Genomic DNA, 144,179 nt, shown 5'->3' with positions numbered 1-144,179 from the left:
GAACTGTAGGGGGAAAGATCAGCCACAATGGAAAACTCTAGTGTTATGGAGACATTTGCTATTGGTATAATAAGGACACAAGCTCGCCAGCTAATTGCAAAATACGTAAAAAATGACCAGTTCTTGACTAGAGAGCATATATAGAAAAGTCCGTTTTCATCCATATATACTGCTCAAAAAAATAAAGGGAACACAAGCAGAAGACATCCGAGATCTGAATGAATGAAATAGCCTTATTAAATACTTTGTTCTTTCCATACAGTAGTTTATACACTGCTCAAACAACTAAAGGGAACACAAAACTACTGTATGTAACGAACAAAGTATTTAATAAGGCTATTTCATTCATTCAGATCTTGGATGTCTTCTGCTTGTGTTCCCTTTATTTTTTTGAGCAGTGTATTTCTAAGCTAAAATAAGCTCCACCAGCTATGCTTATACAGTATTACATATAACATCCCCCCCAAAAAAGGGAGCACGATGGCTTAGCTGTTTAAGACATTGTGCTGGCTGGAAATCTGACGGACCAGGTTCAAGACCCAAGCGCTGCGAGATGCGGTGAGCTTCTGTTACTTGCCCCAGCTCTGGCCCACCTAGCCGTTCAAAAGCATGGAAATGTGAGTAGATTAATAGGTACCACTTCGGTGGGAAGGTAACAGCGTTCCATGTCATGCTGGCCATATGACCACGGAAATGACTTCAGAAAACACTGACTTCCTTGGTTAAGAACAGAGATGAGCATCACTCCCTATAGTCAGACACAACTGAACAGAAGGAAGCGTTACAGCGGCAAAATGCATTTACCTTCGCTACCAGATCGGAAATGTGAGCGCACGTGCCTCTTTTGCGCATACGCAGAGCCTTCTGCGCATGCGCAGAGGGTCAAAAATGGGATGTAATGATGTCCTGGTGAGTGGGCGGAACCTCCCGCCACCAGCCCTAACACCTCGCGCAAGCCGGGTAGATCCAGCCAGATTTCACTGCTGAAGCGTTACCTTTTTATATAAGCCCCCTAGGATTTCAACCTCTTGAAGAAATGGAGAGAATCGGGAAGAGAAACACTTCTTTATTCCAATAAGCCAATAAAAAGAGAGAACCATAAAATCATCTGAATTAGATGTGAGCACATTCAGTAACTACTGGATTTTCAATTTTGTTGGGAAAAAAAAATAAAACGGGGGGAAAGGAATTATATCATTGTTTCCTGTGTGGGAATTACATATAACGAATAATGCAAAGTGACTGTGCTTATATAATATTTTCAGGTTGCAAGGAAGTACCCCTGACTTCCAAACCTGAATACTGCCAATGTGAAAAAGGAATCCTACCCCACACTGAATATGACAGAGAAAGAGAGAGACAATTTGCTGCACAGAATTTACAGAGATACAAGATTGCAGTCTTAGGGTTTTAAATGGTACTCAACAACTACACAAAAGTTAAACAAAGACACTCAACCACTATGCAAAGTTTTAAGTGTTCCATTCTATTCCTAATGAAACTTCTGTCTCTATTTTATTTTTATTTGTAAAGGTCATGGTGTCCCTTCATCCAGACTTCTCTTTCTTCTCAGAACAAAGAAAAATATTTATTTGAAAGAAAAAGAATTTCCAATGTAACAAAAACTATTAAAGGCATAGAAAAATATTTATTTATTTATTTATTTATTTATTTATTTATTTATTTTTTCTTTTTCTTTCTTTCTTTCTTTCTTTCTTTCTTTCTTTCTTTCTTTCTTTCTTTCTTTGATGACATCTCAATTATTTCCATTTTTCAAATATATTCTCAAGCCTTAGTATGAAGCATGTATTTAGTTCTGTGATGGTGAACCTATGGCATGTGTGCCACCTGTGGCACGCGGAGCCATTTTTGTGGGCACATGAGCCGTCGCCCTAGGTCAGCTCCACCGTGCATGCGTGCACACCTCCCACTGGCCAGCTGATTTTTGGGTCTCTGCCACGCATGCGGGAGACATGTGCACATGCCCATGCCGCCCCTCCCCTCCCAGGAGTCTCCATGCAGCCCATTTTGGATGCCAGGTAAGTACAGGGCTGGCGCAGAGGCTCTGGGAGGGTGAAAAACGGGCCTCCCAGAAGTACCGGAAGTCTGGAAATGGGCTGTTTCCGGCCTCTGGAGACTTCAGGGAGGTCTGCTAGGCCCAAAATGGGCCACGGGGGGGGGGCATGTGCCTGCGCAGGGGGGTGGGGCAGTGCAGGGGGTTTGTGTGCGCATACACAGGGGGCAGGGTGTGCATGGGGGCATTGCATTATGGGTGTGGGCACACACGTGTGCATGCTATTGCGCGCACGTGCGCTTTTGGCACCCAAAGAAAAAAAGGTTAGCCATCACTGCTTTAGTTGAAGGCATGCTTTTACACCCTCTGATCCAGATTCTTTCTTTTGCCTGCAATTATAATTCCCTCCCCCACCCACCCACCCAATGTAATGAATACATCAATAGGATAAGGTGACCAGATTTTAACATTGGTAAAGAGGGACATTGTGGGCGTGGCTTATTTTGTGGGCGTGGCTAGCTGGTCACGTGACTGGGTGGGCGTGGCTAGCTGGTCACGTGACTGGGTGGGTGTGGCTAGCTGTATCCTTTTATGCATATGGACTACTCAGAGGGCTGAAAAAGTTATTTTTGACTGGTCCTCGCACTTTTGACCAGTCCTCGAACTTACGACTGTCTTCACATTTTACGTTTTTTGACCTATGTTGTCATCATGGTGAAGAGAAGCAGTTGTGAAATGAGTGACATGGTTGTTAAGAATGCTTCATGGGCATAAATGTGAGGATGGTCATAAGTGTGAGGACCAGTCAAAAGTGCGAGGACCTGTCAGAAATGACTTTTTTCAGCCCTCTGGTTAGTCCTTTTGTGCATATGGACTACTCAGAGGGCTGAAAAAGTTATTTTTGATTGGTCCTCGCACTTTTGACCAGTCCTCGAACTTACGACTGTCCTCACATTTTACATTTTTGCCCTATCTTGTCATCATGGTGAAGAGAAGCAGTTGTGAAATGAGTGACATGGTTGTTAAGAATGCTGCATGGGCATGTGAGGATGGTCATAAGTGTGAGAACCAGTCAAAAGTGTGAGGACCAGTCAAAAATAACTTTTTCAGCCCTCTAAGTAGTCCATATGCACAAAAGGACTAACCAGAGGGCTGAAAAAATCATTTCTGACAGGTCCTCGCACTTTTGACGGGTCCTCACACTTATGACCATCCTCACATTTATGCCCATGCAGCATCCTTAACAACCATGTCACTCATTTCACAACTGCTTCTCTTCACCATGGTGATAAGATAGAGCAAAAAACGTAAAATGTGAAGACAGTCGTAAGTTCGAGGACTGGTCAAAAGTGCGAGAACCAGTCAAAAATAACTTTTTCAGCCCTCTGAGTAGTCCATATGCATAAAAGGATACAGCAATAGAGAGGGATGAAGGAAGGGAAGGGAAATTAGAGTAGGAGTGAAGGTAAGAGGGGGAGGAAGAGAGGAGGAGAAGGAGAAAGGAAGAGGAAGTAGGGAGGAGAAGAAGAGGGGGGAAGAGAAAGTAAGAAGGAAAGAAAAGAGAGAGGTGGTAGGTTTGAGGAGAAAGATTGCTGTACAATAAAAAAGATGAAAGGGAAGAAAGCCAATCCCAAACAAATATAAAGATATTAAGATAAAGAATGAATGGTTAAACTTTAAAGAATAAAAGAGAACAAATATGAATAAATAGCAGTAATTAGAAACACACATACAAACATACAATTTATTTTCTTTGAACAGAGTATTTGGCCGGTTCACAAATTTAAACAGTGTTTAGTCACTTCAATTAAATTTACAATTTCTATATTTCCTTTTTGCCATATTTATTCCTCATCTATTTTTTTAAAAAAACCAATATTACCCTTCATCCTCATCTCTAATCTTAATCAAATTCAATTTTTCCCTTCTATTCTATATTATACCCCTTCCCATTGTCATCTATTTTTATATCCATCCTCACATTGTTTAATTATGTAATTATGTAATACAGTTGTTTAATACAAATTCAACATTTTAATATAAATCAATTAGTTATAAAACTATCTTTTTTGTATATTAATCAATATGAACATGAATATTCCTATTATTTCCATGCAATCCAATTTCTTACAAATCAATTAATTATATTTACCAATAATAATAAACCAAATAATTTCCCCCATATATTCCTCTGAACCACAACTTAACCATTTCTGCTTTCAACACAATATACAATTAATAGTATCTCAATTATTACAATTCCCTAGTTAAATACAGCTTTTTTTTCTTTTGTGTTTTAAAATCTTGAACTCTCCTCCTAAATTTCCCATTGTTTGCAGTTTTTCACCTACCTTTTTTGGGGAGGAAAAATAAAAATAAAAATAAATCTCTCTCTGCCTCATTTTGTCACGTTGCACCAAAGATCCTGGTTTCGGTTTCGTTTCTGCAGCTTAGCTAGGGGGAAAAAAAACTCTTTACACTGATTGCCTGTAGGGCGGCCCTTTGAAGCCCCAGGCAAGAGTTTAAACAGTTTTTTTTTCTTCTAGCCATCAGCTGGGGCTCAAGAGGCAGCGGGACTGAGGAGGCAGAATGAAAAATCGGGACTTTTTTGAAACGCCGCGGGACGCGGGACAAATTGCTAAAAATCGGGACTGTCCCGCCAAAAGCGGGACGTCTGGTCATCTTACAATAGGATGTTATAAATTATTGGCACTTACTAAAAGAAAAACTTTAGCTGCAGCGAGGAGAAATCTAAACCTTCTAGCTGTTTGTAGCATTCCTTGGTCACACAAACTAAGTTACTGGAAATGGGACTTTAACAATATTTGAAGGGACACAAATTGCCCACCTGTAGTCCATCTTTCTTCCATTATTAGCAGGCAGGAAAATGGGACATTCTTGCTATGCAGCTGACACAAACACAGTATCAATCCTTGATAGCTGCCAATTTGAATATGTTAAACAGGGTTCCACGTACGATTTTATTATTCCTATGCTGCCGTATAAAATAATACAGCAACATACATTAATGTGCTCCCTTCCAGGAAGCAGATTTTGGCAAAAAAGAGGATAAATTTCCTAATGGTGATAATGTCTCATCACTGGGACACAAAGCCTAGAGAAGTAATAAGCTTTCCTTTGCAGGGCAAAATCATTGGTTGAGGATGGTTGCAACAGCTCCTTCATTTATTGGAGAGTTGGATTAAATGCGAAGCTTTGTGATGTGAAGGTCTCCAACATAATCTTGTCAAAACTTCTGCCATAGTCAAAGAAGGTAACAAAGCATTCTAAAATACCTCTGTTCCAATATTATACAGTAAGGTTTGCTGAACTCTGTAGGCAGACAATAGCTTCTCCTAGTCAAGTGAGACTTTGCTTTTGCTCAAACATTCTAGCTATTCCCAAGGCATGCTGGGGAAAGGAAAATACGTGCCACATGCCAAGTTCTCATTATGACCCCTTCACACAATTCTAATTCATTATAAGAAAACTAGACCTGTCACTGTGTCTCAGAAAATGCTATTGCATATCTCCTATCTCTTTGAGTCACAAAAAGGACATGCATTTGATCTTTTGGAAGGAAGTCATAACTTACTACTGCAATGTTATCTCTTTCCATTTACTTTTCCAATTTAGCCTTTCAGCTTGTTTAATAATATCCTTTAATATGCCATTACTGTTGTTCAAAGTTGTACATGTGTAACTATTACGTTAATTCCACTTTTACTTCCTTTGCTCTGCATCCAATAAAATCAAGCAGAGTATGTCCCTTCCCTTATGGACTGTCACCTTCCCTTATGGACTGTCACCCAGCAGTTAAATATATGGTTCTTGTTCCAATTCTCTGAATTAACCTACAACCTGAAATCTGACTAGCTTCCATCCTGTTTCACCTTGAGAACTGTGAAAGCTTGTTAGTTTAAGAAAGTCCTAGGAGGAGAGTTAGAAGTCAATCCTTTTAGTGCTTAGATTAGGAGAAGGCAGCCTTCGGTTCCTTCAATAGTAATTTTTGTTGTTATACTTTTATATTATTGTTTCCTTTTATTATTTTGTGTTGTGTTTTGGCCCTTTTACTGTAAACCTTTCTCCTGCCCACCTAAAAGTTCAAAAGCATGTAAATGAGGCAGTGGTGAAATCCAAAATTTTTTACTAATGGTTCTGTGGGCATGGCTTGCTGCGTATGGTGTGGCTTGGTGGGCGTGGCAGGGGAAGGATATTACAAAATCCCCATTCCCTCCCCACTCCTGGGGGAAGGATATTGCAAAATCTCCATTCCCACCCCATTCTGGGGCCAGCCAGAGGTGGTATTTGGTGGTTCTCCAAACTACTCAAAATTTCCGCTACCGGTTCTCTAGAACCTGTCAGAACGTGCTGGATTTCACCCCTGAAATGAGGGTAGATAAATAGGTAACCACTTTGGTGGGAAGGTAATAGCATTCTGTGTGCCTCGACGTATAGTTATGCCAGTTGTATGTCAATGGAAGCATCTTCGAACAATGCTGGCTCCCTTGATAGGAAATGGAGATGAGCACCACCCCCAAGAATTGGACATGACCAGACGGGGAAATCTTTACATTTTCTTTTCTGTAAAAGGGAAGGCAAGCCATTCAGAGTTCTACAGGATTGGTGAACGTATCAGCCCCAGTAAAATAACCATCAGCATCAAAACTGAAAGATTATGGCATAAATCAGCCATGGTAGTTCCAGTGATTATCGGTACACAAGGCACCATACCCAAAAAATCTTGGACAGCACATAGAAAAGCTGCACGTTTCCATCTATTAGTTACAAAAGGCCACACTGCTTGGACCTGCATGTGTACTACGCTCATACATTACAACATTCTAAGTTCTTAGGAAGAACTCAATGCATATGAAGGCCAACACCATAAAGAACTAATAGCTGTGATTTCACATTGCTGGGTACATAATAATGAAAACAGTTTGCCTCTTGCAATGATACATTTAATATTAATAATATTAAATCTGCTTATCCCAGGCCCTTGGGGAAGACTTAATAGATAGATAAAAATGCTAAATGCAGTCTAAACTTCAGTCTGACTGTGCAACCATGCATAATAATTATAATCGTACTAAATATTATTTTTCTTTGTTGTTAGTTATTCTTTAGTTTGAAAAGTGACCTACAAATCTAGTTTAAATAAGAGCCAAGTGCCATTCCCAGAACTTTTGAGAAAAACTAAACATTGTATTCAACCCACAATCAATTGAAGCCATGCAGCAACAAAATTAAATTAATTAATAAATGAATATGTTTACCATACATATCAATTTGGAATTTCTGGCTCCATAACCTTATCTGTTTGCTTAACTTGTCACTTAAAGAAGAAATGTCATTTCTGGGAATGTACAAAGGAAATGAGGACCAGACAGCATTTTTTATTTAAAAATATTTGATCAGTTTCTGCAAATGTTACTTTGGCAAAATCTTTGACTAATATATGTTCACTTCAACATCCTGATACCTACCAATTATTCTACAAACAATTAGCCACTGGAAGTTTTTTAGTAGGAATTTCCTTCTACGATAGATTAACCAAGCTAGTATTTGATTTATTTCTGCCTTATCTTCTAGTGATGTATTTGTGAGAATTCCAATGGCTGCCACTAGTATTTAACCTGCAATTAAGATTACCTTGATGTGTTCTGAATTAAGTTGAATTAGATTCTTTCTTTTCTTTGCTTAGAGCTCTTGGCTGAAACATATATACATTTATTTCCAGGCATCAAATTACTTCCTTTATACATCTCCTTAGAGTTTGCCACAACAAATAAAGAGTAGAAAGAGTACAGTTGTACAGAAAGGACACTACACACAGACAGCATCTCTGAATCTACACTTCCATGATCCGGCATTGTTTAAATGCCGTATCCTAGAAAAGCAATGTTTTCCCACAGGGCCAAGGTTACCTCCCCCCAACGCCCCCGCCTTCTGCTCACATGTAGACTGAGAAGAACATTATGTTCCCGTGCACTTGTTAGAAGAGAATTATGGGGCTGCTGGCCCTAAGGGATCATCATTAAAATGCCTTGGTATTGAAATGTTCTCAGCAGTTTTGACGTCTGGGAAAAGCCATATGGGAAGGGTCACACTTCCCTGTGAAACAATTTCACCTTAAGAACACAAGACAAGCTGACTTGGCTTTTCCTGTTGCCATTTCCTTATTCCTCATTTATTTGCTACCTTCTCCTTACAAAAACACCTCTGAAACTGGGTTTACCAAACATCTATTATTGTGTTTACTGATCTGCTATTTTGAACTGTACCACATCCTTCTAGGGGGAAGTACAAAGATCAAAACAAATTATAAACTGGCTAGGCCAAGATCTGCAAACAAATCAAAAGTAGGTAGAAGAACTGAAGTGAAGCGGAGTACAATAGAATAGAATACAATAACAGAGTTGGAAGGGACCTTGGAGGTCTTCTAGTCCAACCCCCTGCTTAGGCAGGAAATCCTACACCACTTCAGACAAATGGTTATCCAACATCTTCTTAAAAACTTCCAGTGTTGGAGCATTCACAACTTCTGCAGGCAAGTTGTTCCACTGATTGTTCTAACTGTCAGGAAATTTTTCCTGAGTTCTAAATTGCTTCTCTCCTTGATTAGTTTCCACCCATTGCTTCTTGTCCTGCCCTCAGGTGCTTTGGAGAATAGCTTGACTTCTTCTTTGTGGCATCCCCTGAGATATTGGAACACTGCTATCATGTCTCCCCTAGTCCTTCTTTTCATTAAACTAGAAATACAACCTGCAACTGTTCTTCATATGTTTTAGCCTCTAGTCCCCTAATCATCTTTGTTGCTCTTCTCTGCACTCTTTCTAGTCTCCACATCTTTTTTACATCGTAGCGACCAAAACTGAATGCAGTAATCCAGGTGTGGCCTTACCAAGGCAATATAAAGTGGTATTAACACTTTACATGATCTTGATTCTATCCCTCTGTTTATGCAGCCTAGAACTGTGGAGTGGAGTGGAGTGAAGTAAAGTGAAGTGAAGAAGCTAAAAACAGAAAACAATGATATTCATCAATATTTTTTCAATCTACTATAATTAGAGAAGATGTATACGATCATGACTTAAGATCCGAATTATTTGTATACAAAGGGGGAGAGAACTAAGGCTCAGAAGAGTGTAGACTTCCATCCCATCTCCCTTTTGCTATTAGGAGTCTCACACACACATATGTTCAACTTCTGCTCTTGTCATGGTAGATCAAGTGCTCATATGACCCTGCTGCTTTATTTAATTAACTTCAGAACCTGGAGGAAAAGATTTGAAACTAATCAAGGAGAGAAGCAACCTAGAACGAAGACATTTCCTGATAAGGAGAACAATTAACCAGTGGAACAACTTGCCTCCAGAAATTGTGAATGCTCCAACACTGGAAGTTTTTAAGAAGAGATTGGATAATCATTTGACTGAAATGGTATAGGGTTTCCTGCCTGAGCAATGGGTTGGACTAGAAGACCTTCAAGGTCCCTTCCCACTCTGTTATTCTATTCTATTCTATTCTATTCTATTCTATTCTATTCTATTCTATTCTATTCTATTCTATTCTATTCTATTCTATTCTATTCTATTATTCTATTCTATTCCATTCGATTCCATTCGATTCCATTCCATTCCATTCCATTCCATTCCATTCCATTCCATTCCATTCCATCCATGAGGACCTAGATTGTTGGGGGCAATATGTTGACTCTGTAAACCGCTTAGAGAGGGCTGTAAAAGCACTATGAAGCGGTATATAAGTCTAAGTGCTATTGCTATTGCTATTGCTATTGCTATTGCTATTGCTATTGCTATTCCATTCCATTCCATTCCATTCTATTCCATTCCATTCCATTCCATTCTGCTTCTGATACCACTCCATTCCTTCTTGATCCAGATTGTCCATCTAGAGTATTTCTGGAGGCGAGAGACTGGATCTTCTCTTAAGCATGAAGAGCAAATAATGCTGGAGCAACTATAGGAACACTGGATCAAAGGAAGGTGCAGAAGGCAAGACCACTTCACAGAAGAGAACCCACTGTTTGACTTGCAGAAAATGTCCTTAGCGATTGGCAAAGTTGAAATCTATTCCTCAGGCCTCATGTAAGTAAAAGACCTCCAATGGCTAAACACCGCCCTCCCATGGTGAATGTCTCAAACTCGGTAGTTGCTTAGAGCCTAGGAGGTCCAGTCTTTTAACAGTCAGCAGAATGGGTCCTGTGAGGGGAAACATTACTTAAAAGAGGATATTTGGGAAGGCTGGTAGAAATCAAATTGCTTCTGCTCAAGTCAAAAGAATTAGATAACCCAAACTCTTTAGAAACATCTCTTCTTAGTTTTTCCTGCATTTGGGCCATGGGATTTCCAGCAAGACTTTACGTTTACTGTACAATATTGGAAATATTGTTTCACAGAGATCAAGTTTTCATAAATGTGTGGTGAGAAAGGGGTTGCCGGATCCCAGTCTGCTAAAAGTAGCTATATATCTTTAAATATTCCAGGATGCTAAGCAGGCAACTGATTTCATCCCAAAACATCTCATTCTTCCTTTTCTCCTCTCTTGTACAAGGCTGTAGTCATATCCAGGGAAGTTGACAAAAGACATAGAGTTGCATTTAAAAATATAATAAATTATAGGAGCCACCGGTTTCAGCTGCATTTTAAAATTTACCAGCTTGTTATATCCAAGATAAAGGTTCTTTCAATGAAAATAAGACATTTAGCTATAAAACATTTCACATGGAACTGGATTCAAAGAGGAGGCATAATTCTTTTACATTTATAAGCTTTGAATGAATGTTCATCAGTTTAGCCAAATGTCAGATTAATCACATCAAACTAACAGCCTGTAATTTGCCTGTTTTCCTGGTAATTTGTCAAGCTTCTGGAAGCAGTTAATCTCTCAAAAAAGCCTTGCTGAGATCTGATTGGTAAGATTTATGTAGAAGAAGATTGAAGTAATAAGAATCCAAGAATTCTGTCAAGGACTCTATTTTCAAAGGAGAAACCTAATAGGCAACTTAGGCTTTTGTGAAAGAAGGGCAAGTTGTATCTGTTGATTCTCCCACAACTTCTTATTAAGGACAATCAATTTCTATGTTGGTTTTCTCTGCTCAAAGATAAAGCTTTTTTATACAATCTCCAGTACAGTGTTGCAAAATTTTCTTATCTAGCATCAAAGCTTTGGCAAAGGATCCTTAGTCAGGTTAAGATGAAGTGTTGTATGTGCTTATTTGTGTTTGACTCTTTGTTTCCTTTTCGTTTTGTTTGTCGGCTAAATAAATAAAATTGATTCATTGCTTATTAATTCGTTGCTTTCTAATCTAATAACCAGCTCTCACAGTGTACTTTGAGAGGAGCATTTTAATAATGTTTATCAACTCTTCTTTGATGTTTAATGACCCCATAATCCCTTGAGGGATGGAGTCTGGGCAACTGAATGAAGCTGAATGTTTATTGGCCGGATGCCCTTCCTGTCGCCAATGCAGAGTTTGCAGCAGATATATTCTCAGTGTGCCCAGAGAGAAATATCTGTCTCTACCTAGATTTGAACTCACATGCTCCTGATTGTGAGGAAAGAGCTCCACCTCTAGGCCACCGCACCACTCAATGTTTATGCACTCTGATAAGGGGGGTGGGGGTTGTCAGCATCATCCTGCAGTAGAACTGACTACATGTGATATTTAACCCTTACTGAAGCTAAATAAATGTAGGCTTTATCAGATAAAAGGCTGTCTAAGAACATTATCAGTCAGTCCATTCTGAATGTGAATTTAGACTAGACTAGACTAGACTAGACTAGACTAGACTAGACTAGACCAGACCAGACCAGACCAGACCAGACCAGACCAGACCAGACCAGACCAGAATAGAATAGAATAGAATAGAATAGAATAGAATAGAATAGAATAGAATAGAATAGAATAGAATAGAATAGAATAGAATAGAATAGAATAACAGAGTTGGAAGGGACCTTGGAGGTCTTCTAGTCCAACCCCTTGCTCAGGCAGGAAACTCTACACCACTTCAGGCAAATGGTTATCCAACATCTTCTTAAAAATGTCCAGTGTTGGGGCATTCACAACTTCTGCAGGCAAGTTGTTCCACTTATTAATTGTACTAACTGTCAGGAAATTTCTCCTTAGTTCTAAATTGCTTCTCTCCTTGATTAGTTTCCACCCATTGCTTCCTGTTCTACCCTCAGGTGCTTTGAAGAATAGTTTGACTCCTTCTTCTTTGTGGCATCCCCTGAGATATTGGAACACCGCTATCATGTCTCCCCTAGTCCTTCTTTTCATTAAACTAGAAATACAACCTGCAACCGTTCTTCATATGTTTTAGCCTCCCGTCCCCTAATCATCTTTGTTGCTCTTCTCTGCACTCTTTCTAGAGTCTCAACATCTTTTTTACATTTTAATTTAGCATGAGTTGATAGTGTCACTGGATATTTCCCTTTATTTATTTATTTATTTATTTAGCAATAGCCTTCATACTTTTGTATATACCTGCTTAGTAGGGCTTTCGCCCCCCACCCCCTAAGCGGTGTTCTTTTGTATACAAAGTCAGCTTATTGCCCCCACAAACCGGGTCCTCATTTTACCTACCTCGAAAGGATGGAAGGCTGAGTCAACCTTGAGCCTGGTGAGATTTGAACTTGCAGTAATTGCAGGCAGCTGGTGTTACTTAGCAGTGCTTTAGTCTGCTGCGCCACCAAGGCTCCATTATGCCTATTTTTTGGCTTTTTCTACCTGCATGTTTTGTGAAAATAGGATAGATCTGTTGCAAGAGAAAGAGAGTATCAACATCATCACCATCGCCCATGATAATATTAATAAATATGCAGTGGGCTCAATTTCCTGTAAAGATTGAAGTCGTGATTTGGCAATGCTCTAAAAATGCTATTGATTATTCCATGAAACTGTTGGAGGAAAGAAAGTTTATACAGTAAATAGGTAAATAATTCCACTATGGAGGAATCACTTAAGTTACGTATGGATCCACTCAATTAACCCCCTGATGATTGGTCAGAGATTCCAGAAAGCCATGCAAGTAAGTATTTCAGTTTACTAGTTGCCAGTCCATATAGGACTCAGATACATAAATCAGCTTCAAGTGATGTCTATGATCTTGTAGGTCAATTTCTGGAAAGCTTAATTTGGATGGGAGGGGGGGTTGATCAATATAAAACATATTGATCAAAACTTGTGTTCCCATCAGCCACCTACCAAAAGTATCTATATACCACTAAAACTCTCATTTGTTTATCTGTTTGTTTGTTCATACCTTCAAATTAGCCCAAATGGTGCATTATGCCGCAATGCCAGTCCCCCTAGATATACCAGACAGGAAACATGACCAGATGAACTAATTCTACTTTATTGTAGAATTAGTAGAATCTTGCAAGTCGGAAAGTACAAACTTCCCTCCACCACTTTTAATTGTTTGATCCATTAGATTGGGCTCTTCCAAAGATTCCATCTCTTGACTGTTAGGCCACTGTGTGGTCCTGCCTCTCTTGTCTGATTGTTTCCTAGGCAACCTCTCTTCCTTTCATTCTCCAAAGTCATCCACACATTCCATTATACACAACCATTTTTCAATTGTTACCTAAAACCCACTAACTTAAAGAACATGTAAAAAAAAAATCTGGAGCTCATTATTCCTGAGGAATTGAAATTTCCATGATGTTCAGACTTTTTTTTTTCTGCACATTTGTGGCCGTTGCAGTGTTAATTCCCCACCCCCTCCGGTCATGTAATCATGATTTCTGATGCCCCTGCCAGCTTCCCTCAAGCAAAGTCAATGAGGAAGCTAGCAGGAAGTCAGAAGTTGCTCCTGCTCCCAGAGGTTGGTTTCAGCAAATTCTGACCAGTTCTGGAGAACTGATAGCAGAAATTTTGAGTAGTTCAGAGAACCAATAAATACCACCTCTGACTGGCCCCGCTCCCTTCTATTTGCTGCCTCCCAAGTCCCAACTGATCGGGAGGGAATGGGGATTTTGCAGTAACCTTCCCCTGTAGTGGGGAGGGAATGGAGATTTTACAGTATTCTTCCCCTGCCACGCCAACCAAGCCACGCCCACCAAGCCACCCCACAGAACCGGTAGTAAAAAAATTTGAAACCCACCACTGCCTGCTCCCATTGCTTTTTTGCCTTCTTGTGGTCTTTCTATTTATCTGTTTCGGTAAATATGTATTGATTTATTATTGAAGTTCATTTGCCATTACAATTATTTTTTTATATTTATAATATATAGTCTTCTTAGATGATCATAGCATTGAGGTTAAAAAAATTGTCAGCCTAAAATTTTATTTTCATTCTGGTCACATCAGACTGCACTATCTTTCTCTCAAAGGAGGACCCAATAGGTCCTAGGGTTGTCTAGTTTTTTATATAAAATATATCCTCCAACAGCAAGTTTTGCTTTGTTTAGATATCAACTGTTGATTTAAAATAGTAAATGCTCAAGTCTCAGAATTCTATTGAAGTAAATTAGGAAGAAACTGCTAAAAGTATAAGCATATATAGGTAGTCCTTGACTTACAACAGTTCATTTAGTGTCCTTTGAAGTTACAACGGCACTGAAAAAAGGACTTATGACTGTTTTTCACACTTATGACTGTTGTAGCAGTCCCATGGTCATATGATCAAAATTCAGGTGCTTGCTCATGTCCCAGAGTCATGTGATTACTTTTTGTGACCTGACAAGCAAAGTTAATGGGGAAACCAGATTCATTTAACAACCGGGTTACTAACTTAGCAACTGCCGTGATTCACTTAACAACTGTGGCAAGAAAGGTCGTAAAATGGAGCAAAATTCACTTAATGACTGTCTTGCTTAGCGACAGAAATTTTGGGGTCAGTTGTGGTTGTAAGTTGAGGACTACCTGTATTCCCTTTCTGCAGTCCTACTCAAACAATAAAAAAAAAATTACTAAGGCCATTCCTCAGAAAGACCATTGTTAAGCACTCTGTGTGAATGCAGCCGTTTTCTGAAGACAATATAACAATAATTAGTCATGTAAATTGTGCCGTCTAGTTGCAAAGCCAGCTACGTGACTAGAAGCCCGACTAATACAAACTGAAGGTCTTGCGGAAATGTCACACATTGCGTGAGAACATATGGCCCATAAAATGCTATGTATAGATGCTCCTAAGGAATACCAAGCGTGCATGGAGGAAACATAGAGCACATCTCTAAAATATATTTTTACCAGTTAGTATTGTGGCTAACTTACCAAATTGAGCTATAATTAGCCTCCTGCCTCTCTAACCTGTGTTTGGAGCTTGCATCTCTGAAATCTGTGTAGACTTTTATTTCACCAGCTCCGTTTTAAACATTTCCCAAAATATCCTGATTACAGATCTGCATCTTCTCCTGATAATTTGCCTTGCTATGTGGCAGGGAGCGGCTCTGTTTTTAGTCGGGTAGGTCTGGCTAGCACTGCTCATCATGCCACCAAGACATTGACTTCAGTTCCCAGCACTTGGGATGCGAATTCTTGGAATCGGTTTCACTCTTTGGTTGAATGTGTTTGATGGTGACCAAATTTCCTCACTTTGATTTCTGTACCAAGTCAGAAGTGCTAGAAATACACACCACATGTTTACATGACGCAGGTAGCTCTATTCTTAGATACAATTGCACAAGTCTGTTGGCTGACTTTGTTCTCTTCACATCCTTGTCCACACCCACCCTCCTACGTTGGTGACTTGGCTTATAATTTCCTAAATGGAACCATTCAAAAGATTAAAGTGAAGTTCTCAATGAAACAGCAGCAGCAGCATCCAAAACTTCCAAGTCAAATTCCCTTTTTTCCAGCTCCTAGAATAAGGGGCAGTTTGTTAATCTTTATTACAAGCCATCTGAAAAACTCGAAGAAGTTGCGTTGTTATAAATATAAAAACAGAATGTGGTACCTTCTACTTCAGAACATAAGTGACTAGAGAGTGGCCCTGTCCCTAAACAGAAGATGCTGTTGAGAAGTGATGGAACAGAAATAGCTATAAGGCAGCAGACAACAGCCCTGTGCCCTTCACACCCTGTTATTTATTTATTCAATTTATATCTCATCTTCCTATACCTAAATGTTGTTGTTGCTAGATGCAAAGTCGTGTCCGACCCATCGCGACTCCATGGACAATGTTTCTCCAGGCCTTCCTGTCTTCTACCATCCCCCAGAGTCCATTTAAGGTCACGCCTATTGCTTCAGTGACTCCATCCAGTCACTTGGTTCTCTGTCGTCCCCTTCTTCTTTTGCCCTCAATTGTTCCCAGTATTAGGCCCTTCTCCAGTGAGTCCTTCCTTCTCATTAGGTGGCCAAAGTATTTGAGTTTCATCTCAGGATCTGGCCTTCTAAAGAGCAGTCAGGGTTGATCTCCTCTAGGACTGACCAGTTTGATCGCCTTGCAGTCCAAGGGACTCGCAGGAGTCTTCTCCAGCACCATAGTTCAAAGGCCTCAATTCTTTGGCACTCAGCCTTTCTTATGGTCCAACTTTCACAGCCATACATTGCAACTGGGAAAACCATAGCCTTGACTATATGTACTTTTGTTGGCAGGGTGATGTTTCTGCTTTTTAGATCTTAGTTTTCTTAATGTTGAGTTTCAAGCCAACTTTTGCACTCATCACCTTCACCTGCATCAAGAGGCTCTTTAGTTCCTCTTCACTTTTGAATGATCTTGATCTTTGTATAGCTCTGAATAGAATTTTTCAATTATTTCTAACATTTCCTGTCTCATTCTACACCCAGAGCCCTCTTCACGTTTTAATGCAAAAACTTTCTTTCTTGTCTTTATAAGCTTGCATTTTGCTCTATTAATCCCTTTGTTTTCTTCAGTTGCCTTTTTCATAAGCTTCACATTAAATTGGCATGTTTCTTCTTGGATATGTTTTCTTATGGTCTTGCAAATTAAACGTATTCCAGTTTATTAGTTAAACTTCCCGTATTCTTCATTCTCCATCATTTTTTCATTAAATCAATAGTTTCATCAGAGATTTTTGCCTATACAAAGTGTTTTTCCAGTGGTGCTATAGATGTAGCAGATTTAAGGATGTTTTTTGACTATTTGTTCATTTTGATCTGTAATGTTCATCTCTCCAAATCTTGAAATATAGCAAAGCGATTTGATAGATTAATCTCAAAATTGCTGTTCTTCTCTAACAGTTTATCACTTTATTTTATTTTATTTTTTTGTGACACCTTTATCATTTTCATATGCTCTTTTCAAGAGTCTATCTTCACTTTAGCTTGTATCATTCTGTGATCACTTCCAACTTAACCAATGCTATAATAGAATGTGTGGACAACCTTGGGAGGACAAAGCAAAGAGATGCTGTCTAGGGCCAGAAAGAAAGATGCCTCCAGGAACTTAACGGTCAGAGAAATAAACTTAGGAAGGACCTACCTTAACTGAACAGCTACTTAAAAGTGGTGGAAATTTGTACCTTCAGCTCTGCAAGTTTTTGTTAATGTAACTTTACAATAAAATAGATTTAGCTCATCTACCTGTGCTTCCTCTCTGGTTTATTTGGGAGGGATAAGAGAAGAAATCTGAACAAATGTGCACATGCTTTGTTATTCCTTACTAAGAGAAGATTGAAAAAAAAATGTTCAAAATGCTTGCCTCTAAAATTTCTCTGTGTGTGTATCTCATTACAGGTATTCCATTCTTTAAAAAACCATCCACATCATAGGTCTGTTAAATCTCACGATTATAATAGCTTTGAAAATACTTAACATCACCATGTAAAATTGGATATTTGTATACTGACCCAGGGATCATCCCTTATATTGGATCAGGGATCATCCCAATCCCTTATGATTTCCAGTATATCATAAAAAGGTAAAGGTTCCCTTGCACATATGTGCTAGTCGTTCCCAACCCTCTTCTCTGTTTCAAAGCCGAAGAGCCAGCACTCTCCGAAGACATCTCCGTGCTCATGTGGCCAGCATGACTAAACGCCAAAGGCGCACGGAACGCTGTTACCTTCCCACCAAAGGTGGTCCCTATTTTTCTACTTGCCTTTTTTACGTGCTTTCAATCTGCTAGGTTGGCAGAAGCTGGGACAAGTAACAGGAGCTCACCCTATTTCACGGCACTAGCCAGATCTTAACTGGATCAGAAACTGGGAGTTTATTTTATTTTACTTTTGAGGCATCCTTGGTGCTCTCTGATTAAGCTGGACATGCTATATAAATGATGAAAGGTTGATTAATCAGCCCTTGGAAAGAAAAAGCCAGGATAATGGGTTTGAGAGGCAAAAATTAAAAAGTTGGAAAATGTATGCAATTGAGAGGACCCCTTGGATCCATAAGTCTGAATACACTTTGGCAAAGCATCCAGATGAAGTGTTGGCAATCTCACCCAATCTCAGCTTCTCTCTATCGCTCATTAAAGCAGCTTGATTTTATTCTCTGTGATCTTGAAAAAAGGGTGATGCTATTTTAAAAGTTACATTAATTTTAATGATGGGTTTCCTGATACAGCAGACCAGGGGTGAAATCCAACAGATTCTGACAGGTTCTGGAGTACCGGTAGCGAAAATTTTGAGTAGTTCGGAGAACTGGCAAATGCCACCTCTGGCTGGCCCCAGAGTGGGGAGGGAATGGAGATTTTACAGTAACCTTCCCCTGGAGTGGGGTGGGAATGGAGATTTTGCAGTATCCTTCCCCGCCCACCAAGCCACGCCCACAAGCCACGCCCATGGTAGTAAAAAAAATTGGGTTTCACCACTGCAGCAGACCCTGTGAAAACCTTTAAAAAAGACCAGCTGCTTTATTAACTGACCGAGAGGTACTTCATTTAGCCAAGATCTGAATCATTTTTGCACACTTCTAATAGGCTTTCCCACATGTGACGTCTGCAAATACTTACAGCAGTCAGTGAAATTATCAGCCTTGTATTCTGTATCCTGTATTCCAGGAGTGTAAAACTCAAGCCCACCCACCCACTCGTGCCATGTTTTGGCAGGCAGAGTGATGCAGGAGGCGTCCATCCCGTCTCCCACCCACCCACCTCCGGCTGGCCTGCGGAGGACAACTACAATGATGATTCGGCCCTCGAAGAAATCCAATTTGACACCCCTGCTCTACTCATATTCAAAACAGAACCAAGGAGAGCTTTCCCTCCTAAGAATCTGTTCTTTTAATGAATCTGTGCATAAAGTTATTTGTTCTGATTTAACTAGTGCCTACAAAATTGGCAGTTCTAGCTTCTTGACTTTATTACAAATGGGTCTATGGATTTCCGCAAACAGAGATACCAAACAACCAAGATGAGTAGCTGCCAGATACGCACAAGCTTTAAAAACAGTCAGGAATAGTTTGTTCCCAGAACCTGAACAAGTTCTGAGTCCCAGCACTGTCCATGGGAACCAGGCAAATTTCAAGACCTTTGCCCTTGCTGCCTTTTTTTGGATTTTGAGAAAAGAGAATGAGTGAGAGGAGAAAGTTTTCTTTTGGAAGTCAGACTTTATTGCAGGGGACTTAAATGCTGGAGGACGAAGGTGCACTTATTAAGGGGAGACTGATAAGAGAGCAGGGGGTTGGGGGGGAAAGTGTGACAAAGAATACTGTCAGTGAGTTTAAGCCATACTCTTTTTAAGATAAATAAATAGTTGTGTTGGGGAAACAAACTGCAATGGAAAGTGGCTATACTTACACACGCATATGGAAACAGCCAGGAGTAACTTCCAAGGTCTTCATGTGAACTTGGAAAAAGCCAAGACTGCTTTAATGATCTGAGAAGAGGGATTTTGTACCTATATTTTGTAGATTGCAAAATATACCAGAGTGGGTATATTAGTATTTGCTAAAGTGTTACAATATTTTATAAATGCAAAATTGATTAGTTAATCATTTAGAAAATGTCTATCCCAAACTTTAATTTCAAGAACGCTCAAGGAGGCTACTATTAAAGAGATATACTTACTTACTTATTTTTATTGTGCCTTATTATTTTTTAAAATAATGCAAGGCAGTGAACATACGTAATACATGTTCTTCATCCTATTTTTCCCAACAAACAAGACTCCTCTGAGGTAAGGTGAGGTGAGAGAGAATGCCTGGTTACTGGCTCAAATTCACCCAGCTGGTGAAATTAATGCAAGCGAGTTCCAAAATAGGAATTTTAAATTTTGGGACCACACTTGAAAAGGCCATAGAGACAAGCAACATCTCCAAGTCTCCAATTACTAATTTAAAGTGTGGGCAGATTTAGATGGGGAAAAATGGCACTTTAAATTATTCCAGTCAAAAATCAAATCAGTTTTTAGAGTAAATCCTATGGGACGGAGAGGGAAAATCTCACATTTAGATGTAAGATTATGGAGGCCTTCCTTTTATTCTTTTAGTTTAATAATAACAACTTTATTGTCATTGTACGTGTATACACAGTATACTCATACAACGAAATTCACTTAACACCCAAAGACCAGATCCAACACACATAACAATCCCCAAACACACTCCCACCCACCACAATTCCCTACCCCTAAACCACCCAAACATTCACAACAGACCAAGTAATGCTGTCCAACAGCTCACTGATGGCGCCCCTTTAGTTCATTGTTGAGTGCAATAATAGCTCTGGGATAAAAACTATTCAGAAAACGTGTGTTAATTGTTTAATTGTTCTGTATCTTCTGCCAGAAGGCAACAGTCCAAAAAGATTGTAAGCAGGATGGAAAGAGTTTTTATTCTTTTAGTTTACATTTTATAGTAAGAAAAAAAAAAGCTTTGCTTCTTTTCTCAACAGTATTGTAGCATCTCAACCCTAGGAATGGATGATTCTTGGGAAAATAAGACCAGCCCCAAAGTCATAAAATACTATGTAAGTTGTTCTAGCCCTCATGGTGGGTAAGTGTGCACAGATCCCCACTTGCAGGAGTAGTGGGTGAGCACATGCATGTCCGTGTGCTCGTGCTCTATTTGTGCAAACGGCCAGTGCATATGCCCACTGCTCACACAAAAGGAGCTGTGTGCGTGCTTGCCTGCCACTCAACTGGAACCATTCCTTCTTCTTCCCCTCCTCCCCCTTGCCAGTCCACAAAGCCAGAAAGGTTTGGGAACTCTGCTCTAGAGTAGTGGAGTTGATGGGATTGTTTTTTGGTGAGTTTTTTGGCAACTTTTAAGATGTGGGGATTTCAACTCCCACAATTCCCCAGCCAGCATGCTGAGTGGGGAATTCTGGGAATTGAAGTGCACAAATCTTAACATTGCCAAGTTTAAAAAATGCTGCCCTAGAGTATTTATCTTACCATACCATGCGAAAAAGAAGGCACAATGGCTCAGCAGTTAAAGACGCGGAACTTATCAGCTGGAGAGTTGACAGCACGAGTTTGAAACCCGAGCTCCATGCAAAGGGTTGACTTCCCATTACTTGCCTCAGTTCCTGCCCACTTAGCAGTTCGAAAGCATGCAAATGCAAGTAGATTAATAGGTACCATTTTGGTGGAAAGGTAACAGTGTTCCATGCAACTTTGTAGCAAGAACCAGCTAGACAGTGTCACTTCTTGGGACTGTGAAATTGGATCTATTAGAGCAGGGGTATCAAACTCACATCGTCACAGCATCATCATGTGACATATCGTGAGGTTTTTTCCCCTTCGCTAAACCAGGCGTAAGCATGTCCAGCATGTGACGCATCTGGCCCACGGGCCACAACTTTGACAGCCCTGTATTAGAACTTCCTGTTGCTGTTCTGCCCTTTTGCAATTCTCTCTCCCATCCAATCTGATGAAAAGTGCAGAAGAACTCCATATCTTATAAGTAATTTCTGTTGATCCTGTACAAGTATTGCCTAACTGTGGTTGAGGTAGCAATTATTCTTTCACAGAGAGAAAGGGGGGAGGGGGGAGAGAAAGAACGAGAGAGAAAACCTCCAGACTAAACTAACCTGAACCCTTGTTTCAACTCTGGATTGAACTGACTTTATTTTAGCCTTGGTTGGTTGCTATGTAAACAAATCAATCAAAATAAAATAAGCTCCCACTTCTCTGTTCTCTAACCTTGAGGAGTTATAGTCTCCAAGCTATGTGAACTAGCCATAAACTGGCTTCTACTAATTAATCCTTGGAAAAGTGTATGAAATTGTTTGGGTACTGGGGCTATTTATTTCTTCTCTTGGCTGAAGCTATAATTTTTCATATAACCATTAACCCAAGTTAAATGAACTCATTATTTGTACCATAATAGAACTGCCTGCTCTTATTTCTGCCAACTTTCCAAGACTAGGATTTGAATGTTTTGCTTTGCATCAGTGTTTTTGCACAAACAACTCCAATCAGTTTTTGGAGCTTAATAATGAGACGTCTTAAGATTTAAAATAAAGTATGCATGTCTATCATTATGGAATAAAGATTTTTAGAACATAATAAATAGATAAATATGCAATCTCTTTACAGCAGGGACCTCAATGTGGTTTTAAAAGACTTGGTTGCAAGTACCTAAATCTTTGAATGTTCCTGCAAATTGTTATGCTGAACTTTAGAGAAGGGAGAACATATTAAATATATAGAAAAGCAATCCTGTTAACTACTTAATATGGCATAATTGTGTTAATTAAATTAAAATCAGCATTTTCTTTGGCTTCCCTCTTCCTACCTGGTAGCAGAGCCAGCGTGTGCCTGCAAAATGAGGACGTCTGCCTGCCTCCTTACTGTTTCTGAAATGTTTTGTGTGTCTCCATCCTTGGTCTTTTTAAAGAATGTTTAAATGTGCCTTCTCCATCATATAATCTGTGGTCTTGTTTTAACGCAGAGAGAGGAATTTAATGCAGAGAGACAGTTTGTTTCTTTTAATCTATTACTTCATCATACAAACATGGGTTAAAGCAGACTTTTTTCAACAATTTTTTAGCCTATTTGGAAATTTGAAAAAGTGTCGCAGGTATCATTGGCAAATGATTGTCGTGGGGGGAATTATTTACTGCATGGAGAATCAGGGCACTTACATTCTTGGCCTTTGTGTTGCTCTTGAACTGGCTCCACGCCTCTGACCATACGCCTTTTCCCTTTAGCAACTGAAGTATTTTACTTTTAGCTCGGTTGTGGTACAAAAGAGGCATTGCTCTGAAATGCAGTGATCAGCGGAAATGCCAGAGCTTGGCCAAGCTTGAAGGTGACCCATTTCCCCACTGGAGAATCACTGATGTCATTGAATGTCCCTTGCAATAAAATCTAGAAAAAACACTGTTGTTTTCAAATACTAAGTGTTGCTGCAGAATTTTTTTCTCATAAAATGGAACATTTAAAAGTCGAATAGGGATTGCCAGAAGCATATCTGAATACGTATTCAGTGAGGACAGTTTCATCACTGTCTGGAGGGGGTCTTAATTAATACGCATTTTTACTGGGACAGCCTACTATACAAATAAAAAACAGAATTAATATCTATGTAGGAATGAACACATTCTACCATCTTAGAACACAGCTTTAGAGCATTTGCTGATGTGAAAAAAAGTTTGATATTTATCCCAGCTCTGTCCTTTGTTTGATGTTTGTTTGTGGCAGATTTTGTGAGCGTACAATTTCCCACTGAAATGCATCCCAGCCTATAATTTTTATTTCCTGTTCTGATGCAATATGCTCTTTCCAACAGCAAAGCGTATGCAAGTCACAAGCATAATAAACCATGCAAGATCTTGAACGGTGTGCAACCCGTTCAAACATGCTGGAGGGAGCAGTTCAAGCTGCCCCAAGACACATGGCTTTCCATGGGCAACAGCCCATTTTATGAGTCATGAAACATAATGGGGTATTGTTGAAAGTTTTGAGCCCATGAGAAATTATCTATGGCTGGACATGGAAGTGGTATAAACTGGCAAGAGACTAGGGTTACATTCTTCTGCAGAAATGAAATGAGACAGCTCTGGCCCCATTTCCAGTATACAAAGCTACAAATCATGGAGACCTGCTTTTAATTAAAAGTAATTTATTTTAAAGAGCTGCCATCATGATTCAAACAGGTAAGGAAAATTCACATTTTCTCTATTATGAGCTAAGGCTGTGTGGTAAAAACAGCAGGGAATAAAATTTACATACCTGATGCCTAAGATGGGTTTCTTTCCATTCTTCTCTTTGCAATTTTCTTGTTTGTAAGATGTTATTTGGGTAAATCTTACAAGACTTCTATTGAATAGGGTGAATGTATCAAGAAGAAGCAAACCTCCAGAATAAAATGGGGTGTGGGGAGTAGTTCTTCAGAAGTAATATGGAAAACCAGATAGGGAAAGAATATGCAGGTTAGACATAGGGTAACATCTGAAAACGTTGTCTTCATTTATGTGTTAACCAATATCCAAATTCAGAAAATATAGATAGTAATTTTTAAAAAAAGAAAATGCTTCCCTTGCCTGTTTGCCCTCCCACCCCAAGACTTATAAATCACAATAGCCCTGCAATTCTTCAGAAAGCCACCTTCTGCTCAAATAAGTAAAGAATTTTCAGGAACAGTCATTTGGTAGGGATTAGGCAGCTGCAGTTAACATCCACACTGGTAAGAGATGGAAGCAGCTGGACTAAACCTTAGCAGTGCACACTTTAGGGTTGCACATGCTTCCCACATGATCTGAAGAAGTGCTTCAGTCCTCATGGAAGTGCAACACTTTTCTCTCTTATGTATTAAAGTAGCCAGTCTTTTTTCAAGTTTTGACATGCAAAGAATTAGGTTAAGTATAGAGTGGATTTCAAGGATCCAGCCATGAAATGCATACAGGCCTTAAAGCAATTGCACCCTCTTTGCTCCCCTACTCTTATGCAGAACTTTGAAGAAAAAGTGGGGCTGTTTCTATGAATAACAGGGAGGTGCTGCCTGCGCCCACAGTCTGAAATACATATTTTGAATTGTTTATGAAGCCTGCACAACTGGATATGCTGTTGCAGCTCTTGGGAATAGTGGCACTGTGGAACATGAGATCATCTTTCTGGAAAAGTGAAGATGTATTATGTGTATTGGCAGACCTTTAGAATTACCTTAGTAGATCGTCACACATTTGTAGATTTTTGTCAATGAATCTTCACTTATTTTGCTGTGTTGTACTTTGGAAATATTAGACGCTACTCTCTCTTTTTTTTGGTAATCTGGCCTTTGTCTCTAGGTCAGATGATTCTTGATTCAAGCAGATAGTGTGGTCAAGTGCTCCATCATTAATTTAGCTCATACACAGCCATAATGCAATGATGTATATTTGACAGGTCACTATCAATGACTGACTGGGTTATTGAATGAGTGGCCGAATAGTCAAGATGGCATTTTGTCATAAGGCTAGACTGGATACAAATTTGCTCAGTTCACATCTTGATGCCTAAACTAACACATTAGCAATAGTGAACAAATTGTCTATTCTTGGCAATGGGTTCAAACCAGGGGTGAAATACTGCCGGTTCACCCCACCATGCCCAGCCGAGCCGCACAATCATCAGAGGTTTTTTTTTTTTTTTACTTTTAAAAGCATTTTTCTACAACCTCTTCCAAAAAATGCTTTGAAAAGTCTCTGGCAACTCCCAGCTGAGTTGCCTGATTGGCAGAGGCTTTTCAAAGCATTAGAAAAAAATGCTTTGAAAAGGTTTTTTTTTTTTTAAAGTTGGCCACGCCCACCCAGTCACATTAACCCCCACCACCAAGCCAGGCCCACAGAACCAGTAGTAACAAATTTTACATTTCACCCCTGGTTCAAACTACAGTATATGAATAAGGTTGTACACAGCTGTGTGATTTTTCCTTGAAAGATTGCTTTTGTCTTTATTAAAACTAAAAGAACTGAAACGACTAAATTTTAATAGAGGACTTAGCGCAAGTAGAGCTATGTGATGCTTACTCTTTTGTTGCTCAAAGTCTTTTCATGATAGGTCCCATGAGAGAAGTTTGTAATTTGGAGCAAAAGGGGAAAGCTAGGATTAACTCTGCTGAAATTATCAAGCAGGGATACTGATGGATAAGAAAAAGAAGAATTCTGAGGCTAAAAAAGACTGTATTCCTATAACATGTTTCCTCATGATTAAGTTATCCAGGATTTCTTAAGTAAGCAGATTTTCTGGGTTCATAAGATCTCCTGAACCATAACACACATAGTGCACACAACATGTTTAGGCTCTGACTAAGTTTCCACTTGCATCTTAGCACAGCACAATCACTCCCTGGTTAAAATCATCAGTGGTTTTCCTTGTTCCCATAGTATTGCCTCCATCTCTTCGGCTGCCCATGAATGAAATTGGTTTTATTTATTTATTTATTACATTTATATTGCTTTCCAAAACCACCCACCCTTGGCTGCACTAATATTAAAGTAGCATTTTCCTTTTATTTCATTACCATCCAAGGATAGCTTCAAGGTATTAAACCTATTACACCACAAAGCAGTGGTGAAATTAATTTTCTTTTTACTACCGGTTCTGTGGGAATGGCAGGGGAAGGATACTGCAGAATCTCCATTCCCTCCCCACTCCTGGTGGAAGGATACTGCAAATTCCCACCCCACTCTGGGACCAGCCAGAGGTGGTATTTGTCAGTTCTCTGAACTACTCAAAATTTCTGCTACCGGTTCTCCAGAACCTGTCAGAACCTGCTAGATTTCACCCCTGCCTCAAAGCCATTACCATGAAAATGAGGTCAGATAGCCAAACTTCCTCCCTTCTGATCATCCTCGCCTCTCACCGTTCTGCTTTTTTGTCCTTTGAGAACTAGATATGGCTTCATGTATTTACTCCATGACAACTCCAGGGTTTTGTGCTTTGATCTGAAATTCTCCCTTACTTGTAAAGTGCTCAATTTTTCATGCAATTTCTACCAGATCTCCATATTATTTCCAAGAAAGTTATATAGTCACATTCAGGCGGGTCCCAGAAATTAAGCTTGAATGGTACCTTCACTTTTTAAAATGTATATAGTTAGTTCTCGACTTACGATCACGACTGAGCCCAAAATTTCTGTTGTTAAGTGAAACATTTGTTAAGTGAGTTTTGCCCCATTTTATGACTTTTCTTGCCACAGTTGTTCAAGTGAATCACTGCGGTAGGTAAATTAGTCACACGGTTGTTAAGTGAGGCTGGTTTCCCCATTGACTTTACTTTCAGAAGGTCACAAAAGGGGATCACATGATCCTGAGAACCATCATTCATATGACTCAGTCAGTCACCAAGCATCTGAAATTTGAGCATGTGACCATAGGGATGCTGCAATGGTTGTAAGTGTGAAAGATGGTCATAAATCACTTTTTGCAGGGTCGTTGTAACTTTGAGTGGTTCACTAAGTGAACTGTTGTAAGTCAAGGACTACCCGTATTGCTAAATGGAGAGGAGACTGCCCTTGTGTTCATATCAACAGGATGTGATGGACTGATCTTCTGTAGTTTAAATTTAAGACTGCCTCATATGCAATAATACGTATCTTCCTTTGTATGCCACTCTGTTAATGTGTAATTGCTTGCCACAAAGTTAAAGGTTCCTCCACACCTTCCAGATCAACAACAGGTTTTTTTTTTCCCTTTCAGAATTGACATTTCTATGAGCTTAGTTTCAGGTATTTTTGTGCACTTGTAATGCAGGTGTTCCAGAATATGTGCTTCCAGGGCAATCAGGGAGTGAGCAATTAGTCAGCTAATCAATGGTTAGCTATTGATCTGCCTTGCCCTGATCCCTTGGCATCAAGCCCTCTAATAAACCAATTTCTCCTTCCTGCAAAGGAAACAATATAAAGGCAACTGACTTGCCCATTGTAGCAGAATACATCCTGCCAGGGCAGTCTTTCATTTTGGTCCCTCTACCCAGTCCTATTCTACTGCCACTATGCCAAAAGACCAAATGCTGGAAAGTGAATTGTTGCAATATTTTCAGGATCAGACTCAATAAAGATAATAGGAGTTAAAGCTTTAAATATATTTCTTTTTAATTATGATAGGCATTCTATATTCACTGAATATTCAAGGTAGAAGCGACGAGAATGGTGAGGGTGGCTCCTTATATATACAAGGGGTGGAGCTAGGAATGGGAGTGGTAAGTTATGAATACATTAAAGTCCAAAGAATAAGTTAACCTCTGATGTTCCATATATACATTATTTACACATTGGAGAATAAGGCATTTACATCTGACAAATCCCCCTCTAAATGCCGGTTCGTTACACAACACCAATTACATTCTGATTCAGGACAATATAATACATATAATTTAGAAGTTAAATATTTGTGTTGTTTAGAAGGTAAGGGTTTTGTTAATATGTCAGCTAATTGTTCAGAAGTATCACAATGTATTGCTTTAATGAATCCGTCTTGAGACAGTTGTCTCACATGCTTAAACTTTATATCAATATGCCTGGACCTTTGTCCAATTGCATCGGATCTGGATATTTCAATGGCCGCTTTATTGTCTTCATGCATAATAAATGGTAAGGTGGGTTTCTTCCAAACATCAGTGATCAGATCATTGAACCATACAAGGTTATTTGCAGCTTTGGACAAACAAACATATTCCGCTTCTGTAGTAGAAGTGGCTACTAGTTCTTGTTTACCAGTATACCAGTAAACTGGACAATCATTCAATAGAAAAACATAACCAGAAGTACTCTTTCTGCATGATGTATCACCAGCCCAATCTGCATCAGCATAACAAGTAATTTTTGGTTCTCTGTCATTATTGGGTTCCAACATTAAACAAAAATCTAATGTACCCTTCAGATATCTTAGAATTCTTTTGACAGCTTCCCAATGATACAAGGTTGGTTTACTAACATATCTTGACAATAGATTGAGAGGTAATGCAATATCTGGCCTAGTCCAATTAGATATATAAAGGAGTGAACCTATAACTGATCTGTAAAATGTGTTGTCTTTAAACTCAGGGGAAGATTCATCAGTGTTTCTAAGAAAATCAGTTTGCATAGGGGTGTCACAGGTTTTAGCATTATTTAAGTTACATTTGTTTAGGAGTTCGATGATTTTATCTTTCTGTGTAAGTTTGAATCCCCTTTTAGTTTTGTTAATTTGCACACCAAGGTATTTATTCACTTTACCCAGAGATTTCAGTGAGAAGTGTTCATTTAACTTATTTACAAAGATTTCCCTGCTCTCTTTATGCTTTCCAATGTATAAAATATCGTCCACGTAAATTAATACAAATTCAATATGATCATTACTCTTTTTTACAAAGAAACAGTTATCAGCAGTGGTGGCGTTGAAATCCATGGTCTTAAGTACTTTTACCAAGCAATCGTACCATCTTTTGCCGGATTGCTTTAATCCGTACAGACTCTTATTTAATAACCAAATTTCGTTCTTATTAGTGTATTGACTGTGTGGTGCTCTTACATATATTTCCTTATCTAATTTTGCATGTAAGTATGCGGTCTGTATGTCATATTGGAATACGTCCAGATTGAGTGCAGATGCTACTACAAGGGCTGTTTTGACACTCTCTGTTCTCACTGTGGGTGAATATGTATCAGTATAGTCTTCTGGATATTTTTGTGCATAGCCTTGTGCAACTAGTCTAGCCTTGTATAAGGTATTGTCTCCTTCTAAGTTCTTAATTTTATAAATCCACCTGGTACCTATAATTGTTTTATCCTTAGGTGCGATCGCAGGTGTGAATACATTTAATCCTTGTAAACTTTCCATCTCTTTTTCCATAGCTAGTTCCCATTTTTCTCTTTCTTCATGTGGAAGTTTCAATACTTCTTCATATGTATTAGGTGTTATTTGTTCTCCATTCATATGCATTATGTAATCTTTGTATTTATTTGGTATTTGGTTTCTATTGTTTCTAATAGTTCTTTCAGGCTTGCTATGGTTATCATGCAAATATCTAGCTTCCTTTTTTGTTAATGTGTCTGTCTTTATTTTATGCTGACTATTAGTCCAAGTTTTGGTTTTGTTCTTACTTTTGTTAATATTTTGATTTTCTGTTGTTCCTTCCTCGCAAGATATCGTATCTTTACATTTATTAGGAAATATTTCATTAAGGTGCAATTTTGACCAATTGGCCTGTTCATGGAACACAGCTGTTCTGGATACTATAAATTTGTTATTACTATCAATAAATCTGTACCCTTTGGTTCCAGTTTCGTATCCCATGAATCTTAATCTCCTGGATACGTTTTCTCCCTTTCTCCTCAATTGTTTAGGTATGTGTACGTCTGCAGTGACTCCAAATATGTGCATGTGTGATAATTTGGGTTTTCTATTGTACATCACCTCATATGGTGTCTTATTCACAATACTGGACCAGGTTCTATTTTGAGTGTAATTCGAATAATGTAATGCCTCTGACCAAAATTGTTTGCCTAAACCAGCATCCTCTAATGTGCACCTAATCATGGTTTGTAGTGTGGAATTTTTCCTCTCTGCAACTCCATTTTGAAATGCAGAAAAAGGATTGGACGTGAAATGTAACATTCCTCTATCCTTTAACCATTGGGAGAGTTCTTTAGACATGAACTCACATCCCCTATCTGTCATAATTTGCTTTATTCTGATATTATGTTGTGTTTCTATACGTTTGTAGAATTCCTTAAATTTCTGAAATGTTTCATCCTTGTGCTTTAATGTGTAAACAAAACCATATCGGCTGTAGTCATCCACTATTGTTAGGAAGTAACGTTTTCTATAGGTAATTGAGGGACTTAATGGACCAACTAAGTCCATATGTACCAAATCAAAAATATTGTTAGTTGATCTGTTAGATTTTTTTGGTCTGGGACAGGTTTTTAGTTTGGTGGACTTACATACTGAGCATTCCAAATAATTTTCACAATTTTTTATTTTGACACCTTCTGCGTGTTCAGTCATTTTTTGTACTACAGGAAAGCTTGCATGTCCTAACTTCCTGTGTAAGATGTGAGCACACTCATCATGAATTGGTTTACCTATTTTTGGTTTCTTTTCCTTGTATGTATTTTTGTGATCATGAGTTATTCTACACTCATCATTGTCACTGTTACTGACATTTTCATCATCTGCTTCAATACAATCTTCCATATTTGAATCAATGTTATGTAAACATCTTTCTTTAGTTATCAGATAGGGTAGACCTCCTTTTATCATTACAGTACCTACATTTGTTTTGTTCTTTTCTACAGTTGCTTTCCCCTTTGAGAAAACTATATTGATATCAGATTCTCTGCTTAATTTTATGGCACTTAGTATGTTGTGAGGTATTTCTGGGATTAATAATACCCCCTCTATTTTCCCTAGACCAGGCAAGGTCACATTTCCTTTGCCTAGTACTTGAACCTTATCTTGATTAGCTACCTTTATCACAAACTTATCTTCTATAAATGAAGATAATATACTTTTGTTGTTGGTGGTGTGATTTGTTGCACCAGAATCAATAAGCCAATTGTTATTCTCATCCTGCTGTGTTCTGGTGCTGTCTTGTTTATTTAGCCCATTCAGTGACCCAGATTTCCTCTCTTTTGAATTTTCTCTACCCCCTCTACCTTCTTTGTAATTTGGTGGGCTTCTATATTTGTGTCTATCTGTGGAAGATTGTCTGTAATTATATTTGCTCCTATATTCTGGTCTATGTCTCTCTCTTGAGACTTTGGGGCAGTCTCTTCTACTATGTTCCCTGGATCCACAATTGTAGCATCTAAAGGCCTCATTATGTTTATCTTGAAAGACTACTTTCCTAAAAGGTTTGTGGTCTGTTTGGTTACTGGATCGATTTTTTCTTGAATTGTCTTCTGCTATCAATTTGTTAGATAGACTTTCTATGGATAAATATCCCAAATTAATGGTATCTAAGTGTGACATAAAGCTATCCCATGATGGATCAAGTGAATTGATAATAACACTTTTCATTGTTTGATCTGAAATCACTTCCCCCCTCAATTGTAGCTCAGCTCTTATTTTGTTTAGATTTATCAAATGCTCACTTATAGAAACCCCTGGTTTTACTCTAGAGGAAAAGAAATCCTTAGACATTCTTGTGGTTGTAGCTACGCTATCGCTGTGAAATAGATTAAACATGCATTGAATTATTTCTGATACAGTTAGGTTTGGTTTGATGCTATGATACATTGCAGGAGACACGCTAGATATTATTATGAAAAATGCTCTATGATGTAAACAATCTATTTTTAAAGTCCAAGGTCTTCTTGGAGGGCTAGTTATAAAGAATAGTAAATTTTCTTTCATGAAAATAACCTGAAGCTGTTGATACCACTCTTGTAAATTAATGCCATCAATTCTAAGTTTTGGGAAGTCACTGGGTAAGTTACCTACATTATTCTGTCCATTACTTACAACCTGGGGCAGTCCGTGATCTCTCAAGTGCAGGAAATTACAGAACGGCATTGGGATGCTTGCAATGAGTCTGCGCGGTTCTCTGGCCAGTTCAAGTCCTTCTGGGTCGTCTACGTAGTTTCGCACATGCGCGTTACTCATTTCTTCTTTGGTGGCGTCGTGGAAGGTTCTCTCCCTTTCAGCTCTCTCGATCCGCTCCTCCTCAGATGAGTCGGTCTCTGGCTCGGTTTTTGGGGTTCTGGTGGTGGTGACGGTTCTTTTCTTCTTTTTGTGTGCGTTGGTATTCGATTTTGTCTGTGGTGTAGGGCGAAATCGGCATGGCTCTCTGGGCTCGGGCGTCGTCGCTTTCGAAGTCAGGATGGGAGCGTGCAGGTCTTGAGTCGCCGGTTTGATTTCTTGCTTCTTCGTAGATGTCTTGGTAATTTTCAGTCTTGGCCCAAAAGCAGCAAAAAGCGTTTTCATTGCTGATTTTACTTGAGATTTTGTTAAATCGTCTTCACTTTCTGATTTTGGATCATCTGAAGAGTTTGAGACTTCTTTCTCACTTTCTTCGTCTGATAGTGTTTTTCGCGCCAGAAATTTTGAACTGAGCGTTTTGATTGGCTCTGCTCCATTCTCTTTTGAAGTTCGTTGAAACCAAGATGGCTGCCATTCAAAATTTCGCGCGGGATCACATCTTTTCTTTTTAACAACTATTTTCTCAGTAGTCATCTCACTTACGATTTTTTGATCTTTGGGTTTTTCTTTAATGACGTTTTTCTCTCTCGCTGCTCCGCTGTTCTTCAGCATCTCCTGGAGGTCCGCGATGAGACTTTCATCATTCTTTTGGCTTTTTAGTATCTTTAATATCTCTGACCTGAGTTCGTTATTTTCTATTTCGATTTCTTTCTGGTCATTATTTTCACTCATTAGTTCTTCTTCTTCAGTGGTGTATTCTTCGGATTCTCTCGAAATCGCATTGGTGGATTCGTTGATCATCTCTTGATCAGTTTCTATTTCTTTGCTGTAGGCCCTGGTGTTGGGCCTATCTTTCTTGGACATTTTTAATTACTTATTGAGTCAATTAACCATCCTCTGCTACCAGCTTGTTGCAATATTTTCAGGATCAGACTCAATAAAGATAATAGGAGTTAAAGCTTTAAATATATTTCTTTTTAATTATGATAGGCATTCTATATTCACTGAATATTCAAGGTAGAAGCGACGAGAATGGTGAGGGTGGCTCCTTATATATACAAGGGGTGGAGCTAGGAATGGGAGTGGTAAGTTATGAATACATTAAAGTCCAAAGAATAAGTTAACCTCTGATGTTCCATATATACATTATTTACACATTGGAGAATAAGGCATTTACATCTGACATGAATGAATTCATCCAGCATATCAACACAGATTGCTCACTGAAATAAAATTTAGCCATCTCTGCATTTCACACTGCTGCAAAAGTAACTTTCTCTTTTACAAAACATTCCTCAAAATTTGCGGATGTTGTTATGGTTGGTCGCGCAGTCAGCAAGATGTTGAGACTGGATTTGGCAGTTTTGTCCACCTCTCACCTCCTTCCCAAGGACTCGCGATAGGTAGATATTGTTGTATAATATTAAAGGCATTGTTGCAGGATGTAAGCTGTTGAAGTAAAACTGCCTTTTTTGCAATTGACGGGCAGTGATTTTTGGTGCTCCAGTTGGTCTGCGGTTGTACCTGAGTCCCTGTTGGTATTGGTATTATCTTTGCTTTCTTTTGCCACAGTAGTTCTACTTCTTTTTGCAGGTCTTTATATTTCATGATTTTCTTCAGTTGTTTCTCTTCTATCCTACTGTCTCCAGAAAAAGAATTCCTGAGTTGCTCTCTGTACTGAGTAATGAATGGGAGACATAGAACTCATTTGTATGCTGAAGGAGGGCAGGGAGAACACCATATCAGTTTTTATATTTGCTGAAGTCATTAAGCCATCAAGAAAAATTGCTCCCATGTCATCATCATTCTGGAAACCTAAAATGGCACATTCACCTGCGTACCTTACATAACAGCCCTCGTTTTTCAGTCATTATAGTGATTATTACAAAGCAAAATTTCAAACCCTCAGTTTTTAATCATACCATATTCTTAACTCTTGACATAGCTGTAGTATTCATTCAATAAATATTGAATGAATTACATTTTCCAATCAGAGCATGTGAATTCAAGAAAGGCCCCCCGCTTTTAAGGAAGGTGGAGAAGACCTGAATTAAAACCACCAAATCAGGTACAGTAGTCAGAAATTCAAGTCTTCTAATTCCCTATATTTCTGGAAAGAAGGCAACATTGGCCAAAGTAAGCAATCAAATAGTTGGAAATCAAAGCAAATACTGTATTCCTTGAAGAATTTTATTTTATTTTTTTTAAAAAACAACAAGGGTCAGAATTGGGATTACGGAAAAAGAACATCACAACAGTCAGTAAAGAAATATAGCATGAATACTTGCCTGTGTTCTAAATAACATGAAATTAAACCCTTGAATAAATGCCCCCCCCCCATATTTTGGTTTGTTGGAGTTCTCCGTTTTCACTGCATGAAATAATTGTTTCACTTCTCTTTCCTGTTATATACCTATCTTTCCCAAAGTTGGTTGTACTTGGAACCAAGTTTACTGAATGAGAACACTTGTGCCAGGTTTATGACAATGGGGGCAGGAAGGAGGGGGAGGGGGGAAAGGAGAGGGAGAGAGGGGCCTTTCTTTCATGTTGAGACAGACTTTGCTTATGCCTCATTCCTATTCTCCAACTTTGATATACCCCATTTATCTTCACCAGGGCATTGATCAGTCATTGGCGCCATTCAGGAATTTATATTAAGTGTCAAACTAAGTTTATATCAAGACAAATGAAGGTGTTCTATGAAGGTCATTTCAGAGAGATGCAAAATTCTTCTCAGCCTCAAACTGCCCAGGCCAAGGATTGAACATCCAACAAAAAAAACTGTCATTAAGGGCAGTATCATACAGGAAGAACTTTATCAATGCTATATTTTAAAATCTCATCCTGAATTATCCTATCCTTCTGTTTTTCTACCCTCAGTGTTGGTATTATCGATTAGGTACAATAGTCTAGAGAGATTCAGGTTGGAGTTAGTGGTTAAGACATTTTTTTTTTAATTTGATTTATATGCCACCCTTCTCCGGAGACTCAGGGCGGCTTACAGTGCGTTAAGCAATAGCCTTCATACTTTTGTATATTTTATACAAAGTCAGCTTATTGCCCCCACAAACTGGGTCCTCAGTTTACCTACCTTAGAAAGGATGGAAGGCTGAGTCAACCTTGAGCCTGGCAAGATTCGAACTTACTTTAATTGCAGACAGCTGGTGTTAAATTGCAGTGCCTTGTCTGCAGGCTCCATTGGGATAGAAACCCGAGGTCTGTGAATTCTAGTCCTTCCTTAGGCATAAAAGATGGCTAGGTAACCTTGGTCCAGTCACTCTCCTAGGAAAAAGGCAATGGCAAACCACTCAGAAAATTTTGTCAAGCAAACTTCAGGATGCAAAGACTAGGAAGTCATCAGGCGAACACACACACACATAAACACACACACACACAAGGCTAGAGCCTACAAAACATTTGGGTCCTGTGAAAATGGAAAGTCTGTGTGTTGGTGTGTGTGTGTGATACACACACACACACACACACACACACACACACCCTTTTGGAGTTACTTTGCCTCAGAAATGAACACTGGTGATTTTACTGCATTGGGAAATTTTGCTGTAAGCCCGTCTATGGTGATGGTAGACTAGGATAAGAGAGTGGATAGCTCTTATTAAATAGCCATGATTAATTTTACATTAGTAACTTTAAACACAATTTCAATCTTATAGAAGCTAGTGGGTCAAATCTACTCTGGTTGTCTCATTCACAGGGCCTGTATGTCTGGCAGTAATATTTAATCTTTTGTTTCAATAGCACTCTACAATTACATTATCCATTCTAAAATTCCATCTATATATAATTGGTGAAGATAACAGCAATTTCTAGCATTAGTCCCTGATTTTTTAAAAAAATCTCAGTGAAACAATACTTCCCTAGTCTAGGTTATAGTTTTCAATTTATTTTCCATTAGTAAGCAAAATGGTTTTATGGTATCTTTTGTTTTAGAGTCACATCTGGGCAAATGGCAATAGTAGTGCACTATAAAGGCGGTTTTTTTAAAAAAAGTGCAGATTTACCCTTGAACACCAAACCTGTCACTTTTTCGACATTCGTATAGACCCTTTGAGTTCCCTGCATCCTTTTGTCCAGCCCAAACAACAACCCTGCAGAATCTGTGTGCTTATTTGTAGCAAAGCAAACTCTCTGTATCCATGCAAAAGAGTCTGAACGGATGTGCAAAGTGTTTCCTAGTGTGAGGGGGAGGGAGTTTGGTGTAACTCAATACTTTAGAGGAAAAAAATCATGCCAGATGCAAACCATGTGCTAAAATGCTACAGTTTGCTGAGCTAAAGCCATCCCCCCTGCCATATCTCCAGCTGTTGAACTGTCCACTTGCTTACAAGGTCCCTTGTATTCCCACAGATTGATATACAAGCCAGATGCCAATATTCCCACATCATAGATGATTACAATCTATGCTTAGCTTCTATTCCCTGTACAGCTGTCACGACCACTGCTAGTGACAAACCAGACTGGAGGCCAGTTGTTAAATCAGGACAGCTTTAAAAGCTTGGGTTTAATATAACAAATATTATGTTTGTCTAACACAGCAAACAATTATCTGATGAAACCATAAATAAATATAAGAAACCCTTATATCAGACAATGTACACAAGAAGGCAAAGCACATCTTCTATTTTCTTTTCTCTTGAAGACTAGCGTGATGTAGTGGCTAGATCTTTCTCAAACTTTGAAGCCAGTGAATATATTTGGAATTTGGAGGAAAGGATGATTGTACTCTCATAAAGCAGCTTCTATGGGAAAGCTCACATATTCAGAAACTGGCTGCCATGGTACATAAGCAGCTTCCAAAAATCCTCCACTTATCCAAAACAACCCTGTAAGGATGCCACCCACTTAATTCTCCAGGATGTTCCTTTTTGTTCTTAGTTCCGAAGTCTTGTCCAACCCATCACAACCCCATGGACAACGTTTCTCCAGGTCTTCCTGTCCTCTACCATCCTTTGGAGTCCATTTAAGCTCACACCTACTGCTTCAGTGACTCCATCCAGCCACCTCATTCTCTGTCATCCCCTTTTTCTTTTGCCCTCAATCTTTCCCAGCATTAGGCTCTTCTCCAGTGAGTCCTTCCTTCTCATTAGGTGGCCAAAGTATTTGAGTTTCATCTTCAGGATCAGACCTTTTAAAGAACAGTCAGGGTTGATCTCCTCTAGAACTGACCGGTTCCTTACATCTTCCATATTTCTTGTTTTCTGCTCAGATTGAGCTTTTCAAACACCGGGCTGCAGCCAGCCATATTTTTTTTTTATTTTTTAAAAGAAGATTCATGAGCAAGAAGCTAGAAATATTTTTTTAGCCAGAAAGGTTATTTAGAAATTAACATCAGACTTTGAAGAATGCTAAACTAATAAACTACTTTATTTTTTAAATTTATACACGAAAAAGTCAAGGGAATCCGTCAGGCACCAAGGCCAAGAATACATTATTTAATGGGACAAAAGGGGAAAGCTTTGAGGACCACCTCCTATCCTGACTGTCCAGCCATGCAATCTGAGGGAAAAGGGGTGGCTGCTTTAAGGGACTGCAGAGAGGTATTATGTTTGTGCTCCTCTACATTTAAAAGCACTTTTTAGAGACTGAATCCAAACTGCTGCCCATCCTTACAAAACAGTATAACAGAGAGAAATAAGGACAGTGGTTGCTCGGCCAGAAGTTCAACACATCTGAAATTCCATGTGGGAGAAACTGCTAAGCTTTTGTCATTCAGATATGAAATGGACACATGGATTTTCTGCATTTTTTTTCTTTGCTATAGAGAACTTCTTCAGTTTTTCAGCCCTTTACGCATTTGTTTTTACTCATCTGATTAGATTTAGTAGTAGGTGCTTGCTTAGGGTGCCATTGATTAGAAAATGTCATCTTGCAGGATTCGGAAGAATAGGCCTTGCCTGTCACGGTGCTTGTAGAATACCATACCGCCTAGCCTGACCCTGCTAGCCTGACACAGGTAAGAAAAGTAGTTGACCCCATATTATTTTGATGCTGCATGGTTTCCTTGGCCCGTGTTATGTTTGTTGCTGTTGTAGTTTCTTGTATAGCTGCTGAGAGACACCTTATAGGAGAGATGAAATTTAAGAAATGAATAAATAAATTTTGTACTATTTTCAGTTTTTGTTAACTGCCCCTTCAGTTCATTCATGTGGAGCAAAATGGCCAACTATATACATCTATAGTTAATTGATCGATTGATTAATTAATGTTGGGTGTAACATCAGTTAAATCAGGTAGAGAGAGGGGAAAGAAATAACATCACTAAATCACACTGGAGGTCTTTTCAGTAGTCTTTTTAGCAAATTCTATTTAACAATTGTGCTAGTAGATAGAAAACAAATTATTCATACATTGCAGTGTGAAGTTCAGAAAAATAAAAGGCACCTAGATTTCACATAACTGCTGAGAAAGATACATTTGCTACACTTCTAATTGAGTATCTCAAGAAGCCCATAACTGAGCAAGTTTGCACTAGACAGATTGATACAAAAGCTTTAGCCATCATATTTTGTTTTCTGTTACAGTTTTTCTTTCATCTACCTTTTCCTTTCAATCTTTCTTTTTGAGATTGTTTGGCTAGTTTATTTATTTTATGATTATCTTTGTGAAGCCTCTATTTCTTTAACTATATTAAAGTTTCCCAACCTGATGCTTTCTAAACGTATTGGAGCAATTCTCAGACTTTTTAGTTGAGAGAAGTTCATTGGCTAGAAATTCTGTAAATTGTAATCTAATACATCAGATAGGCCCCAACTGGAAATGTTTAAATCAGATTATTGCAAGTGTCTCTGGGCTGCTTCTTGTACACTCCCATCATTCTAACTGTACAGTGTCAACCTTCTTTTAAAGTCCTCACATCAGAGTCCTGCATGCTATACATCTCCTGCAAGCTTTTAATGTCCACATGATCATTGATTTATTTAAATGTCACTTTCCAAGAATAGCTTCTAAAACTGGTCTCAATATGGCAAGCAATTAATGCCCAGTCTAGAAAACATTAGGAAAAGAAGGACTAATACCAATGAAAGGCCTAAATCAGTCTTTCCCATCCTAGACCCTTCCAACTAGATCCATTAATAAATATAATTTTAAAAATATGTATTTATTTTCTCATTGGGATAAAATTTCAGAGTTGTATAAACACTACTGTTTTGAAATTCTAGGAATAATCGTGTGAATACTAATGTGGCACTTTCATAGACTAGAAGATACTGAGTTTGCTTATTTATTTATTATTTAAATTTATTATATCCATTCAAGGCTAATGTACTCTGAGTGGCATATAAACCATCCCCCATCCATATATTCAGATTCATAAATTCAGATAAAACCTAAAATCTCACATACAACCAGATTAAAATAAATTTGTAAATGACACAAATCAAACAAAACAGGGACCCTAAACAAACAAACAAAAAATAACTCAGCAACAGGCCTGGGATCAAAGCCAGGTTTAAAGAGCTTCCGTAACCCCAGGAGAAAGAGCAGAGTCCTTATCTCTGGGGAAATACTGTTCCAGAGAGTGGGAGCCAAAACAGAAAAGGCACATTTCCTTGGGACCCACAAGGTGACAACATTTAATACAGGGAATCTAAAGCTTACCTACTCTGCTGGAATATGCTTGGTGTACAGAAATGATTGAAGACAATCGATTCCTCAGATATGCAGGCCCTTTACTAAATTGGAGAAGATTGGTTTAAATAACTGGGTGCGCATAAGTATTTGTATGTCATATTACAAATGCCTGGAAAGGAAGAGAAAAAGAAATGAAGAAAGTCTTTGTTAGGGAAGAATTGGATAAAACTGAGCAAGAAAACTATCAATTTATCATCCTGACGACCCGAACAGTTCAATGACTAACAGAGGATGACCCTCAAGTACTGATATGAACTAACTTCATCTTTTGATGAAAGATGAATAAAAGTGGAATTATATGAGTTGTCTTTTGCATATGCTGATGTTTTGATGTTTGATTGATGTTTGATTTTACTATCTTGAATTTGCCTAACAAAACCATGGCCACAATTGTAGATTACAATAGCATCTGTGCCCAGGAACATTTCCTTGTTCTTCTAAATATGTACTAAATAATTCTCAACTAACAACATAAGCTTTCACAAACTTTAGAAAGTTGACTACCACCTAACAAGAATCAATACTTTTAACTACAGCTCATCTAACATTAGATAGTATCATTGTGCCATATATTAAACAGGGACTCTAAACAAATTGCCGTCTTTAATTGCTGTCAAAAGCATACTGTTTGGGGTGAATGAGTTGTATTGTGAAACCTCTATTTCAGTGGTGAAATTCAAATTTTGTTACTACTGGTTCTGTGGGCGTGGCTTGGTGGGTGTGGTGTGGCTTGGTGGGCGTGGTAGGGGAAGGATACTGCAAAATCTCCATTCCCTCCCCACTCCTGGGGGAAGGATATTGCAAAATCTCCATTCCCACCCTACTCTGGGGCCAGCCAGAGGTGGTATTTGCCGGTTCTCTGAACTACACAAAATTTCCGCTACCGGTTCTCCATAACCTGTCAGAACCTGCTGGATTTCACCCCTGCTCTATTTGCCTGTATATTCTCATATTTATAAAACATTACCTAAAATATTGACCCAATTCAGCTCTTATGAAACTGGTCACATGCATCTACTGATATGCAGGATTCAAATTTTAGCTGAAAGTAGCTTATCATATCAAATAACAAATCCATCAAATTCTCACAACTATTAACATATGACACACGTTGTGTCCAAGTTTCATCGGGTCACCATGTACCCAAATGGTTGTGCCAAGAGAGCAGCAGTTAATTCAGTGCTTCAGTTCACTGGCACCAGTTTGCGAATGTTGAAGTTGTTTTTTCACGAATAGCATCCAGGGCTTTAAAAGGGGATAAAGTGAGAAATGAAGCATAAGGTGAATAATATGAATCATTATTTGTCGTGATGGATTTGTATTACCAGAATGGGTTCTCAATTCTGATTTGCAAGTGAATTTGAAAAGGAGAGTGTAATTGCTTATCAGTTTTCCTCTGGCTGACCATTATAGAAACAAGATGTTAAATGAAATAGACCCCTTTTTTTCTTATTTCACACACTATATTTTACCAAACAATAATATTTTTAAAACACTTCATGTGCAATTTACTAGTATAATTATTGTCATGCTATAGTTCAATACATTTTTATATGAGTGTCTTTTGTTTATCCAGAAATTCACACATTTCCTATAGCTATGTGTTTCCACTTACCCAGAATTGAATTTACCCATCAATAAAGCCTGAACAGAATGGATTTGTGGCAGTTACACATTATGGAATAACTCTTGATTTTATCAGGAAAAAAATAGAAGAAAGATGCCAAATTGGAAACTTGCAAGCTCTTTGTAACCTTGACCTGGTCTTACTCCTATTTGTCTCAAGACTGGGAATGTATTTTTATCCTACAAAGTGATAAGGAACCTAGTATCTCACATTTTTTCCTTTGATGTAAAGAAAGTTTGTAGAAAGTATGAGAAAACTCCCAGAATCTCACAGGAGCTTTTAAGATCTGTCTGGAAAAGCTACATGTTAGATATGAATGTCTAAATAGCTTTTCAACTGGTGTCCTTGGCTAGAGGCCACAGGACAGATTTCCCCATCAACATCGGCAGGCAGTCTCTGGTCTGAGCAACAACTTTCAACTTTTTTTCCCCATCCATAAACCTTGTCTTGCAAGCCTCCCACTCCGCAACATTCTTGTTAAGGTCACTTGTTCCTTGAATCTCATCTTTGCTGACTGGCAAGAAGTGAGACTGATTAGCTAGAAAATGAAAGTGTTTTTCAAGACTTTAAAACAAATACACAGTGATAGAGAAAAAGACAGTTCCAGGATCCAGACTACCTTCAGTCTCAAAAAAGCTCAATGGGTGACTTTAAAAACAACATTCGGTCTCAGTCCCATCTATCCCACAGAGCAGGGGTGAAATCCAGCAGGTTCTGACAGGTTCTGGAGAACCAGCAGTGGAAATCTTGAGTAGTTCGGAGAACCGGTAGCGGAAATTTTGAGTAGTTCGGAGAACCGGCAAATACTACCTCTGGCTGGCCCTAGAGTGGGGTGGAAATGGAGATTTTGCAATATTCTTCCCCTGGAGTGGGGTGGGAATGGAGATTTTGCAGTATCCTTCCCCTGCCATATCCACCAAGCTACACCCACCAAGCTACACCACACCCACCAAGCCACACCCACAGAACCGGTAGTAAAAAAATTTGGATTTCACCACTGCCACAGAGTATTTATTATGGGAATGAATAGGTAAGGGCATACTATGTAAGCACCTTGCAGGAAAAGTGATATATATATATTTTGCTGATATTCCATGGTTATCAATTTCTGGGCAATTTCACATGTGCAGATAAAGGTTTAAAAAAATATCTGCTACCTTTATTCTAATATTAGCATGCCATTAATGTTCAAAATTGCTTTAACCTGGTATTTACTTGATTTTGCTTCCATCCTAATGACTTAAATGTGCATTTGTATCAATATGCATAAGTGTAAAGCTGTGGTATTCCAAAGCCAACATACAAAGTGACATCTTTGCAGTCAGATTGAAATGGAATAGTGAGCAACTTTCATTACATCTATGATTGCCACTTAAAAAAAATGACAACTGATAAATATCTTTTTTTTTTTTTTAATTTGATTTATATGCCGCCCTTCTCCGGAGACTCAGGGCGGCTTACAATGCGTTAAGCAATAGCCTTCATTCTTTTGTATATTTTATACAAAGTCAGCTTATTGCCCCCACAAACTGGGTTCTCATTTAACCTACCTTAGAAAGGATGGAAGGCTGAGTCAACCTTGAGCCTTGGAGAGATTCGAACCAGCAGAAATTGCAGGCAGCTGTGTTAATAACAGGGTGCACTAAACCACTGTACTATCAAGGCTTTCAATATCATTTCTGGTTTACTTTATTTTGTTGTACAGAGTTGCAAATTTGAGGTGGTTAACAAATAGAGTAAATAATAATAGAAGAGCCAAGGCAAGCTGAATGTTAGCAACAACAATTTGCGATCTGCAAGCATGCACCAAAAGTTTAGTTGTCAAAATATCTTAAACATCAAAGGCATTAAACAAAATTTGCTTCATGTGTATTTTTACAAAAAAAAAAAAAAAAGCTTAAAAACAAGTATTTAAAAAGCACATAATGAACAGGAACATGAAAAAGGACTTTAGGTGCTGGTTTATTCAACAGCTGAAAATACCTTAATCATTTGAAAGATTTTCTGGCTAGGAAAAGCAACATTTTTACTACTATCAGAGATTTATTACAGTTGAAGGTTAGACTTTTCTAAAAATCTGTTTCCTTTTTAAAACCCCTTAATGATAAACATTTGTTTTCTAGAAATACAACAGCTTACAAAAGGCTGTATCCAGGGGTGGGTTCTACTTACTTTACTACCCGTTTGCAGTGGGGCCGCACACAAGCGCAGAAGCTTCTGCGCATGCGCAGAAGCGTTTGATGATGTCAGGGTTGGTGGGCGGAGCCTCCTGCCGGTTTTACTACCAGTTCTATAGAACCGGTGCGAACCGGGGGCAACCCACCACTGGCTGTATCAAAGATAGGGCCACTCTCTGAATATCTCAAACTGAATGTCTCTGGAAATTCTTAGTCATCCATGTCATGGTTGTCCCAAAGGTGCTTTTTCAAGAGGCAACCAGACTTTCTGGTTTTTTCTTTGAAGACATTTCGCTTCTTCATCCAAGGATGCCTCTTGAAAAAGCACCTGAGGGACATCTCAAACTTATATATGGCATAAGGCCTGGGTACTTGAGGGACTGTCTATCTCACATAACACCTGCCCAGCCGAATTAGACCCTGCAGGCATGCTCTCAGTTCAATTAAACAATGTCATCTATAAGGATCTCAGAAGTGTGCCTTCTCTGTATCAGCACCTATCCTCTGGAATGACATTCTCCCTGAGCTCCGGATGGCCCACACCAGGGTGGGTTCTACTTACCTTTACTACCGGTTTGCAACGGGAGCACTTGCACGTGCTTCTGCACATGCGCAGATCATCCATTATGACATCCAGGCAGGTGGGCGGAGCCTCCCACCAGTTTTACTACCGGTTTGCAAGAACCGGACAAAACCGGGAGCAACCCACCACTGGCCCACACCTTGTTGTGGTTTAGAAAAGCCACGCATGAAGACCTGCCTCATCCAGACCCTCGCTTCATTGCCATTTTTATCTTTATTTTTAATGTTTTGTTGATTTTTATTGTACAGTAATTTCCTTGTTTGATTTTTGTGAGCCTCCTAGTCATCGAGAGTCAGGCAGCATGTAAAGTTAATCAGTTATTATGTTAGTCACACAGTCAGCCAGACGTATAGACTGGATTTGGTACTTTTATCCACTTATTAAGTCATTCCCAAGGACCTGGGATAGGTATATATTGTTTGAGGGTATTAAAGGTGTTGCCGTAGGATGTAAGCTCTTCCAAGTAAAACTGTCTTTTGCAATTGGCCAATGGTGATTTTGTCAGTGTTGATGGTGTTCAACTGACACTCTACTGTAGAAGTTTTGGGATTACACCAGGGGTGAAATGCTTCCGGTTCGGACCGGATAGTGATGGAGGTGGGTGGTTCGGAGAATCGGTAGCAAAAATTCCTGCCCCCACATGCCCAGTTGAGCTGCGCGATCAGAGGCTTTTTTCTTTTAAATGGTTCTGATGATCCCAGCTGAGTTGCCTGATCAGCAGAGGGTTTTTAAAAAACACTCTGATGATCAGGCAACTCAGCTGGGATCATCAGAGCCTTTTGAAAGCATTTTTTTACAACGTCTTCACCGAGTCTACCCAGTCATATTACACCCCCCCCCTCCGCCCACCAAGCCATGCCCACAGAACCGGTAGTAACAAATTTTAGATTTCACCACTGGATTACACCCAAATTGCCTATTATTATTGGTTCTAGCTTTGCTTTTTTTTTTGACATCGATATTCTACTTCTATTTGCAGGTCTTTGTAATATATGATTTTCTCCAGGTCTCTCTCTTCTATTCTGCTGTCTCCAGGTACTGCAGAATTCACTATACAATTTTTTTTTGTCTTTTTTATCAACACTTGTTAAGTCCAGATGTTATGTAGCAGGTAATGTGTCTGTTTGAATTCTAAAGTCCCACAGTAATTTAGCTTTTCCATTTTCTATAATTTTATCTATCTTGTTGTCCCACCAGTTCTTGCTTGCAGGCAAGTGATATTTCTTGCAGATATTCTAGTGTACCATTGTTGCTACTTAGTCATGCTGTTGTTTGTAGTCAGTTGGTATGATCTTCTTGCAGCAGTTAACTAGGTAGTCTACTATTTCTTCAAGTTCTTTTCAAAGATGGCATATGCTGTCTGTTGCTCTCCTCTCAGTACTGGATTTTTATCCATTTGTTCTATATTTGTTCTATTATTAAATAATAATAATAATAATAATAATAATAATAATAATAATAATAATAATAATATGTACCATTTTCCCCAAAATAAGAAATCCCCCGATAATAAGCCCAATTGGGTTTTTGAGCGCATGGCAATATGGCCAAGCGCTTATTTCAGGGTTCAAGAAAATAAGACAGGGTCTTATTTTCGGGGAAACACTTATTTTTGGGGAAACACAGTATATATAGATATAGAATTTTTTTTAAAAAATATCTTAATATAAAATAAAGACAATAGGAAAATAAACTGGATAGCATTACCCTAATGGAACAGCATGAGAAACATTTTATTTAAGGTTTTGAGCTATTCCTGAAGATGTTGGGGAAAATATAAGAAGTAAGATTATTCGGGCCCTGATGCAATTACTAAATTGTAAGGAAGAAAGTCTCTGTTTTGAAATACATTAAATATACTTAAATTTTCTTTTGTGTGCATTTGTTAAGGCTTGATGTTGTACAGCCAGAATGAGTTCTTCTATTATTTCTTCAATTTTCCTGCTTTAAGCTAATGCCTGGTTTTGTTTTGTTGCTTTACCTGCTTTTTTTTTTTTATGTACTAACCATGTAATGCTTTTCCTTGCCATATCTTTTTTCTTTTCTTCATTTGGACTGTACTGTAGGCTAGTTTAGTCTGTCCAGTACTCAGTAAATCTTCCTGGTATACTTCTTCACTGCCCTTCAGATATTATTCCAATGCCTTTTTGTCTTCTTCAAATATCTGATGTACATTCCATGCCTACCTGTGTTCCTTGGCAAGTAGAGTCTGTCAACATCACTATGTGGATGAAAGGCATAATTCATTATCATTATTTTTCTGATCTTCCTATTCAGGACTTCTGTTCTACTTGAAACCAGTCCACTCTTCCAACTTTGTATTTAATGACTAGAACTGCCTAGGCGTTAATTGCCTTAGTGGTATTTCCATCACTGCGCTTGGAATTTAAGATGTTCTTCACTCTCATGATGTATTCACTTATAACCTTACTCTTGACACTGTGCTTGATGTTGTTGGCCTAGACATTTTCTCAACTTATCGAGGCTACTGTACAAACACAAAATACTATTGAGTGATAAAAGAGTTATAGTATTCAATATTTTTTAAAAAAATATTCATTATTCATTCAATTTATGTAACTGTCTACTTCAAATATATTATTCTGGGTAGCTAACAATTATTAAAATAAGATAAAAACAAATGATAGTAAGTAATAAATAACATATGCGGATATTAAAAGAAAAAATAATGAACCAATAACAATTATCACTAATATATATATGGATTCGATCACACATCCAGGGCCTCAAGCTCAGTATCAAAAATATTTTGGATCTCAAATCCCATTCTCAATGGAAATGAAAAATTCAGACTGTTCAGTTTTGTATAACCTTCCTCACACATTTTTGGGCTCAAATAACCTACTTTTAAATATATTATGTGAAAAGGTAGCTCTCTGGAAAAGGCTACAATGCTGGGAATGGGGGAAGGGAAGGGAAGAGAAGATGGGGATGATCAGCAATAAGGTCAATGGGCTCAGTTATGCTGGTAATGAGTGTATCATTAGAAGACTTGCAAGACTAGGTTAGGGACAGATTGTTATGTTATCTAGGTGGTTGCAAAGAGTTGAAACCAACCTGATGGCTTATAATCATTCAATCAAATTTCTGACAAACCACTGGCAAAAATTGGTCACCATTATAACCAGGCTGGCAGGGAGAGCCTGAGTATATCACCATGAAGTAAGAAAAGACATAACTAAAGTTGAAGAATAAAAATACAAAGCTGAGTAATATTTTGATCCCTCCTCTTATATTCCCAGAGGTTTTAGGCACCTATATGCCTTTTAAAATGCATAAAGCAGGATGGTGGGATGTGTGGATTAGGTTGCCCAGTGTTTATCATTGTGCCTAGTCCAATAATGTAACATGCACATGTGCACGCAAGCACACTTACACACATTTCTAAAATTGTTGGCCTTCTCATTCCAAACAGCTGTGAGGACACAAACAGGACAGTGTAGGGTTGCTTGTTCTCTGGTCTTCTACATAATCTATTTTAACAATTTTATTTTTAAATTTAACAATTTAACTATTTTTTAATTTTAACAAAATTTTGGGTAGGCACTGTACCTCAAAACACGGAGCTAGAGCAAACAAATATGCAGCCCAAGAAACAGCCGCTTTTCATTAAATGTAATTTGTGTTGCTAAATAATTAAAAATATTTAATTATTTCTCCCTTCTGTTACATTTAAAATTACTCATGGGGGTTAAAGTATAAGCACCTCTAGCTTTCAGTGAATGATTGCTCAGCAATATAAATTACAGACAGTTGGAAAAGCATCTTCTAAACTGTCAAAGCATATTGTCCATCGAGCACATTGTTACATTGTCAGCAGATCTTCGAAGAATTTCAGAAAAGGCCTTTCTACCTGTAGAAACTAAAAGCTGATTCTGGGACCCTGTAAAGAAAACATTGTTTGTTCTAATGGATCTTTTGTGGTTTCCTTTTCCCCAAAATATCCTTTCCCTCATTAAACTATATTCCAAGACACTGTGTCTAAGAACATCTACTGATAGCTTTGTGTTTCAGGACTAGTAGATGCCCTTAATAATGTTGATGATCATCACATAAAGCAGGGAGTAGAAGAAATGCAGCTGTATTCAGCTGTAGACATTAAATACAATACAGTAACTGATCTGTAGGGGGGGAAAAAAAGCATGCCTCAGTTGAGCATAATATCACAAAGATGGCTTAGAACCAGTGGTGGGTTGCCCCCCAGTTCGCGCCGGTTCTATGGGACCAGTAGTAAAACCGGTGGAAGGCTCTGCCCATCGACCCCAACATCATCAAAATGTGCGCAGCCCCGTTGCAAACCAGTAGTAAAGGTAAGTAGAACCCACCCCTGCTTAGAACCACTAGTGTATCAATGCTTATATGGGGCCTTGATCCAGATAACAGGGTGGTCCATGCGCAGAAGAGGTTTCTGTAAGACCAATCTGATCTGATTGTGCATATTATCACCCTCAGTAGACAGTATGCAGAAAAGTTTTAAATCCTCTTCCAATGCCTGGGTAATACAACATACATGCATAGGCTGTTGGTGGAGAGTCACCTACTAAAGCCAAAGAAGGTATATAGTTACCCTGCTCTGAATATTTTGAACTATGACTCATGTGGCCCATTAAATGACTATTAGTCATGCCTTTGAAAAAGATTTCGCTGAAGCATATTTGGCAAGTAGGAATGGGAGCTACACCAAGCATATCTGAATGTGCTGGCTCTTGCCTTATTCCAAAGAGCACCCAGGCATTCCAAGCTGGTATTCAAAGCAGTGTTTATCAACAGGTACATCTGACACATGTTGCTTTTCCAACTCTTTGGGCCCCAGCCAGCCTTTTATTTTTCTCACCACCATCCCTGCTTAGCAGTACAAACATAATGAATTTCTGTACACAGTCCAGTTCAAAAGTCCATGTTTACATCAAGGACATCATGTTAGTCTCAATAATTCATGACAACATGAGGTTTGAAAGAAAACAAAAAAAGCACTTAGGTCATTTTCAAGACTGTCAGATAATGCTATCGATTTATATCATGCCATAAACCATGAAATGACTTTTAAAAAAAGGGAAAGATTGCAAGCTGAGGAGATAAAATATAACAACCCGATCATCCTTTATATGGAACATAGTTTACAACATCAAGCCTCAAAGATAGTTAACTATTTAACTTTATCCTGATTTCACATCAGGAATGTGTTTAACTCTCTGGCAGACAGACATTAATCCTAAAACAAACTCTTTTGTTTCATTTGCAACTATATGCCCCAGTTCCAGGGATGGGTTCTACTTACCTTTACTACCAGTTCGCAGCGGGGCTGCGCATGCACAAAAGCGTTTCGGTGATGTCGGGGTCAGTGGGCGGAGCCTCCTGCCGGTTTTACTACCAGTTCTATAGAACCGGTGTGAACCGGGGGCAACCCACCACTGCCCAGTTCATTTCTATGCTTCTTTTGGTCTTTCTACCTTCTCCATCCTCTTAACACTGGAGAGTTTCCAAGGGTTTACCCAGGTATTCAGTACAAAGCATTTTTGCTGCACTATTCTTCTTTTCCTCCCAGTTCTGGGAAAATAAAAAGACAATATCAAGTTAAAGCAAAATACTCTAGCTTTAAATTTCTAAGCATCCTAAGACTAGAGCATCTTAGGAATATATATAAACATACACATGCACATATACATATACACATAATATGTACGTATGTATATTTGCATGTGTATTGTGTGTGCGCGCGCACACGCACGCCACACATATACACCATCTACATTGTTGAGATGGAATCACATTAATAGATAGCATAATTTTGTCTTAAAGAGAACCATAGCATATTTATTTTACAACTCTATTTGCTATAGGCAGTAGATCTTCTTAGTTAAATTCCATTCTGGCCATTCATAAAATTGTGGTTTTTATGCAATTCCTTATTGCATAGATCAGAAAGATACCTTATTTGCACATGCACAGTACAAACTGCAAGGAGTCAATAAAAGATGAACAAAGACTTTGCCCAGAGCAAAGGCATCCGTTCCAGAGCTAGCCTCAGGGACAAACAAATGGCAATAGGCATGGTGAAGTCACAATGCAAACCCTACTCCTTGGTACTTGGGTTGGGTCCCAGTATTGGACCCAAGTACATAAGCCAGAGGATTTATGTCATTAAGTCTTAAAACATAGTTTGTCACTCCCTCCCTTGCCTGCCTCTCCCCACCCCACCCCAGGATAGCTATAGGCACAGCACATTAGGACAAAGAAAAACAAAAATCTATATTTGGAATAGGAAACCAGCCAAGAAGCATTACAGGTATTCTAATGGAGGATAGGGAAAGAGCAGGCAAACAGAATAGATGCTTTGCTTTTGTTTTTTACTGATAAGTAAGAACATATGACAGATGCCTATGTCAAAGCTGGGTTTTTTTGGAGGAAGATCAGATGAACAGAAACAAACAGAATTGATAAGAAATTAAGTTATAAAGCAAACCGACATGCTAAAACTAAAGTAATTCTTAGGTCAAAAGAGTATCCTTAAAGATACTCTTAAGATCTTGAATACAAAATTGTTAATCCTTTCTCCAAAATATGTAACTTTTCTTAAAATCATCATTTGCTCCCAAGGACTGAAAAATAACCAATATAACTTTTTTTTTTTTTAAAGAAAAGGGGAGAGCGAACAAGGGGCAATGACGGCATTGTTGTGTGCTGATCCTTAACTAAGACCTAAGGCGGAGTCCATAACAAGCATGAATTTGTCAGAATAAAGTGTGAATCCTGTTTATGAGCACGAAGACGGAAGCATAAACCTACTCTGAAATCATTTTACTATATTTGTTCTAGTTTGTGGATTAAATGCCCAGTTTACGCCAAGTATTCTTCCTGCTCCCCCTTGGCATAAATTGGGCATTTAATCCACAAACTAGAACAAATATACCCGATGATCTTTAGCTAATCTTCAAGAAATATATGAATATTTATTCTTAAGTAAGATTTGTGTTGTTGTAGTTTTAAAGGACCCGCTGGACACGTAAGAAGATAGCAAAGATCCCTTTCTCACTGACAAATAATTTCAACTTCATTTTGGCATATGAGCAAGAATCAAGACATAAATTCAAAGATATTTTTTTTTTTACCACATCTGCCTGGGTGACACTTTGGATATTTATTATCTTACTTTCATTCAAGTGAAAACATTTTCCCAATGTGCACTAATTTGGCATTTCATTTCATTTCATTCATTTATTAAATTTTTATACCGCCCCTCTCCCGAGGGACTCAGGGCGGTGAACAGCCAGGATTAAAAAAACATACAATATAAACATTAAAATACTTTAAAACATAATTAAATCTATATTGGCTTCCCCCAATTTAAAACCCCTTACCTATAAAATCAACCAATTAAAAATTTTAAGCCAGCCCGGCTTGCTGAAATAAAAAAGTCTTCAGAGCCTGGCGAAAGGTACAGAGGTCCGGGATCAGTCGTATCCCTGGGGGTAGCTCATTCCAGAGGGCGGGTGCCCCTACAGAGAAGGCTCTTTCCTTGGGGGCCGCCAGCCGACATTGCCTGACCGACTGCACCCTGAGGAGACCCTCTCTGTGGGAGCGTATTGGCCAGTGGGAAGGTGGTCTCGTAAATAACCGGGCCCTAAGCCGGGCATCTCAGATGAATTCAATTTGGGGTAAACCAACAACCCTTAAGAACAAGAATCTGCTGATCCAGATTTACATAAAGCAGTAAAACTATACAGTATTCAGAGAAATTGTATATTTGATGTTACCTTATGTTAATATTTCTGCACTGCCCAAAGTCATTTTGAGAGGGAAGTATAGAAACTGTCAATGAAATAAATTAATGAATAAGTATTCTCCTCAACAGTATCGCTTTCTAATTTTTTAAAAACTCCCTTTCTTGAACTATAGTTTGAAACACTGCGGCCTCCTGAAGAATTAAATTTCAAGCCAACAATGCTTCCTGTATTTTGGTGCTTCTTTACCAGATGGACATCCCTCTTGCTAAAAGATATATGTGCAGTGGAGACCATGCCAAAGAGTGTGCTTACATGTAACCTTCTGGTATGTTCAACAGGGGAAGATAAAGTCAAAGGTGAAGATGGTAAAGACGGAATGGTATTCAACTCCTATGAAGGGTAACATTTTCCTGGAAATGTGCTTCTTAGGAAGTCTCAAGGCTATTATTAAATGAAATATTAGATATAGGGTTGGAAAAGACTCACAATCTTATAAAAGAAGATCAGCAAATCCAGGTAATAAATCTCCAACCTTGTCTACACTTCAAAGCTTTAAAAAAAGCTGTGCTAGATTAAAGAACATAAATCCTATGTTTAATGGCTCTGAGGCTTCACAACAGCTTGTGTTTTAGAGTGGATTAGGACCATCAGCCAAAGAAACTGGCTGGGTAATTGGGAGCCAATCGTTCTCATTCAGCCCAGCCCAGCAAATCGCACAGGGCTATTGTTGGGGAGGAGAAATTATAGAAGAAGTATGATCTACACTTTCACTGTATAGACAAGAGGGAGATAGATAGATAGATAGATAGATAGATAGATAGATAGATAGATAGATAGATAGATATAGATAGATAGAAAAAAAGAAAGAAAGAAAGAAACTGGTGACTCCTCTTGCTGATTCCCATCCTGCTTCTGTTACCTCTGATCTAAATTACTGCCAAATGGTGCTGAACTATGCTGAACCGTGTCACAAACTATTTTTCCATCCTTCAGTTTTAATATTCTGTCATTCAGGGACTTATGGAAGCCATGTTTTAGAGAATGAGATACAACTCAATCAGCTTCAGCGAATATAATTCAATATGAAAGAGGTGGATGGGTTTTTTTCCCCCATTTGTGGAACCTCTTGCCTTATCCAGTTTGGCTATACCCCAAACTAAAACACGAAAGGTAGCTTGGCAGTTTTTCAGCTCCTTGCTTCTTCTCTTAAGAAACACTCTGGTAGCTAAAGAAATGAAACATGAAAAAGGGAGGAGGGATGCACATTTATTTCAGTTCCTTCTAGCATGGAAAAAGAGTAAAAGGTTTTGGTTGCTGATAGACAAGAGGCAGTTTTTAGGAGAGGTCACTGCAGAAATTTTACTTCCTTTTCTCAGCATTAGCAGGTGGAATGAAGCAAAAGTGATCATGTCATCTTCAAAGCTCTGGGGAACAAAAATGGTAAATATTTCAGAGAAGACTTTAAAAATTAATAATAGCTTCCCTTTACAGTCCCTCGTCCAAAAGAATTTTTTTATGCATAATGACTAGAAGGGATTGAAAATTAACTATATTAAAGGATCTAAGAAACACAATTTATGAATTCAGTGATATGTAATTTCTTGCAGCTCTCCCTCTCTATATGTTGAAAACAAGGGCTCTGGCTTCAAATGGAGCATAACCACTGAAGTAAAAACAAGGATAAAGAAAGCTTGAACAGGATTCTTCAAAATGAAAAAGGTCTTCTGCAGTCACGACATAAGCCTAAGACTGAAAATCAGGCTTGTCAGATGCTACATTTTTCCTATCCTGCTCTACAGAGTATTTTATTTATTTATTTATTTATTAAATTTTTATACCGCCCCCTCTCCCAAAGGATTCGGGGTGGTGAACAGCCAAGATTAAAAAAACATACAATATAAACATTAAAATACATTTAAAACAAAATTAAATGGCTCCCCAATTTAAAACGCCTTACCCATAACCCATAATAAACTAACAAAATCAGAAATGAGGAGGTGATAAGCCACCTGGGAAAGTCAAGGGAAATCATCAAAACCATAAAAAAACAAAAGTTAGAATATTTTGGACATGTGATGCGACACCCAGAAAAATACGGCATACTTCACTCCTCCAAGAAAAGATTGAAGGCAAACAAGGTGGCTTCAAAATCTAAGGGACTGGTTTGGACAAAACTCAACTTGTGGCTGTTGATAAAAATAGGATTGCCAACATGATCACCAACATCTGATGATGGATATGGCACAAGAAGAAGAACCTACCTATGGCAATTTCATGTAATGGTTACCAGGCTAGAAACAGGAGACTGAGAGTTCTGGTTCTACCTGAGGCACTCAGCTAGCCCTAAGAAGGAGGTCATGACAAACCACTTGTGAAAAACCTTGCAAAGAAAACTGGAGGAATTGATCCAGGCAGTCACCAGGAATCACAACTGACTCAAAGACACACAGAGAGAGACACGGCTATGGTGACCAGCCTCCTCTAAAGGGGCTGAGAGTGATGGTAGATATAATCTACCAGGCTGGGGAGGAAAGCATCTTCCACAAATTTTGAGAGAGATTTTTCTTGTCAGTGCAGTTTGAAACCTGAGGATGCTCTAATAGCTACTTTGGCCAGAAGAGAGAATGCCCTTTGGAGCTTTTTTATTTTCAAGTTTTCTCCTACCTTAATGCTCTAGGCAAGCAAGCAATAACATAAGCTCCCAGGAATTCATAACTATCTTGAGGATTTGAGACTGGGAAGCATCTCTAAAGCCATCTGTTTCCAGTCATTTGAAGAATGAGTTCTGAAGAGTCAATTGTTTTCTTCAAGGAAAAATAAACAGGCAGGCAGCTACCCTCCTGATTTCCAGAAGTTTTCTGCTGTGCGTTTATGCAGGAGAGGACGTGAGAATGTAAGCCTTGGACTTGCCCAGAATGTTTGGTAATACAATTACCTCATTTTTACTAAAGGGAAAGGCAAAATGTGTCTGTAGTTCATTTTCTTCTTTTTCTTAAAAGGAGATAGGGCTGCTTGACTGTTACTCATCTTTCTCAATATGTCCTGGATACCTTTTTTGTACATTAAAAAAATTAGTATTTATCTTGAGCTATCTATATCAAGATAACTTTGTGATATAAAATTAAAAGGAAAATAAGAATTAAAATGTATACTAAACAAACTAAATTCATCAAACTGTTCAAAAGTTTTCTTTCTATACTCCAGAGGCCACTGGCTAATGAAAACAACTATAAGAAACGATAATTCATTTCTCAGACTAATAACCAGTAGTTATTAGCTCAGTAGTTGCATATAAAGTTTCTAAACTGGTGATTACTTCTCACCCACTCAAGAGCCATTATTTCCCATAATATTGTCCTGTCACTATATTGGGGCTATAATGCCACAAATGTTGAGAGAATTTCCTTATAATGTTATTACCTTATACTGTACATCAGTTCCAGTGGTGGGTTGCTACCAGTTCGTCCCGGATCGGGCGAACCAGTAGCGGCGGCGGGAGGCTCCACCCACCTGCCCAAACACTTCTGTACATGTGCAGAAGTACTGCGAGTGCGCACCCACGAGCAAACTGGTACCGACAGGTTTTGAACCCGCCCCGATCAATTCTCTTAAATAGGAATGGTGGAAGTTGTAATCCCAATGCTTTAGGAGACTTCAGGGAACATTTGATCTGATGGAGACAAGATAATGTAAAACCAGAAGCAGAATTTCTTCTTGGCTACTTGATTTTCTGTTTTTCCAATCTGTCTTGTGGCAGAATGTCAGCAGGAGTAAAAGTCATTTCTAGCATTTCTAAACACACATTGGAATGACTGGAAGTAGCTTTCATACATGCATTGCTAAACATACTGGAAATGTCATTTTGAAAGGCACAAAGCAAAATGGTATGGCAACTCTGTCTTTAGACACAGATTAATGTTCTCTTATTATGCAGCTTCAAAGAGACACTTTGGTCAAGACATTTTCAAAGTTAGGCACCCCCTGGAAACTTAGAACACCTCTACAAGATTAATATTTAAAATAGCAGAAGAAGAAGAAACAAGAAAGTATTGCATTCATTAGCCTTAACACACTGTTATGAATATCAGTGATACCAATAGATCATAAAAATATTTGGAATCTGGCCTTTTCTACCTTGTCTTTTTTGCAGGTCATCTACTTGGACAATAAACTAAGTATTCTTGTGGCTTGCCACAATTTGCTTTAACTCGTATTGTCTTCATTTACGATATTCTGGACTCCATCAAACAAATAGCCAAAAAAGCAGATCCATTTTGCTTTCCTATTCTGGCTCTACCAGAACCTAATAAAGGATGTGTTAAAACAAAGTATTTATTTCAACCCTGATACGTCTGGGAAGAATTGAGCAATCTTCAGAATCTTGCACCTGGCCAATTGAGCAATACCATACCACAATCATATAAAATTGTGCAACCGTATACAAAAAAAGAATTATAGTTAAATCTCTTAAACATGTGAGCTACTGATGGGTTCTTACCCTAAAGCATTCTGATTTTATACTGCAGTGCAGTTCAAAATAGTATGTTTTCTTACGGATCACCTGCTGCTTCTGGCACTGACCCCAGTTAGGTCTCATGAGCCTGCAATGGCTCCTGCCAAGCCAGTGAAAATTGCTTATACTCATAGGCATGTTCAGGCAGCACCCACTCTCCAGTGTTGTAGAGGGGTGCTTACATAGCTTCTGGTTTAATTGTAGTAAAACAAGAACTAGCATTCATTCTCTCTGGTAGATGGGTTGTTGGACAATGAATGAAATCTTTTTGTAGTTGTATTGTCATCATTAAAGCTACTAGTGCTAGGTTTCTTCCAACCTAGTTGAAAGAAAGCGGAATCACTATGCTCCGTCCCATAATTGAGTAGATCAGGTTGCCCTGATAGATCGGCCCCACCAGAAAAAACATGGTATAGCTGACAAAGCAAAGAGACCAGAGGTGGGTTTCAGCAGGTTCTGACCAGTTCTGGGGAACCGGTAGCAGATATTTTGAGTAGCTCAGAAAATCAGTAGTAAAAATTCTGACTGGCCCCATCCCATCTATTTTCTGCCTCCCAAGTCACAGCTGATTGGGAGGAAATGGGGATTTTGCAGTAACCTTCCCCTGGATTGGGGAGGGAATGGTAGATTAGAACCGGTAGTAAAAAAATTTGAAACCCACCACTGAAAGAGACCCCATGGCTTAGAGGGTAATATATCTACTTAATATGCAAGTAGCCCAGGTTCAAATCCCAGAAGGGTATGGCTAGCTGATGAGAGCAAAATAGCTTGAAATAGATCTATACTAGTCTCCCTTTATTTCTTCATGGGTAAAACATAAATTCAACACAAAAATAGTTTGTCATGAAAGCGACTGCCTGTGAAGGCTACTGGATTGGGGCTGAGGGGCGAAGCTCCGTCCCATAATTGGGTAGACCAGGTTCTCTGATATACAGGCCCCACCAGAAAAAAACACTTTTACTTGAAAGTTAGCTATGTGTCTGCAAATACAGAAGCTGAAGTAGCAAGTAGCCATCTTATGTTACTGTAAAAATTGTTACTAAAGGGGCAAGGAGGCAGTTTATAAATATACTGCATACAACACACACACAGCCTTCTGTATTCTTTTGGGTTGTGGGGGGCTGACTCATAACCTTGCTACCTTCTTGAATTTGACTACAAAATCCCCAGAGGCGAGTTATGATTTTTTTTTCCTGGTGGATAAAGCCTCTTGTATTTAAGCCAGTTTGGATGCCATCACAAATTCAAAGTTAATTATGAAGATGCTACTAATTCCTCTCACCTCAATTTGAGACACCCAGGGGTGTGGTTAGATTATTTAGAAAGGTATGCTCCACCATTTGTCCTCTGGATTCTTGCCCAGCTTGGCTTGACTAAGGGAGCAATTGTTAAACCACTTCTAAAAAATACTGTGTTGCATCTCTTGGAAAATGTACACTTATAGTCTAGTCTTTAACATTAAATGGTTGGGTAAGGTGATCAAAAGAATTATAGTTATAGTTTCTCAGATGAAAGAGGTAGATTGCCATGACCCATTTTAAATTGACCTTAAAGTGAACTACAAGATTGAGATTACCTTAGTCATCTGAGGATATTTCTTTGGAGATCAACAGAGGAACTGTGATTCTAATAGTTCTTGTTTTCCCGCCAACGTTTGATACAATCAACCATGGTAGCCTTCTGACTCACTGAAGTGATCAGGGATTAGGAGAATTCCTTTTGGAATTGTTCCATTCCTATTTCTCTATTTTCCTCTTCAAGATATACATGAAATCATTGGGAAAGAGCATAAGAAATGCAAAGCTGGGTGCTATCAATTGGCTATTGACACCTTGTGACAAAGTCCTAGTTTTGATGTGGGATTACAGTGCCCCCTAAAGCATCTGGTAAATTCAGACTAAGCCTAAATAAACAGAATTCTTGCCTCCCCAAGAAAAGTCTCTCCTAAGTAACCCCATTCATATAATATTACAACTGGGTGAAAACTAGATTGTTATTTTATCATTCCACACAAGATAACTAAGAAAATAGCATTAGTTCCTAAATAACTTCTGATTGGCTAGCTGGACACATCAACGATGTAGTATTTTCCTTGTCCAGATAAAGCAACAGTCAATGTCTCCAAAAAGACTTTCAATTTTCTACCATAGTCTATCAAACTGAAAATAATGCTCAGAAGAAAGGAGGGGAAAACCACATGAATAAGAAGAAAAGTTAATCAGTAGATTTCCATTTTCTTTCCAAATGGCATGTGCTGCAACTCAACAGAATATGCAAGGAAGGAAATGCTAAATAGCTTAAATAAATTGACGCTTGATTGAATGTGTAGTTCTGCCATCCTTTTTTTTAACCTATTATACCTCTTTTTCCAATATTTTATATCTAGAGATTTTCTTTAATAAGAGGATTTCTCTCTAAATGCTTGATATACATCTTGCCATCACCCAGCTCTATGCAGAGAATTTTACAAGGAGTCAAGACAATATCCTCTTTCAATTTTAAGTTTCCCGTATTTTCCCATCACATTTCCCCAACTTTATTTTCTCCTGTTTCTAAGGAGAGAATGATGGATTATTTTTGAACAATGCCTTTGATATGTTGTTCTTGGAACCTTCCATCTGGAAACACTCGCCCTTTTTATTTCCCAAAAGGGAACCAGCTTATTGTGCCCATCAGGAACTAGCAACACACCATTCCGATCCCTTCCTTATTTCCCGTATTTTATTCATTTCCTTTTTCCCTACTTTTAAAATGGTCCAAGAGTTTCTTCTGCTGATTCATGCAATGAAAGGCAGAGACTCACAAAATTTCAACACAAAATCCTTACTGGATTTATCTCATTCTGGAGAAAGAGCAGCCCATAATTTGGAAATAATACCCATATGCCTAGTTATGGTTCTCTAGCAGCAGCAGTATCCTCAATAGACATCTTTCTTTTGATTGTAATAATATAGATGCAATAATATAGAAAATATAGATGTTATACCAGACAAGCATTCCCTTAAATTGCCAAATTTACATTATTTCAGACTTTAGGAGTTAAAACGAACAACTTAAATAAAACACAAAAATAATTTAACAAATGTACAGATCTTCTAGAATTTATGTGTGATGAAACTGATAATATGGACCAATCAGCCTGTTGTTACATTTTGCATCCATGGGAACTCCTCGGTGTGCTTCAACAGCATATAGCCAAAATTTGATATAGTCTGGGCATTGATAATTCCATACTGTATTGCCCAAACAGAATGAATTGGGGTGGAGAATTTTTGCATGACATACAGTAACACTGTATTAATACATCACTGATAATTTATTTAAATATAATTTATTGTTTCAATTATAATGTGACATACCACATTAAGCTATACATTACAATTTACAGCTTACACTGCTGTATTCAAAGAACATAGTAAGTCATTGATTAGTCATATTTGTGATATCATTTATAGCAGCTCCTGGAGTCATGTGGCCATTGTTGTACCATAATAGCAATTATAAGGAGACATTTTATCTCAATTCAGTGATCATGATACAATGAGAAGATATAAGTCACTACTGAGGAAATGCATATATTGTATGAACCCAACTGTACATATGCATCTCTTGCCATTTTGGTCCGTGGCAATCAGGAACAAGATTTTAGCGCTATCTATCTATCTATCTATCTATCTATCTATCTATCTATCTATCTATCTGACTGTCACCATCTTGATTAAATTAAAGAACCAGCTCATGCAACAAACCTGATGGAGCATATCTTTTTCCAGATCAAGAAAAATTCCAGCCTGTAAGCCAGATTCCATTCATCTGGCTGTGCCCAATCTAGAATGATAAACATTGCACTGTGGCAATGGCTGTGTACTCCAAATTTATCACTATGGTCATGTCATCCACATATTTCTGGAGTTCTGATACCATCATTGGAGTGCAGTGTACAAAGGTTGGGCAGAAAGCTCAAAAACTTTGGTTCAGTTTATCGGCTTTCCCATAACTCTTTGGCCCTTTGTGGAAAGGAGAAATGATGTGCCTGAGAAGTGCTGAAATCCCAATTCTGCATGGCAGATGATGAAGATGAAGAACTGCACAGCTAAATGTTTCCTGGAGGAAACTCAGTTTCAGAAAAGAGGAGACTCGGGTGAGGAAAGGGTTCAGTTATGCATCCCATTCAAAGTCTGGCTTCAGATATTCTCTTCAAGTAGAACTAATGGGCAACACCTGCTGTGACAAAAACAATTTCCGCCCCACAAGCCCAACAGAAGTGTTTATCTTTCGAATTAGAAAATGTTCCACTAAATATCTGAACAAGGCTCCAGGGACATGAACATATGCCCAGAATTGACGTTCCTGCGCATTAGAATGCTTATAAAAATGGGAACTGAGACGATGACGAAGGAGGAAGAAAAATATATGGTCAAACAGATCCTCCAGTAAAACCCATTAAATATCAATTACAACACTGTCCCACAAAAAACACTCATTTCCTGTCTTTCTTGCTTGTGGCTTTTTTTTTTTAATCCCAGGCTTATTGAGAAAGAAGTAATTGTAAACCTTTATTGTGCTACAATTCCTCAAAGCAAGATGAAGGCAGCCATTAAGTCTCTCTCACCCACAGCTCATTCCGGGAGATCTACTGACGCTACCGGAAAGAAAAGCATATCTGATCAGCATATCTCAAAGATGTAAGGCTGTTCTGAGATTACAACAGACAAAATCTTTTCCCTTGGAGTCCCAAGGAAACATAGATATTAAAAATGGACCTGAAAGTCCATATATTGAACTAAATAATACTCTGAACCCTTTGGCCCAGTGGTTAGAATGCAGTACTGCAAGCTAACTCACTGCTCACTCCAGGAATTCGATTCTGACCTGCTCAATAGCAATAGCAATAGCACTTAAACTTATATACCGCTTCATAGTGCTTTTACAGCCCTCTCTAAGCGGTTTACAATCAGACCCCAACAATCTGGGTCCTCATTTTACCCACCTCAGAAGGATGGAAGACTGAGTCAACCTTGAGCCGGCGAGATTTGAACCGCCGAACTGCAGCTAGCAGTCAGCTGAAGTAGCCTGCAGTACTGCACTCTAACCCAGAGGTGGGTTTCAGCAGGTTCTGACCTGTTCTGGAGAACCAGTAGCAGAAATTTTGAGTAGTTTGGAGAACTAGTAGTAAAAATTCTGACTGACCCCGCCCCTTCTATTATCTGCCTCCCAAGTCCCAGCTGATTGGGAAGAAATGGGGATTTTGCAGTAACCTTCGCCTAGAGTGGGGTGGGAATATCCTTCCCCTGCCACGCCCACCAAGCCACGCCTACCAAGCCATGCCCTACCCACCAAGCCACACCCACAGAACTGGTAGTAAAAATTTTTGAAACCCACCACTGCTCTAACCACTGCGCCATCTCGGCTCAGAGTCACTCAAGGGTGACTCAGCCTTCCATCCTTCCAATGTCAGTAAAATGAGGACCCAGAATGTTGGAGGCAATATGTTGACTCTGTAAACCGCTTAAGAGGGCTGTAAAGCACTGTGAAGCCGTATATAAGTCTAAGTGCTATTGCTCTTAGAACATGAGAACCACCCCAGAATTATATCAGGGATACACATGGCTTCGTCTCACCCCCAATCCAGACTTTATTATCATTCTGTGCATCAAAACAAAAATAATTGATCTTCATTCATTTGGCTTTGTCCATCCCAGTTTCGATTTATCTAAAATCTACAATGCTTTCCTTCCACTGCATTGCAATGTGGTCTTTCTGCCAACCAGGTGGAGGAAGAGGAGAACAAAACAATCCAGATCCTCAGAAGTTGTGGCTCAGGGAAGAAAAGGTTCCATATTGGTTCACCTCCAAAATAGCACCATCATAGTCTTGACAGCCTCACTCTTTTGAATTGCTGCAGCCATGAAAATAATAAACTGGGTCAAACTCAAAAACACCTTTAAACTAATATGTAGCTTGACATTTACAATATAAGCTGAACATATTTTAATAGTGAAAAGATAAGGATTGTAGGGTTTTTTTTTCCTTCCACCAGTTCTATTAGTAATTTGTGTCCTATACATAAAAACCATGTTTCAATTACAGTGCAAGTAATTCTTGACATACAACCATTCGTTTAATGACCGTTCAAAACTTACAACACTGAAAATGGTGATTCGTGACCATTGCACCATCCCCATGGTCACAGGATCAAAATTCTGACATTTTGGCAACTGGCATGTATTTATGATGGTTGCAATGGCCCAAGGTCATGTGATCACTTTTTGTGGCCTTCTGACAAGCAAAGTCAATCAGGATGCCGGATTCACTTAACAACTGTGTTACTATTTTAACAACTGCAGTGATTCACTTAACAACTGTGACAAGAAAGGTGGTAAAACGGGTAAAAACTCACGTCACAACTGACTTGCTTAGCCATGGAATTTTGGGGCTCAGCTGTGGTCACAAGTTGAGGACTACCTGTATATTCAAGAACAAGGCCAATGTATGATTTCACTGGATCCATATCAAAGTTAACATAAAAAGTCAAATATTAATTTGCATTTAAAAGTGGAAACATTCTTAGCTGTTGTACCGGAATGAAATACATTTGGTGGAATAGGATAAAGACTTACCTCCAAGTGCACCTCCCCATATTTTTATACAAGGCAGTTTTTTTTCAAAGCAGACCCTACTTGAAAATATTCTAATTACCGTAACTAAATTACTACAGTAAGGTTTTATTTGATGCTATATCTAGAAGATACACACACAGGGAAGCTTGAACAGGCAAACATTACTGGGTGTTTGCTTATGAACTTTCCACCTTCCACATGAATGTATGAATAGGCTTTCAGAAAATGTCAGCCAATCAATGCATTGTTCTGCCTTGGAAAATCCATGCTTCTTGTCGACTCAAGATTTTGGCAGTACTCCAAGGTTCACAGACATTCTCCCTTTCCTCCCTTAAATACGCTCTCTAAGAATTCACCAATCACTTGACTTTTCTCCTCCAGTGATAGCCCAAAAGCTACTCAGAGCCAAGGTCTTTTAATGACTAAATCCCATTTTACCTGTTTAAGGCAAAATCAATATATTTATATTTTGAAGAAAAAAACTGAACATTTTTGCAATGTAAAGTAGCTGCAGAAAAAAAAAAAGCATGTCTTCCATACCTAAGGAATTTAAGAAAAATTTACTTCTCCTCCTCCTGGCTATGCACGCATTTCACTGTGTAAGCAAAATCTTTTAAAAAGGTCGACGATGGGATTATGGAATACTACCAGAGCCTTGGTAGTACAGGGGTTTAAGGCACCCTGTTATTAAGCTTATTAAGACCAGCTGCCTGCAATTATTGCAGGGTTCGAATCTCGCCAAGGCTCAAGGTTGATTCAGCCTTCCATCCTTTCTAAGGTAGGTGAAATGAGGACCCAGTTTGTGGGGGCAATAAGCTGACTTTGTATAAATATACAAAAGGATGAAGGCTATTGCTGAGCACATTGTAAGCCGCCCTGAGTCTTCGGAGAAGGGCGGCATATAAATCAAATTAAAAAAAAAAAAAGATGCTTATTTATTTTTTTAGGAAATTTATATGGCTGCCTACTTGGTCACAGCGACTCCAGGCGGCTTACAAGCAATAAAAACACAGAATAGAAAATTTAAAAAATTAAAAACAATAACCCCATCCCCCCTCCCATTCCCAGAGATAGCCATTTTGATGGGCTCCATCCCACTCTGGGTTCTCCAGGCCCGCTAGCAAAACCAAATCTTCAGGGGCCTTGGCCTGCACTAATCTCCAACGTTGTGTGGCCGTTTACTAACCAACTCCTGGAACTGAACTTTTACTCTTCGGTGCACTGGTGTGACACTGTGTCATATTTTAATTATCTTGCTTTAGACTTGACATTGCATATTTACTTTAAAAGTTGTCTATCATACAATTGAATATGAGGGAACCTGTGTTCTGCTACAGTTTTATTTTATTTATCATGTTACATCACACGAGATGAAGAAATAGGGAACATTTGCCCGAGTGCTATCACTTTGTCTAGACATGCTGATTATCTGATGGAATCTAAAGCTGTTGCCAGAGAACAAGGCAATGCGGGGGGGGGGGGGGATGGATGAAGAAGTGAAGGAAGATAGGCCCTGTAGAAAAGAGGAAGGATAGAGGACCATTTCAAAAATCAGAGGGTCTGCTTTGAAATCAATAGTTTTTATCACTTGCTTGAATCATGCAACTTATCCTTTACTTTTTCTAATACTGTACTTCTATTTCTGCAGTTATTACTTTTGACTGCATATCACCTCTTAATCTTAAATTCAGCTGATCTACAATGTATTGCTTGCCATTTTCTTTTCTTCGTTTCTTCTCTCACACTGCATAATATTTATATTCCTCTGTTAACTCTTCTCCTTATTTTTCTTTTCTTTTTGTTTCCAGACATTCAAGGCTGGATATTTTCAGATCTGTGTGTGTGTGTGTGTGTGTGTGTGTCTCCCTCCCTCCCTCCCTCTCCCTCTCCTCCCCTCTCCCTCTCCTCTAAAGTACTGGAAATGGGACAATAAACTAAAACTAACAAAATGCCATTGTTTTTTATCCTGGGGGTGGGGGGGGGTGGACTTCCAGAAGTGGAGCTGTACTTGTTTTAGATGGGACTTGTATTGCCTCTTAAGAAGCAGCTTTGTAGTCTGGAGTGGGGTCCTCCAGAAAACAGCACTGATACTGTACATGACTCATACAGCAGTGAATATTCAGTTTGATTAGAGTCCCTACCTGGAGGAGACCAGCCTAATTCATGACTCATGTGCTAATAATTTCAAGCTCAATACTTGCAATGCACTATTGGATGGGGGGGGAGGGGGAGGCTTGAAAACAGTCAGAAATTGTAGATGGCGCAAAATGTGACAGCCACACCAGAGCAAGGGGTGTTCAGTGGTCCTGCATTACTTCCATGTTAAACAACTGTGCTGGTTGCTCTTTTACGTCAGTTCAAGTATTTATGTCAGTTCAGACAGAGTATTACACCTTGTATGGCTTAAGCTCAAATTACTAATGTGAGCGCTTACTTCTAATGATCTCTGTTGTGGAACAAAATGCTACTGAATTTGAATCGTGCCCCCACATTATTATGAAGCTTCTAATGCTATTATTGTAGTTTTCTGTTTTATACTCTCCATTATTTTAAAAATGTTAGTTTGACCCAGCTAAATGGAAGTGTCTTGCTGATCTTGACAGTTTTTGAAAAGCTAGACAGGGTTGGACCAGAATAGAAGGCAACAAAAACTATTGCTATATTTTTCCTTTAAAAAAACTTATATGGATATGTGCACCATGAAACTTTCTTTAGCTCCAATGTTATTTTCATGCATACCTTATTGTAGTAAGGTATACTTGTATCCCCAAACAGTTAAGGAAATCAAAAGTATCAAAATCAATACTACTCACTCATATCTAACTTCATTGCTAACCTGCCTTTGTCACTCTCTTTATTTTGCTATGTCCCCATATCATTATCTTTATCTAGTCCTCAACAATAAATGAGACATTTAAGATACCCTCAGCTGATCCAATTTAAAGTATTATTTTCCCCACAAACTGAAGATGCTGATGACATTTTTAACATTTGATACTCTTCACTGACTCTGGCTTGGTAGAAGAGTCTGGAGTCCCACCAAGGGTAAGAAATAAGAGAACAACATGATGACCCAGCAGGTTTATACTGAAGTTCAAAGCATGGGAGAAAGGCTGCCACCTCTTCATTTGCCAAGACAAATCTGCAGCCCCAACACATTTAATAGTACAATCACAATTTAGAACAAGTGCTAAGAAGAGATAAGATTTTCTACCTATCTCTCATTCCACGCTGACTGTGCAATTTAGGCCACTGCCCTAGGGCCTAAGGCTGCTAAGTTTTTCCTCTCATATTTTTAGAGAACCTCTCCTCGCAATGGAGCTACCGTCACATTAATAAGGCAGGCTGAAACCAAATCAAAGTGATTCATCAGACAACCGGAGTTTTTTTTTTCCTTGGAAAACTAACTAAACCCTTCCTACAGTAAGAAAGAAGACCTACAGCAAGCTCGTTGGAGCCCAGGAGATCACCACTCTTTCTTGCTGAGAATGTCTGCAAGGGAAGTTTTCTTCCATTTTTCTATGGAAAACATCCCTTTCCCGGCCGATCACCTTGATCTAGCATGAACAGAGGTCTAACTCCAAGATTAAGCGTCCATATGAGGAAACACACGCTCTCTATAAAATGCAAGAAGAGCATCTTGGAAGAGGACCAAGGCGGCTGTGCAGATGAGCTATGGGGGAGTAGCAGCATTTATCAAAATAATTACTGTCTCAGGGGCGAGAGGAAAGACACGGGTCACGCTCCGTGGATGTGCCCACAGTTCGCTGGGCTGAATGAGCCTATCGTGCCTCCGGGAAATGTACTCTCTGGCCTTTCGGGGAATGCGGTCCGGGGGAAAAAAAAAAAAAAAGAGCTTTCCTCGGAACACGGCAACACGCGCTCCCCGATCGCCGTTTCGGGAGAAGCAGGCGACCTCCAATCGCCCCCTCGCCTGCAACACCTCCCCCCCTCCCCACCCCCCACGCCTGGCGCGCAGCCAGCACAGCCCGCTCCGTCCTTGGGGCTCACGGCCTCCGACAGCTGCCCGGGGAAGCGCAGAGGCACGAAAGAATGTGGTGCCACGGGGCGGCTCAGCGCTGGGCAGCGGCACGTCTCCGCCTCCCGATTGGCTCAGCCCAAGGGGTGTGTCGCCCTGAAGGGCGGGGTCGGAGCTGCAAAAAAGGGGAAGGGGAGCCTATCGCGCGCGCCCACGTGCTTTAAAAGCTATTGTGCGTCTTGCCTTTGACAAGGGTACCCAGCCGGCTCCTGCTTCCCCCCCTTCCTGCTTGGCAGCCGCACGTGCGGTACGTGCTCTGCCAAGCCGCTCGCCTTCCATTTGAGCCGGTGGGGGGAAGGGGGTGGCTCAGAGTTGCAGACGATCCCACCCCCCTCCACCCTTAGCACAGGAGGAGCCGTTGCCCGTTTGGGTAAATTAAAAGAGAGGAAGGGACTGTTAGGGCGGTTGCTTGAGCCTGCGAGTGAAAGGGGGAAGATTTGATTATTGGCTGAGAGGGCGAGGCAGAAGGGGAGGTGCAATTACTGTATTGCTGAAACCTTAATGGGAATCTTAAGTCAAAGTGGCAAAATGAAAAGTGGATCGCTCTTTTTTTCCCCCCCTCTTATTGCCTTCCTTCAGAATCTGTCATCAGTTCGGTACCATGAAATAAAGTAGCAATATAGAGAGAATATGACCTGAGTGGTGGTATTCTAAGGAAAACATATTGCGAGCTTTAGGCATTTGTTCTACACATTAATTACAGTATTCCAACCCTCCACCCTCAAATTAGTACTAAAAATCACTTCCAGCAATGTTATCTGTTCACATTGAAAAATAAGGAGCAGAAGTGTGCTTTGATGAATAGCATTTGTTATCTGCATGTCTGTTGGTTCAGAGATGTATCAAATTATTTTTGGGATGTAATTTTATATGAAAGAAGGGATTTTTATCCACATTTTAAACTGGGACTATCAAATGAAGAGTTACTGTATTGTCCTATAAAGTATGTAATTATGTATTACTAAGGCATGAATGAACATTCTTTCTCCTTCACACTGTCAAAAATATTAATATGTTCAATGTCAAAAGGGAACCCCCCCCCCCTTCATTTGAACCTATTTTAAGATGGGGCTTGCCATACTGAACTGATTGGCTGTCTGTTTTAGTATATGATGATTGATTGATAAAAATAAGCACCATCTGTGGGATAAGAACATTATTAGCTGTGCAGTTCAGTGAAGAACAAGCATCTCAGAGAGTGAGTTTATGTTATATGTAACAATGAGAATGTTTGAAAAATACACTAATATAGCCAATGGACATGTTTATTGATTTCTGTTGCAAGGATCACAATGGAGATACTGGAAATTGTGTTGAAAAGCTTGAAGAGATTCATATTAGGAATAATATCGTAAGTTCAAGAGGTTGTTACTTTCAAGAATAGACGTTGTAAAATCTTCCAGCACTAATGCGCTTACAGTTTATTTGGCACATACTATTTCAAGAACTCCTAGCTATAAAGAATTTTAGTTTATCTGAGCCTGCCAACTTAGAATTCAGACAAAGATGCCCTATTACAGAAGTGTGGAAGAGACATAACTCAACAAATTGATCAGGTCTAAGGCCTTTTTCCCACCCTCTTCAAACTATAGCATCAATCTCTTCCAATGTTTTGATAAACTGCTACCTGTGATTCTAATCCAGGAGGTGGCTGCAGATCAGCTATAAAACTATTGCCTAATTCTGGAGTGTTGGAGGACTATCTAGTAAAGCAGGCTGCTTTTCTGCATGGACCCCACTCCTTCATGAAACATCTTCAAAAAAAAAAAAGAAAGAAAGAAAAAAGTTGCCTCCAGAAAAAGCAACTTTGGGACAACCATGACCTGGATGACTGAAAATCTCTACAGACATTTTAGCTAATTTGGGATGAACACCCTTTGAATGGTGTGGGAGTAGGAATGGATTTCCAGAGGGGGAAAAAAATTGCAGACCACAGGAACCAGGAGCACTACTCAGGTGACCCTGAGGACACAGATAAACCTCCAAGTGCTTCAAGGACCCACTAAAAGGATGCAAATTACCAGCTGTCTACAAGGAATATAAATCCTTCCATTCCCCGCCATCCAGTCAGAGCTGAAGAAGCTTCTTGGATGAGAAGAGAAATATCTTTAAAAGAAAAAACAAGAACATCCAGTTACCTCCAGAAAAAGCACCTTTGGGACCCCCACTCCTTCATACCAATAGGTCTAATTTACTGTGAAAACTATCCACTAATCAGCATTGCTCTGTTGGGTAGGTGGTTTCCCATTAGCCAGTGAGAGAGTTAAGGGCTTTGCATACCCTAAATCATTTCATAGCCATTCAGCAGCCAACCAAAATAGAACCATCAAGTCAGCAGTGAAAATAGGAAATTGAATGCCAGTTTAGTTTTCTTCCAACAAAAGCATGGTAGAGAGGACTTTACCTAAACCATAGGGAAAGGCTTTCTACTTAAGTGTCCCGATGGAAAATTGCAGACGATGCAGACAGAAGATCAGAAGATGCAAAGAGAAATCACAAGTGAGGAATGTATAAAAAGCTGGTGGCTCTGTTTGCCTTGATTTCATCTCATTACTCTGAAATAAAGATACATGCAGTTCATCTCAAACCAGAACCACTCTAAAGATTTTCCTGTGATCCCAAACACTAAAAACATAATCAAGCAATTTTGTGTCAATCATCTGCCTATTTTTTTTTTAATATCAGATACGACACCTATTTCTTTTAATAACCATTGCAGAAGTGAAACTGGCAGGGCCTTGTTTTAAGTTGAATTATGAAATCTAGCCATTGGAAAATAATGGCTCAAGTGAATGAATAGGCCCAAAGAAATCAGAAATAAGGTACTTTCCAGGAATTTGTGATCAGTATCAAAAATCCTCCCTTTTTCCATCTTTTTTATCCATAGAAAACCTAGATATTTCTCCTCAATGTATTAGGGGCACCATCAATTTTCAATTGCCACACTGCTGTAGTTAAAAGGGCCACAGGACCACTGAAGTATTACAAATCCTCCAGACACATAGCAGTAGTTTCCCTTCACGGTCAATCCATTTCTGACAAATACTGAATGATTAATCAATCAACTAATCTATCAATAAAAAGTAGCAGATAGGGAGACAGATTCCATCACTGCACTTTCCTAGATCACTTGGCACAATCAGACATTTTCAACTATGTCCTTATCTTTCACTCTTTCCCACAATAATGGCTGGGGACAATTTAAATTTACCCTTATGATCTCTTTAGAAATGGATGCCCACAGAGGTAGAGCACGTGTGCTTAAAACGTCTTTAAAGTGGGATGGGTGCACCTAAAAATGGAACAAAAGAAATTACCTAGCAGATGCCACCATGCCACTCCCACAATTACATTCTGCACAACATTTCCTGTCACTACTGATAAAATACCTGGGGCAAAAGAAGTTTCATCTTTTCCCAGAAATAAGATGCTGAGTTTGAATGTTGGATAACTGTGCCTGCACATGTATTACTGCCTTCTCAGTGATGATGCCCTTTAGCAATGACATTTGGGCTCCGGTTCATCTGGAAAAAAACAACAGTGTACTCTTTTATAGAGTGCAAAATTTCTAGGAACAATATAAGAATCCTGTAACTGATTGATTCATTATTACAATTTAAAAATTCAATAATATAAAATGAGGAAATAATTCCATACAATAGTTGTGTAAATTCCAACTGCTGTAGGCACAATTCAACCTAAGATAAATATTGTTAGTTTCACTGATTTCACTGGAAGAAGTTACATATACCATATTAAATATTCCCTGCAACATTTATCAAACTCAAAGGCTTTAACCTTATTTCTTTCATTTGATATAAGAAATAGGCAGTATGCCTTCGCTGTCACAGTACCTGCCTTCTGGAACACACACACACACACACACACACACACACACACACACACACACACCCCGGGAGAGTCATTTGGCCCTGTTTTAAACAAATCTTATAAATTGACTTTTTCCCCAAGTTTGGCTGAGCTCCCTCTTGTTAACGCTTCTATTGACTAGCTGGAGAAAAATGGATTGTCTCAGTTCTGCTATTTCTCTATATTGGGACCAACAAAACTTTAGTACAACTGAAGGTCAGTTTCAGGCTGGTTTAGGCAGAACTGGGAGATGGAAACATTTAAAACTATGCCACATGGAAGTACCCTTAATCTTTAAAATACCTATTTATTATTTTAAAAATAATAATATTCTCATGGCTACCACTAAGATCCAATAGAGAATGGTCCATTTATATATTTTCATAGAATAAAGGTTTAGAAATATTGCCATTTTTTAAAAAAAATCCTGCAGTTTATCCTAATTAACAATTACTTTAAAATTTCACTAGGTCAGGGTTCTGGATTAACAGTTAAAAGTTTAAAATTTGAATTCATACAATGATTGAAGATCCTTGTAATCAATTATCTACTTCTGTTTCCATTTCTTCTCTATGTCACTGTCCACTGTCTTTAAATGAATACACATCCACACTTGCATTTCATGTTTAAATGAATTTTTTTAAATGTAATTTTTCCTACTAAATGCATGAAGACAATTCTAAGTTATTTTCTCAATTTGATTACAAAGTAAAGACTTTTTCTAAACGTTCCCAAGTCTACAATACTTCCAGTATTTAGAATCTTTTATTTTAATAATAAAATAAAATTTAATAATTTTATTAAATAAAATATTTATTTAATAATAAATAATAATCTTAATACATTTAATAATTTTATTAATCTAGTGCTGATCCCAAAAAGAATTATAGCTTATCTATCAGTCTTGAAGCAAGTATGGTTTTAGAATGCCAAGACAAGTCAAACCAATTCAAGTGATCCTTTGGTTTTTATAAAATTCAAGACAAAATTCATCCAAAGATACTTAGACAATGAATGTTCAGAGGTATGCAATTGTATTAAAGGCTGCTTTGTTCTCGCAAGTTCTCCTGGCATAATAATGAGGGTAGTTAAATGTCAGCTGTCAGTATTTTTCTATCAGATTTCTATCCCTAATTGCCCTGGAGGTACTAACTGAACTGAGTCAGTTGGTAGTCATAATGCCCAGCTGACCTCTTGAAAATGAAATAAACAGTCTCAATGATAAAAGTAGGTAATTCCTCCTGATTTCCTAACTCTAAATAAGAGTCAGGAGTTAATGTTTGTTTCTGTTAGCATCCTGGGCTTAGAGATATTGTGTACATACTGAGTTATGCTAGATGTTATTTTATTTAAGCATCATCATTGCCTAGAGCTGTTGCTAGGGCTTAGGTGAATGGGCTTGAGCTCTACTGCTACTTTTCAAGGCCCTGCACGTGCCTGCGCTCTCATTTCCCTTTTGCCACTCTGATGCAACATTCCACACCAATTTCTCATTTGATGATGGTTGTCTAGACTTCCACAGTAGTAGCTGCTGCTTCAATAGAAATTCCATGACTATCAACTATTCTTGCCTGCACAAAGGAACAAGGACCTTTGGGGACAGGCCTCACATGGACTTCCCTAGGTATCATCTGACTTGTCAAATGTCACAAAGTCATATAAAACTTCACACAAGCCAACAGTCCTACATTATGCTCTTCAAAAACAGTTAGAGATGAAGAAAAAAGACTCCTATTGATCTCAATTGAATCTTTTCTTCTTAACCTACCGGTAAATATCAGGTGCACATAATGTGGAGCCATCACAGCTGGGAAGGAAGAGCTTAACTATTTCTACCCTCCCGTGGCCCCTCATGTTGTGACTTCCTAAACATCCCTAACTTGCCCTAAATTTGGCAATCAAATTTAAGGAAAGATTTTTATTGGCACCAATGGGAACACACTTCCTAAGTGCAACGGGCATGTAGATTTCCCAGGCGATTCCTTCTGGGAAAGAAAAAACAACTCTTCCCTCAATTGTTTCCTTGTTCCCCATGCCAATCACATTTAGAAAAAAGTGTGTTTGTGAGTGTGTGTATACGTGTATACAAAAAAAACCCAACCCAAAACAGATTTGGCCTACAACTGCTTTATCACCAAGGTTTTTTTCTTCCTTTATTAACTGTATAATTGAAAAGGAAACTTTAAACAAATTATGAAAAATAAAGCAGATTATCTGGCTATTGGCTAAGTATCAGCTCCAGCAGTAGCAACCGAAAAATATATATCAAAACACACCACACAATTTACCCTTGCCACAATTGGCACCCGGCATAATTCAGCAGCCCTTCATTGCTGCCAGAAAGCTCTGGCCAGAATCCGAAATACTTAATATATGTTCTAGTAGCTACTAATCGTTGCTGCTTTAACCTTTCTTGGTCTTTCCCATCCATTTGTTATTTGAAAAAAATTATACCAACAGGAAATGAGCTGTGCCCATTTTAAGTCACTGCAAAGTGGTGTTGCCCCAATTATATATGCACAATATATGATAGGCAAAGTGATTTACTGATTCCTTCACTTTGCTGCTCTCCCGTCAGTTCACTGTTAGCCAGCAAGGATAATATCCACCAATCATGGCTCTGCAGCAGGAACAGGATGTGTCTAAAAACAGGATTCTGGAAAGGAACTTCTAGGCTGCTTTGTCTGCCTCTCCTCCTTGACCTCATCCTGTCATAACAGATTGAATTAAATGTGAGGGGAAAAGAAAGATAAGTATTGTGAAATGATGCTGAATTGAAGGCAGCAGTTCTTGGTGGGGAGGGGAGCATTTTATTTAGGATTTTTCTCTGCTTCCGTTCTTTTCTTCTATGTAGTCACTATGATGGAAGATTATTTTCTGTTGTGTTCTGATAGGGAGGGAGATTAATCCATTTCATCATTAATATATGTGCACTATTTTACCATTATACTAATCAGGCCTCAGCAACATTCCTTGTCATTATGCTCTCTTTGTAAGGGACATATCTTTCCAACATTCAAAGACTCCAGAGGAAGAGTCCCGTCTTAGGCATGAAAGTATACTGCAATATTAATGCAATATCAAGGGTTTTCAATTCAATTGTATAGAATGTGAAGGATGTGTGTTTTTGTTTTATTTTTTAATGTATAGTGTACACTGAAGATGGCATTTAATTTCGTTGTATGAGGTGCAATGCCAATAAAGTAAATGTTAAGCCTGGGGGTATTATTTGGAACGCTGACATTAAACTAAACTAAAGCCAGCTGGGTGGTTTTGATCCAGTCATTCTTTCAGTCCAACCCATAGGACTGTTAATGTGGGGGAAAAGAAGGAAGGAATATTATGTATATTTTCTATCTTGAGTTATTTAAAACGTAATAAAGGGAAGATAAAAATCTAATAAATAAATTGGCAACTAACTATGAATGTTTGTGATCCTGCTAACAAATACTGAAATCAACAATTCATGACAATTGTAAAATCAGTTCAAAAATGCAAAGCTGAAGATTTCTTCCACATTGAGAGAACTGTCAGTGATCCTACTATCATGATCGATATTAGACAACGTAAACAAGCTCTTCTGTACTTCCAAGAAAAACTTGAGAAATTCGGAAAAAACACTTGACTATAACCTGCCAAAACCAACAAATGGTATAATTAATCAAAATGATGACAAATTATAAACTATATAATTACCTGAAGATACTATGGAGGAATGTATAGATTTCATATATCCAACATTTGATAACCCTACAGAACTGCTCTCACAGAACTCTCCTGATTCCTGTCAAGGAAATAATGGAAGAATCAATTCCGCATTATATTAGACACTTCCTGGAATGATGAAAGTATATTGTTCCTTCATTGCTGTCAGTGAAGAAGCTAACTACTCATTTTCCAACAAATCCTTGATTCAATAGAACATTCTAGATTGCTACCACATAAACTGGAATTGAAGTTAGGTTCTCCCATCATTTTAATGAGAATCTTGGATCTTCCAAGGCTTTGCAATGGAATATCGATAATCGTAGAAGAATTCCACAAAAATCTCATTTAGCAAAGATAAACATCAGTGCATTCAAAAATTACATATTCCAAGAATATTGCTCAATTTATCAGAAGGTGGACACAACTCTCAATACAGTCATGTTTTGCTCTTAATATACCTAAAGTACAAAAACAAACCATGGAAATTGTGCTGATTTATCTGAAGAAACCAGAATTCCAGTATGGTCAGCTATACATTGCTTTAAGCTGAGGAAAAAGAAGTAAAAACATTAGAGTATTCTTAAAGAATGGCAGATCAACCACAAATGTTATCAAAAGTGTCCTTTGAAAAACAAAAAGCATTTATATTTGTTTTGCTATGCATCTTTATTTTTAACAAAATGATGTTTTCTTCTTCAATTTTCAAATCAAAACAATAGCAATTTTATGTGGTTATTCTGTTTAGGTAAGTAACTATCTCTGAAAGATGGAATTGAAGTTAGAAGCTTCCATCGTTTTAATAAGGAACTTGGATCTTCCAAGGCTTTGCAATGGAACATGAATGATCATGGAAGAACTCCAAAAGAAAATACACAAATTCCAGTTTATATAGTGGCAATCCAGAGTGTTCAATTGAATTAAGGTTGTCTAATATTCCAATAATATTATCTAGTTCAGATTTTAAAATTAGATGTAGTAATTACTTTTATGATAAAAAAAGTATTTTTTACTTTTAACTATTGCCAAAGTTTATTACTTCAGAATGTATTGAACAGTGGATACTGTATATGCAGAACTCATTATCTATAGCTTCTAAAGTGTCAGAAGGCTCAGTATTGTCACCTTCAATTTATTTATTTGATTTATATCCTATTTTTTTACAATATAAGGTGACAAACGTCTGCAATAATTTGCAAATCCATACAACTGTGAAGACAGTGTTTGAGGCAGGGAATAGGTATAGTATGCAGAGTCACTAAAAATTCTTCAAAGGAAGGAACTACTTAAGAAACTATTAGTTAGGTGCCATTGAGTCCAGATGAATTCCTGATGACTATATGGACAGATGCTCACAATCCCAACCTGCCCTTCTAGACGTTTAAATGATAGCTTTTGATCCTGTCCATCTGCCTTCCCTTCAACTTTCCACAATTTTGCCAAGCACAGTCATTTTATTAGTCTACCATCTGTCTGCAATATATATCCAAGGTATGAGTTTCTGCTTGCTAATCATTAGCTCAAGAGAGCAATCAGTTTTTATTTTATCCAGCATCTATTGACTGTAGGAGGGTTTTTTTTTTTTGCAATTGATGGTATCCTTAGTAATCATCTCCAGTTCCATAATTCAGACTTTCATCTTCCTTCTCTCACTGTTTCTTGGCCTACTTTCCACAGATACATATTAGCAATTGAAAAATCATTGCATTACAGAATCTGTGGGACACTACTAAGGCCTATATAAGAGGCCTCACAATAGCATACACAGCAAAAAAAAATAAAGATAAACAACAAAAGAGGAAAAAATTAATGGAAGAACTCAACATATATGAGTCACAATTACAGAAACAGCCTGACGACAAAACAACAAGGGAAAAATTGAATCGTACTAAACATGAGTTGAACTTAATTTCACAAGCAGAAATCGTACAGAAAATGAAAATGGTCAAGCAGAAATACTTTGAATATGCAAACAAAACAGGTCGCTGGCTGGCATACAGACTGAAGAAAGAGAGGGAAAAAAGAATAATATACCAATTGCAGGATGAAACAGGACAACTATATAGTATGAATTTAGATAAAAAACGTATAGTAAGGGAATTCTATCAAAACCTCTACACACAAGAAGAAACTCAAGACCAAGATATTATGGAATACCTACAAAAAGCAAATATCCAGAAATTAGAAGAATCCCACAGAGAAATACTGAATAAACCAATAACAATGATGGAGTTGATGGAAGCCCGAAAGAAACAGAAGAACAACAAAGTCCCAGGTCCGGATGGAATTCCAACGGAATTTTATAAAAACTGCCAGTCTGCAATAGACGAACTACTACTACAAGTTCTCAATGAGGCACTGCTGGAAGCAGAAACACCTAAATCTTGGGCCGAAACAATTATCTCACTCATCCCCAAAGAAGATACGGATCCGACTAAAGTCCAAAATTATAGACCCATCTCGCTGTTAAATGTAGATTATAAACTATTCACGACAATTATAGCACAGAGGCTGAAAACAATTATACATAATTATATACACCCCGACCAAAATGGTTTTGTCCCAAGGAGACAAATAAAAAACAACATGAGGACAATAATAAACGTTCTCGAATACTACGAGCAAAACATCAATAATCAGGTAGCGCTAATCTTTCTCGACGCGCAAAAGGCGTTCGACAATTTGAACTGGAAATTCCTTATAGCACAACTGCAGATTATGAATTTCGGCGACAAATTCCTGAAAATGATTAAGAAAATATATTCTTCCCAGACAGCAAGAATTATAATTAATGGAGATATGACCGAAAAAATAAGCATCCAAAAGGGGGTAAGACAAGGATGCCCGATATCGCCTCTACTGTTTATAATCTCACTGGAAGTCCTTCTAAAGGAAGTAAGAAAGGAAGAAGAAATAAAAGGACTGAAGATAAGGAATGAGGAGTATAAACTACAGGCTTTCGCGGATGATGTGGTCTTCATAGTGGAACAACCGGAAGTAGCGGGAGTCAAATTATTAGAGAAGATAGAGGAGTATGGCAAAGTGGCGGGGCTTAAGATCAATAAACAAAAAACCAAAGTCTTGACCAAAAATATGACAATGACACAAGAGGAAAAATTAGAAGAAGAATTAGGAATGCAAATTGCGAAGAAAGTAAAATATTTGGGAATTTGGCTTACTACAAAAGCAACAACTATTAAAGAGAACAATTACATTAAATTGATGAAGCAAATTAGAAAAGACTTGGAAAGATGGAATAAGGTACAACTATCATTTCTTGGCAGAATAGCGTCTGTAAAGATGAACATATTACCAAGACTCCTATATCTCTTCCAAGTGATACCAATTGGTCCGGGAAAAGATTTCTTTAAGGATCTCAATAAGACAATAATGAAATACATCTGGCAAGGAAAGAAAGCTAGAATTAAAATAAGATGCTTACAGGACACAAAGGAGAAGGGAGGCCTAGGTCTACCAGACTGGGAGCTATATTACAAGGCGGCGGCGTTGAATTGGATCAGAGAATGGATAGATCTATCAAATAGGAGAACGCTATACTTGGAGGGATTTGATCTGAGTCGAGGTTGGCATGCCTTTCTGTGGGAAGGCACAGACAAGCAACATCCGTACTTCCAGAGACATGTAATAAGAGGTGCACTATATAAAACATGGCAAGATATCAGAAGGCAACACTATAGTAAAATCCCACGATGGTTGTCGCCTATGGAGGCGCTAATTTATCCAAACACTATAGAAATAGGAAAGATGCGGAAATATCAAGAATTGTTGAGTAGTGAGGGAGACCTACTTACAAGACAAGAACTGGAAAGACGAGGCATTATGATTGATTGGTGGCCATACCTTCAAATTGAGTCAAAATATACAGCAGACCAGAGACATTATGATTTTCAAAGCCAACCAAGTGAACTAGATAAAATTTTAAAAGGCACAGATGAGAAAATAATATCTAAAATTTATGGATATTTAATAAGGTATAAATTAGAGGAGGAAACAGTGAAAGAAAACATGGTAAGCTGGGCAAGAAATATAGGTCACAATATAGAGTTGGATAGATGGGACAAGCTATGGGCAGAAAATTATAAGATGACACTGTTGATTCCATACAAAGAAAATTTATACAAGATATTTTATAGATGGCACCTTCCTCCGGCACGTTTGGCTAAAATGTTTCCAAACACATCACCAATGTGTTGGAAGTGCAAGACACAAATGGGGACATATTACCATCTCTGGTGGTCTTGCAGGAAGGCACAACGCTACTGGCAAGAGATTAAGAGAATAATCGAAGAAACAACGAGGCAAAGTGTAGAAATGAAACCAGAACTCTTTCTATTTGGAATGACTACACCACAGTGTACCAAGGAGATAAAATATCTTACCATCCACATATTGACAGCGGCACGTATAGTGTACGCTCAGAATTGGAAATCCGAGATAATACCAACAGAAGAAAAAATAATAACAAAAATAAATGAATGCGCAGAGATGGATAGGCTCACAAAAGAGCTCCAAGATAAAGAGAACACTGACTTTTATTTAGTTTGGCAAAAATGGTACACATGGTTAGAAAGAAGGATAGGGCCAACAACATAGGACATTAGGAGAACATAACTCAAGAATTGCAGAAATAGATACATGAGATGAGCCGTAGGATTGTATAAATAAATGGTTAATATGTTTGTAGAAAGATACTGCTGAACTTCAATGAATATATCAAGGTATAAGCAAGTGAATTTGTAAATAGTATGATTAAGGAAAATTGGTTAAATGGACATTAATCACCGATGCGAAGGTTTTCTAGAAGTTAGTCGATTGACTCTTTGTTAATGTATAAGTGTTTACATGTATTTGTGTTTTATGTTTGTTTATGTTAATAAAACTTAAAAAAAAGAAAAAGAAAAAGAAAAATCATTGCCGTACTTATTCTGAACCCCACTGTCATAGAAATTCCCTTTATTCTATGATCTTGCCAAAATTTGGCATTATCTTAAGAATCTTTTATACGTTTCTGTTTCTTTAGATCTACATGTAAATGTCTTCCCATAGCAAGCCTTTGTGATGCCTGAATCTGATCTGTTAAATCACAACATGCTTTTTTTACACAGCAATGAATAATAAACTGGTTGAAACCATCTTCATCTATGTAGCCAAATTCAAAGGCTCTTATGACAGCCTGTCCTCGGCAGAGAGAGCAGTAATTTTCCTCAAGTTAGGGCAGCAGTTAGTGAAATCATGCCTGTTTATCATTATCTACCTCATATTAGTTGTAATCGCATCACATTTTTGTTTATATCTACAAGTAATACAAACCATGCATAGCCCAACTTTGACTCAAAACATTAAAAGAGATGCATAATTTTGGCAAATTACTTGGAATTATGGTTTAACAGCATCTGGTTCAGATATTCTAGAGTAAATTGCTGGAACCAATGCTATGTTTCTATTTTTTTTTTTCTTGAACCAAAAATGTATTAAAAAACATGTGTCCTCATCCAGTTTCCATGTAAGAACTACATGAAACCCGTAAGTTTACAAGGCCCTTGAGAGAATTGGGTGGAAGTGAGACGGCCTGCTCAACCAGCTTCTTCCATCCAAACTGTGCAAGGCTCTTCAAACAAGGTGTTCATAGCAAAGTACAAATAAAAAGTATGTTATTGTAATAAATTTGTAAGTATACAAAAAACCTAGCATTATTATGAATCAAGCCAAATGCTACTCATTGTTTAGCTATTTGTACATATCTACTGACTAGCCATCTGCTTACATGCTTCCTGATTGTAAAAAACAAACTTATATTCAGCTACTTCATTCAGTAACATCTATATTAACTCATAGAAGTACTTCCAGTGAATTATGCAATATCACTACATTGGGCCACAAGCAAAGAATAAATAGTCTTAGAAGACTCCACAAGTATTAATCCACATGCTACAAAAGCATAGTGCATCTATCAGCTAGTACAAATAGAAAAATATACTTTCATTCTCCATCAGGTTTTCCTGAGTGAGTTGCAATTCCTTCTAGTCTTTTTTCCCCACATTTTTAGATTTTGAACGTAGGAAAATTTCATCAACTAATTCTTCTACAATATATATGATTGAAGTAAAGAAAAAAGAAACATGTTTATCTTTTCTAAAACCATGTCCATAGATGTTGATTGGAATGGAAAATCTTTTGTTGGGTGAGAGTTATACTTAGCATTTTTAAAGCAGTGCTGTGAGCTAAAGCAGGCAAAGCCATTTGTGTGACAGTTTCTGTTCTATGAGGATGGTAAAATACTTACAGATGACAAAAAGAAAATTAAGAAATTCAATTGATTGAGCTGGAAGATATACTTTGCAGCAAGTTTTTGTATTTTATATTGATTTGATCAAAAATTGATATTTGTATTAAAAACTCCCGTTGTACAATCATGGCAGGAACTGCCTCTCTTCCCTCTAGATTTATTTTTGTAGTGGCATCTATGTTTCTTACATACATAGAGAAGACTCCTGCGAGTCCCTTGGACTGCAAGGCGATCAAACTGGTCAGTCCTAGAGGAGATCAACCCTGACTACTCTTTAGAAGGCCAGATCCTGAAGATGAAACTCAAATACTTTGGCTACCTAATGAGAAGGAAGGAATCACTGGAGAAGAGCCTAATGCTGGGAAAGATTGAGGGCAAAAGAAAAGGACAACAGAGAATGAGGTGGCTGGATGGAGTCACTGAAGCAGTCAGTGTGAGCTTAAATGGACTCCAGAGGATGATAGAGGACAGGAAGGCCTGGAGGAACGTTGTCCATGGGGTCGCAATGGGTCAGGCACAACTTTGCGACTAACAACAACTATGTTTCTTAATTCCAGGTTCTTTTACAATTGGAAGATGCAGAAATGGGATGTAAAAGGAAAATTCTGAACAAAACAGTAAGACTCCTAAAGGAAGACAATAATTCCTACCTAAGTGACTCAGTGATCACTGTTTTTCCTGATGGGTTGAAAAAGACAGCAGCAAAGCCAGAGGAGAAAGTTGATCATCTTGCCTTTTGATGACAGGAGCCCTTACAAATCATGAGAATAGCATTTGGGAGTGACTCAGGACAGATGCAACAGAGTTATTGATAATATTTTTGCAGGCATTGTTTTATACCAATTCAAAAAAGGATGAATAATAATTTGCCACAATAGTGAGGAAAAGTCCTATATCTCAATATGGGTATGACTGGAATTAAACTTTCTTTTTTGTCATTTTTGGGGGAAGGGGAGCTGGGGGGGGAGGAGAGCAGGGAAATGACTTTGCTTTTAAACTCTGGTAAGACTGTTTTTGGCCTTACAGTACTGTGTTATTGTTTCTTTCATGCCTCAAAATGTCCGAGAAACACAAAACTTATTTTTGAAAATCATGCTGTGGGCACTTACCTCACAGTTGAGGTAATCTAGAGTCAGGAAAAGAAAGTGTTTAGGATTCAGATGACCACTTTATAGGTGTTCTCAGAACAGGAGAGAAAAAACTTTATAAACTTATAAACCAAAGCACCATTGCAAAACTGTTAAGATTTATAAAACAATGCTAAGTAAGAATCTTCTCTAGATAACTAGGAAAAAGATGAGTTAAGTCAAGTCAATTAACTAGAATGCAATTGCTTCTAGTTTCCATATAAACTATTGGCATGCCACAACTTATTTAATAACATTTTGTCTAGAGATTTTGAGTCTCAGAGTTTCAAATCAATTATCATTACTTGGTGCAGAAAAGCATTTAGGCAGGCAAGATTTACAAGTTTTAAGGTAAAATATTGAAGCAGAAACAAAGTGGAGTTAAGAAGCGCTAGTACCACACCTAGACTACAAAAAAGAGAAAACATCTAAATGGCAATAAAGACTTATGGTTTCCTGAATCTCTTTACAACCATCTACTAGTTGTCTGGGTTTAGCAATTGCAATCTAGTCATCCTATGGACTGGAGAAAGAGCAGGAAAGTATAGAAAGCCATCTCTATTCAAAAAAGAATGCTGTTGGAAATATTTTGACCATTATACCTGTTTTAGTGGTTTTACTCAAAGCCCACAACTGACATTGCTCTCAGGGCAATATGTAGGAGGCATGCCATCTGCTGAAAAGTGCACAACTCATCACAGGAGAGATGGGTAACACCCTGGACAGTAGTGTGAGAAAAGGAAATGCTTCCTGTTTGGGTAACATCCAGAGGGTTTTTTTTCCAGTAGTTCTCAGTTGTCCAGTCAGGCAACAGTCACCTTTTCCTTCCTTTTCCAAGAGCTGTTGAGAAGTTGGTGCTGAGTAATTGGAGAATTAATAGCAGGAAACAACTGGGGAATTTTTAAATTCTGTTTTATTTCTGAATGAATGTAAAATGTAAGAGAAACCCAATCTAATCAGAGCAGGAAAGACAGAGCTGAGGGGAAAAAACTTACTGGTGTACATTGGGCATACACATATTCTGATCTTTTCACAAAGACTATTTCTTTCTGCCTGAATCCTTTCTAATATATGTATCAGAAATTGAAGGATACAATTTAAGTGCCATTTACTAAACACATAATCATCATCAAGAGCAGGGGTGGTATTCACTTACCTTTGCTACCGGTTTGTAGCAACTGTGAGCATGCGCGTCAAATGTGAGCATGCGCGGAACATCAAAAACAGGACGTGATTACATCTGGGCAGATGGGCAGAGCCTCCGACCACCACCGCCATTACCAGTTCGCCCAAACCGGATAGAACCGGCTGAATACCACCACTGATCAAGAGGATATCATGGGTAATGGGCCTCATGGAGAAAACATCAGCCACATGAAGTAACCAGAACAGGTTTCTGGAACATAAAGCTCCAGAGGACCCTCCCTCAAACTTGCCACTGGTAATAAAATCCTAACAATGAATAAGGAGGACTGAAAATGTTACAGGCCAAGGAGGAACTCAGAAGGATAAGATCTTGCTGACGGAGGCCTTCTACTACGAAAAGCAACTGTACATACACATAGTTATTTGTATTCACCTGAAAGTCACTTTTAATAACCACAACCAAACAGATCACACAGAACCAACAAAACCACTTCCAGGAATGCAGTTGCCCGAAAAATAAGGAGCCATCTGTATAGAGTCAGGACAGAACATGCCATAACTAAGGCAAAGCTCTTTAAGTGGGGAATGGCCAAGACCTCGCTGCACCAAACAAACTATGTAACACATATAATTCAAGAATGTCCCCTCAGGAAATTTGAAGATACCTGGGATGATCTCACCACAGCCACACCAGAATCAGTTACATGGTTAGCTTTCTTAAATATCGAAACATAATGTGTATTCCATTGAAAGGCTATGGCTCCGTATTATGGTGACCGCTGTAGATGCCTACACCATGGGTGTCGAACTCAATCGCGCCACATGATGTATCATGACGCATCGTGATCAGGGTTTTGCCTTTGCGGAGCTGGGATGGGCGTGGCCTGCACATGACGCATCCAGCCCATTGGCTGCCAGTTTGGCAGGCCCGCCCTACACTAAATAAATAAAACCTGAAAAGTCGCAAACCATTTTAAGAAGAGACTTAGTGTCAGAAATTCAAATCAACTTGCAGATATGATATATATAGAGAGATCAGAATACATTAAAGATAAAAGCAATACTTTCACCTGAAGGCCAGCAGTGCTGCACTTTTGAAATCTAGCATGAAAAAAAAAATCTCCTGGGTTTTTTTTTCCTATGCTCCAGTAAGAATATCTTCTGGAAGCAGAGGCTTTTCCACTCAATTTGGCTACTAAACTGAGTCCAGCTGTTTCTCCTCATTTATGCCACAAGGCTCAAGCAGAACAGATTTTTAACCTTTCATTTTTGCTGTTGCTGAAGTCAACAGTGATTATCTCCTTTCAGAAAGTGTGATACATAATTTGTACCCAAGAGATTCCTGTTGTGCGAGAGGACTTGCTTTTATAGGACAGTGGCTAAGACACTGAGCTCGTCAATCAGAAAGGTTGGCAGTTCGAATCCCTAGTATAGGTCTCCTGCGTGAGCAGAGGGCTGGACTAGATGACCTCTAAGGTCCCTTCCAACTCTGTTACCGTTATCTGAAGACACAGAAGCCCATTATATCCTCCAAGACAGGGGTGGGTTCTACTTACCTTTACTACCGGTTTGCAATGGGATTTAATTTAAATTTAATTTAATTTATTACATTTCTATGCTGCCCAACTCCCAAGGGACTCTGGGCGCTTCACGCTCGCTTCTGCGCATGCGCAGATGGTCTATAGTGACATCCAGGTGGGCAGGCAGAGCCTGCCCCCGGTTTTACTACTGGTTTGCAAGAACCGGACCAAACCGGGGGCAACCCACCACTGCTCTAAGATCTATCTAACCTGGCTTCATGAGAAAACAAAAGACTGCTTTTGGAAATTCAAGAAATTAAGTTATTAGGGCACCAACTGATGGTGAGCATTTTGCATAACCTACCAATGTTTTAAATCACTAATCATAGTAATGGCTATGAAGATTCTGAACTAATCAAGGGAAGATTCAAAATGAAAGAAACCTGATAGAATTTCAGGAGATTGCTAAATTAGATAACCTTACAATAGAAGAAAAGAGCAATTCTGAACTTTATGCAATATAGTTGGACTTAGAATACTTATGACATTCAATGTACTATTTCAAGAACAGGTTATAGAATCACAGATTAAATGCCCTAAAAGTCTCCCAAATCAATTATGGACATGCTCACCTATGACATTGTCTCAAGATATGAGTGTAGCTAGTCCTCAGTTTATGACCAAAATTGGGACCGAAGCTACTATCACTAAGCAAGCCAGTCATTAAGCGAGTTACGCCCAATTTTTGCTATGTTCATTAAGTTAATCACCACAGCCATTAAGCGAATCTGGCTTCCCCCATTAACTTTCTTGGTCAGAAGTCAAATGGAAAAGATGCAAATGATGGTCACATAATCCCAAATGCTGCAACAGCCATAAATATATTTTGGTTGCTAAGTGTCCTGCTTTTGATTACATGACTATGGGGATACTGCAATAGTCATAAGTGTGAGGACTAGCTGTAAATCACTTTTTTTCAATGCTGCCATAACTTTGAACAATTGCTAAACAACTTGATTTTAAGTTCACCTGTAATCCTTTTTTGATTTGTTTTTAATGCTAGGAATTTGTAGACAGTCTATTTTTTCTGTTTATTCTTGCTTTTCCATACATCCTAAATTCTACTTATAAGCCAGTGGTGGTATTCAGCCAGTTCTATCCAGTTCGGGCAAACCTGTAGTGGTGGCTGTGGGAGGGTCCATCCACCCACCCGGATGTCATCACGTCCCATTTTTGATGTTCTGCGCATGTGCAGAAGGTCCTCTGCATGCACGGAGGTTGCGCATACGAGTGAAATGAACGTGCAAGCTCACATTTGCGAACTGGTAGCGAAGGTTGTGGCCCGTACGCGGCCTGTGCAGCTAGTAGCTGATTCAGACAGGCTGGTGTGGTGCTGCACCAGCAGCCTGTGCAGCTGGCACTCAAGTCGGACAATGAGGAGGCTGGAAAGATGTGGTGCCAGAGGCGGGGATTCAACCAGGGCTTTCAGAACCTCCAGAAGCTCCCTTAAGTGAAGAGGACAAAGAGGAGAAGCCGCTTCTTGATGCACGGGTGCGCAGAGCTGCCAAAAGGTAGGAGTGGCTCCTCAGGAGGAGGTCTCCTCGAGAGTAAGGCTTGGGGCTAATTGGCCACTCCCTTAGCCTATTTAAGGAGGAATGCTGACTGAAGCAATTTGCAGGGAACAACTTAGTTCACATACCTTCGTGTCTTGTCTTGCTTATCAGCTTCCTGCAAATTGCTTCTGGGCATTCTGCCAACCATAGTAAGCTTTCAGTTATTATTCTTTGAATTCATGGCGGCTATTAATGAAATTAATTAACAGCCATTGTTGTAAAAGACTGGTTTATTCAGTAAACTAAGGTTTGAACGGACTTTGTGTGTGCTGCGTTCTTTGGGGTCCATAGCTGGGACAGAACAATACCACCCGATATAAGCAAATCCTTGTTCACTGTCTTCTACATCCTAGTTACGATAGGGAAAAAATATAGACAACTTATTCATGAACCTGATCTTAATGCTTCTGGGCAATTTTTCCTAAAAATTTTTACAAACCCTATAAACACCTGCTCAGCTTGATTTTCTCTGCTTATATACTGTAAATAATACACTTCAGATTCTTGTTTCACTTTCCATTCCATCTTCTGAGCTAAAGTTGCCTGTCATTAGTCATTCTCCCTTTGCATGTACATTGATGTCCATAATACAGCCCACACTCACAATGTGAGTTATTGTAACAAGTGTCTGGTGGAAAAATGCTCCCATGCATGCTTATCTTCCAGCCTCACGGCTAGGGGAGTATTTTTAATAGAAATGAAGGAATGATGTTCTCTCTGAAAGCTGACTTCTCCCTTGCTTGATCCCTTGTTTATGTACATTCCACAGGGACACATGCAATCAATCAAATAAATAATCCCAATTGATGCTAAAAACGTAAGTGGGGCTCTAGCAGTTTATTCTTTTTTGCTCACTCTCTCTCTCTCATTCTATGTGAGAGGAGGACATTACTAGCAGCTCTGGGAGTTAGAAACCTGTTTGACTCCTGGCTTTTTCATTCCCCATTTTATCAACTAAAAAGGCAGTCAATTGGCTCAAGGGTATCCTTGTCTGCTCTTCGTATTTTAAGGCTAGGAATTGATCAAAGGTCAAATTCAAAGATATACTGAAATGTCAATAATTAAAATATTTATTCCTTGATGCTTTTGCCTGTAAAGGGCCACAAGACATAGACATGCGCACAAATGACAGAATTGTTATTCTGCTGAGATGTGACAAAATGTACTAAGAAAGCTTCATTTAAGCATCATTAGTCAGAAAAAGGGCAAGACTATGGTGATCATCCAATTCTGTTCTGGGATACAGGTTGCTGTGGTTTCACACACAATCTTATCCTCTTTCAGGAATCTACATGTTGCTTGCTGTATTATCATCCCAGATCTATGTACATGATACCTGAGGTTTTCTTCCAAATTTTTGCTTACTAATGTTGCATACTCTGTAAATTTCTCCAGTACTTCATCACCACTAAGTTGCAAAATTTGTATTTTATATATTCACCTATCAATGTGTTTTCCCTGATGTTATTATTTACACTGATCCATCCTTTTCTGCTTATTTAATGATGCAGAGCACATCATGAGAAAGGCGGGGCTAGATGAATCACAAGTTGGAATTAAGAGAAATATCAACAACCTCAGATATGCAGATGATATCATTCTAATGGCAGAAAGTGAAGAGGAATAAAGAGCCTCTTGATGCAGGTGAAGGTGATGAGTGCAAAAGTTGGCTTGAAACTCAACATTAAGAAAACTAAGGTCATGGCATCCAGCTCTCTCAATTCCTGGCAAATAGAGGGGAAGAAATGGAGGTAGTGACAGATTTTATTTTCCTGGGCTCCAAGATCACCACATGGGGACTGCGGCCAAGAAATTAAAAGACACTTGCTCCTGGGGAGGAAAGCTATGGCAAATCTAGACAGCATACTAAAAAGCAGAGACATCACCCTGCCAACAAAAGCACGTATAGTCAAGGCTATGGTTTTCCCAGTTGCAATGTATGGCTGTCAAAGTTGGACCATAAGGAACGCTGAGCGCCAAAGAATTGAGGCCTTTGAACTATGGTGCTGGAGAAGACTCCTGCGAATCCCTTGGGCTGCAAGGCGATCAAACTGGTCAGTCCTAGAGGAGATCAACCCTGACTGCTCTTTAGAAGGTCAGATCCTGAAGATGAAACTCAAATACTTTGACCACCTAATGAGAAGGAAGGAATCACTGGAGAAGAGCCTAATGCTGGGAACAATTGAGGGCAAAAGAAGGGGATGACAGAAAATGAGATGGCTGGATGGAGTTACTGAAGCAGTCAGTGTGAACTTAAATGGACTCTGGGGGATGGTAGAGGCCAGGAAGGCCTGGAGGAATGTTGTCCATGGGGTCACAATGGGTCAGACACGACTTCCCGACCAACAACAACAATCCCTTCTCTGTGATATAATTTACCGACAGCAGACCTTATTCCAAACCTGAATTAAGAAGGAATCTTTAATCATTAAACTGATCATCTCTCCATTCCCTGCCACATAACAGAATCTTACAAGCTGAAGCTCAAGCTTCACCCAGCTGAAGATGCCCATTTAGCCCATTCATCAAATGAACATTAGATTTACAGTATGTTCACCCATTTCAATGAATCTCTTTTTTTCTTTAATAAAGTTAGAGGCTATGGCAGAATCAAAACATATACTATCTAGTGACCCACATCCTCCCATCCATTACTTTTATCTCCTTTCTGGTTTTTGTTATACTGGGCAAACGTGTGTCATCACCTTTGGAATGCAGAGTAACATGTAACACAACTTCCTCCTAAAAAAAACCTAATGACCCAAACCATTACAATGAAGCATTTCCTTTCTTTTCTTCTCACCTTACAAGCAGATTCTTGACTGAGAATGGCTTCTTTTTCTTGAGCTGACACAAACTACAATCCTACAAGCAATTTATTATGAAATCAATATCTGCTTTCCCTTTCAATTCTACTGCATGTATCACAGGATGGTGTCTTCTGACTATGAATTTTAAATGGAAGCACTTTTTTCCTCAGATTTGTTTTGCCTTTCAAAGGGATTTCAATTCCTACCTACTTCCTTATACTTGTGTAGTTTTCTGATGCAATTTGAAGGCTTTGGATCTTTTCTTATGTACTGTAGGTCTGAGACGGTTTTCCAAATGAAGCTTCAGCTAAAACCCTTGAATGGGCTCACTCACTGCAAGAAAAATCATCCCAGCTACTTTGTCATTTGTAACAGCCTCCACTTTTTCTTTTGTTGTGGTAGTGTAGGCCTCTCCTTGTATAGCACAAATGTGATTCCTTGAGACTTCAGAATCAATTTAATCTTGATAGGCTGAATGAAACGTTGGTTCTTCCAGTCAACTTCAAACTCACTGTATAGTCCAATTCAGAAATCTGTACATTAGAGAATCTAGATATGACATAGGTAAAAACAACCACCATTGAGATGACTGATAACCTGCTCATCACCTCTGAGTTATATAAGAATATGGTTTTGATCTCTGAATTGGAGCAGGCACCTATAACTTATAATGGTGTTCTTGAACTAATTCCTGACACTAGGAGCAAGCAATTTATACTTTTATAGCCAAACCATCTGCAGAATTTGACGTCAGAATAATAAAACAAGCATTATAGTGTACAATGTGGGGCAGATTGTACTATAAAATCAGTTTCATATTTTGCTCCCTGTAAAAGCCCATGCAAGCAGCATCTTCCAGATGCGTTGACTTCAACGCCCAGAATTCTGAGAAATGACCACATTGGCTGGGGAATTCTGGAAACTGAAACCCACATACTCGAAAAGAATCTGGGTTGGGGAAGATTGCCTAACTTTTTATAATATCAAACTGATCCAATAAAAATATTTTAGGAGCAATATTCTGAATCTGTACGGCAGACATTACAACCATTAAACCTTTTTAAATTTAGGGTCAGGGACCGGCAATATAATGGTTATTAACATATAGGAATTTGACCTTTTAAATGATGCTTTGGTCTTTAAATAAATCAATAAATGGTTATCTGTAATGCTGCAGTACAAAACCTTTGGCTCTGATGTTTACAATATCTCTGTCTCTCAATCCACTCACTCGATAAATGCAGAGATTTTTTTAAAATAAAGATGGCAATTGTTGCATCTCTATTTGGAAAAGGGTTCACTCATCAATCCCCCCCACACACACACAAAAAGAAACCCACACAAAGATAAGCTGAGGTTGGTAAAGACAACTCAGTGAAACTAAAGGGTGTGGCAGGGATCAAGATAATCTGTTTGCCTTTTGAGAATCAAGAATTGTTTTGACTTTCCAGATCCCCAGTGATGATCTGAATAAACCCCTATAAAGAATTGTATTTGATGAGCCACAAGTTTAAATGACTAACTACACCTAATTTACTGTGAAAGCATTAGTCAGTAAGCAGTGATGAGTTGCTACCTAGTTTTTCTGGAAAATAATCATTGGCATGTTAAATATGCAAATTAATGTTAACTGGGGCTTTTTCCTTCCATGGTACTTCCACCTACATGTAAATATATCTACTTTCTTCTTTGCTCATCATTCATTGTTGAACTTTTGGAGGGAATAATTTACTTCATGTTCAGAATAGCAGTTGGTTCTCAACATCCAGGAAGAATCTATTTTCTAAAAGTTGTGAACCTAAGTAAGATCCTTTCCTTGCTTGCCATTTAAACTGGCACCAGAACACACTGGTAACACTTGATCTCATGGCACTAATGTTATTGATTGATTGATTGATTCGATTTATATGCCGCCCTTTTCCGGAGACTCAGGGTAGCTTACAATGCGTTAAGCAATAGCCTTCATACTTTTGTATATACCTGCTTAGTAGGGCTTTCGGGCCCCCTAAGCAGTGTTCTTTTTTATACAAAGTCAGCTTATTGCCCCCACAATCCGGGTCCTCATTTTACCTACCTCGGAAGGATGGAAGGCTGAGGCAACCTTGAGCCTGGTGAGATTTGAATTCGCAGTAATTGCAGGCAGCTGGCAGCTAAGTGCTACTTAACAGCACTTTAGTCCGCTGCACCACCAAGGCTCTTTAAAAGTTATCTTGTCCCCCAACCCAAAAATGTAGATTGTTGAGCTTGTCAATCCGAAAGGTCGGCAGTTTGGCGGTTCGAATCCCTAGTATAGGTCTCCTGCGTGAGCAGGGGGGTTGGACTAGATGACCTCTAAGGTCCCTTCCAACTCTGTTACTGTTACTGAACAGACTAGCCTTGATCAAACTTTGGTAAGAACCCCAGGAGATGCCTGTAATTTCAGAAGATGAACAGGCAACATCTGCCCTTACCTATTCACTGGCTATTCAATACTCTTAAAATATTTTCTCTCAACAATTAAAATAATTCATTTTACTACTCTCAGGGCAACTACCAGAAGCAAGACAACATATCATACTTCTGGCCAGAAATTATTTCAATAGACAAGAGCTAAGTTATGCAAAAGATCCTCACTGAAGGTTATTTCAGTCATTTTTATCATTAAAAATGCACATACATAATGGTATATGATCTGTTCTCTGACTTGAAGGCAAAAGTGGTGAGGTTTTTTTGGCACCTGAACAGAAGTTTAGGAATAAAGAGGTTGCTTTTATGGACACAGATAATCTTTGCTTTGTTTTTGGTCTGTAGAAGTTGTCCTTAAAATAGCTCTGGTACAATCTGTACATTCCCTCCCATCCTTACTTCTTTCTTTTCAGGCTTACAAAAACACCAAGCATTCACTTCTCAGATAAAAAGCCATTGATTACATGGGTAAATAACCCGTTTTTAAAATATCTCAGTGCAACTTCCTACTGTTCTATGTATATGTGAAAAATATTAGGCAGGGTTTCACCCCTATAAATCTTACAAACATTTCATATTTTATCAAATGACTAGGCCGTAATATAAATTCAGAAAATAAGTCCTGCCTGAGATAATTTATCAAATACTCATACACCAAACTGGAGAGGGGAGAAAATATTCCAAATCACTTTAAATATCATTCCTTCTGCTATTTTTCTCCATAGCATTAGCTTTATTTCTTTTACTTTATAGGCGTGTAAAAATAGTTACTGGTATTTATTATAAATAATTACTAAACACAGTTTCAAAATGGAAAGAAAAGGATATGAAAGTAGTGGAGCACCTGAAATAATTCTTGTAGCTACAGATATTGGGGAGTGAGGGAGGGAGACTACTCAATCCTATCTATACTACTCCCAGAGAATTACAGTATTTATCATTCAAAGGAAAAGTATTGGACTTTGTCTTATCTCACAGATAAGGCTGACCTTTTCTGATCAGCCTCTCAGTGTTCATAAAAAGTGATTCAATATTAAGAACAACCAACAAAACAAAAATTCTTCCTGGATCAGTGGATAAAGATCCACTTGATACTGAATCTAGCACCAGGATATGGACACAATAGTGCCATTTTATGTGAGCCCTCCAGTAGCTGAATGTAAAGGATAGGATGTCTAATCCTACAAGTAATGTGTACTGATTCTGATTCAAAGCCATTCTGGTAACCTTATCTCCTATGAATTTCCCTAACGCTCTTGGAAAGTCAGCTAACATGCTATCTGTTATTACAGCCCCTGATAAAGATTTCTGTACTTTTATCATGTGTTATTTGAAGAAGTAAAATATTTGACAGTATGACTCAAGCTTTCACAACATGCATATACAATTATAACTACAACTTGGCTTTCTTTTAAACCTGGAAATAATTTCAGAACAAAATATACTAAGGGCTTTCCCATCTTTGAGTAAAAATACTGTCTCCCATCTTGAGTCAACAGAAAATAACACCAGCATAAAATTTGCTGTATGCAGTGACAATTCTTATCCTGCCTCTATTGCATGTGATCTAAATCAATACCACTAAATGGCATTGTCCTTTCTGATTTGTGAGTGTGCCGCTCCTTACATATGATCACAGCTGTGCCGCGCGATCGTCAAAGCGTCTTTTTTTTTTTACTTTTTTAAAGCATTTTTTACAACCTGTTCAGCGAATAGGTTGTAAAAAATACTTTGAAAAGTAAAAAAGAAAAAAGGCTCTGAAGATAGCGCGCCACAGCTGATCAGGCCCCCCATGCTTACCCCATGCCTCCTTTTGGTATGCACTGCGTGTGCATGCACCTCACATTTAGTGTGTGGTATGCACTGTGCACACGCAGTGCATGTTTGGCATGCAGCGGGTATGCGCAACCAGAGAACTGGTAGTAAACCGGTTCAGATTTCACCACTGTGTACAACCTATTTATAAAAGACTTGGGTGATGGATTAAAATATGTTTATCAAATCTTCGTGTGACACAATGATAAGGAGAAAGCAAAAAACTCAGAGGATAGTTTCAGGAAGCCCTTTATAAGCTGCAACACTCTGAAAAACCCAGCAAGATGAATGTCAATAGAAATAAATGCAAAGTTCTACATTTTAGTAGAAAAGATCAAAGGTATGACTATTGAATGGGGGAAGCAGTAATATATACATTGGGGTAACTTAATAGATCATGAACTGAACATGAAGCAACATGTGATGCAACTGAAAAAAACTGTAGTGCTGGACTGCATTGGCAGATATGTAATATTGAAAACAAGATAAATGTAATTGATTTGATTTGATTTGATTTATTAGATTTCTATACCGCCCTTCTCCCGAAGGACTCAGGGCGGTGTACAGCCATATTAAAACACTTATTAAAACAATATTAAAATATTGAAACAATATTATTAAATAAAACACTTATTAAAACAATATTAAAATATTGAAAATAAGATAAATCATCGTTTCTCTTTATTCTGCATTTGTCAGACTGCACTTAGAATTTCATGTCCCATACTGGACATCATGTTTTAGGAATACTAATAATAAATTAAAGTATGTCTGGAACAGGGCAACTAAGATGATAAGGGACTTGGAAGGAAAAATGTATGAAGAACATTTAAAGGCATTGGGAATGACAGCTAGCTTCATTATCTCAAGGATTCTCGTATACAGGGGACAATTCTTCAAAGTTGTTCCAGAAGATGGCAAGAAATTAAAAAGAAACAGATGTTAGAAACAAATGGGAAAGTTGTGGTCATAATTAACATAGAAACTCACCTAATTTTGCTAGTAGCGCCCAGGCACTAGAATTCATGTCCTGACTGACTGGATTTACATCTGCCTCAGACTAATCTTCTGCCTTCCCCTTTTAGTACAAATCATCAAAAACTTTGCAATGCAATATGGCCTCAAGAGCTTGACACCCACCAACAACTACAAGAGCCATCCCTTTGGTCAACATTCCTGTGATTTTGACACAGGAAACCATTTTACTCATTCATAAATGCCTAGGAGACATGAATAAAGTGTTAACTACCACTGAAGTACAAAAGTGAAAGGTTATGTAATTGCACCCAGAATGTTCTGCATTTTCCTTACACAAGCATTTGCCATGAACACAGATGGGTTCCTGGTTTCAAGTAACAACGAGAGACGTTCATGGAAACAACTAGGGAACTAAGGAAACAAATCCTGGGAAAAGAAGAGTGCTAAGACACATTATTGGCACAATCAGAGAAGGTCAGCATCCTTCTGATCCTTGTACTGATATGCCTCTTAGCCACATGATAATGACTACAAGGACAGTAAAAGCTTGTACATGAATAGCAATGCCAATCAGGCATTATGTGGCAGGTGCCATGTACCAACTGTACAATCTCTTCTGCCTCCTAAGCCAAAATGGCTACAGAATGCAGTGCTAGTGCCTGGTAGGAGGGACAGTTTCTGTAGCAACCTAAAATGGGCAGTGGGAACTCGGCAAATCCTCACCCAGATCAGGAGCTGAGACGAATAAGTAAGGAAGAGCTATAAGGCAGTTCCAGTCAAGAGCCAAGATGAGATCAAGATACTATTGCATAAGCCAAAGAGAAGATCAAGGTCATCAGGGCAGATTTGCGCCATGGGGGAGTCAAGCAAGGACAAGGCATAAGACTGGATATCATCACCTTTCACTGAGTTGACATTTCAGGACAAGGGATTTGCATATGTCACAAGAGATGTAAATTAAAGATTGAATAAAATTCTGTAATGATATTTGCATTACAAGCTAATTCAAGCTGGGACAAAAAAAAACACTACAGATTTTAAAAGAGAGATGAATCACACTTGCTAAATGATAATTAAATTCTAGGAGTGTTACATTGATAAGCAACATCACCATCTCTCAGATTTCCTCTGCCCATTTATTGCACTCTTTTCTGGCAAAACTAAATCTTGTTTTAATCAGCAAGTACTTTTAAGAATAAAATAATAATGTTCTTTATTTGGGCTTTCTTTTGGGAAAAAAACCCCAATTATTCAAAGAGTCAGAAGATGGAAACTTATTAATCTTTTAACAGCTTTACTAACTGCAGTATGTTTCAGATGTTATTATAGATGTTTAACTCAATATCTCAACAACTGTACACAAGATTTCCTTAGTTATTCTGAGTTTGCCCCCTTCCCATAAGATATATAGTAAATGGGCATTATATTTTTGAAATAATAGATCTGTAATGGACTCCCAAGAAATGTTTACTTAGCCACATGGCTGTCCTCATTTACCTAATCGAAGATGCAATTTATTTTAGAAGGCTTTTCTGAGATACAGCTTTTTTCTTAAGGGTTTTCCAAGATGCTTTTTAATCATATTGTGAATTAAATTGCTTCACCTATTTTATTCCCATAGATTGCTGCTTTACTGTTTATAAGCCACTTAAATACAAAAGTAGAGTACAAATGTCAGATTCTTTAGAATTTCCTATTAATAATAAAATACAAACATGGACCATGTCAAGATTTCAGAAGAGATAAATAAAAAATATGACAAGAGAATTCAACATTTTCAAAAGTGTTAATGAACTATTCCTGAATAATATTGAAGATTTAATTGTTGTGACTGTAATAGTAGCAGTAGTACAGTAGTATAGTATAGTAGTAGTAACATTCATCATAAACAAAGAGAAAGAAAGGGGGGAAAGTCTGGTCTATAGTTCCACTTAGCCATGGAAAATCATGAGACTCAAGACATTACTCCTATCTCATCCCAACCAACGAGTAGGACAGCCTTCAGTCATCCTTAACTTTACCACTATAAAAATAATTTCCCCCTTGAAGTAGATGTTATCTCACCATAGCTTTAAAACATGTAAAGTTTGAAATGCTCTGTCAGCATTCTCTTGAAAGTAAAACCAGACAATCTGTTGTACATAGGATCAAAGGTATCTTTTGAATGTTTCAAGTGATGAAGGCATAGTCTTACATCTCATCACTAGTCGTTTATCCTCCAGTCTCTACCCTCTCCATTACTCCTTTGTACCCTGAGTTCCTTTTATATACTAGCTTCCTCTGCCCCATTTTTGACACCAATTTCTCTCTATAGAGAAGTTTTGCCATAGAGGAAAAAGAGCAGATTCAGGTTCAATACAGAGATAGTTAGTTAGTTAGTAGTTAGTTAGTTAGTTAGTTAGTTAGTTAGTTAGTTAGTTAGTTAGTTAGTTAGTTTATTATATTTATATACCGCCCTTCTCCCGAGGGCGGTGAACAGCCATGGTAAAAATAATATACAACAAAAATTAAAAGCTTATTAAAATAATTCAATCATTCGGCCAAATTTAAAACATCCAACTAAAATCATAATAAAACCCCTATCAAAACCCAATTTAAAAAACCTTTATCGTTTATCTTATTTAGATAGCAGTGAGAACTCTTATTGATAATCTTTGGCTGGATCAAAGATAGAGCTACCATGAGTCTCTTGGTACTATTCAATTTCTCAACAGCTTTCAGTGCCATCAATCATGATTATCTTCTGAGCTGTCACCAATAGTTGGGAATAGGAACAGAGTAGTCCTCCTTCCTCAAGGGACAGCTCCAATTGGTGATGGTACAGGGTAGTCTTAGGCTCTTAAGTGGGTTCAACGCTTACCCTACTCCTATTCAAGAACTACTTGAAATTGCTGGGTGAGATCATCCATTTGTCTGGAGTCAGGTTTCATCAGTAAGATGATGATATCTAATTGTACACCTCTCTCTGAATAGGGGCAAACAGGTTGAAACACAATTCTGACAAGGCAGAGTACTTGTGGATTCCAAAACCCACCAATTCCAGCAAGATTCTATGATTAACTCTGAATTTGGTTACACACCTCTGGGCAGAGTTGTTTCTCAATTTGGGGCTGCTACTTGAACAGCAGGTGAGAACGATGGTGAAGAAATTGCATAGCTCTATCCTAGGCACCTATTGCAAATTTTCTTGAAAAGGCAGGCATTACCATCATTCATGACCTAGTCACTTACAGAGTGCAATTCAAGCTGTTGGTTCTCACATTTGAAGCCCTTCATGGTTCGTTCATCAATTACTTTAATTCATCCATAACTGATGTATGAAATAGGCTGTGTCATCATTAGCTACAGGTATACTGGTACAAAAGCTTTTTCTTCCCTAGTCTAATACCACCAAAGGCCAGGATGAAAGTATATAAAATCTATGACATTTTGCTTTCCTCAACTTTAGAGAGATCAGATGACAAGTTCTTAGGGTGAACAGAAATGTTTTATAATGTATGAGTTTTCTGCAGGCACATCTCTTCCTCTCTAGGCCAGCATTCACTATATTATTTCTCTCTTAACCATTGCACTATTAGTACCGGTACTTGATTTTTAGAATTTCTTCCAGATCCATTATGTCTTCAACCCCTTTTTTTACTCCTTCTCGCCAGAATTCCAGAAAAGTAGATAAAGGAGCAGGCCTCCACCAATTAATATAGAAAACGATGAGATGAATCAGTCCTTATCTCCCACTTTCTTCTTATCACAGAATCCATTATGTCTCCAACCCCTTTTTTTACTCCTTCTCGCCAGAATTCCAGAAAGGTAGAGAAAGGAGCAGGCCTCCACCAATTAATATAGGAAAAGATGAGATGAATCAGTCCTTATCTCCCACTTTCTTCTTATCGCAGATAACGAAATATTCAGGTCTTTGTTCTGAAGTCAAACTCTTCCCATTCCTTTTCCAACTGGTGTAGTGCTGTGATTGGTGGATGGTTTCCCCGCTTCCTGGTGATGTGCTAAAAGGGAGCTTCAGCAAAATCAGAGAAATCCAATCACCATAACTATCGTAAGTGGCATACCCACAGGAGACAAAAACATTTTGCAATTTACTCTGAATAGACCCAAAATAGAAAATATAGAGGTTGGCAGTAAGGACAGCTAATTTTATGCTAGTTTTGTTTTGTGATGACTCACAGGTGGGGAACAACGGGGAAAGACCCAGAAGAGAGAGACAACTAGAATTCTAAAAAAATGTGAGGCTAAACACAGTCTCTCACAAGCACTCATTTAGAATGGATAAATATTACAAGATTTAAGCAAAGTCTCACCATATGCCGTTACATCTTAGTTTTGGAAAAGAAATTTAAATCTCTCCTTCAAAATCTCCAAAAACAAAAAAGATATTTAATAACGAGAATATTCAAAGATTTCTTGCCCAGCAGTAAATTGAAAATATCAATAATTATTATTAGAAATTTAAAGGGAAGGATACAGCTACTAGGATAAGAGAGGAAGGGAAAAAGAAAATTATTTGGCAAACTTAAGAAATCCCCATAATTAGTTTACAAATTAAAACAATACATTAATAATTATGCTTCAAATGTTCTGAAAATTCTGTTATTTATCATTCCACTTCTCTTACCAGCTCTAAGTTTAGTTCTTATCCTCTTAACCAAGAACTATTCTATATACAGTATCATGTTCCTAATACCTATCTATGTTCCACCTTCAGGAGTTTAAACACAAGACTTGAAATCTGATGCAACATTTCTATGACTCCAATTATTATAATTTTTTAAAATGTTGAGAGTGTTTCTGGTGCTTGCTTTTAATATACCCTAGTAATTATAATCATTTTTACAACACAGGCCAGATCATTATTGTTTCAGTTAACGATCTAATGCATACTTTTCACATACCTGGTACACAATAGAGCTATGCAATTGGCTTGGATCTGAAAAATGCTTTAAAGCACACAGCAGCGCAAATATAATACTCGTGTGCATCTCTTTAAAACAGCTGCCAAGTACAGCTATGTGATTTCAACAGAAGAATTGCGAAGAGGTGCTGTGTTTTTGCTCCTACCACTCCAAAGCATTTTTCTGGTACAGATAAGTCCTCAAATTACAATCATTCATTTAGCAACTGTTCAAAATTACAATGGCGCTAAAAAAAGTAACTTAGGACTGATCCTTGTACTTACGACTGTCACAGCATCTCCATGGTCACATGATCAAATTTGGCAATCAGCATGTAGTCACGACGGTGGCGGTGACCCAAGGTCATGTGATCACTCTTTGCAAGCTTCCCAGCTGGCTTCCAACCAGAAAACCAATGGGAGAAGCAGGAGTCACTTAACAACTGTGTGATTTACTTAACAACTGCAGTGATTCACTTAACAACCATGGCAAAAAATGGTCATAAAATGGAATTCGATCACTTAACAACCACCTTGTTTAGCAACAAAAATTCTGTCTGAAATGTGGTTTCAAGTTGAGGACTATCTGTATTGCATCTGAAGCACCATGCAGTCCCAAGTGGGTAAGTCCCCTTAAAGGTTAATACCAGAAACATGTTCAAAATATTTTTCTGACCTGAGTGATGTATAGGTGTTCCTGATGAATATTACTTGCATTCTCACTTCCTATAAAGGGAGACAAGAAATTCAGCATGTAAAAATGTATCTTGTTTCTCCCTATAAAGTTCTCATTTACCTTTAAAGCTTCTTGGATGACAAGCGAAACGTCTTCAAAGAAAAAGCCAGAAAGTCCAGTTGCCTCTTGAAAAAGCACCTTCGGGACAACCATGACATGGATGCCTGAGAATCTCCATAGACATTTACCTTTAGAGTTACTAATTTATATGTGACACTACCCAGTAGCATTGTTCTACACTGAACTAAGTCCTTCCTAATGAGGTTTGTAAGGTTCAGGGTTTCACATGTTATCTAAGAACCTGCCATTACAGTTTGTATAGCATAGTTTACAGTTTGGTACTTTGTAAGACATGGCCTAATTCTTAAGAAACACTTAAGTCTTGTATTCTCCTAATTCTATTCTCAAATATGTCAGTCATTAGAAGTGTTTCATGTGTATTAAAACACACCCACACACACACAAAGAATGCTTTAGCTTTGCCATCTAAACTATGTGATTTCTACTGCTGAAACAACTACACTAAAGAATAAAAGCACTCTGGGGAACACTAGTTTGCTAGAACATCATGCACTGCATTAGGGTGTTTTCAGCATTGATTTCAGAGGTTCAGCAGGTTCTGACCAGTTCTGGAGAACTGGTAGCAGAAATTTTGAGTAGTTCAGAGAACTACTAGTTTGGGCCTCTGACTGGCCCTGCCCCCATCTATTTTCTCTCTCCCGAGTCCCAGCTGATCGGGAGGGAATGGGGATTTTGCAGTAACCTTCCCCTGGAGTGGGGAGGGGGGAATGGAGATTTTATAGTATCCTTCCCCTGCCACGCCCACCAAGCCATGCCAGGCCCAAGCCACGCCCACAGAACCCATAGTAAAAAAAATTGAATCCCACCATTGATTAATTTAGTATGAGATATGTACGGTCTCTGGGACTAAAGGCATTTTTAGGTCTAACACATCACTAAAAGAAAAGCAAAAGCAGTTGATGAGAACCTAACTAGATGTAGTTTGCAGTTTTTGAATGGATATAACAATATGTCCCACATGTCCGTTTTGCTCCATTTGACTACTCCTTCCACAGTTTCTAGAATAGAAAACACATCCTGCCCTGGGTTATAAAATCTGATGTAAGAGATTTGTAATAATTTGGGTGCTTCAGGAACTGGAAGGAGGTCCAGATCTGCCCTCTCCCCTAAAAGCACAAAAAGCCATAACCTCTTGAAACACACTATTTCTGATTGCATGAATACTTCATGTTACAATGGTTCCCCACGTTATGCAGTGACCACAATACACTGCACGGGAAGAATTTACATATCATTGCATCATCTTTTTCTGTGGCATCCTAGCCTCCCTTGTGCTCTGTGTCATTATTTACTTGGGGATTTTTTTTTTTGATGCATAGATATTTAAACATATACTATCTTACCTGCAATTTGTAGCCCACCTGGTCTTTGGAAGCCTTTGCCATGTGCTGCTTCTTCCCATTTGAATCAGCCCTGGATCAGTCACAACCTCAAATCAACATTTAACAATGGAAGATGGAGAGGAACAAACTGAATTTTCAGATTAAAAAAAAAAAGCCTTCACAAACATGGAAAACAGAAGATGAGACTGGGATTCAGAGTTTATCCAGCTGCACTAGCTCTAACAAAAAGGTGGGATTTAAATATAAAAAATAAGTAAGACCTTCGGAAGACTGAGATTGGGAGTAATAGAAAAGTAGTAGAGGCAGGATAGGGATCAACATGAGGGAGCAACGCATTTCATCCTGGTATAGTTTGCTGCCAGCTCATCAATGAGAGGAAAGCGCTCCAAAAGAGAAAGCTCAATGTTGCCATTATTTTCTCTGCAGCCCATAAGGGAAACAGTCTTGAATCATAATCAGCTATACTGGCATTAAGAAATTTTCTTCCTTATTCCATCATCCAGGGTTAGACTCAAGGTTTGCAAAACCTGTTATGTTTTGCCACTCTCCATCTTGAACAGGAGGTGGTTAACTCCTATTTCTGCCATGGTGCCCCAACTGGGTGATGTTTTCCTGCTCTGTGGTATTATACAGTACTTAAAAGGAATGTAACAAATTCAGCCAGGAAAACCAATCACTTAGCTATTACAACTGGTGTACTCACCATTTAAAAGTGAACCTGAAGAAATGCAGTAGGGTAAGGATAGAAATTGATTATAAGAACAGCATTATTGTTGGCATTATTTTATTCTTATTAAATATATTATTATATTGTGATGATTCAAAGACAGATGGCCTGCGGTTCAGCAGTGGAGAAAGACTCTACATTGTCAATTGCTCCATTGGAATGACAGTAGCATTTTTGGATGCATTCCCAAACCTTGACCTCCTAGAAGAAAGATGAAAGATTTGCACGTAAATAAAAGGTGACAAAGCATTAGCATTTTGAAAATATTGAAGATATGATAAGATGGCATTGGCTGAAAGGTAAAAAATACCACTATTGTTCCAGTATAGCTAGTTCAGAGCTTTTCAACTTCCTGAATTAAAGTGCTACCCATTCATTATTGAGTCAGCGGGGGGGGGGAGGAGGAGGGGGCGGGACAGCATGAAATTTGCTACCTGCCAGCCAATCTCTATTCTGCTTCTACTGTGTCTGAAGTAACTCACTACTGGAAGGTGATATCCCAATGCTGTATGTGTGCACAGCATACCATAAGCACAGCTAGTTTTGGTTGATTCTTCCATTTGCTTTCCTCCGTTCTGTATGTAGCCAGCCAGCCAGAAAATCTGCCAATCATTGAACTGCAGCAGGATTTTCCCTCAAGACCTGGCTCTCTCCTGTGTCCATCCTCATATACCCATCCTGTCGTGATATAAGGTGGATAAAGGTTAAAAAAAGAAGACTGGAATTGTGAAAATAAATAAATCCCAAACACCAATTTAAGATTCTCCTCTCCTTCATTTCCTTTCTTTACAAAGACAATAAATGCCAGATTCTGAATTTCTCTATGTTTTATCCTTCAGAGGCAAAGGGGCAGGGTGGGCTGTCCTATCATTGCAGTCCTTTGTTCCTTTAGGCCTGCACAAAAACAGGAAGGGCCACAGAGCTAAAGTACTTACAGTTCTGTGTGCTAAGCATTCTGACAGGTTGTCAGCACTGGGTTTAGCTTTTTTGGAGTCAACTACAGGTAGTCCTCGACTTACAACAGTTCGTTTAGTGACTGCTCAAAGTTACCACAGCGCTGAAAAAAGTGACTGATGGTCATTTTTCATTTAATGACCTTTGCAGCATCCCCATTATCATGTGATCAAAATTCAAGTGCTTGGCAACTAACTTCTTCTTATTATTATTATTATTATTATTATTATTATTATTATTATTATTTAATTAATTAAATTTTTATACCGCCCTTCTCCCGAAGGACTCAGGGCGGTGCACAGCCAAAGATAAAAACAAATACATATATAAAATTTAAAAACCATTTAAAAATATATTAAATAATTTGGCCCCAACCATTAAAACAAACAACCCATTAAAATTAATGTTTAGGCCAACCCAGCTTGTTGGAACAAAATGTCTTGAGGGCATGGCGAAAGGGGCGCAGGTCAGGGATCATCCGTATCTCCGGGGGCAATTCGTTCCAGAGGGCGAGTGCCCCCAAGGAGAAGGCTCTCCCCCTGGGTGTCGCCAGTCGACATTGTTTCACCAACGGTACCCTGAGGAGTCCCTCTCTGTGGGAGCGCACTGGCTGGTGGGAGGCTATCGGTAGCAGACGGCAATCTCGTAAGTGATCTCTTATGACGGGTGCAGGGCCATGTGATCATCTTTTACGACCTTCTGACAAGCAAAATCAATGAGGAAGCCAGATTCACTTAACAACAGGGTTACTAACTTATAAATTGAAGTGATTCACTTAACTGTGGCAAGAAAGATCATAAAATGGGGCAAAACTCACTAAATGTCTCACTTAACAAGAAAAATTTGGGGCTCAATTGTGGTCATGAGTAGAGGACTACCTATACATGAGGTTAATCAGGGAAAAGTTAAGAAGGAGCACTCCAACATTAGCCTGAAACATCCAGTCAGCTGTTTTGATCCCATCCACTACGCATTACCTGACTTAATTTCCAAAATGGTGAAGTATAAAAGATTTTAGACAAATTATGGCTACTGTTAGAAGCCATTAGCTTGAGGGAAAAACCATTACTTTAACAAGAGTTATAGCTAGACAACTTAAAATCATTTCACTTCAGATCAAAGCAATATCAGGAGACAGGAAAGGAAAAATATGTTGTCGGAGCATGTTTGTACACAGTTAGTCATGCATGAGGAATACCCTCCTTTATCAGTAATGGGCAAAGGCCCAGAAAGTGAGCTGAATTGAAAGAGAGCACGCAAATAGCCATGAGCCATCCCTATGTGCTGAAAAGATAAGGCAACAAAGTTAGAAATCACCTTGATGATAGTGGATGTATCAGTGGAATCAAGATACCATTTGTCAGTGATTTAGCAGAGGCAGTGACCAAAGGACACAATGGGAGAGCCAATGTCATGCTAGCATTATTTGGTACCCACTCAACAGCATTTTAATTCAGTAGCAATGCAAGGTCTTTGTGTTTTCAGTTAACCAGGTGAAAGCACCAAGTTGTAAATGAATCCATACCTAAGCCTACTTAGCAGAGTAGGGCTTAGGTATGATCATTTCTATAAAATGATGGGCATTTTATAGAAAACTTCACCTTCATTTTTGTGAGTCTCTTTCTTTTCTCTGGTTAAACCCATAAATCCATTTCTCAAAATATTTTTTTCAATTCAGTCATGCATACCTGTGACTGGGGAACTATATTAGAATATGTTAATCTACTGAACACAGGACTTTTTCAATGGTGGCAGCCCAATGTTTTTTTTTAATACCCCCTCCCCATAGGCAAAAAAACCAACAACACATCTTTACTACCATTCAGAAGTGTCTTAAAAATTCTATTCCAGGCTCGCTTTTAATTAAATGTTGCGCTCTGCAGGCTTTGTCTATTGTTTTAAATGGTTACTGTTCTGAGTGTCTCTGGCTTGTGGCATACAACGATTATTTTCAGTTTTTTAATGGCCCTTGAGAAGTCTTTGCCACGAAAGGCATGGTAACTGTTGGAAGGAATGACCCAGGATCCATCATTAAAAAAAAAAAAAAGGCAAAGCCCACAAAATAATCTTCTCCTGAATTACCCTCCCCTTTTTTTTTTCTTTCTCTCTCTCTCTCCACAACGCAGGGCCTGAAAAAAAAATCTTAACAAAGAAACTTTGTGATGCTTTGTACAGGAGGCGGCTTGAAAGGAAGCGTGGTTTCTATGCCTGGCGCTGGATGAGACGGAAAGGGGTGGGTGGGGGGGGGGGAGTTGGTTGAAGAAGGGACCTCCATGGCCCTGCCGCGCACTGTCACGTCTTCCTCCCAGAAGACCGCTTACTGCTGGAGGTGTGAGTGGATTCTCTCAACTGCATTTTGACAGCTGGGAGCAGGAGAACCGCGGCGGCGGCGGCGGCAGCTGAAGACATTCCTCCCTGCGCTGCGCCGCCCCTCCTCCTCCGGGAAGTCAGCTTGGCCCGGCCCTAACCTAGAGCGCCCGGGACCAAGCTGTCTGCTCTTTCTCCTCCTCCTCCTCTTCGGCTCTCAGCTTCGCTCGCACTAGCCAGACAGGCCCGGGGAGTCCGCGTCGCCTTTCCTTCGCAGTACAGCGCTGGAGGCAAGAAGTTGGTGGCGCGTCTGATGAAATTTCCCAAGTCGGTTGCCGCAGCTTCAATGCAGGGAAGGCGGGAGAGGGTTAAAACGGCGCTTTCCCCCGCCCCCCACACACACACACTCCGCAGCCCATTCAACGCCGCCACCTGCTTTTCCCGCCTTTCCTCCCTTAAGCAATTGAGGAGGTGGTCGCTTGATTTGATTCGATGATATCGCTAGTTTGCACTTAGCCGGCGCGCCGGATGACTCAGGCCGGAAGGTTTGCCCGAGGTGGGACCCACTTCACCGTCCTTAGAAGAGGTTTCAATTGCTTCAAGGTTCCATGCGGACTGGGAGGGGGGGGGGAGGGGAAGGAGGGCAGGACTTTTTTTTTTTTTTTTTAAAGCAAATTCGTGAGTATAAAACAGAGATGATGCAACGACTGCGGTGGAGTTACAGGAGAAAAGGTTTCATCCGTTCCCGCCCCCCTCCCCAATAGAAACCCGCAGGCTTGCAAATTGAAATCCTCGTGACCCGGAGCGCGGTAAGATCGGGGATGGAGAAGGTACAGTACGAAGCAAACAAACCCAACTCTTTTTTTCCCCCCCCCCATTGGAACATTGTCCATCTTTATTTTTCCATTCAGCAAAAAAGGCACAAACCCTCCCACCCTCGTTTCAGGGAAGGGAGCAGGAGTTAACTAGGCAGTTAGAAACGGCTCGTGCTCAAACTTAAGTTGTAAAGAAAATGAATCCAGATCATTAAAAAGGCTGCTCTTATCATCAGCCTGGGCGTGCAGGAGTATTGTGCGCGCGCGTTCCCCAATTTAAGAGTCCTCTGGGTCGGATCCAGAAACTCAAGTGGATCTCGAATCAAATCTTGGCCGTCTTTCCCTTCCACTTTTCAGAGCAGATTGCAAATGCTTTAGGCTTCTCTCGCCACCATATGCTCGGTCTCATTCGAAATCGGATCTTCGCAACCTACCCCCAGGTCGCGCCTTTTGCTATTAGTACTAATTCAAGTGTGTTGTTACACAAGACAAGGGAATGTTCTATTTACCTAAAGAAATTAATCCTGAAATAGTGGCCTTTGTCTACCTTGGCAATTCATTTTATTTTGCTAGCATCACCGGTGGGTATGGTCGTCTTCTTACGTACAGGGGGGGGGCGGGGGGGTACATTAAATTAATGGAGGGGGGATTTAAATCACTCCAAATCCACTGCAATAGCGTAGCTTTTCCCGTCGATCTTGCATTCGATGCAAAGCCGTGGGCTTTGACGCGATCTACTTAAACGCGACCGCCGCTTCTTGCTTTTGCAACCTGCAGTTTGATGCAGCAACTTCGCATCCCGAGATATAACCGCGGCTCCCTCGGGTGCGTAGTAATACTTTGGGGGGGAGGCCACGCCCCCGAACGTGGTGTCAGAGTGAAATAGAGGCTCCGGTTGGTCGGGTTGGCGGACAACATCTGCTGGACTCCTTCATTCAAGTGACACCCGAGCTTTGAGCCGTATTTGAGGAACCATCCGTTGCCTTTCCGGGCCACTTTCAGTACTACTATCAGCGCCGTTTGCTTCGCGCAGCCTCTGCGTAGTTGGGACGGTAGGAGATTCTGGGTCTTTCGCAAAAGAAGCCGAGAGAGAAGGGCGGGGAAGGGGGGTCTTGGCGGCCTCCAAGTCGGCGCGGTTTGGGTACACACAAGGACCATGTGTGCAGAGTGCTTACGGAAACTGGTGACCCTGGCGTTGGTCTTTGCAAGTGTGGATGCGGTAGTGGGCACCGAAGCCACGCATCCTCCGGAAGGTGCCCAGGACAGAGCTCCTCAGCAAAAAGGGCGGATGTCTCTGCAAAATTCAGGTACGCGGTTATTTCTTTCGAGGATCAAAACTCATCCGTGCATGATTCAGTTTCTGAGGCGAGGAAGCTGAGTTTTAAGTCCAGAGCCAGGTGTGCGGGGATTTTATATTAGTGATACATAACGCTACACATTAGTGCAGCGTGTGCCTGAGATAGGAGTTTGCGTCGCTAGGTGATAAGCATCGTTCATATATAGGCGCTGGGAGTGACGAGCAGAAGTCGGTGAAGGGAATAGAAGTGCTTCCAGCAGCTTGGAAGCTCTGGCTAGCCAAGCACGTGTTCCACCATTTGAACTGCTGTGTAGAGGCAACACTTCCATCTTTTTAACTAGGCAAAGAAAGTCGTCCCACAGGGAATGCAATCCCGTAGTGAAAGTTAAACCAGATTATCATCTTCATCGGAAGGACAGTGCTCCCTCCGCTCTCTCTGGCTCTGCTTTAAAATAAAAGCCCATGATTTAGAAGGGCAGCTTGCAAGAACTGTGTTTGGTTTTGCATGTCTTAAACTGCTCGGCTCCCATCCTTTAAATAAAAGGAAGGCAGAAGGAGGGGGGGGGCAGCACAGGCGTCGGCTCAGGTTTAGCATTTAATGCAGAAGGGGGAAGACGTTCAGAGGTGACTAGGCGCGAAACAAAAGTCCTGAAAATCCTTTTTCGGCTGCAAGCGAGGGCATCCAACTGGGGAGGGGGAGGTATTTTCTCCCATCCTTTTTGCTTTTTTTAAAAAAATAATCTTATCGGGTCCTTTGCCTATCATAGATGGAAAGACATTTGGGTGACCCCCCCCCTTTCCCGGGTTATTCCCCACTTGTTCACAGTAGGGGCGCTGGCTGCCCAAGTCTTTTGAAGCTACCGGGCAAGCAGGATATATAGACGCTGCTGATGCCAGGAGTAGACAACTGCGTCCACACGTGAATCACCCCTCCAGGCAAAGCTCAGCCCGCGGAGGCCAAGGCATGTGATCGGAACTCTTGCATCCGACCCGGTGCCAGGGTAAAGCTAAAAACTGGGCTCTGCACCTAAATCCAAGCTGCACACTTAAACAACGCTGGACAAAGAAACTCTTTCCCTCTTCGCTATGTGCAGCTTCCCCTTTCTGTATAAAACAGCGCAGGCAGCCTCGTTGAAAAGAAGGCAAGATCTCCTTTTGCTTTTTAAGGCTCTGGTAGGATCTCTCTTCTCTCCCCCCCCCCCTTTTAAAGGAGAGGTTGGCTGCATTATTTCTTTTGCAGTATTCTATTTCTATGCAACTAATCCCAGGATTGGCTTGTACTTGGCCTTTTTAGACATTACTGTTTTCTGTAATGTATTAGAAGGAACTCTCTGGGGCTTGAATATCCTTGGAGGAGGTGGTTGTAGAATGTCTAATTTTTCTATTACTGTTGTCAATGATGTGGGTTTCACTTTGATATTTAACTCATTTAACACAATGTTGTTGTATGCTGGTAAATATGCATAGAATAGAAAAAAATATAATCCATTTTCAAGAGTAGTCAAGGAAACCAGAAAATTAGGGGTGGGGAGCTCTGACCTGCAGATTTATCTGAAACTTTGTGAATGATTTCACTAATTTAAAGATGCGCTTACTTTAAAAGAAGTATTTGGGGACGCTGGTTCAGATGAGAAGACCCAATAAATAGTTGCATCACTTTCTCAGATGCAGTTTTCTTTGAATTCTAATAATTCAATTATAATATTGAATTCTAATACTGAATTTTGGACCTTAATTCATGACAATCAAATCAACCCAATATTTTTAATTACCTTTCCTTACATGATGATGATGATCAAAAAAGTATACTTGAATCTCATTCCATTTATCTATGCAACAACCCTTTGAGGTAGATTAAAATGAGAGTTTATTCAGGGATTTTCAGGGCTACCCAGTGATTTTTGTGGCCTGGATGGAGATTTTAACTTGTCTCTCCAGTTCAGTGTAATAATTTAAACTACTGCATCATATTGACTTGTGTCATTAAATTAGTTCAGATATGGATTTAACAGTGACTTTCTCTTCTGATTATATAATTGTTTGCAAAGCAATAATCTCCTACATTACCCCTGTGTTCCCCTTTTGAAATGAAGAAGTTGTTAACAAGTATTCTTTTGCCTACAGGTATATATAATAGTTGTAGACATTTACTGTGGTGACTGTTCATTTTCAGCTGAAATCCAGCACTGCCTGGTCAGTGCTGGTGATGTTGGCTGCAGTGTATTTGAATGCTTTGAAAACAACTCTTGTGAGATTCGAGGTTTGCATGAGATCTGCATGACATTTCTCCATAATGCTGGAAAGTTTGATGCCCAGGTAAGCAAATGCAATAATTTGAGGCATAGACAACTAGACCCAGAATCAGCTAATGTGAAAGTATAAAATAGTGTGGACTTTTATGAAAATGACTAGCTAATCAAACAGAGCAACCAGACAGATTTTAAACTTCCTTGAACAGAATATACTTATGTAGAGTATTAATTCTTTGTAAATATTCTCTTTATTAACTTATCTGACCTTTATCACCTATTCAACCCTCTTTTAGTGCCCTAACATATACTGCAGCTCTCTTTCAAGCCCTTGCAGTGAAATCATAATTCCACATAAAAAGCCATTAGATCTATAGATAAAACAAGAATGGATATTACAGAGTTATACAACACTGTGATTATACTACTGTATGTGAAATACCAAATACACACGTAGCAAAGTGTTGATTGAGGGTAGGTTAATGTATACAGGAAATAATTTTCAGCCCATAAATAATTGCGAAAACACTACACAGTAGAAAATCCCATTGCTAAAGAAAACTTGTTGGGTTTGAAAAGCACTTTGTCTCCTGTGTTAAGGATAAGTCACTGATCCAGTGGAAACAAGAGGTTTGGATTAATGGACACTTATTCCCATCCAGTATTCCTTATTTGAGAGGTCCTCGGTGCTCTCTGAGCTTGCTTATTTTTTCGAAGACATTTCATTACCCTAACTAGCACTGGTGGTGTTACCTAGTTAGGGTAATGAAATGTCTGCAAGAAAATAAGCAAGCTCAGAGAGCATTAAGGACCCCTCAAGTCAACCGTGAGCTACAAATATTCTCCTTTATTGATATTCCTTAGTTACTTGACCTTACTGTTTCATGTTTCATGCAGCCTCTTTCTTAGGTATTTTACAATTAGAAATATTAAAACAGTACAATCAATACAAATAATATGAAAAACACTATAAGAGGGAAAGGACTATAAAACCATTCATAACATTCACACAGAAGAAATCTGGATGAAGAGAAAAAAAATTCAGCACATGCCTAAACAATATAGTAGATGCCCTGTGAATTTAGGTGAAGAGCTATTGATTTGGAAAGCTCACTGTTTCAGTTACAAATTAGTAAGTAGGGCAGATCCAAGCCATAGTGACATTTTAAACAAATTAATTCTGAATGATAATGCAATGATATAACAGTAGGTCATCCTTTAATGTCATCTTGCTCTTGCTGCTTTGAAGTGCTGGGATTTCCAATTTATCTTAAGTCCTGAAATTGAAACGTTAGTAAAGTGACTGTGCCCTCGGTGCTTCTTAGTACATTAAAATGGAAGGGGAGGGGTGTTTATTCTGGATGCCTTAGTCCAAGGACGCCAAGTGAGGGATTCTCTTTTGCTCAACATTATCTCTGACTTCCTTTATATGATCAGTTAAATTCATTTCTGCAGATGAGTGCTGAGCCAGTGTCATTGGAAGTAACTATCTCTGCTGCTTTATTCTAGTGATTCCTTGGCAGCCCACCAACATCGAAGTACATTCCTTACCAAGAATCTGATATTAAGTTTGCCTCTTTCATTTTCTCTCCAAACTGTTTGTACATTGTTGAAGCATCCTGTTATTATGCCTTGTACAACAATTTTATCATTTCAGCAACGAGAACAAAAAGATTACATTGATCAGATGTATTTGGCTTGACTGGCAATTTACAGAATGTGCATTGGTAATTAAAAGTTTAAACTTGGGGCTTAAAAACAGATTTTTCTAGAAATCTTCTATTTGCTTTTCCGGAAATGCAACAGTGAAGGTTTCCTTCCAAATTGAAAGGAATTTTTTATCTTCTCATTACTGTTTTGAAAAGCTTTGAAAAAAAAAATTCTGCTTTGGCCTTTTCTTTCTTTACAAGACTTCCTTTTATATTATAATATACATTTGTCAAAATAGGATTTTCATTTAAGTCCATAGCGCATTATCCCATAATATTTTAAAGTAAAGAAATCTAAGTAACAGTATGTTTATTCAAGTGTCACTTGATATTTTTCATATTCTTGCTGACCGTTTCTATGACAAAATAATAATCTCTCATACTCTCCAAATAATATTGAAATTTCTTCCTTTGCTATTACAAAACCAAACTAACGAATAAAGTATTTTGTCACTGATTAGCAGAGAGTATCCTTCCCTTCAAATGTATGGTAGTTTTATAAAACAAAAACAAATTGAATCTAATCTGTTTAAGCAATGAAGGACCAACAGAAGAAGTTCCAGTTTAACAGATAAAATTATATTGCCATAAAATTTGATAGGAAAAACAAAGTTAGCTTCTATCGGTATGTCTTATTGATTAGTGACTGCCTGCTCATTAGCTAGGATGAGTGGAAACTTTAAAAAAGGGATACCATCAACTATTCAGCAAAACTAATTGCTATCCAGTTATTCAGAACATTATAGTTTATCACTGAAGTATGACTGACTTTCAGAATTGGCAGCAAAGGGAGGTGAAGTTAAATTAGTACTTTGCTTAGTTCTTCCTTGCATCCATGACAAGTATAGTTAGACGCGAATCAGACATTTTGTAATCTTTTAAGGCTTCCATCTTCTTCCTAATCTTTTGCAAAAGTTAAAAAAAAATATTCCAACCAATCTCCATTCAAATCAGAATGCTGTGAGTTGGGCTTTGGGATGATCTTTTTTAGCATTCAAAAGTTTATCTGAATGGTCATGGGCAAAAGGGAAAAAATGAGAAAGAGAGAAATAGACTTTAACAATTACAAGAGATAGAACCTCGGTCCTAGGATACACGCTTACTTATCAACAAATCTTACTGAATTTAATGGACTTCGTCAATGCATAGGATAACACTTTTTCATCAGGAAGCATCATTGTATTCATGTGTGTTTATTTCCATACACAAATAGGGTTGTGCCCCTGCAGATAAAAGCCACATTGCTTTAACCTCCAGAGTGGGGAAGAAGATACTTAGGATAACAAATCCCCATCTCCTGACAACTAGAAAATCATTTTAGTCTCCTTTTACTTCCTCCAACTTCCATGATTCCTCTAATGGATGAAATATACCTTAAAATCATCTTTCTAAGAGCTAAAAGCTTTATGATACAGTATATCAAAGATCCTTTATCATTATTTCTATAATGGATGGGCCCACATAATTATGCTAAGCCATGAACAAACCTTATTATGGCATTGTGCAGTGTGTGAATCCATCCATTATATACTGGCTATCTTTCAAGAGCATACTGTGATACTAGTTGTGCTACCGATTTAATATTGGAATCGGGTTCTTGCCAATTACCATTATCAAGGTTTTTCTCTCTCCAGAGAGAGGAAAATAAATCCCTGTCCAGGTCTTGATTTGACCCAACCCAGGGTGGGATGGGGAGGGCGCAAGCCTCAAAGAGGTAAACTAATAGCGAGATTGCTTTGCACATTGGTAAATCAACTCACAGGTTTCATCAGAACTGTGGAATCTTTTTAGCTTCAGGTTGTGATGAAGCTTTAAACTCAGAAAACTCAATTTTTCAACAGAGCCTCATTTCCCTCCATAATCATGATGAATGAAGTATTTCCAGTTTGTCTGAGTAACTCTGAAAAGCCTAGCCAAACAGTGAAAGTGAGCAAGGAGAGTCCTGAAGAGAACAAACAAGTGGCATGGACACGTTGGATTTTTGTTCTCCTTGCATTCTCTCTTCATATTTGCATCATTTGCATCATTGAAAGTTGTGTGAAGTAGATTTGGGAGATCCTCATTTGGGCAGGAGTTCTCTCACACAATATAAAATCAGGATCTCTTCCTAGACACTCTTCAGTAGCATGGGATTGGGGTTGCAGTGTGCTTCCTGGTAGCTTACTTGGTTGTGGCTGGCAATATTGTATTAATTGGATTTTCCACAGTAATAAGGACAGGATCACTCAAATACATTGTGAAAAGTTGAAGGGGTTGCTTTCACCTGCTAGGCATGACGGATGGCAAGCAGGGGACTAGGACAGTGTAACTGTTGGCAACGACAATTGCCCAAAGAATGTTACATGCTACTGCCTGATTTCAGACTGTTCAAATAATGAAGACACTACACATAGGATAATAAGTAACATTAGCTTGAGAGGTCAGTTTCCAGAAGGATGTCACAGCACAACAATAATAGTAAAGGCAGATTGGTATTTTTGTACCAAACTTCATCACAACATAGTCTCACAGTCTCATGAAGAGATTTTAGGCTGACTTCTGCTGACATGAGAATGAGAACTCTATATTGCCACAAAGTTAATGCATTGCTTTTGAATTGACTAGTCCTCACCAGGATATGTTACAGGGAAGCATATCCAAATCCCATGAAAACTCTCCAACGTTCTGCTCTGTCCTACACCGTCTTCTGAAATTCTTGTATTGCTGGCTAATTAGAATTTGCAGGATGGAAGATATTAAAAGAGAGCCAGGTTGGTCTAGTGGCTGCAGCACCAGACTAAAAACCAGGACACCATGAGTTCTAGTCTTGCCTCAACCATGAAAGTTGACTTTGGGCCAGTCACACTGTTTCAGCCCAACTCACCTCATAGGTTTGTTGTTGTGGGAAAAATAAGAGGAATAAGGTGTGTTGGATATGTTTCCTGCCTTACTTGTAAAAAAAATAAAGGCAGGATATTTTTAAAAATTAAATAAAATTCTATTTTTATGTTAAAAAACAATTGTGTTGATTGAAACTGTCCTCATTAATTACCCCCAACACCAGGGGCCCTCCTCCTCCTGCCACAAGGAGCCCAAGTGGTAAAGATTGTCTCCAGAATTTGCCTCACAGAGGGGTTGCTTTCAGGGAGCAGATTTTATAGGCCTGTAACCTCTTTTTCCCCTCTCTACTTTCAGAATTGCTCAGTTTAGGCATCAGTAAAGGGAGGCTAGATATTAATGAGGATTAAATGTCTAGCAGACACAGAGCACCTGCTACAACCAAAGAAGGAAATTGTCTGATTAGGATTCTTCTTCTTGTGCCACATCCGTCATCGGACGTTGGCAATCATGTTGGCAATCCTATTTTTGTCAACAGCCATATGAAAAAGTGCTGCTGAGTTTTGTCCAAACCAGTCCCTTAGGTTTTGAAGCCATGATGTTCTTCTGCCTGGACCTCGTTTGCCTTCAGTCTTTCCCTGGAGGATTAATTAGGATCCTGATTAGGATTAGAGCAAAATATTTGTTATTTTAGAACAGGCCTGTCAAACTGGCAGCCCACAGGCCGGATGTGTCTGTCACACATAGGCCACGTCCACCCCGGCTCCACAAAAGTAAAAAACATTGTGATACATCACGTGACGCAATCGAGTTTAACACCTTAGTGTCTTAGAACTTTTAACAGTAAATATAGCAACTTCTTTTCCAGGTATTAATTGAAAAATGGAGATGAATCACAAGACATATGGTTTATGGACATAAGTTTAGTTGTGCTTTTTCTTCTTTTCTCATTCTCAGGGGAAATCCTTCATTAAAGATGCTCTGAGATGCAAGGCACATGCCTTGCGGCACAAGTTTAGTTGTATCAGTCGCAAATGTCCTGCAATCAAAGAAATGGTGTTCCAGCTACAGCGAGAATGTTATCAGAAACATGATCTCTGCTCTGCAGCCAAAGAGAATGTCCAGGTCATTGTGGAGATGATTCATTTCAAAGACTTGCTACAACTTGAGTAAGTAAAGAGGGAGCATCTAATCTGCTAGCGTAAATTCCAGAAAGTTGCATGTCGCTTAATTTTATTCATCTCAACCAGGGGAAAATTTTAGTCCACAGCATTTAGCGATACAAATGAGCCATAGATATCCCATGGAGTTGTAGCCATGCCACAAAGGTGAACTAAAATGGCCATGCCCAATTTTTTAGAATCCTTCTATTTAAAATGGATTGCCTACTCTCTTATTTTCCTTTTTTGAACAAATGAATGATCATTCTCTGATCATTCTCAGATTTTTCCCTTTAATATACTCAGATATAATAGTGAGATCTGAGGTTTATTTTTACATGTTATAACAATGGAATAGAATTAAACCATGTTTTACATATAAAGTGACTTCTCTTTTTTGTTGGTCATTTGCTATGAAAACCCTTTGCTTTCTAATGTATTGTTCAGATTCATGCTTTAGGAAGAAGACAAATAAGATTATCTCGCACACAGAAATGAGAACGTGCTCAAGTTTGAATATAGATCTGCTCCTATTATAATGTGAGAGTTGGCCATGGTGTAGAATTTCTGTGTAAGAGAAAAAATAATAATTACATTATCATATAGAGAAGCAGGGGCATCCATCAGGGAAGTAGAAAAAATCAAGATGGCAGGCATAACTATACTATTTGCATCCTATAGCAATAGTACTTAGATTTATATACTGCTTCACAGTGCTTTACAGCCCTCTCTAAGCAGTTTACAGAGTCAGCATATTTCCCCAACAATCTGGGTCCTCATTTTACCCACCTCGGAAGGATGGAAGGCTGAATCAACCTTGAGCCCCTTCAGGATCGAACTCCAGGCTATGGGCAGAACTTGCCTCCAATACCACGTTCTAACCACTGCACCAACAGGGCTCCTATACTCTTTTTATACGCATGCAAAGCATATTAGCAAATGCTTAACACATTGTAAGCCGCCCTGACTCTCCGGAGAAGGGCGGCATATAAATCAAATTTTTTAAAAAATATATTAGAAAGGGGTGGGGTTTGGATCATGCTCAACATTTTCACATTTTTACCCCCATCACTGTAAGTATTCTGTGGGTGCTTCTGGTTGCTGCAGCACATGTTGCATAATTGGCTTACACATCATGAAGGAAAATGCCAGTCCTCACCAACACATAACCTCTCAGTATTTGCTGAAACTTAAAACATGTAGAATTCTATTGAAGCCAACTTTTTGTGAATGGCTGGCAGAAACCTTAACTCTTAATATCTAACCTGCCAAAATATAGGTACAAATACTCCACTTAACTCTTCCAATCTCTTATTCAAAAGCTTATTTTTTCTGCTCCAAGAAATTGTAGGTTAAAACCTACAATTAGGAGCCCTTTAAATTAAAATTTTCAGTGAATTCTGTGTTAGACATTTTGATTGGATCAGAATCCTTTAAAATTAATGCAGTTTTGACAGCAACTTAACCTATTAAATCTGGAAACATTTTTAATGCTTCTAAAATTAACATCAACGGTTGTTGATGAAACAACTTCCCCCTGTACTCTTTCTCTTACTTCATCTACAATTCCACACTTAATTAATTGCTTTGCATTGCTTGGGTGTTGGAGATAATAAATTGATGTTTTTTGAAAAGATAGTAAAGATGCTCGATATAGTCTTGAAGTGCAAGATGGGAAGCAAATAAATTAATAAAAAAACCTAGTAAAAATCATGTCACTGGAACTAGGAAACTAAATACTTGAATCACCATGGGAGAAGATCTTAGCTGCAACTGTGTTCATTCAGCTCCACATGCTGCTCTCTGAGGATAGAGTCTCCTTTCTTATCTGTTCTGGAAAATGCTCCCTTGTGGAACTTTTTTGCTCTTTGCAAATAGATTCATGCTGCAGAAATGGAATAGAATTTCCGCTCAAGTAGGAACAGAATTCCTTTTACAAACCCATATACCTGTAAACTAAGATAATAATTACATTGCTGTATGGAAGCAACCAAGAAACTTGGGAGTAAAGTTGTCTATCCTGAAGAAACTCTTCAGTAGCTTGTGCATAATTATAACATATTACAATTGTATAGATCTTATCCTGTATATAAAACAATGTCTTAGTACAAGGTCACAAGCTATAAAATACTATCAACCATAAAAAAGTTCGTGACATTTACTAAGGTACCTAATATTTTCTGCCTGCACATGGTATCTACTAAAAGAGTAAAATTCAGGGCACATAATTACATCTCTTGAAGTATGGTTAAATTCAAGGCTAAGTAGTTGATTCTAAGATGGAGATGTGTCAGAAAACGTTATCTTAAAAAGGGTACCATTTTACATTTCTCTCTGCATGACTTCAGAAAATAACAATCTGCCTTGTTTATGCTATTTGGTTATTCATATTTCTTATAGCCACCCAATTCCAGTGGATTCTTGGTGGCATACAAAACCAAAAAAAAAATCCATAAAAACAGATAAAGCCAGACAAACCATCCGAACTAAAACATTCTTAAAACCAACAAAGAGCAAACAGAAGGCTCCTCAAAAGTACAATGCAGTAATAAATTAACTGTATGGCTATTGATATTGCTTATATATTTATTGGCAAGAATGTGCTCACGAACATCTGACCTGCATTCAAATATGTGATTTAGTTCAGAATTACAGCCATTTTTACAATCCTTTTTACTGGCTATTTCTTAGCATTTGTAATATTGCATTGCAGTTTACTTCAGTGGTAGGTAAATGGCCTAAAGCAGGGGTGTCAAACTGGCGGCCTGTGGGCCAGATGCATCACACACAAGCCACGCCCACCCCAGCTCCTCAAAACCAAAGAAAGTGGCAATATGTCACAATACATCATATGATGTGATCGACTTTAACACCCGTGGTCTACAGTGTTTTACTTATAGTCATAGTGCAACAGATTCAAATGTGCCTGATTTTTTTAATGCTTTGTGTGCAAGCAATATATCATTCATTTGCGGATCTTGTTGCATTATGCACTTTCTGTAGAGAATATAACTCGGATCATTTTAATGGCAGATAGGATTGTGGGATTTTATTTTATTTTTTCCTTTTCCTGAAAGATGGAATGGTGCCAGGAATAATAAAGGTTTTTGCTTCAGTTTCAGACCAGCACTGATACTGCATTGGAGTGGCAAGACAAATGCCTCTTGCATGCTGAGTGAGATAATGTCTTAAGTAATTTTGCCTCCTGGAGTAATTCTGCCACGGAGTGCCAAGACAAATGCCTCTTGCATGTTGAGTGAGACAAATATGTCCTTCAGATTCCTGTGGGCCCCTTCCATGAAATTGGCAACCAACTAAATTATAAATGACTGGTAGTTAAATGTGATAGTTTAGTTCAGTGGTTTGCAGACAGTGTTCTGTGGCAAGATGGAGAAGCTGACAGATTGCACATCATTACTGAAGTTGCCCAGGAGAGAATGCCATGTGCTCTCCCCTAGTCACTTAATTTGATGGTGAATGCAACACCTAATCACGGCCCGGCCAAGTAAAGCACACACAAGAGAACATGTCCCAAAATCCACAGCAAGCTTCCCTGGCAGGATTATACTGTTCCTCAGCCAAAAAACAAAAAAAAGGTTCTGTAAGAATTATTCAAGGAAAGAAGATAGACATAGACCTAAATGGAGAAAAAAAATCTACTTATATGCTGTGTAAGGCTGGAATTTTACTCTCCTACTCTCATAATTAACCACAAAAAGGGAGGGCATTTATATTTCAGACCAAATGTTCAACTTTTCCAATACTTGGTATTAGACAACAGTAAATAAATTATCCTTCCTTCAGTTTGACCTAAAGATGTAAAGGTTCTGGAAAATTTGTAAAACAGTAAAAAAATATAGGGTTTTCTAATATTTTTGCGGAAAGAAATAGACTTGGGAGACAAAGACTTGCAATATAGACAATAATATTTTTTAATCATTCTTTATAACTTAACTCTAAATAAATGAGTGCTGCTTCCAGCTTCTGGCCAGTTCCAGGACATTAGGGCCTAGTGGAGAGCCAAAACAACCATCTCTAGGTCAGAACTTAGTAAGAGCAAGCAAGTGCAAGAGCATCTTCTTTTGTGACTACTATAAACCCTGGAGTAAGAAATATATATTAGCAATTGTATTATATAATTATTTGTGCAGAGAAACTGTGATGATCTGTACATTTTTTGCTTATATGGCATTTAAGAAGTAATTTTATTTATACCATTTAAAAAGAAAATATTAGGAAATATTTCATAATCCCTGATTGAGGTAGGGAGAATATTTTTTTTCCATTTACACATGTATTTACAGTTCATAACATCTTGAAGAGAGCTGAATTGCCCATTTTCCCATTCCCTATAAACTATGTAGGCCAGGGGTGGGCAACTGTGGCCCTTTTACAACCTGTGGACTTCAACTCCCAGAATTCCTGAGACAGCCAAGCCAAGCTGTCTCAGGAATTCTGGGAGTTGGAGTCCACAGGTTGTAAAAGGGGCACAGTTGCCCACTCCTGATCTAGGCTATAACTGTTACTGTGTTTGTAAGCAACAGCATAATTCAAAGTTTAGTGAGGATTAAGTCATTTGTAAAAACAACAAAAGAAAATGCCAACATTCTTCAAGATAGGAAACTCCCTCTTCCTTTTTTCCTTTGGCTTCCTGATAAAAGCCTGACCCTACAGGGTCCATTGGGTAATGTCTTTAATGAGTCCATAAGCCCATAATGAGCTGGTATCCCAAGGAATGGAATCAAATCATTGCCAGCAGGTGAGTTAGCTTCAGGTACACATCGTAGGTTCAAATCTAGTAATGTTACCTCAAGTGTATGTGTGTATATATGTGTATATGTATTTTTCTTCAACCGGGTATTTTCCTACGCAACCATAGCTCAGTGAAACCAAGCTGCAAACTTGGTTACGTAGGAAAATACCCGGTTGAAGAAAAATACACACAAAAACCTATGACAAAAGAAGAAATCAAATGTGTGTGTGTGTGTGTGTGTGTGTGTGTATCAATCCAAAATTTTCACTAATCGCTACCTTAAACTACAAATTCAAAATAGGCCAATTGAGACTGACTTCTATACCACCAATAGTTCTCGACTTACAACCATTCATTTAGTGACCATTCAGAGTTAACACCAGCACTGGAAAAAGGGACTTACGACTATTTTTCACACTTAACAACCATTGCAGCATCTCCACAATCACATGATCAAAATTCAGACATTTGGCAACTGGCATATATTTATGACAGTTGCAGTGTCCTGGGGTCATGTGATCACATTTGGTGACCTCCTGACAAGCAGTAGGGAAGCTAAATTAACTTAACAACTGTGTTATTAATTTAACAACTAACTTCAGTGATTCACTTAACAGCTGTGGCAAGAAAGACAAAATGGGGCAAAACTCACTTCACAACTGTTTTGCTTAGCAACAGAAATTTTGGGCTCAATTGTTGTCTTAAGTCAAGACTACTTATAGTCTTTATATTTTTCTGTAGTGGTTGTTCATAGCGTTATATAAAAGTATTTCAAATACCTTATTAGGCATGGTGCTCATACATTAAATATTTGAAGAGTAGTGGAAACTAATAACATAAATTACTGGCTGTTTATCATATGTTTAACTGCTATGTCTTAGATTAATGAAAAATGTGGTCTTATATTGAAGAATCATGCAATTATATGGCTGATGTTGTCATCCAGTATTATGTGGACTTGGAAGATAATTAGCAAGATTTGTGAACCATAATTCTAGGAAGAGACTCAATATTGGAATGTATTCAGTTTCTGTCATTCATCTCAAAACCAGTAACTCAGCAAATTCCCCAGCACTGAAAAGTCTGAGATTTGTGGGCAAAAAAAGACCTTGATTATTATAATGTTCTTGCCAATATAAAATCTAAAGTTAAACAGAACACCTCCATTAAGTTAAAAGATTCTGCAGCAGATACAATGACCTAAAGGTGATGATGGGATTACCTGTCACGTCTATTTACTGAAATTTAAAGTATACTACCCATTTAATGTGTAGAATCATACAAAAAGTTTCCAACTTTGCAGAGGTGGAGTAGTATCTTGTAGATCTAATTAATGACAGTAAGGAAAAGAACAATTATCCCAAAACACAGGATGCCTCTGTAAACCAGCAGAGCAAAGACTCTTAATAATTGGTTACTATATGTGCTGTATCCAAGGGAGCCTTGCTGCTTGGTTGCTAATGCTGAAGCAGGAAACAAAAAGTAACTCAAAAGAAAAAGAGAGTTAGTGATTCTTCTATTAAATGCACGAATTAGTTAGTAAAGTCAAGAATACATCTGAGAAATCTCATCTTGGGCAGTGATGGAGCCCTCTGGAAAACTTACCAACTCTGATTTTATATAACTCTTAGTCATACTAATTGGGAATTGTTGGAGTTGCAGCCAGCACATTATAGGATATCAGAATAAGGAAGGTTATTACATCCAGTTGTAAAGTATTTTGAGAAACAATTACCTTTTCACTAGTAATTACTACAGATAATGATAGATACATAATTGATTAGTAGGTGGTGATATCTTACTGTTTGTTTGTTTTTTGTAGGAAGTTTATACTGTATTTTCTTCTAGAGATATGCAAACATTTGATGTTTTGGATGGTCCATGGACCAAATTGAAAGTTGCCATTTGGATGCTTTAATCCACTTACAAAACAGAATAGGGCTGCTTTGATGAGCATATGGACCAAAATGTACTTGTCCTGGGCAGAAGTGTTTCAAAAGTGGAGCAAGCATGAGAAACAAGATTCAGCACTTGCAGATAGCTGAGGCAGGGGGAGGAAAGTAAAAAGATAGTGGGAAGATCAGGCTGGGTGAGGTATATCATGCTTGAAATCTGTTCTTTACTCCCAAGACCATTGCACTAAGGAAGAGGCCAATACATTGGTGTCAGCTGAGGCAAGGACAGGAAGAGGCTGGAGAGATGTGAAGAAAGATATAGTGGGATATTCTGGATTGGGACATTGGCATTGGCTAATGAAAGAGGTAGCAGAAGGGTCTGGGAAGATGGAGCAGGAAGATCAGTATACAAGGAAAAAGTGGGTGTTTTATGTCAATCCTACCCTATTTGACTCCCATAATCATGACAGATCTTCAAGAACAATGCAAGAATCCTTGGTTTTGTTTTCCTGCTGATCTGCATCCAATATGAAATGGTTGACCAGAATTCTAGAACATGATAGTTTACTCTGTTTCTGACAAGACATATTTTCTGTTTTGCACATCCTGTAGTGTTCCCTCATTTGTAATTCTAGTTTCTTCAGTGAAAGCAGTCATGGATTTTAAAGATTCATTCAAACTTACTGGATATTCATTAGGTTGATATATTCTATTGAGATAGTGATTTCCCAGAAATGGTTTAGAAATAGCAAATCAAACTGCAATGGGGGGATCAGAATCTTGTTGCTATGGGAGAAAACTGAGAATGTAGATAAAATTGGAGCGTGTGTGTGTCAGAGACAGAAATATTCAACTCCTAATGAAAATAAAATATATCAGTCTAATGGATAAAATAATAAATACATAGCTACTGATTTGCAGCCAATTTGAGTGCATCTGCTACTCTTCCATAACTTTATATCTTTTTTTCCCCTCAGACCGTATGTTGATCTGGTGAATATACTGCTCACTTGTGGAGAAGAAGTCAAAGAGGCCATCACCCAGAGTGTCCAGGCCCAGTGTGAGCAGAATTGGGGGAGTCTGTGCTCCATCCTAAGCCTCTGTACTGTGGTTCCACATGGAGAGTCTACCCTGGAATCTGAAAAAAAGCCAAATGAAGTCTCAAGAATATCCACTGGCCAAGGAAACCTTGTAATTCACCCTCAGTCTGGTACCAGAGAGAATTCTCAAAATCCTAGAGGGGAAAGAGGTAGCAGGATGCCTATGAATGCTCACACTCGCACTAAATCTGGGGGTCATAATTCCAAAGCAACTCATGAGACCTTTGAACAGAGAGATGAACCTTCTGACTTCTCTGATATCCGAAGGTGAAAGGAGTAGACAACCCCACCTTTCCCCCTTCACCAAAAACTTCCTCCGTTGAGTTCATTTTATCTAGGGGCATTCCAAAAATATTTACAAGATAAAGGGGCTACGTCAAGCATAGGGCATTGCGGGTTATGGGGCAGCAACAGCATATGTATTATAAGCTACAGAGGGGAAAAAAAGACTATGGGTCGCTGATTGTATCCAACAAATTCAATGTAGATGCAACAAAATGTCTTCATTTAAACTCTTTAATTTCTTGAAAACCATAAAGAGATGCAGGTCTGGGTTGGTAATATTATTTTTAAATCAGGAATAGATTAATACAAATTATGATTTCTCCACTAATGGTTTAGACTGTCTAAATTAAATTCAACATGACTTTAAGTATAAAATAATTCAGTCTCTTAACAGAAATTATAAGGGTGTAACTAATATGGGCTGCCATGGCATTTGTAAGAAGACGAATGAGTATGGTAAAGGGGACTTTCCAGTTGAAAACTTAGTTATCCTCTGAGCCTACATTCTGCTCCTTTTTAAGTGACACCATCTGCCTTAAGTATTTCCTTATGCTGGTTTGGGCAGTTTATTCCTCCATCATTTCTTTGAAAATTGATTAATTACAGAACCAGCTTCCAGATAAGGCAAATGGGCCTTCTCTGTTAGTTCAGTATTACACAAAACTCCCTTTTTAATACTCTAAATCTAAAAAGCCCCACTCCACTTCTGATTTAAATGGATGTCATATTTTTCACATATTTTTTTCAGGCTTGATGGAAAACCTCTTTATACGCTGTATCAAAAATCAGTATCACAAAGGTTACAGGGTTGCAGTATTTTTATGCATTAAGGGCCACCATTATGTAGTATCTGTTAAAGAAAAGTGTCAGTGAAGTGAGGACATCAATCACTTCAACGATTTAATCTGGTTAAATAGGTGAATTGCACACTTCTCCATACCTCCATCCTCATTGCATTTTCTTGGAAATACAGCTAACTTTGTCAAATTAATGGAACTTATTTCATTGAGTAAGTTTGGATTGCAACTTCCATGGTCCCAATTTACTGTGTTATATTTCATTTTGCTTTTTTAGCCATATCTGTTCATTATTATTTGAACATAAAAGATTACTCAATATATTTACACATTGAAACTTCAGTCAATACTTTACTGGAAGAAGGTATTCCTAAACCTTTTAGAAAAACCTTTCTGGAAAACAGGACTGTCTAAAATATTTTGGGTGTATTATACCCAACTTTACCAAACTGGTAAAGCGTTGGATGTGTTGCGCTTCAAGTTCCATATTGCTGGATGGAGATTGTACTATTTTTAAACCAACTCATTTGAATGATCCCAGCTTGGAGAAGGCAATGTTAGCTATTCAGGTGTTTTAGAAGGAAAGACTAGACCTTAAGTTACTTGTTCACAAAGAGTTTCATATCTAAGATTTTCTTAGTTAATACAACTTTGGTACAGCTGTAGCTGTTTATATGCATCGAAAACGCAAAGATAGTCCTGATGTACTGACTGGATAATTCATAAATTGCAGAAGTGGAGCAGCTTAATATAAATTACTGTTCCACAACCTAGCATAGACTTCAAGTTCCACTATGAAATTGTGGATGGAAGTCTGAAGATATCAGGTCAGGAATCTCAAATGAAACTCATTCCTCTTTGATGAACGTAATTAGAAAAAAGTATAAGGACATTGCATCGTATCTGCAGCTAGGAAACATTTGCATTTTGGGGAGGGAAACAGCTTTTGTGATTATGATGGTCACAGCCCCAAATCACCCCTTGAAACAATGAAATGTATGAGAAATGATATAGGTAAGTACCCTTTTAGAGGAAGAATTGTGACCACTTCAGAATAAACCATCACACAGAGGTTAAAAAGCCCAAAGATCTATTAGTATGATTCCCAACTTCTAAATTTCAGTCTGAGAAGTCTGTATGGGAATCAAATCATGTATGTACCATTAAATGTCAGCAGATCATCTCAGTATGCATATAATTTATCTTCAGTGATCTAGGGATGTTAATATTTGTTTCACAAATAATGTTAATTTGAGGGGGAGAGTAAAGAAATCACACAAGGCTAATTTTCCTTTTTTCTCTCTGTGAAAATTGGATATATGTGTTCATCTACTGATTCCACATATTCGTTTAATGTAAATATTTAACATTTTTATTTATTATATTTTCTCCATTTAAAAAAAAATTGAACTCAGCACTGCTGGCTAAGATAATTTAAATATATGTCAGGACCTGTGTTGTATATATTCATGCCACAAGTACATTTTTGTTATTGTTTAGATCAAGGAAAATATAATTTTATACACTCCATAAAGTTATTGACAGCATCAATCATTTATTTATTATTATTATCATTCTTTTCTAACAGATACAAGTGCATTTAATCTAATAGTTTTATCAAGACGTGTATAGCTACTTAACTTGAAATTTTTAAAATAAAAAAATCAGCTGTCCACTAAGGCACTTAGTCACATCCTAACAAAAAACTTACTTTTAATTATAGACATACCAGTAATTCAGAACAAAGCATATCACTTGGGGTATATAGTTTTGTTCAGGTAAAGGCCCGGAGCATTCAGAACTTAACTTCTAGGAAATCTTGCTCAGGGTTGCTTTGGCATAATTAAGCATGTGTTCTTGCTTATTTCTATGAGAAAGAAATCCTACCCCAATTCTAAAGAAATGTTTCTTCATTGTGACATCTTTCTCATAATTCTAGTTGTAAGAATGAGTTCCCATGGTGGGAACATACCAAAATCTATCACTCATCTTTTCTACAAAATGTTATAAAAAGTAGCATAAGATACATCACATTCCATTGAGTTTTTAAACACAGGTTTTTGTGGAAGAGCAGAGTCGGATCTGAGACCACTAAAAATAAGGTGGTTTAGTGAGCCTGCTCAAAAGCAATAAATGGAGGTCTGGTTGACCAAATCAAAAATGTTGGATCCCTATGTTAAAATTAGAAAGAATGAAACAAAACCTGTTTTATTTAAGAAAGTTCTGATCTTTCAAAACAAAACTCAAAACCACTCAGTTTTTTTTTTTTTCCCAACCTTTCAAGAAGATTTTTGAAACATTTCTAGAAACTGGACTACTTGAAGCTTCCTGCTGCGTTCTATGACTGGAGCATAAAATTGCCACCATTTGAAACAATTGAATTTATACCAAAATCCAAATAAAACTATTTTGTCCCAACTTCGACGTAAGTTCGAGTTTAGAACATTTGAAACTTGATGTCAAAATATTCCACACCCTTTCAGAATTGATGTAAGTGCTGCAGCAAAAATACATCTCGGGAGTAATTTCCCATTCTTTGGAGAACTCCAAAGCTCCTCAGAAAATCTGAAGAAGTTGATCTTGAAAGGATCATTTCAACAGCTTTACCTTCAACACCTTCACTAAACTGAAATAGGATAATTTCAAGTGAAGAAACAAAATCAGGCTATATGGCCATTGGGTTTTAGCCCAGAAAAAAGTTGTCATTTAAGAAAAAGTCAGTTCAGAAATGATTTCTAGCCTTATTGATGTAAAATATATTGAATGTTTTGCTTTTGCTTTTAATGCAGAATATAATATCCCTCAGTTTTCTTGAATATTTTTTATTTTATATAGACTATGATCAAGCAAATTTGTAATTTCATCTGGATTTAGGTAAGACATTTTTCTTTCCACCACACAACTAGCATTAATTAGATGGTTACAGATCAGTGTATTAGAAACAGGGTTCCATGAAAATTTGGTAAAATCAGCAGCATATGTTCAAAGGCTTGTTAAATTAGAAACCAGATAATGAGGAAAGGGCTAGTATGTAAGTATGAATATGGGGAGGAAAATGTGTATATCCTGAAGGATGTTGATACTTCTTTCTGAGTTTGGCAGCATTAGCAAATCAAATAAATACTCCCTCTACTTTTCCGCACAGGTTTCTTAACAAATGTTTTTGTGGAAGGAAGCAGGTGAGCATTTGAAAAACTTGTTTTTTGGGGGGGTGTCTATTAGATGGGGTGAAGGACAGTGGAATAAAAGCACTTACATTGGGAAAGGCGTTCCACTCATAATGTTAGGATGAAAAGCTAGTCCAAGGTGAACTATGATCAAGCACTAAGTTGGCCCTAGTTGAAAAAGCTACAAATTCAAACAAATGCAGAATTTTGATATTACTTTGGCTGCAGAAATCTAGAATACCACTAAGTAGCAGCAACGGGAGACAATTGCAATCTTTTATTGCCATCGTGTGGTCATCAATATTTTTTTAGTCTAGATATTAGGTAGTAACGGGTATTAGAAGAAACACAGTGGACAACTCTAACAAATGGTGGAAGATAATGATTATTCATCATAATGACTCCCTTCAGGATAAGGCAACATGAGAAGACTTGAATTCCTGTCCTGCTTGTGAATCTTTTCAGATCCAGAAATGTTCTTTTTTCATTATTAAACAGACACAAGATTAGAGTCCTCAATTCTATAGAATATCAATTCCTATGCCGACAACTCTAGATGAAGAACATCAAACTAAAAACATTCTTGGTTATGTTTGTACAAATAAAATTAGATGTCATCGTGTTTTTAGGTTTCCTCCCTTCATCAGAATGAGCATCCAGAGAATCTTACTCTTTCACATCCATCAAAAATAGGTGCCCAAAATGGGATGGTTTTCCATCATGAACAATGTAATTTTGACGAGACTATATATCACATTTCAAGGCATTTGAAATTTAAACGAGAAATCACATGGCAAGCTAGAAGTGCCAAATATATAAACCTTATATTTAGAGCTTTCACTTTCTTGTTTTCAAACTTGTCTGGGTGTAACTTTATGTCACAAAGGTGTTACATGTCACTTAGGGCACCTCCAAGTTAACAATGGCTCTGTAAAGATCATGTTCCAAGCATTATTTTTTTTTAAAAAAAAAGGAAGGAAAAATTAAGAAAAAATAACCAACAATTGGGGGGGGGGAAGTTTGGTTGAATTTCCTAGGTAACTTATTTTAACAATGATCTCTTTAAGAATTAAGATTGAAAGTTGTGGGATTTAAGTTTGGTTTTGATCTTGGTTATAATTTTGTGATTTCATTGAAATCTCGCCTTGGGATTCATATCAAGATAAATTCTTTCCACCCACATACTCAAAAACTGAATTTTTATTAAATCAGCAATTACCACAAGCAAATGATTTGTCTTATATTTCCTAAGAATCAGCTAGGAGAGGGATTTTGAACATGCCTTCAGCAAGACTTAACGGTTGCCCAAAATGTATGTTTCAGGTCCTTTTCTGTAGAATTTAAAAGATAATCCCATTTATACACTCAGAAGAGGTATGATTTTGCAAACCTAAATTTGATTTCCAGGAATCTATAACTTGCAATTTCCTTGTTTAAAATATGCTGGTCATCCATAGTTTTTCATAATCCTAATTCAGATCAGCCGCTGTTCCTTTACCAGTTATGTAGGAAAATGATTTGTTACCCAAATAAGATGCAAACCTGACCTACTTGCTATGCATAGTAATTAAAAGTTGGCCGGAGTTGTTGTTTTGCAAGCACTGGTTTGGCATTACAAGGCCAAACTATTTTTTAAAAGACGCTGGGAGTGGCTCATGATTTTGCATCTCATCTCTCTATTTTCCTCATTTTTTATGAGGAAATTAAAAACTTAAACAATTGGGTGTAATGTCACTGCATTGTATGCCACCTGATCCCTCCTTAACATAGTTTGCGGTGGAGTGGGGGCAGGGCAAAAGCATTGTCTAAGGATTGCATGCCACACCTTGTTATAAGGAAGAGAAAGGAAATAGGTTCACAGCAACAGCCATTCTAACACTCACTTTGACCTTTGGCCAAATGCCAAGCCATAGAAATCCTGCCAATTTTCTATTGTTACTGCTGAGGAAAGTTGTTACTGTGTGCATTCTACCTTAGAAATACAGTAGTAGCTGGACCCTCTATTTGTTGAAGGAGTCCAGTTTGCAAAACAATGAGAAACGTGAAAATGCAAAAATATCAGTCTAATTGATTACACAACTTCCTTCAGTTGTGCTCCAATAAATCTAGTCTATTGGCTTCTATACAGAATTAATTTAGTGATGGTCTTTATTTATCTTGTAAGATTCTCAGAAGCTTCCCATATGGCCTGTCATAAGTGATCATGATGGCACTATCATGCCCTGTGATTCCCTTTTTCTCCTTTCCCCTCACCAAATTCCTTCCACGGACACCACTACAATCTCATCTGTTCTGGAAAGAAGGCAGAGATGGTTCTGACCAGTTCTGGAGAACCTGTAGCGGAAATTTTGAGTAGTTCGGACAATCGTAAATACTACCTCTGAGTGGCCCCGCCCCCTCTGCCTCCCGAGTCCCAGTTGATTGGGAGGAAATGGGGAATTGGCAGAAACCTTCCCCTGGAGTGGGGTGGGAATGGAGATTTTACAGTATCCTTCCCCTGCCACCCCCACCAAGCCACACCCACAGCACCATTTTGAATCCCACCACTGAAAGAAGGTTTATGCTCTACTCTCTGGCACAATATTGCTGTAGGTGTAATTGTAATTAGAGTGTACCCCAGGAATAATCTTTGCATGGCCTTTTCTTAGCACATTCAAGAAGCAAGCACGGGGGGGAGGAGGGAGATTCAGACCTGATGAAGAAGATCCAAAAGGGCACTCCCAACACTTTGAGCACCCATGTCAAACTACGAAGGGAGCTTTTAAAGGCTGCCTGCCTGTTGTGAGCCCAGATAGACATGCTAATGAAAACCAAACAAGCCTATGTTTGACTCGGGCCATTTCCTCACTAATGATTTACAGTGTTTTTATAACATCACCCAACTATTGTTGAATCAATATAAAGCCTGTTCTTACTACTCAAATTTTGGCACAACAGCAGTTTAAAGTCACAAGTAGGGAAATGACCTCATTTATATGAACCCAAACAAGCATGGTCTATTCCATAAACAAAGCATTTTCAGAGAACAGAAATACTGTCACTGTCCAAACAAAGCTTTTATGCAATACTTTTAATTCCAGACCTAAACAAATGACACTGTCTTGAAATGGAAGCTTATTTTTCTCCTTCAAATCATACCCTGTTTCCCCCAAAATAAGACATCCCCTGATAATAAGCCCAATCAGGTTTTTGAGCACATGGCAATAAAGCCAAGCGCTTATTTCAGGGTTCAAAAAAATATAAGACAGGGTCTTCTTTTCGGGAAAACACGGTATTAATATGCCAAGATAAAGCTGCCCATATTCCTTGCATACTTGAAGTTAAAATGCCCTCCAAGTGTTCCATTCAGGGCTCTTTCTCACACTCTTAACTACACACTTTCCCACTGCTACTCTGAAAGTGGTCCTTTTATCACATCTGCAACAGGGCAAGGAAGGTGAATGAGTAAGCCCTCAGTCGTTTATCATTGTCTATCATTTGCATGGGGAAAAAATATAGGACTTCATGTAGTAAAATATTTGCATCTTGAAATGCATGTGTTGGGAAAGTAGCAAATTATTACTCATGTGCTGACAAACATTTGCATAGGTTGAGAAAAAGAGGCTACCAATTAATTTCTTTCTCTGCTGCTTTCATATTTTAAAACCCATTTTGGACACGTTGACTATCTCTACTTCATTCACAGATTTCACTCAGCAGCCTCTCTTTCAGGGGTAAAATGCTCCCGGTTCGGACTGGATCGCCCAATCCAGTAGTGATGGTAGCGGGTGGTTCGGAGAACCGGTAACAAAAACCTCTGCGCCCTCCCCCCCCGCCCCCGCCCCCATGCCCAGCTGAGCTGCGCGATCATCAGAGGCTTTTTTTTCTTTTAAAAGCATTTTTTCTACAACCTCTTCAGCCGAAAAAATGCTTTTAAAAGTAAAAAAAAAAAGCCTCTGATGATCACGCAGCTCAGCTGGGATCATCAGAGGCTTTTAAAAGCATTTTTTTATACAACCTCTTCAGCTGAAGAGGTTGTAGAAAAAAAATGCCTTTAAAAGCCTCTGGCGATCCCAGCTGAGTTGCCTGATCGTCAGAGGCTTCTAAAAGTCTTGTAGAGGTTTTCTACAAGTTTTTCTACAGGTTTTTTCTCTTGAGATTGTAGAAAAAAATGCTTTTAAAGGTAAAAAAAAAAAAAGTTGGCCACACCCACCCAGTCACATTACCACCCCCCCACACACTAAGCCATACCCACAGAACCGGTAGTAACAAATTTTAGATTTCACCCCTGCTCTCTTTGCCAATGATGTTTTTGATGATAGGTATTACATTAGGATACCAAAATGAAAAATCCAACTTAAATTTGGAGTAGGAACAGTACCTCTGGATATCTTGATTAATCCAGAGGTCTATAACCATATACTGCACTAATCAGACTAGACAAACTATGATGGTCCAATGTGAAAGTAGCAGGAACCAATTACAAATGCCTTTCACACCAACTGATATAATTTAATGAACGAACAGAATAGCATATAAAATTGTTTCTCTATCCAATGCAGGTAAGACCTACAAATAGGTCTTTTTTTAATGGTTACACTATCTTTATGCTTATTTTGCTACAAAATACTTTCTGGAATTTACACTTTTCAAACAAAAGTCATCAGCACAGATAAACACACAAATGGTTCATAGAATAGACAAAATGAAAAAGAAAAGAAAAGGTATTTAAAAATAATCAATGGCATGTACTATCTCATAATACAAACATGAGAGAAGGCCTGGATAGAAACAAGATTAAAAAGAGAAACGATGTGCATGCTTTCGAGTTGTCTGTTTTATATTTGCATCATACTTTTGCATGATATATTTGCATATTATAGGTAGAATGAGTAGAGTAAGTAGAATGAATTTCCTGATATATGAAATAATGTGTTGAAAGAATTAACCTTTCATTTATTTCTGAATCCCAGCTATTTGATTACTTGTAATCTGTGGTATTATCAGTGTTTTATCCTGGTCTCCATTTAAAGAAATGTCCCATTTCCATTATGCAAGCAATTAATTCTGGGGAACAGGACACTTCAAGAAAAGAATATACTCATACAGAATATTAACAAGAAGTCATAACAAACTGCCCAGCAGACAAGTATGCTATTTATCCTGATCTCCTGGATAATTTCCTACACCAAGGTACTTCTACTTTAGCTACTATGATAGTAGAGAGACAAGACTAGTGTGGGTAGGATAGACTATATCACGATCCTCACTCCATCCAACCCTCCCACGACTGATGTAGGGAAATAAATATATTGTTTAAAAGAGTTACACTTTAAAATATAAATGCCAATAATTTTAGTAACCTTATTATATTATATGAGCCTAATAGTGAAGGCAGGACACAATGAACAAGCAACCAACTCAGGGTCATATCTGGCCTGGCACAGTGTCATGGCTCCATCAGATCCCAGTTCAGAGGAGGAGGAGGAGTTGGAACTGGGATCTGATGGGGGGAGGACACGATCATCTCCAAACAAGTGGAGAGTCCAGGGGCTGGGAACAAGACAGTCCCAGGGCGTTCTGGCAGCAGGGAGAAGGTAGCGGCCAACCTGATGGAGAGTTGCTTGCAGGAGTGGGCAGCTTCAGAGAGCCAGCAGAGATAACAGACTCCGGACCACCTCTGATGAGGAACAGCTCCCACCCCACTGATCCATGGATATGGAGAGGAGAGCAGAAAGAGGGACAGAGTTGGTCAGTGAGGCTGCTTGCAAGGAAGCAGCCCCGGCCTCCTCACAAGGAACAGCTGGGAAGGGTGATTTAATAAGATGCTGGGGGAAGGTCTGTTTATTGGGAACTCCTGCTTGTTTTGATGTGCTCCTTCCCGTCTTCCCTGGACCCTGTTGCTTGAATTTTGGACTGTGTTTATGGATTCTGACTCTTGGACTCTGGTGGACCTGGACTTGGCTCTAGGACTTCACACTCTTGGGCTGTGTTTTGGTTGCTGGAACTCTGGACTTGTTGGTATTGTTACCTCCCTCTTGCCTCCTGGGTCAGCTGGGACTTAATTTGTGAATCCAGACTGACAGAAAACTGAAGGCTGGGGTGGAGCTTTATCAGCACCATTGGGGGTTGTTTGTCACATAAGTAAGCAATAAACAGACCCTCTTTAACCTCTGCCTTGCCAGCATGACTTGGGTCAGAACACATGGGCATTCAGGAGCCCTCTGGAGACAACTGCCCATCACAGCATTTCTTTATTTTGAGCCTCTTCCAAAGTCAAAAAAGCAGCTGACTGAACAAGCACATAGTTACACATACTTTTGATGTACATTAAATTGCTGTTCAGTAATTATAATCCAGAAGACACTGTGCTTATTCCATAATGGAACGTGGTTGTCTAAACCCTTCCCCCCCATAAAACCACTGAGCCCAAACTTTAAAATTGGCAAATAGTACACATCCCCCATCATTATACCTCTTCACTCTAGACGAAGTCTGCCATTTTGTTTGCCAGCTGGAGGATATAGGCGGGTTCAAGTTGCTCAGCAACCACACAACCCAGGCTCCTTGCTTCTCCTTAGTATCATCAGCAGTTAAATCCAGGGAGCCAGGAGATTTGCCCCAGGCTGGAAAATGTAACATTCTGGTCTTTGCCATGCATTTTCTCTCCCAGTGTAAAAATCCCTGTGTTAGCATAAGACATGGTGCTTAAATCCAAACCTCATGACCAGGAATTGAAAACCATGACTCAGGAATTTAAAGCTGAAGCTTTCTGGGGAAGCCACAAGGGACTGGAATTCCTACCTCCGTCAAAGCCTTAGAGCTATAGCCCTGAATTATAACATTTTCTACAAATACCAAGGTCTCTTACCAAAGAAATTGTGGCTTGGAACTCAAGAGAAAATTCAATTAAAAACAGAGCCTGTCTTCTTTGCAAAATGCCATTGCATGTTTTTTTTTTCTCAATACAAAAGGGGACAGTGCCTAGAACATCTCAGGTTGGGGAGCTTCAACTTCCTTGTACACTGGAAAATGGGGACTTTCATCTACTCAGATGGGTAATAATTGGGCATTCTAATATCATGAGTTACCCTGCCACTTCAGCTCTTCCAGCAAAACTTCAAGGCAATTTTTCCTGTTGGTGACCGAAGACTAGCTCTCCATGACTGTATTCTCTCCTGCAGTTTTTTCCTAAACTGCAAAAAGATTTCTTCTGTATATACTGATGTTGCAACCTGCCTCTGCCAACCAGAAATGACAGTACACTGGCCTAGTTATAGGAATTATTTCAGAATATTTGGTGAGTATCAAGTTCAGCATCAGAGCTTTAGCCTCCTTTCAGGCCTTTACAGAAAGATCATTTGCACAGATGGCTACCAACAACAATTTCCTATCAAACAGCACTGCTCCAAAACTCTTCCTTCATTGGCTATCACAACTTTAGCGAAGCATTTTATCGTGGCCAGCCTTCACAAGTGAGTACTGAATGTCCTGAATAGATCGAACCAGGTTCAAAAGGCGATCACATGACCCCAGGACAAATTGAAAACATCTGAATTTTGATCACATGACCATGGGGATGCTATAATGGTTGTAACTTGTGAAAAATGGTCGCAAGTTACTTTTTTTCAGTGAGGTTGCAAATCGAGCTTACAACCTTGAACTGTTGTAAGTCGAGAACTACCGGTACGACCATTTCCTTGTCATAGCCTCTCATCTGTCAGCCACCTTTTTCAGATGTTCCCACTGGGTGTGCAAATTTCTCAAGTCCACCAGGGAAAGTGGCCTTGGCTATTTTACTGTCTGCTATTCCAGTGTCTGCATGTTAAGAAAAAATGCCTACAGAAACCAACTTGTATATTATGGGGGATGGGGTAAAGGGATAAAGAGCTGCTTGAACAAAAATACTTCAGGAAATGGACATGTTCAATGCTGAATTAGTTCAGTTCTGATTCTGCTTCAAGCACTTTGTATGCCACCTTTTAAATTTGCTCTGTTTAAAAACATCAGTAATTTGAATCCATTCATTTAGGGAGGGTATGATCGGTCTTATTTACCTGATGTGTCCTGCATATGACTACACTATTGAGAGCAACATCCCTGCCTGCCCTTTATATTAGAGAAAGAGAGCCCAGACTTTTGCCTCTTCTCTCTTTCAGCACCACCACTACATCCAGCTGGCTGGCAACTCTGGAAAATGCAACTTTCTTAGAAGGCTTGTCTTTCATATGCACATCAAGCACTCCACTCGGTGGCAAGTACATACTCAAGTCATCCTATGATGAGTTTAGAGAACAGGATCCCTAATGAGAATTGGAACATTTATTTAATGAGCACTGGAATATTTATGCCATGAGCAACATTTTCCAGACATAAAAGTACAAGAGGGATTTAAAGCCAAAACTTTTCAGATCTTACCCACAAACAGATGGATAACGGGTGGTGCAAGAGATGAAGACCAAGATAGGACAGACCTAGCAGTAAAGACAGGCATCCCTGCGTTCAGGAAGCAGCTATCCCTGATTTCTAAAGGAAATGAGGATATTTTTAGATGTTCTCTACTGACAGATCCAGTTCCTGTGGACAGGAAAGAGGCTGAATATAACACCGTCTCTCAATCTGGGCAGACTTATGAAATATATCGGCCACCTAGGGCAGCTGAGTATTAAGCATGGACTAAGATTTCTATAGAAAAGATGGAATGAAAAAAGGGAGCTTGAATGGAAATGAGGGGGACTATTTAGAAAATAGGCTTATGTTCTTCTTTATTTAAAAAAATAGTTCTTAGGCTTGTTTTCTAGGCAGCAACCAGAATTTATTAAAAAAAATTCTCTCTCTCTCTCTCTCTCTCTCTCTCTCTCTCTCTCTCTCTCTCTCTCTCTCTCTCCCCCTCCCTCCTCCCTCGCTTCCTCCCTTTCCCTGTCCCATGCACACACACACATAAAGGAGAGACAGAAACAAACACAATTTCTCCCCGAAGTCTAGTATCTTCTACAGTCGCCTGACCATCACCTACTATATTATACAAACAGCATTCATAGCAAAATTCCAGTTGAATAGTTAATGATAATGCACTTCCTAAAAACTAGAAATTTGGAGTGCCAATTAGATTTGTAAATAGCTACCCACTTATTTTTACTTTACATTTTACATATTTATTTATTTATTTATTTATTGTGGGGGCAATAAGCTGACTTCGTATAAAAAAGAACACCACTTGGAGGGGGTGGCAAAAGCCTGACTAAGCAGGTACATACAAAAGTATGAAGGCTATTGCTTAACGCATTGTAAGCCGCCCTGAGTCTCCCGAGAAGGGCGGCATATAAATCGAACCAATAAATAAATGAATAAATGAATGAATGAATGAATGAATGAATGAATGAATGAATGAATGAATGAATAAAATGTTTATGTCACTCATCTTAGTACCCAAAGTGATTCTGGATTTTCTATTATAAAAATCAACATATGTATTCTTGATTTTACATACATTTTATTGTGACTACATTACACGACCTACAATAAGAGCCTGACTGAAAATTTAAACTGAACAAAGCACTGCCTTCCAATAATTTCATATCCACAGACGTCCCTGGCTACTTATTAATACACTAAAAAGCAGATGGTAGGAAGTAGCTTTTGCTAAATTAATGTAGCACCTGTCTAATTTGCTCAGTAATAGTACTTCAGGTTTCTCTCATACCTTGTGAAGAAACCTTTAATATTTGGCATCAACACAAAAAAGAGATATAAGTACAAAAGAGATACAAATACAGAATTCCACCATTCCAGCTATCCACCAGTGGAGGGGAGTGCCAGGGCTTGTAATAAAAGATTGTCTTTCTATTTAAAACAAACCTGATTATACGATCCTCTATCAAATATCTTTTAATGTGTCTTTATTGCAGCTAAGCCATCAGCTAACCTATTATGAGAATCCTGACATATGCAGTCAAATTTTCATGGAACATATGTTTCTAAACAAGTAATAGTTTATAGCAATAGCACTTAGCAATAGCATTTAGACTTATATACCGCTTCATAGTGCTTTTACAGCCCTCTCTAAGCGGTTTACAGAGTCAGCCTATTGCCCCAACAATCTGGGTCCTCATTTTACTGACGTCGGAAAGATGGAAGGCTGAGTCAACCTTGAGCTGGTGAGATTTGAACTGCAGAAATGCAGCTAGCAGTCAGCTGAAATAGCCTGCAGTGCTGCATTCTAACCACTGCGCCACCTTGGCTCTATTCTCAAATCATACTGCAATTCAAAAGATGTCTTCCTTTTTACTAAAAAAACCCCAACCCTATTGTATCAAATATATCATATTAGCATTAGGATCCATTTGAAAGGAGTATATCAATACATTAGCAAAACATAACATGCACAATGACAAATTTCTAAATCAATATGCCAAGACTTCAATGGTAAAATAGCTGCATAATCTGAGACAAACATGTCAAAGGATTCACTGACTCTGGAGATATAAATGCCTTTTGGGATTCAGGGTAATCTTCCAAAGTAATAACTTTTCAAAATACTTACCCAACAATTGAGTATTTTTGGTTTTGATTGAGAGTCACAGGTAGATAAAATGGGATTGTTATTATTTATTTAGCATATGATGAGAGCATGACAGAAGAGAAGTAAACATATACTCCATATAAAATGGAATAATACAATATTTCCTGAATTATGGAGTATGAGATTATTTACCAGTTTTAATTAGTGTGTATTATGTGCCATCAAGTCAGTATTGTATCTTTTCCAGGATGTTCTGTCCCCCACCTGATCCTTAAGATCTTCCAACAGTTTGCCTATTATTGCTGGTTATTTTTTCTACCTTTTCCTTCTATCTTTCCAAAAATTACTGTATACATTTGTCAAAAGAGGTCTTCATGTAATGTTCAAAATATGATAATTCGAGTTTGGTCACTGAATAAGAACTCTAGATTGATTTTTTTTCTAAGTCCATTTATTTGTTTTCTTGGCTATGCATCATATTCTCAGGAGTCTTCTCAAACACTGATATTCACAAGCATTGATACTCTTTCTATCCTGCTTTTTCAAATTCCAACTTCTGTTTTCATATAGGACTTTATGTTCCTTCCTTTCTTCCTATAATCTTTTCCTTCCTTGGCTTTGATTTCCCTTTTCTTCTTGGCAATTACTATTTGTCTAACATCCAGTTTGCTTTCTTCTCGATTGGGGTTATTTTGGGGGGGGGGGTGTCTTTGGCAGTCTCTTTTTACATTCTTCTTAACAACTTCTTTATTTCATTCCACTTTATCTTTATCTGTATCAGTTCATACTGGTTCAGACGAACTGGTAGCGGAGATCGCAGGTGGGCCCACTCCCCACCCCGACTCTATGCCGTCCTATTTAGGCACAGTTTTGAGGCCAGGCGCGTGAACAGAAGATGCATGTGCAAGCAAAGCACATGTGCAGAAGGTGCATGTGCAAGCAAAGCACATGCGCAGAAGGTGCATGTGGAAGCAAAGTGCATGCACGGAAGGCCGGGTGCACGTGCAGGTGTGCGTGCGAAGAGAGCGTGCGCACAGCGAACCGGTAGCAACAAATTGTGAAACCCACTGCTGATCTGTATCCACAAAATTCATAAACTACAGATAGTCCTTGACTTACAACCATTCATGAAGTTACTGTTTGAAGTTACAACACTGAAAAAAGTGATTTATGATCATTTTTCGCATTTTTCACAGCATCCCCACGGTTACATTATCAAAATTTGGATGCTTGTCAACTGGTTCCTATTTATGACAGTTTGCAGTATCCCGGAGTCAACTGGTCTCCCAGCAAACATCCTTCAAAGGAACACAATGGATATACATAGCCATTGATCCCCATTAATTGGTTTAATCTTTTTTGAAACCAGTCAGACTCATGATTTGTATATTTGATTCTCATGTAATACAAAGAAAATGGCCTAGCGGCAACAGACTTAAAAAAGAAATAAGCAACTTGCCTTTTTGTTTAAAATAACCTTGCATATACTGTATATGCATATTAATACTATAGAGATGATAGTAGCATCCAAAAGAAAATAGACTTTTAAAAAATAGGTGTGAGGTTTTGCTGCTAAGGAATGTGATAGCTTTATTAATATTTGCAGGGTTGACCCAAGTCGGTTTGTCACTTACACACATATATACAGCACATATCCATCATGTAATTATTTTTGGGTGATAAACAAATATACTTCATATATTTGATTTGCAATTTGATATTCTTTAATTCTCCAAATTGCCTCAGCATTAATTTTATATCGGTCATTCTTTTTTATATTCAGTTCATTTTTTACCCTATCTCTTTAATACCCAGTTGTTCCATAGCTTAGTTCCATTTAAATATATTATTTTCTCCTGATATACCCAACCAATCAATCTGAATTGAATTGGAAGGGACCTTGGAAGTCTTCTAGTCCAACCCCCTGTTCAAGCGCGGAGACCTTACACCATTTCAGACAAGTGGTTGTCTAGTCTTTTCTTAAAGACCTCCAATGAAACTGGACTGGACTCTTAGGACTGGACTCAGAATAGGTATCTACCAAAGCAGAAATGTATCTACTAGTTCTAGATTCCACTATTTGTATATAACTTGCAATTATTCATTCCATTTTCCCTGTCAAACACAATTACACTGGTCTTTTACACATTAATTTTCTGATGTACTCCTGACTGACTGTACTCCTCATTTTATCATATATTTGGCCTAAAATTTGCTCCAGCTTTTGGGTTCTCAGCCACTAACATGGTATCATCTACATACAAAAGTAACATTTCCTTCTCCAACCAACACATCTCTTAGTCACTCCAAGCATTCCTTATATATTTCTTAACACATTAAACAACCGGAAACATCACATGTTCTTCTATTATTATCTAGTCAACATTGTGTCATTCATTGAGCATTTTATTTCTTCTCACACACACTTAACTTTCATTGTTTCTCGCTCTTTTCACATTTGGCAACCTCCCTTCAACTTCATATTCGTACAAAATGTTCTCCAGTTGAAATTTCTTAACTTTATTGTTGAACAAATGCACTATATATTTTTCCTTACAATTATATGTTTCTTAATGACCTGAAGAACAGCAAAAATCTGATCTACACACACACCCTGTCTCACATAACATCATTTTGTTTTCCCAAAACTGGTTCATTGTCACTTTTGTACCTTTTCAGTCAGAGCTCTGCCAAATACAGTATCTTCCCAAACACATCAAGCAAGCTAATCCTGCTATCTTTCTCTTTCTAGAGGGGAATCTTAACATCATGCTTCCAGTTTTTAGGCACAGAGGCAGTTGTCATAAGCTAAAGGTCTCATAAGTCATTCTGTAGGCCAATCACATATTAATATTTCCCCAGTTACACTATCTAACCATGCAACCACACCAATTTTCATCATTTTCACAGCATTGTTAGTCCTACAAGATAGGCGAGATCAGGAAGCCAACTCTGTAAGAAGACTAAAACAATCATAGGAAACCCACCCCCACCCACCCCGAGAATGAAATATTTTGGGGGATATTAAAAGAGGCAGAATATTATATTTCCCCAAATGGAAAAAAATCTTAACAAAGGCAGAAAGCAGCCCCAACAGCCTTCAGCAGATGCCTGAAGTCTTTAGAGGTGGATATTTTGTGCCCATTAAGAAATCCAGGCCAATCTATTCATAAACAAAACACCTTCAGTTCCAGCTGATGGGATTAAGAAGGACAGGACATGACCTTCAGGAAATAATAGGATTAACCCACAACCATTAGAATAGCAAAAGACACCAGGCTCACTACATTGCACACACCCCTGCAGCATCTTTGCACACACCCCTGCAGCATCTCAGAACTGTATAAAAGTCCTTGCACTCATCAGGCTAATTTGTCAGCTGTCCCAGAACTACATGCTGTTGTTAGTTCTGCTCATCAATAAACAGAGTCCTTCTTTCCAATCAGCCTCCATTTTATTTCCAGTGCCTTTCTCCCAGCTTGAAATCAGACCGGATTTTTCTTCCAACACTATGTTTTATAGAGATGAGCTATAATAGCAGAATTTGGCAAATCTGATTGTGTTTTTCCTTCCATCCTTAGTCTGCCTCAGTGAGTCAGGAAGAGCCAAGCTGAGTCTCTTCTTAATGTTCGCTCCCTTCTCAGGACTTAAGGAATGCTTCTGCTCTCTTTGTTTACATAACAGTTTCAGAATATCTGCTTCAAGGCCATCTTCCTGGCTCGCTACAGTTAATGACTTTGATCATGATTTTTTTTCTTCAAGGCTAATATTTCAGTTCCACTCTTCAACAGCTCACTATCATTCCCATAAAGTATCTCCAACATGTGTTCCAGGATTCCACCACTACATTTTCATCCCAAACCATTTTATGTCTTTTATTTGTCATTCCGTTCATTTTGCTCTTTAGCCCTCGCCAACTTTTAAAGCAAACTGAAGGAGCAAATGCTGGCCCATCATCCACCCAAATCAATGTGCCCGGTAGCCAAGCCAGCCAAGTTATTTTAGTATCTGAGGCAGAAAATCCCACAAGGGCCTAGCAGAAAAATACAGAAATAACACATGCAATAATTAACCATTGCTGCCCTTTCATGATGAGGTAACTTTGCTGCCGCAGACAACTGCCTTAGTTAGTCCTGGCCTTTCCCGCTCATAGTCACCACCCTTCCCTCCATCATCCCATGCTGGAACAACAGTAACAATAAGTCACATCTTGTAAAAATGTTTCCAAATATTTAATGAGAGCAGAGCAATCATAGGAGGAAGATGGACTGCTCTTCGTTTATAAACTCTTAAGTGCCGCCCAGACGGTACTTGTAATTTATACATGTTCCTCACTGTGTCTGCACTGGACACTCCAATTGGAGAGAAAAAAATCAGAAGCCCTCCATCTTGTTCCAAGTACAAAATGTGCCTGTGGTTAACTTGCTAAGTGGGTGGTTCAGAGTAAGTTTCAGATGGTAAACTTTCACAGTGACACTCCCACTGTAAGATTTGTTCAGAGGTACACAAAATTATAGCCTAAAAACATAAAAGCCCAGTTAATTCAGAAACCTGTTTCTAGCAGCGTCCATTCAAGTGGGTCTGGCAAGCCCACAAATAGGGCAAGAAGTTACTAGTCCTCACCAGGATTTGTTTTCTCAACACTGCCTTCAGAAGTCCATGACCTCGGAGGGTGGGATCTTACTCATTTTGGAATCATCATACACAACATTTGCTTTTGAGCTCAGATTGGATGCAAGAAGCTTATCACAAGCAAAAGGACTCTTTTCACTCCAGGGCCAAGGATAACCATGTACTGTATATGTGCAGTGATTTTCTACAAAATGCTTCTGAGGGTGACTGCAATAATCATTTTTCATAAATTGTTGGTGGTCCTAATTAAAGATCTTGTTAGATTGGCGCAGGGAAAAAGAATACACGAGCAGCGAGTGGTCCGTTCAGTACTTTATTAAGAGAATCCGAACAGCCGACTGTGCTGCCGGGCTCGCCTTATAAAGGGAGTCGGCAGGCAAGCCGGCCAATGACAGATCTTCAAATCTCCCGCTGGTGGACTAGCCAATCCGCGGGGATGCCCATATAAGGACATAACACCCCTCCCCTCCTAGTTCTTAGTCTGTCTCTCCATTGGTCACGTACGTGACGTAGTCACGCAGGTAGGCGGGGCGCCTCCCCGTCCTATCTTACCTGCGCAGATCACTTCTTGCCTCGCTGTCAACCCGTTCAGACGAGGCTCCTGTCTCTCCTGGTTCCCGCCTTGGAACTGTCTGGAACTTGGCTGTCGAGTGTGCGGGCTCCGGCCCAGTACCTCCGGCTGGGTTCTCGGGATTTCCCGGCAGCCCTGGGGAACGATGCCTCGGCCCCTGCAACTTGCCGCTGATCAGGACTGGACACCAGGAACCCGGTAAGTCGATGGTTCTTTTCCCTTCGCTCTGTGGCTGGTTTTTGGTGCTGGAGGCGTCTGCTGTCATCCAGGTCCTTGGTCTCGGTTGTCGCTGCAGCCGTCGTGATTGTTGTTGGGGGTCCTTGCGTTCCGGGGGTGGTAGTTGGCCTGCTCCACCAGTGTGGAGTGGCCCGACCTTGCCGGGGTGTCGGAGGTCTCCCTCATCTGGGTGTCGTAGGCCGACCTTGTCAGGGTGTGGTAGTTCTACCTGGACTGGGTGTTGTAGGCCCACCTCGTTGGGGTGGTGCAGGCCTACCTTGTCTGGTTGTGGTAAGACTACCTCATCAGGGTGGCGCAGGCCCACCTCATCTGGGTGGTGTAGGCCTACCTCGTCAGACTGGTTTTTGCCGTTTCCGCCGCTTTCCCTCCACCTTTTCCGGAGCTGGTTGACATGGCGTTTGATGATCT

At 38.8% G+C, this 144,179-nt stretch overlaps 1 protein-coding gene and 4 long non-coding RNA genes across 5 annotated transcripts; 1 reads left to right on the top strand and 4 right to left on the bottom strand.

The window, feature by feature from the left end:
* Nucleotides 1-36,937: 36,937 nt before the first annotated feature.
* LOC117657303 (uncharacterized) lies at nucleotides 36,938-50,050 on the bottom strand. The gene is made up of 3 exons (XR_004589100.3): nucleotides 49,782-50,050; nucleotides 40,063-40,204; nucleotides 36,938-38,521 (listed from the first exon to the last, which is right to left on the bottom strand). It is a non-coding gene; the product is annotated as an uncharacterized LOC117657303 (long non-coding RNA).
* Nucleotides 50,051-62,281: 12,231 nt separating this feature from the next.
* Nucleotides 62,282-67,192, bottom strand: LOC132710945 (uncharacterized). Its single transcript, XR_009621684.2, has 3 exons — nucleotides 66,575-67,192; nucleotides 63,141-63,205; nucleotides 62,282-62,639 (listed from the first exon to the last, which is right to left on the bottom strand). It is a non-coding gene; the product is annotated as an uncharacterized LOC132710945 (long non-coding RNA).
* Nucleotides 67,193-96,545: 29,353 nt separating this feature from the next.
* Nucleotides 96,546-101,953, bottom strand: LOC148115454 (uncharacterized). The gene is made up of 3 exons (XR_015732546.1): nucleotides 101,799-101,953; nucleotides 100,315-100,364; nucleotides 96,546-98,747 (listed from the first exon to the last, which is right to left on the bottom strand). It is a non-coding gene; the product is annotated as an uncharacterized LOC148115454 (long non-coding RNA).
* Nucleotides 101,954-102,565: 612 nt separating this feature from the next.
* On the bottom strand, nucleotides 102,566-103,204 carry LOC148115453 (uncharacterized). Its single transcript, XR_015732547.1, has 2 exons — nucleotides 103,052-103,204; nucleotides 102,566-102,726 (listed from the first exon to the last, which is right to left on the bottom strand). It is a non-coding gene; the product is annotated as an uncharacterized LOC148115453 (long non-coding RNA).
* A 2,561-nt stretch (nucleotides 103,205-105,765) lies between these two features.
* Nucleotides 105,766-126,197, top strand: STC2 (stanniocalcin 2). Its single transcript, XM_034405431.3, has 4 exons — nucleotides 105,766-107,908; nucleotides 110,072-110,214; nucleotides 115,631-115,842; nucleotides 123,459-126,197. Exons 1-4 carry the CDS (start codon nucleotides 107,758-107,760, stop codon nucleotides 123,850-123,852), a joined length of 900 nt encoding a protein of 299 aa, XP_034261322.1. The 5' UTR covers nucleotides 105,766-107,757; the 3' UTR covers nucleotides 123,853-126,197.
* The last annotated feature ends 17,982 nt before the right edge of the window (nucleotides 126,198-144,179 follow it).

This window comes from Pantherophis guttatus, chromosome 2 (assembly GCF_059756535.1).
Source record: "Pantherophis guttatus breed Tessera chromosome 2, ASM5975653v1, whole genome shotgun sequence".
NCBI classification, from domain to species: domain Eukaryota; kingdom Metazoa; phylum Chordata; class Lepidosauria; order Squamata; family Colubridae; genus Pantherophis; species Pantherophis guttatus.
Note: the sequence above shows the minus strand (reverse complement) of the source record. Positions and strands in the feature narration are given on the sequence as shown.

Bases quoted from the DNA above. Each gene is read 5' to 3' on its own strand.
- STC2 (XM_034405431.3), top strand. From the start codon at position 107,758: ATGTGTGCAGAGTGCTTACGGAAACTGGTGACCCTGGCGTTGGTCTTT. The intron at 107,909-110,071 runs GTACGCGGTTAT...GTTCATTTTCAG, and splicing joins GATGTCTCTGCAAAATTCAG to CTGAAATCCAGCACTGCCTG. The intron at 115,843-123,458 runs GTAAGTAAAGAG...TTTTCCCCTCAG, and splicing joins AAAGACTTGCTACAACTTGA to ACCGTATGTTGATCTGGTGA.